Here is a 112,010-nt window from a genome sequence, read left to right on the forward strand (position 1 = left end):
TTCGAAGATCGATGGAGGGAGGATATTTGGCAATAAAAGTGATATGTTTTATTCGGTATGCAGGGAGGAAAAAAGCATCTTGAAGGAACTCTGCACGTCATTTCACTTTCATTTATATTAATATGTTGTTTATGCTGGCCGCTGCTGATGCGTGTTTTGTACCGTCACGAAGAGGCTGGAAGGAGTGATTGTCTGCTCAATGTCCAGTCGTGACATTGATAAATTAAAAATATAAAATTAATCTCTCATAAACAAACTGGCAGCAGTTTCGATTATGTGCAATGGGCTGCGGGAGGCTTATGTTTTTGTGATGCTGTCATTACTGTTTAAAAGGAAACACAGGACCTGAACGAGAGAAGATGAAAGAAACTGACAAATAAAATGAGGAGAGGCATCTGAAATCTGCCATCTTTATTTAGCCATAATCCCAGATGGACATTTGTAGGCATAAACAGTAATACATAGCAGAGATGCATCACATAATAACAATCCATAATGAACATTACATTTTGCTAACTACAATGACAACAATACGGCAAACTAAAGTTAGGTATAAGGGCAAGGGGGATTTATTAAGGAATTCTCTAAACCAAAATATTTTAAACAATATGGTAAGTAAATAAAGATATTATTTGTACAAATATCTTGTTTCCATTCTTGCCTAAACTGATCTTTTTTAACTTGACTGGAGGAAAACTGCAACAAAGATATTAGATGGAAGAAAGACATAAAGCAGCTATCAACGAACGTTTGTATCTAAACCAGCGTAGTTTACACACAGGCTGACCATGAGGGCAGATAACTTTATGCTAAAGAGTTATGGGCCATGCATAATCTATCTCAGAAGCGTTGACAGACAAACGCAGTATTCCTTCACTCCGTGGCTACAGAACTTGATTCATTCTCACCATGTTTCACCTACTGTTCACCGTAAACCGATGCAACAATCAGCCGACCTGCCAGCAATCCAGCCAGTCTCCAGGCAACCAAGTCTTTACCCGTCTGGTAACATTGGTAAATGGAGGAAAATGCCTCATACATGTTGTTACGACTCACTGCTCGCCCCCAGTGGATATTGCTCTATGAAACTTTACTACCTAGTTATCTTTGCCACTGATTTCTAACTACAATCTCAGAGGTACAGCAACATCCGTGGAGTCTGCACTGCACTTTATGATTGTTGCCCGTGGGATGTAGACTTTCGTCATTTATGAATACGGTTCCTGGCTGCAACACTCTCCTTATCGTTTATTTGCCGACATTCACAGGCGACACCTGAACACGCATGAACATGCACACAAGCCTTCTTTTGCACACTTTCAGCCAAAAGCCATGTTCTCACACACACACACACACACACGTATGAGCCTTCTACCGCAATCCGTTCTTCCCAAAACACGAACAGCCACAAAATAAAATCCCTCAACATGAATTGTCCCGCTTTTTGTCAGACTTTCCGTTTTATTTCTCGTGTTAGCTTAATTTCGACCCGTAATATCTTTTTTCTACGAGTCATGTTTTTTTTCTTTTTTTCTTTATAAATCGTCTTAATAGTTCAGTCCTTCCATTGACCTGGGGTAGTTTTCTCCGCTTTATTTATCCCGAAAATGAGACGCAGCCATTAGCTCAAAATCTCGCAATCTTCGATATTCTCGCGCAAAAGTGCATACACGACATCCTGTAGTTTTTCTTGGTCTATTTTCTTTTAATTTTTACATTAATGTCTTTAAGAGCTCTTTGCACAAAGCAAACTATTTTTATTCTTTCTACGGAGTAATTGTCGACCCCTCTTCTAAAGTGTCATCTCTTTTTATGCGAAAGTTGCATCCATAAGTGATTAAAGTGACGATCCGAGCACAAATTAATTTGTAAAGAAATGGCTGATGACAGACGGTAGCTGTCTAAAATGTCCGACTGAAAGGTTGCAAATCCGACGAGTCATTGGCACCTTAAAGACTGGCCGGTGCAGGACATACAAAAAATATGTGCGATTGCCTTTCCTCTGTAGATGATGATAAACTTCCTCAAAGGCGATGTTTGTGGTTGTTCGATGGAACATGAGGCGCAGGCGTTCTATTCAAACAGCTGACGATTCCTTTTACAACCGGAGCTTGAGGAGAAAACAGTATTTTCATAGTGATGGACTGAGAAAGATCTACACACAGCACTTGCCTTCCACTAAACTGCTCAATCACAAATGTAGAATAAAACACGACTCCCATGCGAGCTAAACCAGTTCTTGATATGTAATTTTAAAAAAAAGGCAAGATGAGATACCACCTCTATAATGGTGGGACATTTGAATAAATGTGAAGAATGTCTTTTGAAGTTATAGATGATCACAGCGTTAAAAAAAATAATAAAGAACTTACTAGATTCAGTCAAGTGAAAGGTAGCGCTCATCGGCTTTTTATTTGCCCAACATTGCTACATTTCATTTGACTATTTCTGTATTCAAGACAATTTGTTCTTGTTCTGTTGAAATTGATATTTTCTATAATAGAGGAAGAAGAACGATATTTTTATTTACAACATTATGACCATTTCTGGGGTTTTTTTTCAAAATAACTGAAAAAATTGTTACAGTGCGATTTTTTAAATGATATACGGTTAAGATTTATTACCTGTGCCTATGACCATCACTGTATCATAAACCTACGATTATGAAAATTCTGAAGCTTACAAAGTATTCATTGCATGCAATGACAACAACAACAACAACAACAAAAATCACAATGCCTGATGTTCGTTTCTGTCTCATGTTTGAGTTTAAAATTATTCGGCTGTGAAATATGGAGAAAAATATAAATCCATAAAACTGAAAATGGAAGAAAACTTGAAAACGTATGAAAGCACTTATTTCACCTCAATTATTTCAGACCTGCATTATTTTCTTCGCCCCCATGCACTGATTTACTAATTTTAATCAGACAACTGGAGGCGTTGTCTCTGTCGAATGCAACATCTAAGCAAAAACAGGACGCATGCGAAAACCTTAATTGAAGATACAAAAAGATAGCATGGTGGAAATTCAGGCAGTCACCACATTATCGTAGCTGGACAGCTAAAATTCAACAAAAAATAAACAAGCCAATGTCAATGCAAGGTCAATGCAAGGAATTGGGATCGATCTGTCAACATGTCAGAAACTTTATCAATTATCGGTGTCAAGGCCCACTTCCAGGTGTCGCTGTAATGGCTTTTCTAGTGTTCTCATGACAACACAGGCTGAAGGTGAAACTGGCTTGGCTGTCCTTTGTAGAGAAAAAAATTGGTTGAAAAGAATTAGACACAGCGTACTATTCATAAAGTAAAACATCGCAATGCAATGTCCATTACCTTCTTCGATTTTCGATGTGCATTCGTCCTAAAAAAAAAATAAATAAAATAAAAGCTTTAACCTAGTCACACATAAACCCTTACCCTAGTCTTGAGGACGTCGAAAAATCCAGGTGAAAAAAAAAAGCGATGTTCTAAGGCTTGTCGCTTGTGAATGCAACAAACTGAGTTAGTGATTTATCATTAATGCAGCCCACTTATCTGAACTTTCTCTTTGCACCTGGTTAGCCCTTAAGAGACAGGAAAAAAATAGTCCGTGCGTACGAGTGCTCATACGAGTGTGCGTACAAATGAGTCGTCTTGCTTCGAAATGTTCCAGATCATCTTCCAAAAAAAAACTTTGTCTTTAAAATCATCTTGTTTTTGGACACGCACTCACGCTGGTAGAAGTTTTTTTTTTTTTTTTTTGCTGTCATCGTGCAAAAAAAAAAGTTTTATGAGACTTAGATACTTGAAATATTGATGTAGAAATGCGCTTTTCTCAGACGGCATCTGAAACAGGAGATGAAGAACTGCCGATACTTATTGGCACCAAGCAAGCAGTATATCAATGTCGACTGAGTGTTTGTGGAGCGAAGTGACAACTGATTGTACCCTCTGTGACGCTCACGTTTGAACTCTCCACAAACCTCCCTGCGCCCTCTGAACCTAGACTTTCAGACCTCTGACCCAGACCGATGGCTCTTGCGATTTACTAGCAAAAGGCCAGACGCTCGAACTTTGTTCATGTTCTACAAAACTCGTGACCTTCCAAAGTTTGTTTCGAGAGCATGTCGCTGGGGATGGAGCTTCCGACTCGGAAGAAACTCCGACACGCAGTTTGGCAATGAGGTCAAGAACGGAAGCTTTCCATTTCCGTTTCAGCTCGCTTTGTCACGTGACAAAAACTTTGGCTTATCTGCAGCAGTCTTAACTTTTTTTAATTTGGAGGGAGTATTTTAAATGTCTTATGAGCTGTCACCCTCTAATTGAAAATCAAGAGGTCAGAAAGGACATTCTAATTAGACATGGTGTTGGGAAAAGTACCCAATAGCAGAAAGGTGACAAAAGATTTCTGACAGTCCAAGGACAATGATCCCTTTCAATCATAGTGTGATACTAACAAAACAAATTAATAAAACACATTCTGCCAGGCAGCCTAGAACATGTTCAAATATCCAAATGCTCATGAGCAACGACCAGGGAACGAGACCTTCTTGCTTAGGTTCTAACTTCTTTTTCTATGGATCTCTTAGTGCGGAGAATAACAGGAGGGAGAAAATTAGTGTTTAACGCTTAACCAGCAAATAAAACTGTATCACATCAAAGCAGACAGCCCTGTAAACAGATGCCACATGCAGAGAAAGAACAGCGTGTCCAAGGCGAGTTCTAACCCATAACAGCCAATCCTCACTATATTGTAACATGCGCTAACCGTTGCGCCACCGGACTGCCCTACTGGGAATAAAGATGGATTGTAGACAATATAGATATACACACACTGTAGAATACAAAAATCAACGATATCTTATAATTTTATTATGAATGGCTTTTTTGAACGCTGTGCACTCTCTTATCTCGCCCAGACAGGAAACTAGAGGCGAGGCCATCAGTCAACTTTCACACCAAGACTAAAATCTCGGTGGCGGGTGGGGTTGAGAAGTCATAGCTTGGGCTCGTCTGCAAGGCATGCATCACTTTTGTTTCTCATAACCAGATTCAATCTAGCAATGGCTTTCAGAAAAATCCTTCTGCTCCGATGTATGCTGATAGAAATCAGATGTTTTATGTATGATACGACGAGTGAAAAAAGTTAAAGCTGCTTTCAGGCTGAGAGGAACCGTGTTGCTGGCGCTGGGACGGTGCTGTACTTGGTCGCTTCTCGCGTTGTCTGTCTCGAGCACACGAAAAAAAAAAAAAAAAGAAATCATCACCATCACAACGCTCTGACGTCACTTGCCTCTTCACAGACGATTCGTTATGCAGTTGGTCTTCACTTCTGCATCTGCAGCATGCTTCCGAGTTGTCTTCCAAGAATAGCAAGAAGAGCGGAAGACGTGAGAATCTGCGACTGAGGTCGAAACACCAAAGTGGACTGCCGCGAATTCTTAGGTTGTCATCTAACACTGATAATTAGACGACCAAGAAAATGAGGTCATGTTGTCCACAAATTAAAATAGTGTGCCCTACTTCCTCAACAACGGAGATCTGTTGCCCCTGTCGCTATATCCTAGCATTAATTAGTCATGATCAAAGAGACAATGCTGTACTCTAACTGAAGAGTGACCAAATTAAAGTTTGGCGGATAAGTACTAAAGTGAAGTCCCCGATGTCTCGTCACGTAGACACTACTAAAGCAATGATGAGAAGGACATTAAAGCATTCCTCTAGTTTCTTTCTTCCTTCATTTTTTTGGTTCGGTTTCGCTTGTCCAATGGTTGAAGACACTCAGTGACAAAATAGTTAAGCATTACAAGGTTTAAACATAAAAAGCAAATGACTGTAGAACGAGTTTAATGGCTAGCGACACAGTCTAACAGCTGCTTTTTCCTGAATTGATTTCGACAGTAAGATGTCTGAAGAAGGTTTTACGTGTGGACGGGAAAACTGTCTGATGGGGGCCACTATGTAGTATAGGTCCTCACTTCAAAGTCACGTGAATTTGTTGAGAGATTCTTATTCCACAGTTTCCATGTGCATCGCCGGTCGGGTTTGTCCCACTCTTCCTGACAGGGATGATGATGGTGTGGGTGAACGTACACTCCTGAAAGTCTGGTGTCATTAAGGATTTTAGACCCTTTATGTCGACTCTCTCAACATGGACTTTCTCAACATTCAACCGTGAAACCTCTCGCGAGAAACTAAACCAAAGACTATGGAACATTTTTGTTTCAAAGCCACTTGAGAAAGTACAAAGTTGCTGTCACACCGCAAGTTAACTCTTCTGTGGAAGGAGTAGCCCGAAATAAAGTTCCGGATGGATATAAAGTTCAGGATTGATTTTCTCTGTCTGCTCTCGACAGCTCCTTTTACCTCCCTTTGTTTGCGGTTTACAGTCTTTATAGATTGTTGTGGGGAGTTATGTCGGTGGGCGGGTGAGTTGGAAGGGTATAAATGACATGTTGTAAAATGTTCCTGGTGTGATCTTGAACAAATATTGACTTCCACACAGATGTAAATGCGTTAAGAGGGCAAATATAAAACACGTAAAATATAGGAAGAACAGTAAGAGTTATTTTAATAAAATAAGAAAAAAAACATTACTTCGTTTTCCAGCAATTTCCTCTCTGTTCCGACGGAGCAGGAAGCATAATGTGTGGACAGAATTTCTACTACTCTACAAATTTTAAAAAGCCGCATGTATTTTCATTACATATGTGCTGCTGTCACTGGAGCTGTATTCTGTCGCAAACGCTGCATTCTAGTTCTGCTCAGACATTCATGGAATCCTTCAAGTAGAAATTATCAGTTGAAAGAGCTGATTGCCTTTCCTTCTGCGCATGCGCACCATGACCAATCGAACTGCGTCTGTCAACACTGCACTTCGAACAAAAATACTCCACAAATGAGTGTGGTACTGCAATCAGAGAAGTACCAGCAGTATCAGAAGGTTCAACAAAACAGAAAAAAATCATCTTTCTGAGCAAGGTAAAATGTCATCAGGATAATTTGTACTTGACGGGTTTCCTGTATGTCTGTAAAATGTATCATTTGCGATTAGGTTCCAGCAGCAGCAAAACATTTAGAATCAGCGACAACAACACGGTTTAGAAGGAAATTTACCGATTCCAATTATGCTGCTCTAAAGTTTGCTTGGTTCAGATAATTAGCAATATATATATAGCTTGCGAAACTCGATACAAACAGAACGACATTTCTTTCGTCGCAAAAATAAGCTTTTCCCTTGCCGCACTCTTCAGTCTCCAACGGCCGTCTTTGAGTGTCAGTAAAATTGACTTCAAGTCTGCAACGGTTTTTTTGTTGCCTTGTAAGTGCTCCAGGCAGCAAGAATGGCCGCCGACTTCCTTGCCAACTTTTGTGTTCGGTCGGTTTCTCGAAGCCGTTCTTGAATCCCTGCTGAGATCCGTCGCTACCAGTTCTGGAACGGATGCGCGAGCGTGGCTGGTCATTGTTTCCCCGCAATTCTCTTCTTTTTTCTGACCTAAGGAACTAAGTCACGTCAGAGCTTGATGAGGTGCTCTTTGTTAGTGAGAGTTGTCTTCCTCCCGTCCTCCGTCCTCCTCTCCTTCAGCTTTTGTCTCTGCGTCTTCACACTTTAAAACCCAGGGGTTAGTCATGAAGCGAGGGTAAGTCGTTGTCCTGGAGCAACTCGGGAAACTCAAGAGCAAACATCTCTTTTCTGTAGTTATACAGCAGTAACAAAGGTGTCCCAGGATAACCAAACATGAAGTAGAGCACGCGGGGACACTGCCTTATAACTTAGGAAACAAGAGGCTTCTGATTACGAGAAATTAGGTTATCATTACAGAAAAAAACTCGTTTGATGCTTTCCATCAAGACCAAGAGGGAATTTTTTTTTTTGGTCTGTACGGGTTTTTATAGATCACAGAAACGTTTTCTCCTGATGCTCAGAATTCTTGGACAGTTATGTATGATCTTCGTTATACTGTCTTTAATTATTAAGGATCCAGACAGCCGAGTGGCTACAACATTGGCTCTGAAGTGAGTGACGCGCCAGTTCAATACCCGTGTAGCGCAGCAAACTTCCCCGAGTCAAGCCAGGGTGAGTAGTGAACTCTCTTAGGTTAGTTAGGTCTATAAGGATAGCCCGGTGGAGTAGTGGTTAAAACACAGGCTCAGGTTCAAATCTCGTCTCGGGGTACTCGCTGTACGTGACACTTGTCCACAGGGCTGGGCGTCGGGGGGTTTCTCCGGGTACTTCAGTTTCTTCTCCCTTCCACTCTACCCATAATGCGAAATCACCGCAAGGTGGAAGCCATTGCCTAGTAAATAAGCCAATAAACCAGTAAGGTCTCCAGCACCTCAGTCCCCAGCGACCTAAAAACAAGTTAGGCGGAGACCTTGACTTTTAACTTTATTGCTGTTCCCTCAATTATAAAGCCTGTTGTCGTTCTGCCTCTTAGTTGACCTGAGTGCTTCATTTTCCAGTGCATTTAAGCTGGAAAGAAAAAAAAAGCCGTGACACCTTTTCTATCAGATAAATGCAGGCCTTACATTAATTCATTTCCTTAACCCTTTAAATACTTCTTTTTCATTGCTGAAATTTGTTTATCTTTTTGTCCAACACGGCACGGTAAATACTACGATTGCTCTTGCGAAAGGTTTGGCAACAGGAAAGTCGATGCTGGAATCATTAGACAAGATCCAGGCACTATACAAGATCCATAGCACTATACAATATTCAGATCACTAAACAAAATCGAGAGTACTAGGTGAGATCCAGACCGGTGTCCAGAGATGGCTGCTGAACCCGTTTGTTCAAAAGTGGGGCGAAGTGTTTGAAACTATTTTTTTTTTTTTACTAAGCATTAAGAAAATCCCATCTGAGACAGGATTACGAGAGCTAAGACGAGGGTAATATATTACAACGAAAGCATGATTAAATGGAGATTATCGAGCACGGCTGGATGTGACAGGTCAGAGACAACAAAACGGGGACCTATCTTGTATGCCACATCCTTTCTTCTTCTCCCTTCCTTTCCTCCCCACTTTCTGGTTGTCCGCAGCAAGGAGTCCCCCACCCCCTAAACAGACACACATACCTTGTCATGTTGTTGTTACTGATGTTGATGCTACTACTGTTTTGATGCTCTCAATTTTCGGGGTAACATAATTTTGCTGTGACTGTAAGCAATATTCGGAAATATTCCTTTCGTTATAGTGCTGCACACGTCTACAAGTGTAAGCCTTTTCTCTGGGGCAACATGGGGAACTAAAGGAAAAGTATCTGTCTCTCAAAATTCTAAGGCGGTGTCCAGACCACAAAGATGTTTTACTCCTGCAGCTGTAGTTATAAACGGTGGCAAAATTCCCTGGGATAAAGAAACACGAAGTAGTGTCCGCAAAACACTTTTCATTGGTTCACGATTTTTACCTGGAAGAAACGACTTGTTCTTGCTGTTTCTATCTCTCTAGTTTCCTACCCCTCAGTTTCAAGATCTTTACTGAGGGATCACGTGGACAGCATTCTGACGAGTGATGCCAGGAATCCAGTCCATCTTTGCAAGGACCACAAAGATACACATCCACCCCACCCCCTCATCAAAACTAAGGGGAGTAGGAAAAAGAAAAGAAAAGAACGGATTTATCACTCTCGTTCTTCGCCGTGCCTATAACCTATGCTGGATAAAAGAAGGAAGATTTAAGACCCTTATTTGTTCCCTGCCTAAGACCTAAGCCTTGATGCACTCGCCTGGATCATTTCCACATTTTTCAGTCCGCAACGAAGAGTGTATTCTGGGACTCAGCGCGTGACCCTGAAAATTAACTGAAGGAGCTGGCGAAGCCATTCGCCTGAAATATGTTCCTCAGATGACCTCTCTAGCGCTGGAGAAGGATTTAGGGGAGAGCATGCATTCTGTAGTTTCCGGTAAGTTGCCAGCATCGATCGTTCTGTGTTGCTGGGCCGCGTGCCGGTGGAGGCTGTGGTTCTCTTACGTCACGTGGTCACGTTCTCACGTGACTGTTCCATCTGTTGATGAATCTTTTTTTTTCTTCTCTTTTCTGCGAGTCCCCCTTTAAGACATCTAATGACTAGAGTTTCTCTTTCTTGGGAGAACGCCACCTTTAATTAATTGAATGTTTGGCGTTTCTCCTCTCTCTCCCGTGCGAATACTTCTTTAAAAATTATGTTTACTAGGTCTTTCTCAAAATTAATACTTTTTTAAACTGATATTGTATCCTGTGTTTGTCTTACCGTGGAAGTACTGAAAAATGAATCGGTTTATTTAAAGCTTTGAAAGATTGACCACTGCGTGCATAATAAATTTGAGCTCGAGTCAAACTTTGCTGCTTGTCGTTTTCTATCAAAAATTTATAATAATTCATAAGTGCATTCGAGCTAGTATAAACCTATAAGGTCTTTAGTCATTGAGCACAGACATTCTATAGTCAGTCTGAGAAATGATCATGGTAAAGAGAACGCTTGAAGGCTCCAGGACAAAACATCTTTAATATTGACACAAACAGACCTCCCACGATCATTTCAAAGATCTGAAGAAATATTTATCGAGAAGCATTATTGGGACATGGTTCCAAACAGAGGTCAGCTGGCTAAGAATCACGACATGCCCTCTAGCTGATCTGTGATGAGGTCAAGCTTTACGTGACACTTTAAAATAATTTGCTTCCTACTCTTTCAGAAGCAAGCTGAAAAAAAAAAAGAAAGCTTTCTCAGTATCGAAGTACATTCCTCATCCCCATCCCTTTTTCCCGGATCGCTTCTCTTGTTCAGATGAAGGACTGAAAGGTCATCACATGTTTGTTTCACAGAGCCGTCAGTTGTGTTCCTCCTTCAGCCTTCATTGGAACTGTTCCTGTCCATCACCTGTGGATAGTTGGCTGTTTTTTCGGATGCTGTGAAGCCAGGGTGTATAACACGCGCCCACGTAAAAGAAAATGTAATGCTCTCCAAATGAAAACACCGATGACTTTTTTCCCCAAAAAAATCTCTTTCTGTCAAGGAAATAATGAATACAGCTCAGCCTTTTTTCTCTTTCTAATAAAAAAAAATTGATTTCAACATTGTCAGTTCTCTTTTCAAGTGTAATATTTTTACGTTTATCTCAGTTCCATATGCATCTATAGTAAAGCAGCGCAAAGATTGAAGTTTTTTTTTTTAATTTTGTCTCTTTGTTAGCAGAGAGACCTGCCTGCATTTTTTATTAACAATCAATTCTTGCTCCTCTATAAGCATGGCCTGAAAGAAGAATGCAAAAAAAAAAAGGGATGGGGTCGGTGGAGTAGGCTATGAAATTGCTCTTCTTTGGGAAGAATGTTATATCTTTCTCTCCTTTGCTTTGGTTTCACACAAACTATCAAGTTACAGTGGCTGCTCCATGTTTAAAGATGTTGATTGTTCTATCAAATCACATGATTTGCATGCAGATTTACACGCACACATACATATTCTTTGCACTCCCTTACACGGGTGTGTGTGGTTACTTTTGTCGTGGGTGCCTGGTCTTATGAGATAGAGACAAAAGCAAGTGTGTGTGTGTCACTGGTTAGAGAACAGGACCTGAACAAGACAAACAACTAGAGTAATGTCAAACAGTCCATGAGCACACTTTATGGTTTTGACTTAAGTTCATGTTTCTGCCATTTACGATGCTTCACACTAAGTACCCCTCTCTAAACAAACTCTGAGGACAGATTGTGGATTTTTTTTAACAGAAGACTAACAGAGCTTTAAATGGCAGATGACTCGTCGCGCGGGACACGATCTCAATAAAGTCAACAAAAGCTCGATATTCGAGTGCCGTGCGCAGCAAGAGGATACAGAGTTCCGCTCCCGTTGTAACAGAGGGACGCTAGCGGCGAGAGTTTTGTTTCAACCATGTGATTAATCGAAAACGTGATAGTTCGGGGGCTGAAAGGGCTTTTGTTTCAGTACAAAGGCATCCAGCCTGGCAAAGAAAGGATCCTTCGCTAAAGAGAGTGAATTACTGTCTCGTGTTCTTGAATGAACGGAACAAATTTCCAGAGATGAAAGCATTTCTTCTTGTATGAGTGTCGTGCGTGCGCAGCATGAATAGAGAAAACAATTGTCTGAGGAGATTGCACTATGTGCACTATGAAAGTTCCTCCCCTTCTCTTTTACATTCTTTATTTTTGGTATGTACTCTTCCTTCAACTTTTCCTTGTCTGTCTTTATATCTTTCTTCTTTCGTTCAACTACTTTGATTTCTGACTTTTTTTTTTTTTAAAAGACTTATCATATATATATACACACACACATCTCTGGTTGCTGGCTGCTTACGCCTAGTTAGTAACTAGCGCTGTTCAGCAACTGGCTGTTCAAACAGTTGTCACATTCACAGAGACACTCATTCGATATTCCAACCGTGATCCAAGAGTCTTTGTTTTAATGGTAACGAACACCTGACATGCCACCGGACTGCCTGAAATTTCCAGGAACTGACTGTGGACTTGAGGAGATAAGGCAGGAGGACTACCATGCTACTTGTGATGATATAGATAAAAGATAAGTGCTTGGAGAAAAAATCAGGCAATTTGCAGGCGACTGATCAGTCCATTTAGTCTGTCGTCGTCGCGGCAGAGCTAGTCCAGGATGGCGAGGAGGCAATACTCAGCATCCATACGACTTTCAAGGGATCTGGAAATACGGATAAAATCTCTTTTTTGACAATACCCCAAAACGATTATCATCAGATATGTCCAATAAGTCCCACAGTTAGCCTCATTAATGCACACTAATTGTGAAAATCATGCTGAACAGACTGAAACCACAAACAGAACAGATCTTAGAACTAGCAGTCTGCAAAAACAACAGGATTTCTACCATTCAACAGACTTCAGAGAATGGTATTCAACAGCACTGATGGTAACTGTGAGGAAGTACGCCAGTGCCATCCTGGTAAGTCAAATAAATCTCCATCACATGACCATCTGCGGAGTTTTCAATGACAGCATAAAGGTGGCAGGTTCATAACATCAGCTGGAATTCAAGCCAGTGTGTATTCTTTCTTATACAATGCTTAAAATATTTTTTGAAAGAATAATTGCATATGGCACTAGAAGGACATAAGGGTCAACATGAGCTCTCGGCTGGACAACCTGCAACTTGAGGTTTGCCGGTGACACAGAATGTTAGTAGGAAAAGAACGAGAGCATGCTGATTCTGCTGAACAATCTTGAACAGAAAAACATCAGCGTCGTATGGCATGGCGATTAATGCAGAAAGGACTAATCTGACGACCATAAACATCAGCATGGATGTCAGAGTCAAAGTAGAGAAAGGAGAGAAAGTCTTTGAATTACTTGGGGGTCAATGGCCTCATACAAGGGCTAAAACAAGGAGCGTTTTCTCAAACTACTGACAAACTGAATCTCATCTTAAATGGCAGCATCACCTCTTTCGCTTCGGATTGAGGCTAATCCCATCCCTTGGACATCTATTTTCTACACGAATGCGAAATGGGAGGTCCAGTAATAATTGAAAAAGAGAAAGCAGTTCATGGAATGAAATTCTGCAGGACAATCCATTGCCTCTGCTACAAAGACCTCACCATAATTGAAGAAAGAGTATAATTATTATGCAAACGGGTCTTCGGACGACCTACTATCCGCAGCGAAATGACTCAGACTACAGTGGTATGGGCACTTCTCGAGACCACGATGGTCCTTCGGGGAACAGTGTACAGAAAGTCAGGAGAGGCAGACAAATAAAAACTGGGTAGACAACATCCAAGAGAAAACTGTCCTCTCGTTTCGCGCATTCAAAACAATGGCGGGGAACAGAAAATGCTGTCGAGAGTGGGTTTTAATCGCGTCAGGGTTGTTTTTGGCCAGTCAGGGATTTTGGAAAGAGGATAATGATTACTGTGTGTCTAGGCGGTGTGCGTTCGTGTGGTTCATGGATGCGAGTGTATCTGTTACATGCACAGTCCGTGTCAAACCAAGTCTTGACATATCACGTGCTGTATTAAATATCATGGCGATCGTCGTGTTTGTGAAGGTATATGACCACGGCCTCCGAATCACTCTCGAATAATCGAGATCAATGTATGAAAATCCTGATTATGAGTGGCTTCTCTAGTGAAAGTTTTTAATAACTTTCAGGGCATTCACTCATTTAATCTTTGTAAAACAAATTTAAATTTAATTAATTATAGGAAAATTATGTGGCCATTTGCTTTATGCTGAGGGGACTCGAGCGTAAATTAGGTATCAAGAAACTGCACTGTGTCGTTACACCCGATTTATAGGTTCCTTCTTGGACTACTTAGGACTCAAGTAGATGAGTGTCTACCTGCATGCCTTGGAAAGCAAGCTGACGTTCACCCCTGATTTGATTTCACGACATTTGTGTTTGTCAACTGCCATGGATAGCTTTAGTTTTGTTTTTTGTTGTTTTTTTTGGCATCTGCTTCATCAGGTGATATCACTTTCGGTGGCCCAAGAGAGCACGATCAACATCCAGTGCTTGAGAAGGATCCTATGAATCCAACGGGGACTTCGTTTTCCCGTGTGATGTCAGCCTTCCACCCTCACCCCACCCCTCCGCTGTAAGCACTATAGTAGATCACACCTCGGCGTGTGCGGACCTTCTTCGCTCCAGTGATGCTCTTCTAAGCAGGAAATTTGAGCCATGACCTCACTACCATTGCCCTTCTGTAAGTAGAGATCATTTTGTAAAATCTGTTTGCAATGGACACTCATACCCGGTCCTTCCCCCATGCTGCACATTATTGAATAACAACGACAATTACATGGCGGAGAGTTACGAGTGTATTTCACGTTGTCCTGTCTGAAGCACTTCATCCAGGAAGCTAATATGACACAACTGGAAGCCCAAAAGTCGAACATTTTGCTGGTATTGAAATAACACGCCTGTATCGGAAGTGAGCGTGATGAAGTCCACCATTGCTTGTGCGTGACACTGCACATATTACTATTTTCTGTCTCCTACTAAGGCCTTGAGGGGTTGGTCTCCTTCACTCTCCTTACTATGGCTGGAACAATGGCGGTCAAAAGTAAACACCTTACACGGGACTTGCAGACTATTCATTCCACTTAAACACCATGAAGCTATATCAGTACATTAACTTCATGCGACGAGGCGGAAGTTGAACAGCGCGCATGAGCGAAACCTAATGCTCACTTGTACGTCTTTCGATTATTTGGTCTCCAAGGGGCGATAACCCTAAATTGAGCGTGTTTTGCAAGCTCTGACGCGTTTCGGCTGTTGTCCAGCTTCTATTTTTATCTCTGACGCTCCCTCGTTCTTTTGTCAAGGCAGTTTGAGCCAGAAGATTTCGTAAGACCTACTTTTTTTTGTTTTGGGGGGCTTTACCAAAAATACTTTTAGGATGGTATTACTTAAGTTGTCCTCGCTCTCAGAAAGTTAGTTGGACTCTGGAGTGTGTTTGAATATGACTCGTTGTTTTGTGAATGATGTTTCTTGGCCTTCTGCAGATTATTTATTCAAATACTGAGAAGTTTGTTTCGGGGATGTACAACAGTTGTCGGGGTATATTGGTTTCGGTTGAAGGCGATCTGGTTTGCTTTATGACGTATTTATCTCAGCAACGTTGGCGAGTTCGTTTTGAGATAACGGCGACTGCAACAAGGATCTTGGCATCAGACCGATTTGTCACAAGAAGAAAGAAAACAGAAAAGAAAGAAAGAGAAATTGAGGTAGCAAATAAATTTGTAGCTCAAGATGAGCGATTTCCTTCAGGACTAACAAATATTCCATAGTTCTTTCTCGAGATTCTCTATTCCTTTTACTCAGAAATTTTCTTGCAAATACCGTTCAATCATTATTGTCAGAAAACTTTTTCCGCCCTACATTTTACTTACAAACAGATTTAGCTGCGTCAGACAGCTTGGTGTTTTTAGTGTTCAAAGGTGTTATAAGGATGTGTGTTGAATTTACCTCACTATTGGCATAGACCATTACGAAATACATATATTACAAGGCGTTCTTGAAGCGGAAGTTTCCTGTCGAGAAAATAGTTTGTTTTGTGTTTTTTTGCTCGTGTCAGGCACGTACCAGAGTTGACAGCCCATTTGTTTGGAATGGTCACATGTGCTGCTTCTGTTTTAAAGGTTTGATTGCGTAGTCCTGGCAGCCGGGGACTCAAGACCTGTACTCACCCAGAAGGTCCTTCCGCGCGTTCATTGCGCGTATAGATGGATGTGCAAAGTGTGTCAATAGGTTGATTTGGACAGGTTAGAGAGATAATGTCTCACATTGTATTCATGTGGGTCTGTGTATGTTTCCATGGTTCTTTTATTTTACTTGTTCACTTTATTATTTTTTTTAAACTTAAGAGAAAGATTCCTATTCACAGAGAGAGGAATGGATGACTAAGGTGAAAACAGTCAAAAGGAAAGTTGGATGAATAAATGGATGAGGAGTAAGCAGAAAGAAAAACGGACAGTACAGACAGAATGAATTATCTATTTAGACATTACTTTGTCGTGTACATCGTCTGTATCTTGGTTATCTGAAGAAGTGGATAGCCAGCCGAATGGTTCGAGCACTGGCGTCCGAACTGAGAGCGCGCTGGTTCAATGCTAGATTAGCGCAGCAAACTTTCCCCAGTAGATCCAGCTGCGGGAATGGGTACCTGACTCATTAGAGGGTTAGGGAAGATAAGGCAGGAAGAAGAGGAGAGGGGACCGCCCTCACCTAAGCAAACCCCGAGAAAAGTGAGGTCTCTAACGACCTGAAAAGGTTAGGAGTTGACCTTTACCTTACCTTTTATTTTATTTATTTGTCTGTTGGTATTTCATAAAGGTTTCCATGGATGATGCTTGTTACCTTGTGTGTTCTCAGCGTTCTCATTCTCATCACAGCACTGCAGCCCACACTATTCGCTCACCTGAGTACACACTTCAGCTACTCCCTAAATGGTATTCTTCCTCCTAATGATGCAGTATTAACCTACCACGGCAATAAGCACGTCAACTGCAACCCACACACCAACTATAATTAAATCAATGCTTCATCTAGTGCACTCTTCGTCCCTCCCCCCACATATGCCAACTAATGGAGTCCTCCCCCTAACTGATGCATTCCACTCACTAGTTAATGCAACCAGGTTTGCAGTAGGAACATCAACTGGATACCAGTTACACCACCACACACGAGCTAATGAAATACCTTTCCGTGGACCTCAAAGGGTTGATGAAAAATAAAAGGTAAAAAGACCTCTCTGTCCTTGCCTCACACGAACCTTGCATCATCAGCGTGCGCAGCAACTCTAAGCAGATCCGCCATCATCCTTTACGAAGCAAATAAAGCAGTGGGTGGAAACATCGAGGGCCATTACTGGAAATAATGCCTTGGTCAGATCAGGGCTTGAGTAAGTACCGAGTTGAACGTTGATTGATATCATTGCAGTAAGGCAAACAAAACATCTCTCGAGCAAAAATGTGGAAAACTGCAAAGTCGGAGCTTAGTTGGCATTTGTTAATTTATTGTGTAACCTATGTCCTAACTGTTTTGTGTAGTATGTTGTGTACTTGGTTTGTTTGGTTTGTTTTTTTTTATTCCAACTATGACGATTGATCATATTCCTTTTTGTTAACTAACATTGTCAAGATTCAGACTGAGAAACGAGATAACAGTTAAGTAATACATGCTCCTTTGTTATTTCGCTCGAGTGTGCTTAGTATGTCTGTGTGTGTGTGTATGTGAATGTTCTCAGAACTTCCAGAGCAAAAATAAAAATAAGCAGTTTATAATGGATGATAATGATGGTGGTGGCAATGATGATTATAAAATATATTTACAATTGTCGAGTGCTTACGTTGATGATTCATGTCCTTCTTGATGTCAAATTGCATTTAAATCGTTTGCTTAAAGCCAGTTTAAAGCGGCAATAACTTAACAGCTTTCTCACATCCACCTCCTAACGGTCAAATGCCAGTTGCCTAATGTTCCAAGAGTAAACAAGGCTTACATTTAAATATAAACATCAAAAGTGTCATGCGCGTTTCAAAGTTTCTCTCTACCCCACTCCCACCATTCCCTTTGCCACCGCTGTCGCAGGGATTATCTTTCCTTCTAAAGCCGATGCGAGGGTGACCGGTCCTGTAGCATCACGTAGACGTGGCGTCATCCACACTGGCTCCGTCTGGTGCCGACTCCCTGCATCTTTCTATCAAGAAGAGAGAACCCGCTCACGCGGTCCGATCCTGCTCAGCAAGCATGCGCCCCTGTCGGACACGGCTGTAGGCGCAGACGCATCCGGGATACGCGTCCTGGTTGGTCATGGTGTTCCTCCCGATGTCAGCTTCTGTAGCGCAGTAAGGAGCCCACTAACACTGCATTGTTCATCTGCTTAGCCTTAACACCAGCTACTCCTCCTCCTCCTCCCCTCCCACTCCTTCGGCTGCTGTGGCTGACATAGGCGTAAAAAGCTTTGGCCACATCGCGACAACAGCGGCGAGGACAGCAACGGTAGCAGTCGCTGCCGACGACAAACTGTTTTTGACGGGGAAGGGAGAACCCCAGCTGGAACCGTTAGCGACTGGAGGATGAGCTAGTTCACCTGCCGACATCATGAGAGTCACCTGGTCTATTCTTACCACCCGCACCTGGCTGGCTGCTCTCCTGTGGCTCGATTTCATTGTGTCAGGTGAGTGCTAGGTCTTGTTCTTTTCAGGTGAGTGGTAGATGTGTCAGGTGAGTGGTAGATGTGTCAGGTGAATCTTATATTCAGTGCATGAGTGTATGTATGCGTGCGTGTATGTGTGTGTGTGCGAATTGCTTGCTTGTTTGTATGCTTTTACCACTAATAGTTTGAGCTATGGAGACTAGAACACAGAGCGGTCTAGTAACACTCAGGTTATGCCATATCAGTGAGAGTGAGATTATTTTGTAACATGTTTACTTATTATTAGTCTAATTACAACCCACGACAGAAAAAAAAATTAAGTAAATTATTTACCTAGTACCAGCAAAACTAAAAAAAAGTTGAAGTGTGTTTTGTGTATGTTTTGTAGTGTGCGGTATTTATTCAAAGATTTGCTAATGGAACAAAGTAAAATCTCTCCACTTTTTAAAAAATCCATTCCCTTTTTTTCTGTAAGTGTTTGTGTCTTTACTCCATTTAGCGACCTTTACCATCATCCCCATTCCCATTAATACCATTCTTTCGGATGAACTAACCTTTTGTGGATGGCAGTGAAACTAAATTTTTACTTACGTATTTCCATAGTAACATGAACTCGACAATATGTGTACAGGTATTTCGTTAACCTGGGCTGTGGCTTAGAAATTGAAGTGTTTCTATTTTTAGTGAAGTAGCTCTTTTCTCTCATACCGACCACTGCCTGTTTATTCCTTAATTCGTTATTCTTTGATTGTTTTAGTTTTTTATATTGTTTTCAGCGCTGAAACTTAAATTAGTTTAGCGATTTCTCTCTTGACTTCTCTGGCTGCATGGACTTGTGAATTGTTTTCACTGAAATCTTTTCAAAGGTAACTGATTTTGTAGCACACCAAGGTGTGACTACTCTGCTCACCTTTCAGCTATTCTACACGTTAAATGTTTGGATCTGTGTATCATTATCCCTTATGTCATGTACAAGAAAGTTCTGTCGGAAGGCCGTTAAACCGGACATTATATCAATCATCAAAAACCGTCCTACTGTTATGAAGTCACTGTTTCTGTTGTAATAGTTTTTTGTAATTTAAAAAAAATCCATATAATATCAATATAATGACAAGACATATTATTTGTACATGTGAAATAAACATGTTTAGCACTACATACCTCTCCGAAGATTCTATTTTTAGAAAAGAGGTGGGAGTCCCGTGAGTATTAGTAAAGTGAATTTACAGAAAGAAAAAGTGAGTGGGGAAAGAAACATCGCCATGAACTTTCTCTACTATGATGATTGCTCAAAACATTTCTCGGAAGTATTTTTTGAGATCTCTAAAATTATGGTTACATTAAAGGAACTCTTTTTGTATTTTATTTCATAAATAGACCGTCCTTAACAATTCCAAAAGACTTTCTTGATGTTTACAAAAATGATAGTTTAGCACAAGTGTGAAATGATAAAAAAGGAGAAACTAGTATGAAATGAAAAGACAATGAAAATTTGTATACAAAATATGTCATGCATTAAATATATTAGGTAGATAAATACACTATGTAATTAAATGCATCAATAATTAAAATTTTTATACACAATATTTTCATGTATCAAATACATTAGCTGATCACTGACATTGTAAGCATTCATTTATTTCAGACACTATCATTTCTTATTATGCCTTTAATTATACAAGATGTGGTGGAAACAGATGCTTCAAATCGCCGTAAAGAAATGTCATAGTTCATCGACTCTTTAACAAAAGTGTTGACAGAAATTGAGCTTGCTGATTCACTGAAAGAGTTCTTTTTTCTTAGTCTATAGCATTTTACTTAAAGGGAAAGGCAATTCATGGTGAACTGGACTTTTAAACTCTAGATACGAATCTTATGTATCGTGAGCTGTCAACATTTCAGGTTGCAAATAAATGGTTTACTGACATTCACCCCTAAAATATAGCTTTAGACCCATTTATGAAGACCGCCATGTTTGCACCTTTCTTGAAAGAAAAAATGACTAATGCATAATGTGATCGTACGGGCTGGACACAAGAACAGTGTTAGCAGTCCACGGTGGATCCATCTGACATGAACAATGACAAGTGATGCTCCGACTCTACTCGCAGATTTGCCGACAGACCGGCGGGACTTCGGCAAGTAGCTTGCAGTCTGTGTTATTCTTCTATTTTTCACACATAGAGATTGTTGTCCAAACAACTTCTTCGACGGTTTCTTTATTACTCGATAAATCATCGTGGCAGTCTAGGTGAACCGACTCCACCTGTGTTTTAGACGCGATTTTGAGTAAACGATTGTCTCGCAACCTCAAATTTTGCGCAGAATTTTCTAGAACATTGATTTTTATCATTGAAACCCAAACTGCTTTTGACTTTCTTTCGCTTTCTACATTAGTCAAATTGCAAAATCAGCTTACCAAACAGCTGGGAAACGTGTCATTTTTCCATTAATTTAATATTCAAAAATTAAAGAAAAACTATGAGGTAGTGTGTTATAGGGATATCTCTGATTAATTAGCTGTCAACCTGAACTAAAAAATATATATAATAAATGTTATAAGGTTTATTGATTTCATTTTCTATTCTTTCTTCATGAATTGCTTTATTAATTATTTAGAATGCTGTGCAGTTGAAGTTTTTCTGTTTTGCTTGTTTGTTGGTTTTGTTGTTGTTTTGCAGCAACACTCTCGGCAAAATAATGTTAAAACTTATGGTAGAAGTAATTGAATGAACCTTGTATTGTTCAACGACACTCGCAACGAACAAACTAACTCTTTATCTGGTATTCAAACTGCGTGTGTGAGAATCTTGAACTATAATAAATGTAGGCCTCAATATCTTCTGTGATTATCTGCCTACTGACAGTGTTGCATGGAAGTTTTTTTCCTCTGGTGATGCGATTTGAATTCATAAAACTTTAGCCAAAACCCTGTTTAATTACCTCCTGTTTCATTTTACCTACTACTCTTGAAACGACCTCCTCACCCCTAAGCCATTTATAGAAAGAAACAGAGGTAATGCGCTTAAACTCGTACTTTTATTTTATTTTATTTTATTTTTTTATTTTATTTTTATTTCTAACTTTCAGAGGATAAAGTATTGCTAGCGACTCCCACTTTTACTGAAATACTTTCTCCTCTGAAAGTAGAAATAAAAGTATCAGTTTAAGAGCATTACCTCTGTTTTTGCTTTTGTTTGTTTTGTATTTTTTAAAATAAATGGCTTAGTGGGGAGGAGGTCGTTTCAAGAATAGTAAGTAAAACGAAAAAAAGAATGTTGTTAAACCAAACTTCGAGCTGGTAACAGCACAATTAATTGTGGTACTAGTCTCCATCGATCTTCGATAAGAATCTCTTAAAATAAGAAACTTACAATAAAGAGTAGTAACAGCGTTCAGTGCCCAGCAAGGCAGATTTTTTTCCGACGACAAGGGGAGCTAATTACTGCTTTACGTAAGTTCCATTAGTGCGCAAAGCAGATGGCTGCCCGTCTGGAGCTGACCTCCCCTTTCATGCTGATGGCAGCGGTGCGTGCTGCGCTCTCGTGACCAGCCAGCTCAGATCTCGCGATGACAAACGTGGCTGCACAAATCCCTGCGCGTGCGTGAACATAGACGGCGTGAAACGAGACGAGAGGTTTGAAAGGGAGGTAACTACGATGCTGTGCCCACACCGCCTGAGCCCGCACTCACCGTACGTAATGGGACACCGACGTATCGCCCATCGATCACGTGGAGATATTTCTATTTCTCGTGCGTTGTCTCAGTTCTTATATATGCATCACACACGCACACACGATGTTCACCACTCTCCAGGGATGAAATGTAAAGGATTTTTTGAGGGGGTAAGGGGGGTCAGGAAGAATCCCTTTCACGTTATTTGCAGAAACGCGCTTCATTAGATCCTTCTTGTTCAACACACAAAGCATATCTGGGGCTTTCGGCTGTTGCGTAGGTTGTTTTCACAGACAGTAAGCAAGCAGGGGCTGGTCAACGAGTGCTCGACAAAATTAGATAGTACCACACACATGCACACCAGGTATACTTTAGATATATATATATATCAAACAGCATGTATATAATATAGGTACATTCTTTATACACGTAGATCGGCAGGTACATATTTTGCAGCTGACCACTTTTTTTCTAAACATAATTATATCTGTCATTCTCCTTGTCTCTCCTTAAAAAAAGAATTATGCATCAGAAGTCACCAATGCATAAATATACCGAAAATTTAGTCGACAGCTTCTCAACTGAGCAGGCTACCGAAAAGCGAAGACTACATGTTCAAAAGGAGGATTTGAATACACGAATTCCCACAAAGATAAAATTTGGTAAAAGTATATTACATTTCCATAAAATAACAGTGTGCCCTGATGGTTGACTGACCTAAAACTCCCTTTGCTCGCATATGCGCCGACGCCAATTCGGGGGACTGTTGCCTCCATGGGAGTATGCTTTCGAGGACAAAACCATCGGCCAGGGCTCAAGGTCTGCGTTTTCATGGATAATGTGACCAAGTGGTTGAAGGATCTCGGCCGCGGTCTCACTTGGGAGCCACCTAGTGTGTGAGCCCAGAGACTGGACATCAGCAGAAATGAAATATCATGCTGGATCGGTCAAGGGTTAGATTACCCACGCGCACTACCGCTATACTCCAGGGTGCAAAGCCAACTGCAATGTCCGGATAGATAAAGGGAAAGCTAAGAAGAGCTGAAAGGAGGATCAGAGCCAAACTTACAGCAAAAAAAGGACAGACCGTGACTTCCGCGGCAGCGAGGAGTCGAGTTCTGAGAAAAAGATTGGCAATGTCGAGGAAGAAATGGTGGAAGATTACTACAAACGACGAAGCTAGTCTCACGTGGCTCCAAAATTTAATGTAACCTCTGGCCCAGTGTTCGTTGTTGCTTATATTTCGCGTTCTAGGTATCCAGGAGGTCAGGGGCTAGGTATTAGGTCAGATGGCGCTAATCTAAACTGTCGGCATTTTATGACCAATTTTAAAGCTGACTCCCTGCGGTTGGCATCCGATTATCCTGTCCTTGCTTCCGGTCCTGGAAGACTGGATTTTATTTGTATCGTGTTCTGGATGTAGACTAGCTCCACTCGCTGACCTCCCCGTTATCCAGAGACAATCATATCCTGTTTCTCTCGATAACTAAAGGACACAAACTGTGATCGTCCTTTTGGCAAAAGGTCAATTACTTTAAAAAAAAAAAACGGGTTTTTGGTGCGTTTACCGATCTGTCTCGTCAAGGGTCGTTTCACTGTTATCCATCTTTAGAGTTTTCCGCTTGACAGAGTTGTAGAGTGTCTTGATGTCAGCCCAGGTCTCCAGTGGGACATACCCTTCGAATAAATGCATTTTTATTGTTCATGTAGGATGTCTGCATTTTTTCTGTGTGCAGACTTTAACAATAAAGATTTAATTATTTTGGACGGGAATTTCATAACAGTGCTTGCTGCAGAAGGTTTCCCAGAATGGTTTCCCGTGCTGTCGAAACCAATATACACTTGTTTATCATGTCAACAATTTACGAGTGCAAGTGCAGGACATGTAGGTAGTAAAAAAAACTGTTCTTCATAGAGATTAATCCAAGTACATCTTTTTTCAAATGACAATTTCACGACAAAATGTTAATAACTAAAATTTGAGAGAATAACATTATTCCATTTCCAAGATACCAGCCATCGAAATTACAGTTCTCAACTGAGTTTTAGGAAGAGATTTTTTCTTCATTCACCGCTATGCCACAAGGGTAAGCTTGCTGTTCAGACGACAACTAACTTACCTGAAGTTTGTTTGAAGCTTTCAACTCCATCGGAGTTTCAGTTAGAACTTAGGTCAATCCTGTTTTTTGTAGCTTCTCCAAAAACTAATCTATAAATGTTATCATTATTTCGCACTAATGGTAGAAATATGTTTAATTGATATTAATGTTTCCGAAAGTAGAAACTGAGGTACAATTTTAGGAGAATATCATACTTGAAAATCTAGCCCTATGGCATGATATTGTTTCAGTGGAATGGTATTGCAGATTTTACCAGAATACTTATTTTGAATTTTATTGAAAATTGTGAAAAACATTTTACTCGTGCGCGTGAGTGGCGTGTCATCTTTAATGCCAATAATTCATGGTTATTATGACACGGGGAAGATACAAACACATTGATAATAAAAAGCACATGTTCAACACAGTGAGTGAGTGCTTGTTGGCCACGAAAATTGTGTACTTAAATGAACTGAGGTCTTCATCTCTAGAGCGGTCAGTTCTGAGATCTTGAAGCGCCATAACTTCATTTACCCAATATTTATTTAGAGATTTATTTACTTGCTGTCTGACAGATGACTTGCACTGCAGGGATGAGAAGTGAGAGTGCACTGTTTAAAAAAAAAACTGTGTAAGATGGAAAGCAAGATGAAGACACCCCTTGATGACCTTTGTTACCTTCCGGTGGATTCGGTAATGGCTATGCTCATTGGTTTCATTTGCCAACAAGTCACAGCTCTACGATCTCTTTGAGCTAGATTGCTGTCTTGATTGCCTACCGTTGGGATGGAAATCAAGCGGCCCTCGGTACAAATGAGCCAAGGGGAAAAGAAATCTGTAAAGCCGTAAAGTGTAGATGCTTAGTTATTATTATCTTTCCGTCTGTCCGAGCCGTCTTGTTTGTCTGCAATTAGTAGCGAAGAACTGGTGGTTTTTATCATTTCAGGGAAGACCGTTGGACTGGGATTCAAAACCCAACTCGCAAAACGTTATTTTTCTCTGTGAGTAGAATTGTTTGTTTAGCGGACTAGACTATCTTGTCATGTCACCGAGTCGCTGTAATGTCAACTAGCCAGCAGGCAAGCCAGCCAACCGGTCAACCAGCCAGTTCACAAAGAAATAACTCCCTAGTCTTCCTCTACTCTCACCAAGTCTCGAACCCACTCGCCTGCCTCCTACAATCACCTGTATTCACCTGCACACTTTGTCATGATAAAAACACCACCGCCATCACCATCCCACAAGTCCATGCCAATAAACTGCTCACTGTTACTCGTCGGCTGAGCGACAAAAGCAAGCTCTTTAGAGCGAGCAATGTTTGAAGATGTAGCTAACTGGCTTTTGCAGATGACTTACTTCGGCCCCGAAACTCGGTAGACGTCTGGTCTGGTGGGACAGGACGTGCCGCGCTCCTAAAAGAGCTCCGGGACACGTGAATTCCGACGGATCGCGCATTAAGTACAGGACATCATAGACAGAATGTCATTCATCTAGAAGCTTCCGCCTTCGTGATTTTTTGTGCAATTTTTTTTTTTTTTTTAGGTCTGCGTCTGTCATTTTCTCTGGGAATCCCGAAATATTTTCTTGTGCACGCTGTATCTAATACCCACCTTCCTCCATTCTCTCTCTCTCTTTCATAAATGCCACATTATTTCTGCTCTCCTTTGGTCTTTTCAGTTGCTTTCTCCTGACTGCAAGAAACCTGAGCAGGGATTGTCAGTTAGTCGATGAATATCAGGCCATATCTCTGATTATATGCTGGCTGACAAACAACACATGTTATAAAGTGATTTTTTTTCTCATTTCCATACATTTCATCTTGTGTATATAGCCACTTCCTTTGACAGACCGATGGCCTCTAGACTACAGTTCAATGCCATTCACTCAGCTGAAGTTAATGTTCTAAAGCACGGTGGTGGTGGTGGTGGTGGTGGTGGTGGTGGTTCTTTCGGGAAACTTGTCTCCTACAGGTCTTGGAGCAGCTTTTAACTTGGAAACCACAGAACATTCTCGCATTGAGTTGCTAGAGAACACTGCCGGTGAAATTCATCGCTTAATTCAACCCGCGTTTACTTGCGTGTCCATAATTCTTAAGCATGACTTGATTTGCATTTCAGATGAAAGGGTTCCTACGGTTTATCAGTTCAGGAGATGATGTGATGCTGATCCCACCCTTGTATTGATTTCCAAGAGACTCTTTCATGGCTTTCCACACTCAAGAGCTAAATGGTTCCATCACTCTTTCAACTTTGAGCAGCATCAACAGCTTATGCAATCTCAGGCAATCATTGAATGATATTAGGATAAACTTATGACTTGTTTCTTTGTGTCTCTGACTTAATAGTGATGGCTCGTGATGAGACTCGTGATGTAAGAACCGCTTATGCAGGTGATATGAAATGGATAAGAGGATCCCCGTTTGGTTTGATCATCCAGCGAATATTGTCTCTGATCTCATCCAGGATAATTCTTGTCTGTTAAGAACATCTTAAAGTTGTACTTTGTCTTAGTGTTTATTCAAAGCAAAGATTGTGTGTGTTGAATACAGTTATCAAAGACTGTTATTTGTTGGTAACAAGGCTTCCTCTCTGGTTGAATATGAATGAGTGACTGTCAAGGGAGATAAGGGGATCAGAGGATGATGACTGGCTGGTTGTTTGGGAGGGACATCACCGATGCATTAGTTTTCCTCAAAGTGTGGTAGATATTCGGTCGGCAGGATGGATTAATGGGAGAGCAAAGCTGTCACTCTAGCTCACATTTTGCTGTGATGTCGTGCTCTTGTAATTCCTACTTTGATAAAGAGATTGACAGTGAGAGGGAAAGAGAGAGAACGACAACGAAAAAAAAAAAAACGAGGATGAGGGAGCTATGAGAGAGAGATAGAGGAAGAGGGATATAAGGTGGTGACAGAGTGGGGTGGGGTGAGTAGAAAAAGTGAGAAAATAAGCCGACATGTGCTAAAAGGCGCCTGGCAAAGAGGAAGACGGAGAAGATGTGATGAATGGCTATTCAAAGGAACTAAGAACATTGCATACACCTTAGCAGGGAGACAAATGATAAAGCTGTGCAAACGAGCCCTACAAATATCTCCCACACAGAATATTTTCATCTGATTAAAGATTGCAGCAAATGAGACATACAATGCAAAAAATACAATAAACAACAACGAATGCATTACATTCAACGTGAAAAGGGTTAGAGTGAACGATAAACAATAAGAAAGAAAAGTGGGAAAAAGAAGATCTGGAAAAGAGAACAAAAAGAAAAACTCGAAAATGAGGAAAAGGGAGCAAAATAGACGAAGATGTTGCTTAGGCAAAAAAATCTTTGCGGTAAACATGGGGTTTGGGAACAGGGAGGAAAGTGAGCCTACAAAATAAAAAGATGGGAAAGAAAAATAGCCGCAACTGATTTCAAAGAAGAAAGTCTGTCCCGTGTTGTTGCTAAATAGTTCAACATTTCTTGGTCTTTAGAACTACAGCAAAACTTTACTGCTGGGTTTCAGGACAAAATTCGTCGAAAAGTATAAGATACTTCATGGTAGATAATTAAATAGACCATAATCATTGCACAATATGACTTGGAATGGAAGCCGCAGTTGGTTGACAGTCTCCACGACGGTTGACAGACATGCTCCATTACTCTGTGTGTGTGTGTGTGAGAGTGTGTGTGTGTCTGTGTGTGTGTGTGTGTGATACTCTGTATGACCTGCAACGGAAGTCCTAGAATCCTAACGAAGAGCCTTCAACTGAATCCATACTACATGGTACAAATCAGTATCACACTCTTTTTTTTTTTTATCTGCATTCTTTTCTTTTTCTCTTTCTTTCTATCTCTTTCTAGCGAGTGAGCCTAACCTTCGATTTGGAATCAATCTTCACTCGTGCTTTGTTTTCTGCATGTTGACATTTTGGAAGAACTCTCTTTCCAAATTGATAAAATTTTATTTGTTCATTTTTAATAACATTGTCAGCGCCGCATGACTTCTCATTTTAATCAAAGAGATACGAATCTTACATCACTAGTGACTACGATGATGATGATGACGATCACGACGACGTTGATGATGATGATGATGCAGCACACAGATGTAATTAGCGACGCTGAGTGCAAGGTTTAGAGAGAAAGATACAGAAGGTGGAGTTTAAAGAAGTTATAGATCTTAAAGACATGAAAGGAAGCCATCATTTCTTATTCAAACATAATTTTCATTCACGAGCCCTTGGACTGGTGAAGACCTCTGATAGGTCTCTCTGTGAACATTAGCTGCACGCACTGATGGCATCGCGTTGGCCTGACTTCCAGTGGAGGATCAAGGCCCAGCAATATCCTTGCAAATCAAATGTCAACAAGTCAGCCACATCCAGACTTCTACTGCCTTTGCCTAGAAAGAAAAAAGGGAAGGCTGTAAAACAGAACTTCTAGAAGCTACTGAGATCAAAGCGCGCGCGCGTGTGTGTGTGTGTGTGGGGGGGGGATGGGGGTGGGTGAGTACGTAAAATAGAAAAGTTTGTGGACTTGTAGGTAGTTGCTTTTGTCTTCAACAAACAAACAGCTAGATCGATAACGACTCTGATGACCTTAAATATCATCTTTACAGATATTGCCTGCGGTATTTATGGATTCTAGGATTTGTTTCATTCGCATTTTGTATCTTTTGCTTCATTCTGGCTTTTCTGTCGCTCGTTTCTATCCAAACACTCTTTCGCAATATTGAACATGAATAAAACTGTCCAACGAATTAAATGAATGTGTTACGACCAGTCCAGAAAGGATCGACAAGTGCTTTTAATTTCGACTCACCAGGAAGAATTATGCGTGTGTAATTATGTGTGCGTGTGTGTGTTTGTAATTATGTGTATGCGTCTTCTGTGCCTCTCTGTGATTTTCTTCCTTTATGTGAGAAAAGTTTTACTTCTATTTTCTGAACGCAATGATTGTTTTCATGGCCAGAGATTTGAGTCAGGGTTCATACGTTTGACACATAAAAATACTGTGATTATTTCATTTGTCTGTACTAAAGCTGCCTGAAAGAAAGAAAGAAAGAAAGAAAGAAAGAAAGAAAGAAAGAAAGAAAGAAAGAAAGAAAGAAGAAAGAAAGAAGAAAGAAAGAAAGAAAGAAAGAAAGAAAGAAAGAAATACAAGTTGATTTATATAGTGCTTTGTCCTAATATCAAAGGCTTTCTCAAAGCGTTTTACAAAACACAATTTTTAAGAAATAATAATAATAATAATAATAATAATAATAATAATAATAATAATAATAATAATAATAATAATAATAATAATATTATAGAACTTGCTTTCGAAACAAAGAGTTCACTGGTTAACTACTCTTGCTGAGAAGAATGTGAATGCCATCAGCCCAGTTGTGGTCTATGATCTTCGTGGTTCTGATTGATCTTGTTCGATTTGACCAGCAGACTGTAAGAATGAGGGAGCAGACTTCTCAACGCCAGAACAACTAAAATATCATCAGTCTTCACGAGATTTAGCGTTGCTCAAAGATTTCAGAAGACTTGGTGACATCTTGAAATACCGAGATTATCTCAACACACTGCACGTTATTGAAAACAGCTTGTTTCACCCAATAGTCCAATTACGATACATATCCAGTGTTTAAAGTTCACATGTAGTTTTATTTTTTGTATCTGAAAAACAGTAACCGAAGCGACACGTTGCAGACCCACGTAGGAAGACAGTTTACGGTCTGATGATAGACCACCTGATGCACGAGTCACGTGCTTGTAGCCTGACATTTATCGCTGATTTCTAACCAATGACTGGTCTTTAGTTCTCAGCACGTCTTCAAGAGCTGCCGGGTGGAAAGCAGACAAAACTGATCCTGCACTCTATTTCCCAGATATCTGAGGTCACAAGCTGGAATTACTAGCTGATCTTCTCGTTAAAAACAGCCTCCCCCGAGGTATTGTTCTCTCTCAGAAAGTCCTTATAGACACATTGTTCAAATAAATAACACGACTGCTACAGACGCAACAGTTCTCATGAAACGGAAGCCTTACAGGTCAGAATCACGAGGAAGACGAGATTAACAACAACAGAAAGATCTTCTTTCACTTCCAGTAAAAAAGCAATATGTCAGAAAATATTTTACTTTATGTATGAAATGATGCAACAGCAACATATCCTCTTATTATGGAATTGGTACCAACAATATTCATGATGGCGCTTTTACACTTTTGACTTTTAATTTTCACCATTTAATTAAGTTTCGTCACCAAAATTGTTAGGATCTTCAAAATTGAAAAATGTGGGAGTACCTAGACTGAGGATGCTGCTTTGTTCGTCGTCATAATGGCCATTGTCGACCAGCACAGTAAGGTGAGCAATCCACCATGAACGCCCAAACAAAGCCAGTATCGCAGACACACGCGGCCTAGTGCAGACGACATGGCACTATTTACCAACTGCCCACACGTTGAGACCAAGAGGGATTGTTAATTACGTTTGGCGGAAAATTTAATTTCGTGCCCATTACAGTTGCGGGGCTGCCTTTTGCCGAAGAAACAGAAGCCCCGTCCCTCAGCTTGTGATGTGTTCAGCATGAACCTGTCCACGAGTAGCAGTTTCTCCGCCGACTGCTACCTTCTTGGTCGGGTGCTTGGCTCATTCAAAGACCATAAATAGAATGGTCTTTACTTGCACCGTGTATGTAAGGTGAGGGATGTTAAAGGTTTAGGAGGCTGTAATTTTCGCTTTTAAATGCTTAGATTGGGCTTTGCCTAAAGTACTGCTTTCCAAAGTCGGAGTGGAAAAGAATCCTCAGTTTTCGAGATGTAGAGATCATCATGCACAGAAAGAGGTTGAACCTGACACTAATTCCCTTGCATACATTTACTTAGCACTTGATCCCCGCTCTCCCACTATGGCAATTGAAACTTTTCTGGTTCCTTTTTGATATCCCTGTTTTTAAAGTTCTTTGTAAAGTAAATATTTTTTTATGGACTTGTATCTCGATGTTATTCAGATTTAAGAAAAATTGCATTTTGTACCCAACTCAACCGTTTTACTTGTAAAAAGCGTTGCGCTTGAAGTCACACCAAAAAAGCATAAAACAAGATGCAAAAGCCCAGATCCGTGAAAGGAAGATAGAAAGGGTGGATCTGGGAAAGCAGGACTAAAAGACTCGTTTCTCAAACAACCATTGCCGAAAAGAATTTGGGCTTTCATTACAATGATGAAATCAACTCATCCGAATAACGCTTCACGAAGTTCCTTTCATTCGAGAATATTTCCCCTGTCGCCCATAAACCAAAGAGACCACATGTAGGATATTGCCAGACCGGAAAATTTTTGCTGAATTTTTCAAAAATACTGCAAGGTTAGTGGTCATCATTGTCATTCATCTTTTGGCTGGTACCATCTGACGAAAGGTTGTGCTGGTCCGCCGAGACTGGTCGTCAGAGGAAACGGTTAGAGAGGAGCAGTGGCTGAGAATGTCCACCTCCTGGTCTGTCTTGCACGGTGATGAGCAGGTCCTGCACGGCACGACCAGTCCATTCTTTTTGAGAACCAGGTTTTCCGTCCTCCTCCTCTTTTTTATAAAAAAAAACCCTTAAAGATATTTCTTGACAGAGTGCCATGTCAGGTCACATGGCTGCTCCGTGACTCGTTCTTCTAACAACAATCATAAATCATTTTCATATTATCTGTATCGTTCTCTTTAAGCATCTGATGGTGTCGTCAAACATCGAGTTTCGGCAGTAAACAACCGCACGGCAAAGCACATGGATTGGGTTGCATGACAGTTCATACTTCTTTTCCGATGTGAACAAGTCTTGCAAGCATGTTTACGTATGGACGAGGAAATGCTAATACGGTATCTCGCCATGCGATCTACGTCTCAGCCATCGACTGTTGTTCAGCAGCAGACATGTGATGCCGACTTCCTTTGCACGTCGTATCCGGGTCTTCGACAAGGATAGAATCTGCCCACGCTTCTATTTTTGTCACAATAGTGGAAAGTCCTCACTCCTATTCTGTTTTCAGAGGCACTTGTTCCGTCTGGGTTTTCTCTTCCGGAGATTTGAAGATTTCCAAGCAGCCGTCTGTCGCTTCCGCCTCGTTAAAGGTTCTGAAGGACAGAATTCAACCTTCTGGGCAGACATTTTTTTTCCCCTTTTTGGGGAAGGGATGGGGGACGTTGGCTCAAAAAGCTCACCTATGTTTAGACCAGTTTACACTAATTGTATTATGTTTTTAATCATCAAATCTGATAAAAGTACAGTATTCAATTTCATATATGATAAAATAATTATCACCAAATAAAAAAATTCGAAGATGAAGCTGTGCGTTTTATGATTTCATTAACCTTATTCTGGCTCATTCAAGAAAATTGAAGCAATTAAAGAACAATTTAAAAAATGAGCTGCACCAGTGTCAAAAATCGATCATTTGTTTGATAATTCTAGTGAGTGTCGGTGGATGTGAAGATTCAGCAAACCTTCAAGTGGATGTGGATTATCAGTGTCGGAGCCCAAGAAAAGATTGATGTACCTACTGTTCACATTGAGCTGAAAGTAAATCTGCCAGTAAGCTGCAGAATTGGTAGGACACCAAAACATGCTACAACATCTCAGACACGACTTTTTATCCGTGGTTCCAATGTTCCTTCGGTCTGTGCAGCTGCTTGCTTGAAGTCTCAAGTCTCGCGAACCTACACTTCTGGAATTAGCACTGCTCAAAGGACCTGCGCCTAGTAAGTTGACAAGAAAATAAAATTTTTACTCGAACTAGTCTTTAAGCTTGCTGAAGAGGAAAACGATACAAAAGTGTTTTGAAAGCTGGGCGTAGAAAGTGGGTGTTCTGAGGGGAAGTCATTGCTGTGTCCCTCGTGGGCGTGTTTTCGCGGTGTCGACGGCCAAGTGTTAGATGCCCTGGAGACAGCCAACTCTTCACATTCCGATGACCAAGTCAGCCATGTTTACCACTACTAAAGTGAATGTCATTGATGTGTATAAATGTCCACGTCTCTAGGCTCCGTAAACCTGAATTAAGTCATCGCGAGTAGCGGCACAGGAGAAGCAATTATGCCGTGGGCACTCCGCACCTAACATCGGGACACAAAGTACACAGAGCACGTGACTGTCCAGCAGAGCATGAAAATGTCACGGACTGTCCGATATGTGTGTGAGTTTCGTTGTGACTGTTTAGCAGAGCGTGTGACTGTGACTGTCCGACAGAGGGTTTAACTGTAAGGCCACACTGAAAAGTAATTGCATATTTAAGAGATGACATGGCCACAAGATGACTCAGTTGCCCGTGACAGGGATCGTAGTCCTGCCTTGGCTCCGCTTATTGCTCGTGGCCAGAGTTGTGGGCTGCAGAGATGGAAACTTTTATCTCATCAGCTGACTGCTTAGATTTACGTCTCTTCCAACTACAGACCCCATGGCTTTCGCAACTGCAGTCCCCTTTTCCTTAAAAGATCCAATATCTGGTTCTTGAGTTTTATGTTCTTTCTGGACAGTTATCTGAAAAAGTGCATGTGTGGATTTAATTTGTTTAATGCTGTGCTTATGTTTACATGCTTGTTTGTTTGTGTGTGTGTGTGTGTGTGTTTGCACATATGTCTGAATATGTGTATGTTGTATACATGTGTGTGTTTTAAGTCTGTGAGTGTACATGAAAGTGAACTTGATACTTATCCTGAGTTGTATGTTCGTATGTTTGTATGCATATAAAACGCTTTGATCCTTGCTGATGACGAGGAAAGTGCTATATAAACATGTTGTACTGATATCATTAGAACATGGGTGCCCACCTACGGACTGCGGGCCACATCCGGCTGCTAAGTTGCCTCATGCGGCCCGCTCATTTTAACCGGACACAGGGGGACATTACCCTGACACCCCACATTATGATTTCTTTCTTTCTAACAAATCTTACTGTTCGGTATATCGCTGCATAATTTCATTTTTCCTTCGGCATGATTCTGGCAAACCCGCCATGTTCTGGCCCACAAGATTTTATAGCATGTCGTGTGCGGCCCTCGGACCAAGAAGAGTTGGACACCGCTGCATTACAATAAAGCTGTTCTCCATTATCATTACCAGTGCGTCTGTTGGCCACTGCACATGTCAACAAGTCCTGTAGTCTCATCCACACAAGCCCGACATGGCTGCCCACACTGGTTTTTAGTGACATCTGGGACGTGACTGCAAGCTGGTAGCGACAGAACAAAGAAAAGCAAGATGCTGGGATTTACAGAAAGAGGATGATGGGAAAAGGAGCTGACCGGACTGCCAGGGACCTTCCTGGGATGCGCGTCATGTGATAATTGACAGGGTCCGTCTGCTTCAACATAAATAACAGCTCACCGGACTTTCTTTTTCCTACTTTTTCCTCCAATTTTGTTTTTGTAACCTTCCCCCTTTCATCTCGTGTTAGCACACAAGCATCCCCGTTTATCGATCAGACAGTCTTTGCAGGAGACTTTGGAGAAGGGGAAATAGGAAAAAAACGGAATGGAATTAAAAGTATTGAAACACACAAATATACAAACGGCTGTAAAAACAGTTTAAAAATACATATAGTGGCAATCCACGCTAGAATATGTAGATACACGTACATCTACCCCAACAGGCACCCTGAGTATATTTATGTATATACACACACAGCACACACTCAAGCACACATAAGCATTTTTTTTTTCTGAAACGGACGGCGGAAAAAGCCTGGGCAGAGGAAATAAACAAGTCTTCAAATAAAATTTTTTTTAAAAAAAAACAGAAAGAACGAGGAGAGGACAGACAGTGGGCGTAATAGAGTGTGGGGAATGAGACGACAGGAGAAAGTTGAGACGAGATAGAGAGAATAACACTATAAGCCGTCTGGAAGTTTAGATGGTAAGCCCAGGCGAAGAAATATTGTCAGCGTGAGTGTCATGCCCACATGTCACAAAGCCAAGTCTAAAGGTCAACACTGTCACAAATACAAGACTAAATTGTCGAAAAATGCGTTACAGAAATGTCACGAAAATGACATTTCGAAAATTTTGCAATTAGATAAGAATGCCATGTTAAAACTAAGGTAGGCGAATGATAAAAAAAACCTTTAATTTTTGTAAAATGTATACACGCACGAAGAAAGCATATCTTTTTTATTTTATCAGTAGCTGATCGTTTTCTTTAGATTATCTCAAGGTATATGCCTGATGAGAAGCGGGTGGCCGAGTGGTTACAGGTGGTACAAAGCGCGGTTAGCGCAGCAAACGTCTCCCAGTCCACCCAGCTGGCAGAAATGGGTACCTCACTCCTTACAGGGCTGGGGAAGGTAAGACAACGAAGGACAGAAGAGGGCACCTTAAAATGAATGCCCCGAGAAAGTTGAGGTCTCTAACGCCTCATCCTTCCCTCCACCCTACAAACATAAACTTTTTCTCATTTCAGTCCACTTTAGCCTACTCGTTGGAGGTAAAGTGGATTATAGCCTCACCAAATTGCATCCAGTAATTGCGTGGTCTGTGTTCCTTGAAAATACAGACTTTATGCCTGACTTGTATCAGAATTTGTTAGCAATTCTCGGGGCTAGGGTTTGAGGATGGCGGTGATCACTTTCTCTCCCTCGCTGCCTTATAAGTCAAGTACTCTGCAGCTGACGCAGCTGGGTAAGTACGCTACGTGACATGGGTATCGAACCGGGTAGTGCGGTTACCTTTGGGCTTTGTACGCTGTTGATCTACTCGCTAGGTTATCCGTTTCCTACTCAAGTATTGAAAAACACATCAGTTGCTGAAGTTTTGGGCTAACTTGTGGATCTGATATACGTCATCGGTATATTTAAGCCTTTTTCGCAGTGAGACAACAACAGAGACAATTAATTAGATAAGGTAAAAAAATGCTATAGTTTGAAAGAAATAAACAAAGAGTAGAGGAAACTTAGGATAAATGACAGGAGATACTGAAGGTCAGGAATGAAACTCAATCCCAAAACATGAAATCCAGAGCCAACTGAAATCGAGAATATTGTGTCCGAAGAACAGGGAAATGGCTTAGAGACAAAGGATGGAGTTTATAAACCAGGAAAAGCTACTTGTGTACAATAAGAAAAAATGTAAGTAGATATGACAAGAAGACAAAAACCAAAAAAGTATCAAATAAAAATAAATAAAAACAAAATTTAAAAAATATATTCGACAAATAGGAAATCTCAAAGTAGACGTTGCTTGATACTGCAAAAACCGAGATATTCTGCGAAAGAAGACATAATTAAAAGAGGCATCAGCTAGGGGTAGGGAGGAGTGAAAGAGGACATTTCATCAAGTGCAAAAAGGCGGGTGAACAAAAAAGGGATAAGGTTTTCTAACACGAAAACATGAATGCAGACTTGCGTGCAGATAAGAAGTTACAAAATTTGAAAACCTTGTGAGACACGCGAGCACGCATGCTCGGACAAAGAAGAAAGACTGTCTCAAACAAAGTGTTTGCCACTAAATAATGTTAGGAATGTATTCCTCATCGCAGCAGTGGATTTAAACCATGCATTTCGCTGCCATTTCCAAGCCAAACACAATGAATGAAAAACATCAGTAATCCTTTGGCATGAAATTATTGTATTTATGAACTAAACATCTTACACCATCAATACTCCATAGAGCAACTCAGTTCCTACCAAATGAATGTCGTAGGCGCTGATTCCTTCTGATGCAGGCCCCTGGTGGGTAAAAGAGTAGATTAATGGCGGAGGCAGTCCAAAGAAAACGAAATACAACAAATCCGCCTGTGTTAATAAAAAGAAAAAAAGACAGCAAAAGAATATGTAGACAGGTTGACGGATGTTTGCTCTTAACGTATCTCCTTTAGTTTCCCGTCCAGCATGTGTTAACTCTTCATCTGGACGTGGTTTCTATCTCTAGGGAACCCAGAGGTTTCACACCCTCAGCTTGTGTTCCTGAAACTGATTTATCAAAGCAAGAGGGATTTACTGAGAACATCAGAGGATATTCGACCAGGCAGCCATTCAACGGATTAAAAAAAGACCGATTCCCAGCAGATGCAGACGACAGAGGCTTTTAAATAACAAAACACAAATCAAATCAGAATCTAAAGCTTGTCTTGGGGTCGGAACCAGAGAGAATTCATTTTACTCTTACTGAGCCTCATCCTCCGGGATGCAAGCCTTTGTACCAGACAAACGTAAAAGAGCTTTTGTTAACCCCTCTAGTAGCAGCTTGCACCAAGTTGGGGACAAAGGAAGTGACGTTTTACCCCGCAGTGAAAACAAGACAAGAAAACACAGAAAAGCGTTTCGCGAAGCTTTAATCTTTGGATTGTGGCGAATTCTGTGGATAAGAAGTCTTTTAGAACCAAGCAATAAGGTTTCTATGATAGTGGCCACGTAGGTTTTATTGGAGCAGCCCACAGACAGTAAATATAACTATAGAGGTCAGGCTCGACGACATGAGTAACGAGGACAGAACAGCGCGCAGCGCCTCAAGTGGCAAACGTCATGCCACGCCAAGGGGAGGCAATCCGACAACAGAAAATGAATCCCGTATTTCACAAGTAATGCTTCTGTTGTACACGTTCAAATCACTGCAATAAAATTTCCAAGTAAAACAATTTTTGAATTCAATGTAAATATTGAACATCGTTTTATGCGTCCTTCACCAATAGATTAAAGCTAAGAAAATGTCTTCCCCACTGTTAGCTGCTTGCAATGCCTCGTCGCAGTTAAATTCTATGAACTTACCGAACATTGAGAATCCAAATTTACAGTCTAGGTCGCCCTTATAATATAGTTTACTCGTATTTATTCTAAATTGATTTTTATCTTATATTTACACCTTATGCTTATGAATGTCGAGATAACATAAACACAACAAAGATGCAGTTTTTAATTTTCCCCTTTGCCACGTCGAGTCTCACAATGTTAACATTTCAACCATCAAACTTTTTCTGAGACAAAACACATGCATCTCTCCTCGAAAACTTTTATTCCGTGTAAATTCCGGTTTCCGAGATCTCTTGACATTTTTTATCTCAGGAAGAAGCTTCCGCAACCATTTATCTCCCGCGACCTGGGTATGAACATGTCTCGTGCACGAAAAGAAACATTTAAAAACCATATCTCTCTATTTTGTAAGCTAGATATATTAGCATCGACGAGAAAAAGTATTTAGCGGTGAGATAATGCTTCGTTAGTAGCATGCAACATCATATGCATGCACGACCCAAGAATGGATGAGTGAGTGGTGGATGAAACAGATAACGCAAAAAAGGTATGACGTCATGGTGGTGGTGGTGGTGGTGGTGGTGGTGGTGGTGGTGGTGGTGGTGGTGGTGGTGGTGGTGGTGGTGGTGGTGGTGGTGGTGGTGTACGAACATCATAAACATTACAGTGAGTCTAGTTCAGTGTCTTGCCTGTACGGCTTGCTCCTTTCTAGAAACCATAGGAAGACACAAGACGCAGGATATGGTAACAGCATTTCTGGCAGCTTGAGGCGGAGAAGGGAAACAGAGCTTTGTTTACTGCGTCCGTTTTCTAGAAACCTGTTCCATCAATGGCGGATTCACACGCGTTAGTCACTCATTCCAGACGGTTCCTTTTCTTCTGTGGAAAATTGATGCTCTGTCCCAAGAAATAGCTTCCCGGGGGAAAAAAAGTGTATGAAAACTCTTCTGCCTTCCTGTTGTTCGTGACGCAGTAGTTTTTTGGTTTTTTTTTTCTCATTTTCTGGTTCGTTTCAGGCTTTAAAAAATATGGAACTTAGAGTCTTATTATTTAAAGGATATGTCTGAATTAGTTTTGCGTTTTGAAAAATCTTATATTAATTCATAGTTTGGAACTATTTAGTGTCCTTTGTTGACTGTATTTTTGTGCCTATTCGTGTGTGTGTGTGTGTGTGTTAATATGTCTAAGAAATTACGATTGTATAAATTGTATTATTTTTTTCAATACAAAAAGTATAAAATAAACACACAAAACAGTCTGGTATTAGTAATAACGGTGCACCGAATTCTTTAAACTATGAATTAGTAAATTTCATCATTTCTTTATTGTATGACCTATCAATCACAAAATCTGTAGTCCCTTATGAAGCATTTTCAGGGTCCACTGATGAAGGGTAGAAGTAACGCGCTGCTCGCTCGTGCGTGGTCGTGACATAGTGACCTAGACAGGGGAGACCATTTTCACCGGACACAATCATCTGACTACACAGTCTCTAAGGTCCAAACCATTGATCCCTCCATCAGTATCTCATCAAATTTTGTTTTATGAATCAGGTTACGTTCTTCCGGAGAGCTGGACCCAGATGGCGCTGCTCAAGCGAGGACCTGCCACACAGGAAATGGGTGTCACGAGTATGTATCAAGTGATTCTTCCTGTGTTACAATAATTATAGATAATCGGGAGTTTTAAATAAATGTGATATTCCATTGCTTCTGTGAATTAAAACACACACACACACACACATTTTTCATTTTCTGCCATTGCTGTGACTGCTATCACAGATACGTGTTCTAACCTTTTTGTTCACTAGAAAATGTTTGAATGGGTATGTTAGTTATGGATGTACAGATGTGAGTGTGCTGGTGTTGGTAAACATGAACTAAGCTGTTACTTCATGAAATCATAGTCAGTTCTGTCTCACCCTGCAGCCAACACCACTATCAAGTGCCTGCAGTGTAATACAATGGCCAATCCGGACTGTGTCAGTGGGAGGCTGAGGCCGACAGTCTGTGCTTCCGGCAGCAGATACTGCATCAAAGTCACCGGAGACTCTGGTATGCACGGGCACGTTCTTATCTAAAGCTTGTCAAGGGGGGCAGTACTCTAGAAGAGTTGGGTGTGAGTTATCTAATTTAAACAAATTACCGCGTTTGAGCGAGATGCTGTGAAATGTTAGTAAACGAATGATCCCGCTGTGAGTAGGGATTTCTAGCTCACATTTGCCACAGGGAGCTCTGATTAAACCGGAGGGTACAGTTTTCTCAAAATTAGATTTTGCTTCTTATTTTCTTGGAATTTCGAGAAGTAACAGTTGTTGAAATGGTGTACCTCGTTTTGAAAATTCATCGTATGATTTTAGACATGAAAAGATTTCAAAAATTCTTAAGTTTAAAAAAACATATTTTGAGAATTTAAAATTCAGAAAGGGGGAAAACATTTTGATAAACAAATAGATGAGTTTAGTTTTTTTTAAATACCTTTTCTATACCACCAATTAAATTTTTTAACTTATGAGCTAAAGGAACACAGCTATAAAGCTGTTTGTGGGGTTTTTTTTCTTCTTTTTGTATTTTCCACATCGTAATCGCCGTTATGATTGAATGAATTATTGACAACCGCTCACGTAATCAAATAAGTGTCAGATAATAGCTGGCTGTGCTTTTCCAAAACCAATGTGTGTCTGTCATTTTACATTCCAAGAGATTTCTCTTTTCATTGCTCTAAGATTGGGTTGTACGTTTTTGGCAGTTAATAAGGCTACATGTCAGATCACCCAGTAAGATCCAGGGGCTCGAATCTTCAATGACATTGATAATCAAGCTCACTTAATGAATGTCTATATGGTAATATACTAGCCAGTAATACTTATCCTGAATAGGACATCGCAGTTCACGCAGTTTATTCCAGTGGAGAGTTTATTACAGGAAACCATGAACAATACTACTCTAGAGAACTGTTTCATTTGTCTACAGTTTCTTTTCTTTAAAAAAAAAACAACAAATAAGCGTTCACTTTATTTATCAAATCTCAGCCGGTCCTTTAAGAGTACAGTCGTGCTAAAAAAAATCCTTGCATGGGTGTTACATTTTTGTCACAAAAGACACATTTTACATGTCTGAATTTGCTGTGAAATGTCCTATTAAAGACAGATTATGATCCATATTTATATATGTTTGTATACCTGTGAATATATTCAAATTTATGCTAATGCGTCTGCTCATTAGGACAAATTAGGATATATTTCAGAACTCTAAATTATATTCAGTTTTGTCAAGAAAAAATCTGCCTTTAGTAACAGATAAGTGTGCAGACAAGAAAGTGAAAACGTTTAGCTTAGAGTGTTGACTCAGCTGACAAAAAAGATTACCTTAATACCAGACAACCTACTGATGATCATTGATTGGTTTCCCACTTAACGGAAATCAGTCTCCCCGAGGACATTGCTTGAAATGAAAGCCTGGCTCGGAAGTGAGACATGGGACTGCGCGTGCAAAGATCCATTTGTCGCAACGAGCGGATACTTCTTTTGCTGACAACATGGCAACCGATTCATTTCCGGGTGTAAAAGGCAGTAATTCGATCATTTCTCAACAACCATGTCTTCCTGAACTAGTTACTGACCATATCATCATCCATGAAAACATGTCTGTGCACATACAGATAGAGATTGATTGATTGATTGATTGATTGAAGAGCAGAGCTCCATCAAGGGTGCATCAAAGCAACTACACATTTTAAAACTGCTGTACATACAATCCAGTAATAAACAATGCAAGAACTGTTGTCTTCAAGTTCTATTCACACATGTACCAAGAAACTATACACATACATACCAATACACTTCAAACACATTTATGAATATATCCACACACTCACACTTTCTCTCACTCTCTTCCCTATCATTTGTCCTTCCGGAACACCCCAAAATTCCCATTATCTGCATCTTACATTGCTGTTATATAGTTATGCCTTTTGCTTGGGAATTTTGAGGTACAGTGGTGTAGCAGGACGAATAAGGGAAGGGGGGAGATAAATGTGACAGGTATATCTGAGTGAGACATTGCCGGATGTCGACTCATCCTATCCGTTTCTCTGACGTTGAAAAAAATTAGTGTGGTTATCTTCTGGCAATCAGCAATAACAAATCAAAAAGAAAATCTGAGCAGAGAAGCAGGACCAAGAAGAGAGAAAATACAAAGGGAGGAAAGGAATGGAGAAATAAAGATGGAAAGGACGGAGGACAGAGAGAGAGAGACGGGACTTCTTAAGACTTCCCGGGGGATGTTGGAAGACCTAAGCGTGCAAAACTAGCACACAATGTCCATAAAGTAATTCTCGCCATCGCAAGTCATGATTCTATCCCTTCCTTGCAGCTGAGCGGCTTTCGACGAATCGTAAATCTCTCGAAGCATGTAATAGTCGCAGGGAAATCACGATGGATTTTTTTTTTCTATTTCGAGCTTGAAACCAAAGCATGCACGTCTTCAAACTGCTCAGCGATCACCTCCAAAGAAGACGCCTGTCTCTTCCTTCCTGTCTTCTCGTTTCTTTTTATTATATCCTCCATCCTTCATTTTTTTTCCTTTATTTCTTTCTTTTCTCTTTCTCTCTTTATTATGCTGTTTGCGAAATTAAGAACTACGACTTGCTGTCTCTTATTCGTAGGCAAGACGAACTATTTGTATGGTCTGCTGAGACAGGATTGAGATTGCCGGGATTGATCAATCAATTTAAAGGGTCATTGTACTGTAAAAGAGGGCGTACTAGAAGATACCCGCAACAAAGTCAATATTAGAGTCTGATATCAGCGACGTGTAGGCGAGAAGTGTACGGGTACGTGTGCTGGAGGTCGAGCGACGGCAACTTTTTGTAACAATTTGTCGGAATTGAATGGGTTTTTTGTTTTGTTTTTTTTTTTTTTTTGTTTTTTTTTTGGGGGGGTAGATATCAGCAACCACTCGATCTGTTTTACATGATGATTATTATAACTATGAAGATAAGGAGCACAAAAAAAGTGTATAGCGTCCATCTTACACACCAAATCAATAAAAACAAAATTCTGAATTCATAAAAAGAAGCCAAAATAATCATACTATGGCGCCACTGTCTGCACCAATATTTAGCTTGATTTTATTTTTAAAAAATAAATTTGTAAATGAAAGCTTTTTATTTTTCATTTATTTATACTTTGTTTTCGCGTGTAAGGGTACCAAAAGTAAATAAAGGACTAAAAATTTTATTAGAATAAAATACCAAATAAAAATAAATTAAATATAAAATTACATAATATAAAGTAATAACTGTATTTAAAATATATTTAAACGTAACAAAATGAAATATCAAACAAAAAATTGAAATATATATAGAGAGACATAAGCAGATGTAATTCATTAGTTTAGTTATCGCCTGGTTTTATGTTTAAAATCGGATTAAAATAAAGCTGTAATAATATTTTATTTAAAATAAATAGCACAATTTTTTTTTAAATTAGCAGTGAACAAAAAAGTTATATGAGACAACCTCGATCTACATTTTAGCGCAATATTACTCTTTAAAGATAATATTTTTCGCTCTTGGATGTAGCTTTGTTTAATAGATTAGTGTTCTAAGAAAATATGTACTTATATGTATTAGTGACAGGTCTCTAACATGTCAGGAAATATAACATTAATATAGATAAAGAGTATGCGCTAAAACGTTGTTATTATTATTTATCCTGCATGTTTAGTTCAATACTAAGAATAAACCTCAAGTGTGATGCTATTTCTAATATTTTTGCTGTAACCACAGGTTGTGTCGCATGTGACTTGGTTTGTGTTGCAGACCGCTTCGTCTACCGGATTTGCGAGAAACAGGAACAGCACGGATGTACGCAAATGCACGTGAAGGGCATTTGGATGAGCGTCTGTTATCACACCTGTGACACGGATGGCTGCAACGCCGCCATTGTTGTGACGTCACGGTCGAGCGCCATTTTGATTTCTATCGCACTGGTCAGCTTCTATCTCACGTGCCATCTTCCGTAACCGATCTAAATGATAAATGTTTGTTCTCTCTCGTTTGCTAAATATAGACATGTTTTAGTATCTCCAGAGTTGTGTTATCTTGGTAATGAAGCGCTTTCTATTATCTAGAAAAATCGCATCATGTGACTGACAGCATTCATTCGCTCATTTATTCACATAAAGCCTGTAAGTTTAAGAACTGGTTTTAAGAAATCGCAGGTAAGCAGATAAATGTGTCCCAAGTAGCTGAATATTAAATTTTTTTACCATCCTCCTGATCATCATCATCTGCTCTAAGCTTATTAACTGTTGTTGTTTTTGTTTCCTATAGAGTGCAACATCTCTTTTAGTACGTTCATATGTTAGCTTTATTCGAGAAAGACATTTGAAGAAAGACATTGATTACAGTTTTTGCGAATAATGTTAAATATTTTTTTTAAAAAGCAATCGAAAACTAATATTAGGCAAATAAACACAAATCAGGTTAGCCGGGCAGAATAATTTATTAAAAATGTGCAAATAATAATGAGAAAAGGCGAGTTTATATAAAAAGATGTTTACAATGCAGATTTCCGAAAATAATAATAATTATTATTATTATTGTTATTATTATTAAGAAAACTTAAGTAACATATTTCCCTACTTAACAAAAGGTTCGATGCGTTTTACAAAAAGATAAGCACACAAAGAAATACAGACACAAAGTTTCTAGAACACATACAGAAATAGACTAAAAAAAATCACCAAACAAGCGGATAGAGACACGTCACCAGACATAAACACAATATAGAAAAACCTGCTCATGAAGAATGCCGGAACACCTGAGCACTCGTCAGACGCGAATATGATGAAAAAGAAAACTAAGGAATGAGAGATCTCACAAAGAGTGCTTCTCAAGCACGGACCTTGGCTTAACTTTAGTCATCTCACCGCTAGCAATCACAGGTCGTCTCTATATACTTGCTCACAGACAATCGAGTTTAATAAGAGGAGATGAGTGGAAGAGAGTGAGTGAAGGTTTCCCGAAACTAGAAGGTAGGAGTTCTGTCGTCAGTGCTTACAATCATAGCGACTACAACCAGTTCCCCAGCGCCCTCCCACTCTATCTGTAACCTGCTGCAGTCAAAGAAAGTATTGAACTCTCCTCTCATAGCAGAATTAATTTTAGTTTTTGTTTTGCGGCTTGTTTTTTTTTTGTTTTGTTTTTTTTGTTTTTTGTTTGTTTGTTTTTTGTTTTGTTTTGTTTTTTTGGTGGGGGGGGGGTTGCTTTTTTGTTTTGTTTTTCACCATTTCTTGGGAATGGCGAAGACCTCCAGCAGGACTGAGTGAAGCAAGGTTGATGAAACTACTTTCCGATCGTCATGTCTTGTAAGAGATCATCACAATATATATGATGCTTGTGTAATTCCCTCGCAGACCATTTCCTCCTCGCTACGTCGACATAATACTCGTAAAAAACACTTGTGATTGCTATCCTGAGTTTTCTGCTTCTTCGTCTACCAAACCCCAAACTCCTCTCTACCAGAGATATGCTGCTTTGCAGATGCCATCTTAGTTTACTTTCATCAACCGAACTTACGTGGTGATATGGCAGTGGCCTCTATAGTTTGATATCCACAAAGAAACGTGCAAAGAAACGGTTTTTTTTTTTTTCTTCACCTTCGACGTCATTGGCTACAAATTAAAAAGTGGAAGTGACGTCAGTAACCAAATTTCGCGATTCAATTTTCTGCATTACGGACACTTCCCCCGCCTTCACAAATCAGGTTTTTTTTTTTAAAGGAGGAAATAATCAACCTCTTTACAAAAACTGATGATTGAAGCTTGGCTGTGCAGTCATTTAAGGACGGTACATTGAAAGAAATCGGAATAATACATCAGGGTCCCATAACGAGACCAAGCGTGGACAGTAGCAATCCATGCGACATACTTCCCAGTCTTCAGAGTGACACAGGATTCCCCTTTCCTGCCATCCCCTTCAGGTCTGACAGTTTTACGGGGCAAACGGGTTATTAAAGTTAGCCTGAAAATTAAGTTTCTGAACTGTGATTTTTTTTAAGAATATTGATCAATGTTGACTTACAAACTAACTTTGCTAAACATCAGCATTCAATCAAAATATTTTCGGCATGTATGTGTTGGGATGGGAGGGACAGGCCTGACGAGAGGGGGGGACAGGGGGGTCTGGTGTACCCGGGCCCGCGGCTGTCAAGGGGGCCCGGCCTTGGTCAGTGGATTTTTTTTTCTTCTTCTCCTTTTCTTTTTCTTTTAAAGAAAGGTCTAAGGACAGAACACACAAGCATTACACATGCAGAAGTTGAGTTCGAGTGTAGATATTGAGATTCGAATTGTAAACATACATTATATACTGGGAAAATAATTTACGATTACAAGTACAAGGGGCCCGGAGAGGTCGTCTGTCCCGGGGCCCGGGCTGGCTCTCGGCGGCCCTGGGGAGGGAACCTTCACTTTTTTCGTAATAATTTCCAGTTTGGATTTTTATTTTTTCCTCTCCAGGTTCTGGCTTCCCACACGTTTTCTGTACTGAACTTTTCTTGTAAAGGCCACTGGATTCTGTTACCAATATTCTGTGGTCTCAAGAATTTATCACAGAATTCGCCTGCTCTCTTCCTCCGGCACTAAGATCATCTTCATAGCTCATTTTCTGCACCTTCACCAGAACATTTTTATCTACAACTGCACTTCAATTTTTTTTTTAACTTTCATTTTCTTCTCTCTCTCTCACACACACACACAATATTGCCCAAGCAATCCTGGTGGTTAGTGCTCTTGACTAAGGAGTAGTTGCGAGATTGCGTTCTGTTGAAGACCATCGACTTCAAAACTCCCTCGATGCAACCAGCAGCGAAGGCTAAACTTTAATGAAGGTATTTTGTTTAGATTGGTGTCCTATGACAACACCCACTCAGAGTTTAGTGGTTTATAATAACAACATGCGCAAACCGGATCTGCGTATATGCGGGGCAGCTGATGGTGTGAACATTTCATGTGAACCACACGATTTCAGCTTCATTGACATTGATAAAGAGCGATTGGAATCAAAGAGAAGTTCTGAGTGGACTCTAAGTCGCTTTCACAGTTGACTGCTCTTGCCGAAGTAACCATTTCTGATGGTGTGTCGCAGAAATAAAGCAAAACGATCAAAACGAAGAGCAACAGCCTGCTTTATGCATGAAAGAGTCCGGCACAGTCTGTGTCTGGCTCTTCCATCGTTAGTTGGGTTTTGGTGGAGAGAATATCTGTCGGCTGCTATTTTTTTCGAGACCATTTTTCCCGAGTGAGGGGTAAAATGGACTGTAGAATAATGCTGTTTTCACTCATTTCAATTGTAGGTGTGTACTCACTTACCTGAGTATAAACAGCAGACAATCAGCTCAACCATAATGTCAGCTCAAGAGTATTAATAAATAACTAGTTTAAAACAATAATGTGATGACGTACTTCTTGGTGTTGAGAGCCAATGCCGGACATGTAGGATACAATGGGACGAGGTGACAGTAAAAAGGACAACCAACTACTAAGGACCCTCACTAAGACAGATCAGCAACATGACCTCAGTCATCGAAGACAGCAATGGCCACCTTCTCACACAAAGCAATGCTATACTCAACCGATGGACTGAATTCTGCAAAGACCTGTACAACTTACAGCTGAAGACCAACACAGATATCCCTAAAACAACCAGGCTAGAGACAGTGAACCTGCTGATCTACTATTCCTACGGGAGGAGGTCGAAAGAGCTATGCACAGTCTGAAGGGAGGAAAGTTGTCAGGCGTTGATGATTTGTCAGCTGAGCTTTTAGAAGGTGGGGAAACAGTCAAGCGACGAAAGCTGGTCTTCTTTGGCCATGTGACCCGCCACGTGCGTGTTTTCACATACTGTCATGCCCACAACAGGATCTTTAGCTGATTGAACACAGCTCATTAATGTGAAATCCTGACATGAAATGTCGACTTCATACTGTTGAGTTTTCTGTCGACACGAAGTGATTTTCTCATCGCTTGCAACTACATTTTTTTTTCTCACGCCTTTAGACACTAACCACCGGGAAAACAGACAATACTCCCTTTTCTTCTACCTTTTTCTTTATTATGCCAATCGTTAATACAGCAGCGATCTCCCTTTTCCCCCCGTGCCGTTAACTTCGTTATGTCTCGGTAAAGACCAGTGAATGACAGTCATGCCTCAAGTTTCTGCTTTGTCCGATTGTGAACTACGTGCACTGAATATTGGACGAAATATCGTCAATAATCTGAAGTCGTCGGCGGGAGAGGGATAGACGGACAACCACTGACAGTTCGCTGCCCTTGTCAGGCACTGGTCAACATGGGACCCCCTGCCTTCTATCTTCGTATTTTCTAGCCGGATGATGAGTCTGGTGTCACTTTTCTCCGGGGACTGTCGAGGACAACTGTTTCATCAGCTAATCGTCTCCTTCTTTCCTTCTGTTCTGCTCAGCAGCGGGTGTCTGAAGTCCGTCCGTGAGCTGATATTGCACACACACACACACGAAAGCTCTTTCTTTCTCTCTCGCTGACGGACTACCCTTTCTGCATTGCGCGCCCAAACAACTGCTGTTGTTAATTAACCCTCTCCCGCAGTTCAACGCTCATGATTTGTAAGAACAGTGCTCTTCACCTAGTCCCTTTAGAGTTTCATCAGACTCCTCCATCTCAATCAGTCTGAAGAAAAGGGACAACAAATCCCAGAATGACAAAGCCCAGGGAGAACGAAGCGACGGGATGGTGAGTGGCATCAACCGGTTTTCCTAAGGACAGAGAGTGGATGGGTGATGGTGGTTCAGGAGAGGGAAGTGTCTCGATCCTCTTTCATCGATGTTAGCACTGGATGGTCACTCATCTTCGTGTCCTTGAGAACCGTTAGGAGCTATATAGCTGAATGGTTAATTTCAAGCAGTCAGTTAAAATGCCATTGAAATGAGATGTTTAGCTGATTGCTACGCGTTAGCCATCTAATTAGTACTCAGCTGTGTATACCTAGCCTATGTCTAGAAGTCAGAAGGGTAGGCACTATTCCCGCCATCAGAGACAGCTGTCTTCTTCGTAGAGGACATCAACACACGCGCAGATGTATTCATTTATGTAAAGCGCGTTGAGCTCGGCTGGAGCTGGGGGAAGACATTATAAATAAATTGCATTATTTTTCTTTGTTGCGGTCGCATGGTCCTCAACATGGACTCACTTTTATATGGCAGTCACCGTATGTAATGCATGTAGGCTTTTTTTTGGTGAAACCCATTCAGTACCACACACTTTGACCCCGCACGTGCTGTATGTATGTTAGAGTGTGTGCACGCACATGAATGCCCGCTCCACCTATGGTTAAGACAGCGTTGTTCATTGGGGCTCTGGGGAAAGACGAGATGTTGATTCGCCATTCTTTTAGCACTGCCCCAACTCAGTGAATGATCACGTGTCAGGTAATTGGTAATTCGGTACATTATTTCCCTCCTCGAAGCAACGTGGGAAAAGAAGCCTAGCTGCATTCCCATCCTTTTTCCCTTATCGAGGTGATCAATACTACATAAAACATTTTGGATTTACAAATTTGATTTTGCAATGTATATAAAATACATTTCCCAAATCGATGTCATTCCGAGAATCACTGCTTTTTTGGAGATGGCGAACGAACTTTTCTTTAAATTATAAACCTTACAGATGGAAACGCAATGGACCCTTGTTTCGGTTGCATGAGAATAGCTAAAGGTGTTAAAAATAAAAACCTGAAACACTAAAGGATCTATAAAACTATAATATTGATTTATTTTCATTTCGACGGAAACTTATTGTGACAGAAATCCTAACCACCTTGATAGTGAATCTTACACGTCCAAAGGAAGGGGGTGGGTGGGATTTAATGTTTTAACGCTGAGCCAACATCGAAGGCTATACCACAGCAAATATTCAGCCCTGTAAACAGATGTCACATGTAGAGAAAGAGCATGGTGCCCGAGACGAGATCTGAACCAAGGACAACTAATCCTCGCAGAACTGATGACAAAAAGTCCAGCTGTAAGGACTGCTCAGCCGATCCTTTGTAAAGACAGCACCACTGTAAGCTGTGTAAAGATCTGGCCCAATCAAGGAAGGAAAATCAGAAAAACAAAAACAGTTTACTTACATATATAAGAGACATCTGATTAAGAGAAAAAATGGACATAATTAGTAGATGTGAAGTTTAGGTATCGACAGATGTGGAAGAAAGTGGGGAAAAAAAAGACCTGTATATTGACCTTCGAACTACACTTTTTGGCAATATGAATGTTTCATCTCCCTCCACTTGTACCATAAGTCATTTATTGAAAACAATATTCAAGCGAAAATATTTCCTTTTATTAACATTCTTCGAAGACATCAAATCCGTAACAAATAACTGAAAACAATCAATAAATTAAAAAAAACACTGGCCTGAAAAAGTTTAGATTTACTTTAATATTCATTGATCAAAATAAATTAAAATCAGGTCTGTAGTCACACTAGACTGAAACTCAGCATACACGTGCAAGAAGTGGCAGGACCTTGCTAAGCTGCTCTATAGTTCGCTCTGTTGCAGAAGTTACCACCTGCACACAAAGGCTGATCGTGGGATCATATCAATAAAATCAAACTCATGAGAAGTCTTATGCTGATAACTGTAGAATGATAACTGTTCATTAGAATGAACAAATCGACAACTGATAAACACAAGTTCTAAGATCCATGTCCTCCAATAGCGACGATAAAAAAATGCAGTGGGGAAGTGATCAGGGCTGGAGCACAGGCCTTTGTTGACACAATGGAGTGGAAATGCACGTGCAATCACACACAGAGTATCAAGGTGTCTTGAACCAGAAACACTACATTCAATCATATACAGATATACCTGTTATACAAAATATACAATGCACAAGTTTTCTTGGAATCAGAAGCAGAAGACTTGGCGTGGTGCTTCCCTGATGGCCACTGATCATGTTCACCCTTTGCTAGTTGACGAACAAATCCAGAAAATCCTTTCTCTCTCACACACACACACATGCGCCCCATTTTTTTAATGCATTCACGAACATAAGGGTCTTCAGGCGATCGTGAACGGCTTCAATAAACGGGAAGAAACGAGCCTTCAAAATCACACCAAGATAAAGTGCTACCAGCAGCAATGCAGCAATAATTGTGCTTTCTACAATGAGAAAATATTTTTAAAATGCAGCTAGACCTACAAGCAATGCCATGGTTAAAAACACTCAAGAGCAGGCTAAAATGTGTCGAGAATACTTGCGGTAAACACTTCTTCACCAGAACTAGAAACTCAAGAAGGCATGAGCAGGGTTTATGAGGCCTGCTGTTGTCTCACACACACACATTCTGCATGCACTACCACCTTACCCATCAAACCTAAACCCCCTTTCCTGCATCTTGAGGTTGGCTTCTCAAATATCCACAATGCTAGCCATTTACACCTAAACTGATTTACTTGTGCACTTCACACTCAAAAGCACTGGTAGCCGCCTATATCAAAGGTAATATTATCTTTTATAATGTTTACTTGTTAGGGTTTTGATCGACACTCTCTCCAATAATAGGCCAAAATTTAGATCTGTCTATACCTATTGTTGTGCTAATAATTCTATTATGTAGATAATGTCGAGACATCCAATCCCTAGCTGGTCACTTTACAGGCGCACTCCCATTATAATGCCTTTTATCTTGACAAACAGATCAATTTAGGAAAAAAGATGGGCATTTTCTTTCAAGATTTTCTTTATTTTTGAGGACAATTGCAAATAACCTAGAACTATTTCACAGATTTTCCATGCAGCTTCTACCTTATTTTTTCTGGAATGTTTCTGGATTTTGTCTGAGTTCAAAAGTGATGTTCTGAATTCCAAGTTGCATCATAAAAACATTTTCTGAAGGCATAACAATCTGAAAACTAAAACTCAATAGGAGGAAAAGTAAGGCCAATCATTCTTGACATCATCACATTAGGAAAAACAAACTGATACTGCTTTTACCATGTGTGATTTGCCAAAAGTTTGCTTGGGCTTTGGTTCAAAGCTGTAAGAAGCTTTGGATTGATTTACTTTCTGGACATGTATTGCCACATGAATATGACTCAAGTGTACACCAATCAACATGCAAACTATACCATTTGACAATCATCTGGGCTGTTGCACACATTCATTACATTTCTTACTTCTAAAGCAATCCATGATTTGATGAAAAAAACCTATAACCTTTTGTTTTTTCACAACAGTAGTCAAAACGTGAAGTCACTAGCACACACCACATCATCAACAATGTAAACAATCTGTATGATAAAATCATCCCAACAAACATAGGCCTTCCTTGCATAACAACAACAAAAATTCCAGTGCTGTAAAACAAACTAATAATGAAATTCCAAAATTTGAGATTGAAAAAGTAGGCCTCCACTGCTCAATACAATACTCTAAACAATAACAATGAGAAAAATAGGAGTAAAATGAAAAAATACAGGAGTCAGGGGATGTTTGTGATGGTGGTTAGTTATGCTACTCAAGAGGAAACTGAAAGTAAAACTATCTTGGTTAAAGCCTTTTTTATTATTCTTACAGTGAAAACTCCTATTGACCCCAACTCACCAGTACACATTGTTCTTTTAGAGAAAGATGGAAGTGTGGGATATGGATATATACCTTCTTACTACATTGGGGTAGTGGCCATGGGATGGGGATGTTTGGAGTCTGCAAAATCACACTTGCTCCTGGTCAAGAATCAATGTAAGCATCTAAACTTATGGCTGTGTTCTCCGTCTAAACTGAGAATGCTTTGTAAACCAGGTAACATTAGAATTAAATGTACCAATGAATTAAATAGGACCCCCCCCCCCCCATTATGTGGATGTTTTCAGTCTGAATCTTTTATATCAAGCACATGTACTAAGCACACAAATAGATTGTATTCACTCTCCACTGTAAAATCATGGGTTATTTGTTTTAATATTTTTTATTAACTAGAAACACAAAAAATCTGTTGGACTGTTCCAGTCCAGAGAGAGGGAGGGATAAACCAAAGCACCAAGTGCCAAATGCACTTCACTCCCCTTTTATTCTCCCCCTTTGATGTTGCTAACCCTGCATAGTTCTGTTGTACTGCTTGTTTCATATTAACATGCAGCAATTAAAAAAAAAAAATCTACTGACAGTCTGCACACAACCCTTGCTGCCAACTGTCTAGCATTACTACAAGCACACCATTGTCACAACGGTGAAAGAGATTAACTAAACTCTTTCACCTAATCTTGCTCCACAAGTCAACTCTCAACAAATCTAAAAGATAAAAAAAAAAAAAAAAAAAAAAAAAAAAATTTTAAGTGGAAAGGCAGTTACAAGACCTGCTTAATTCTGAACATAAGCATCCGATGTGAGATTTTGCATAAAGGATGTGAATAATACTCAGCAAAATGATGAGAGCAGATGTCCTTTAATATAATAATAATCACAACAGAACTTTAATTATTTGTTCATTGTATATAACCTATAAGTATTTCTCATGCATCATTGTTAGTTTCTGAGGACAATAAAAAAAAAAATCAGAACAGGATGGGTGTTCATCAGCTTTGAGCACACTTCAAATTCACTGGTGTTCATGGTCATTTGTCTAGGAAGTTTTTCTATCACAAAGGAAATGGGGCAAGGGTTTAAGTTGTCTCTGTAGCTCTACAAAAGGGATCAGCCCCCTCTGAATATATGTGAATATTACCAAGATTTAAAAGATCAAAATAAGCACATGGTTCATCATTGATCACTCTCATTTAGCACAGCATAGGATATCCCTGGTGAGACTTTTTCATATAAAAATAAACATAAAATTGCAATTCTTCTGCGATAAATAATGATTTAGTTTTGTGCGGTTTTGTCCGTGACCTGAGAGCTGCCAATCACCTGTAGTTTATCTTTCATGCATATTTCTATTGACTATTACCAAAACATAACAACCCTTCTCTTGTATTTTATGATAAAATAACAACATATGCGGCTAAAGAGAAATAAATACACTATGCTATACACAGACTATTCCAGGAATGTGCCCTGATAGTAAGTAGTTGCCCCTGCTTATCAGAATCACAAAATCTAAAACTCAGCCCCCCTACTCCCCTCAAAAAAATCCAATAAAAAGGCCCTAGGCTGCTCACTGTAAATCTATCAAACAGGTGAATTGCGGTACGTAAAAAAATGCCAACTCCCCTGATAATTTCTCTTGCATACCAGGTAAGCCTTAAACTGCTCTTTTAAAATTCATACCACATAGAATATGACACAATGAAAGTTTGTTTGCACACTGAAAAAACTACTTGCATTTTCAATCTGAAATTTAAGGTTTTCCCTGATTTAAAAAAAAAAGTCTTATGGCTGCTGCACCAGGTAGGCTTTTTTTTCCTGATGAATGATGGTTCATCAGAATGGGCAAGGCACACAAAGCAAATAATTTACATACATGTACGTAAAACATCTCTTGGACATTGTGGTTGACTGATTAATGACATTTAAACATTTTTCAATGGTGACAGTGTCATTGCACCATAAGCAGAATATCAGTTGCCACAAGATGCTTAATCGCTGTCATGTCAAAAGAAGAAATCCTTCCTGCAATGGTATCACAGGTTGGCACAGATCTGGCAATCACAATCCTGTCAGCTGTTCACATCCACAGCAAAGAGCACCATCCACTCAAATATTCATCCCAACAATAACACAACACAGTTCTGTAATATCCACTAAGCAGCAATGAATGAAGTCTTTTTCTTCTGAAAGACACACTCCTGTTGTTCTCATCAACACTCGAGTGGCAAATAATCTCACCAGAGAACTCTTTGGACAAAAATCACAAACAAGTATCCAAGCTACTCACACAACAGTAGCAAGACAGTTGCAGGTCAACCGACTCATTACACAAAGGATGAGAAGCCGGTCATTGGAGTCCTTGCCCGGGCAGTGTTGTTCATCATCAGCTGCCCATTGTGTAGCCCAATGGCATAATGGCTGCTGTCTGCCTCACTATCAGTGTACACATAAGCATTATTGGAGTTTGGGAAGCGCCACGACTGGCGCACTTGGTCATTGTTTGCGTATACCATGCTGAAAGCTGGTGGAGGTGGTGATGCAGGCACCTTTTCACTCTCAGCATCACTTTCCTCATCACTTGGCTAAATAAACAAAATGTTTCTGTTATAAAACAACTATGACATCAAAATATTACATAGCACCATGCAAGCCATAATCCACACTAAAAAGAAATTTGGTAGAAGACATGGTATTGGATGGAATACTATGATGCATTCTGAAACTTATGAGTGACGCTCAAAAACAACCTCTCATGTAAAATTGATGTATGTGCTGTAAACATTCAACAATATTCTTCAAAAGATGCAAATACTTTATTTAGTTCTTTTCATACCCATAACAACACAAAGGGCAGAACAAATAAGCAGTGATTTTAATGGGGTTCACATGAATTTCCCAGAGGGAAGGTGACAGCAACATAATGTCCAATTAACTGATGAAAAATAAATGGTTGATTCTACAAGCCATACATACCTCTGTGGAGTCCTCTAAATCAGAGGGTTTATCAGTGACAGAGCTATCACTATCATCAGGTATGGGTGGCTTGGCCGTCGACATAGCATCATCGTCATCTGAATATGCAACACTAGCAGGACTGGGTCGTGGTGGTGTCCTGTGTGAGGTACAGTTATAAATAAATTTCTACATGTAAAAGAAACATAATCTAACTTTCTTCATTCTTTTTCTTTCTTGTCAGCATTTAAAGAAGTCATTCAGATTATTAATGCATCATTATGGATGTCTTAATGTCAGCAAGGGTGCCCATCAGAAATGCCTTAACTATCATCACCTCCTTCAGGGCATAAATACTGCAGATACAAAACAAATCATTCCTGCATGTCAGTTATTATTTAATGCTTTCAGTATTTTCCTTTCAAATCATTTTTGTGTCAATTAATCAAAGTTACATACCTCGCATAAATATTCTTGACTGTTCCATTCCTCTGTGCTGTATTTCTAGTAGAACGTCTCAATTCATAAGTAGGAAAGCCACCTTCTTCTGGTTCTGAAGGTTCAGACATAACAGTTGTAGCAGTCTGCGATCTCTTCATTTCTTCTGTAAATGAGCAATAGCAAAAAGACATATATATATACACACACAGACAAGCTTGCGCGAGAAAAAGTACTTAATGTGAAAGCAGATCTGAAGTCCGCTGTGGCATGAGTTAGGACTGAATGTTAAATGTGTCTCCTTGAACTCTGGGAGCACCGTGTATTATGCAAGAGTGCCTATACATGTGTGCATGTCCCCAGGTATATTCAAGTATGTCTATGCATGTGGTCAGTGGTGGAGCTGATTATGTATGGGGAGTATAACTGTATGCAAGGAGGAGTGTGTGTACACACATAAGCATACACATGTATTTGCACATGTATGTGGGAGGGGGAATGTGGTCTCATGTGCATGTGCAAGGAAAGGAATTTACCTTTTCATTTTCTTATGCATTTTATTTTCTTTGGTAGTGCATCTGTGATTGTATGTGTGATTGTATTTGTGAAGTGTCAGCCATGAATAAGACCTGTTCCTTGTGTAATCTTACTCGCTGAATAAATGAATTCTTAAAAAGCCAAGCATGTAAGTAAACAGACCTGAGAGACTAAAAAGTTCTTACCTAATGCACCAAAAAAAAAAAATTAGTTTAATTAATCCATGCTTGATAGCATCAAAGCAAAGCGGTCAGTCAAACTTCTGATATCTACTCACTGTTATCCCTTCTTCGTCGAGTCACAAGGCACAGAAGTGAAACTATGACAAGGATGATGATGACACCTGTGAGTGCTATGATCACCAAGAACCACCACTCCGTGTGGAAAGGCTTTGCTACCTGAGGTAAAGCTGCAAAAACATTTTATTCTTATCAGACCATGTTAGACACTGCACAGTTAACAAACATCCAAATCAAATTACTTCAGAATAAAAGAGTGCCAAAGTTCTGATGATGGCTTATGCAGTAAAAACAGTGAAATCTCTTGACAAAAGCTTACCCAGACCAGGGGTGACAAAAACATCGGATGGCACACTAGGAAGACTTATGCCTTGGTCGTTGATAGCAATGACACTAAACTGATAGCTTGTTTCAGGATTCAAGAGTGTCAGTGAAATATACACTTTAGGTTCTCCTGTAATCTCTTGCTGAAGTGTCACATATTCACTTTCATCTGTAAGAAAATGTGGATAAAATAAGCAAAAATATGGCATTTTACAAAAGTAAATATTGTTGTTAAAATTTGTGTGTAGACACTTATGCATTTCTGACATAATCATTTTTGGATAAGGGAGGAAGGGGAGGATATGGTTTCAAGTTGTTCAAGACATTCAAGAGAAAGCAAGAGATGCATGTGCCTCCCTCTATTTGCACAAATACATCCACAAAATAAAACATCCCCTTTTGCTCACCTGCTTTCTTGGTTTGAATACAGTAGCCATAGATGGGCGACCGGCCACTGTCCCCATCAACCCACTGAATAAGCAGTGTGCCACTGTTGTGCTCACTAACAGTGGGTTTACTTGGAGGACTTGGAGAACCTGATGAAACAGATAAAATCTTGATGACAGATCAATCGAAAAGATTAATGCCCACCCACTGAACTGGAAAGTGATGTATGCTATGAAGAATTACCTATGATATTTAAGTAAAATCCAAGTATGTTGACTAATGGCAGTAGTTTTACAAGCAAAAAGGAAGTCTTGAATTCAAAAAGCAGATTAAAGTAATATGTACCTTATGGATAAATAAGACAAAAACAAAGCAACAGAACTGTCTGATTTCAGTTTGAGTCTCATGAAAAAGTTCATAGTGAAGGAGCCCATGTGTCAAAAACTACAGATACAACTACCTTATTCTGTGTATATCTGCTGTAACTAAGATTTCTCCTGATATAAACATCCTAATATGATTTCTTTTTTATTTTACTTTATTCTTTTTTAAGTATAAGAAAAAAATCATGCTTTAACTCAGACTGTCAATCAGAGTTGCCAAAAAAAAATCCAAATAATAATATATGAAAATCCTTTCTTGTATAACAGAGTGGTGGTGGGGTTATGGTGTAACTTCCACACACTCAGAGACTGCAAATGTACTACCCTTTTATTTAATGGATTTGGACAAATTCCACAGCAGTATTCCCTCTACATTGTTTTAGTGACACATGACAAAGCACCATGGCTTTCTCCCCCCTTTCTATGTGTTGCCAACCAGATCTCCAACATTGTCCTTTATATACCCCTCACAAAGCTAAACTTTTTGCAATGCTCCTGTAGGTTCATGCCAGTTAGCACTAAGAGCACTAATCAGTCACCACCAAACATGCTTTTCACAATGCACTTAAAGGTCCACAAGGATGTGCAACAAAAGCCCAAATATAAATCACCGCTGGGCTGCTGGCTACCCCTCTGCACATGATGCCATGAAATAAGCAAATACAGTTATGTAAAGGCTATACCCAAGAAAAATTTCCCAAAATGTGCCCCAGACATACAGCTGCCAAGTCATGTTTTGTCTTGCCTTCCAGCAAGGATACTTTGATTCCATACATGTAATATCTACCTCAGCACACTATTTTTGTGAGCTCACCTGGCTGTGGGCCTGTAGATACATTTGCTGTCCTTGCACTACCGCGGCCAACAGAGGTATTGGCAGCAATGCTGAACACATAGCGAACATTTTCTTTCAGGTCTGTCACAACAATCACTGTCTCGTTTGCACGTAGAGTTCTCTTTGGAGGCAATGGCTCAACTGTATGAGCAGAAAAAAAATAACCAATGTCATAAAATGCTAGAAACATGCCATTATTTTCTCTTTCTTAAGTGCCCTAGCAGTGGAACAAAATTAAAAACTTTTTCTGAGGTCAGTTGTTGGTTTTGTCATTTAGTTTGGATTTTTTATTGTATCTTTTATGCTTTCTTATTGTGTACCTTTACCACTTTCTTGCAAGAAATTATCTTTTTTTTCCACAAATTAAGCCTATCATAGAATGCCAATGTTGCTGACCTCTGTCTTAAATTAAGGTCCTCCTAAGAGACTCCTTACTTTTTTCATGCATTTAGTTTCTGCATTTACTTTCAGTTGCCTCAAAGACAAGAAATATGTTGCACCAGCTAAAATAGAGTTAAAGGCTAACCTAAAGCGAACACATAGTTAAGTTCAAAATTGCTAGCAAGTTAGCAGAATATGTTATCATTGTCAGTTTAATACTAATTTTTTTTTTTTTGGAACAGTACATGCAGTCTGTCCTTAATTTAGCTACTGGTACCACATAAAGCTGTAATGAAAGCCTTGATTGTATACCAAACAAGGCATCATCCAGTCAATGAGCAGATTCTTAAGACATAGGGAAATTAGGTCTCAACAGTCTACATAAGATTGAAATATTGAATCACTGCTCAGATATTGGGGAATGATATCTTTTAATGAGCTGAACCCACCCACAGTTTTAACTGATTTGGCACTCAGTTAGCCTTAAGGGAACAGACAAAATGCATGTCTCAAGTCTGATAACCAAACATGCACATTGACACCAACATACAGGCACATAATGCATTACTCACAGGGATCCTTTGGGACAGGAAAATACTCCATTTCATAAAGCAAGACAATGCCATTAGTTACAGCTGGAGGTATAAAATTGACTGTCAGCTGATGCATGGTTATGTTGGTAAACTTTATTGGTCCTGGAGGCCCTGGCACTGGAACAAAATTTAAAAATTTTAAATTTTCTCTTCTGCTCCAGTTTTAAGTTCATCACAATCTTTCTCCAAATTCACAAAAGTTAACATTTCAAACATTTGTACAATTATGGAATCCTGCATCATGGAAACATATTTCATACCAAAATTTTAATTAAACATGATTTGTAAAATTCAAAACGAATTTTTAAAATAGTCTCTTCCCTGCAGTTGTCAAAGAAATCATGAAGGAGAACACAGAAATGGGAAAACAGAGGCCGAGTTATTTGGACATTTCAGGATAAAGCAAACTGTTACAAACAATGCACACTAAATATAGACAGATCTGGCCTTGTATGCAGGAAGCCCCGACTGGACTATTACCATGATAGCGCATAAAAATTCAGATGCAAGGACCCCCTAAACCTTCCACTAACATAACAAATGTGCAAAAGAATTTTCATCTTTCCTTTGTGTTTTTTTCAGTGAAGCGCGGTGGCTTTGCCTGGGATGCCTATACAAGCTCACCTATCATGATTATTATGATCACGCTCTCTCACACACACTCGCTATGTGCACAAAATGAATATGCAGAATGATCAAAGCTATATACAATTCTTACATCCTTCAGATGTCTGCCACTTGTCAGTGGACTTTGAGGTCCATCCCCTGCCAGATTATAAGCTTGCACAGAAATCATATAGACAGTGAAAGTTTCCAAACTGTCCAGAACAGTCCGTGTTCCTGCAGAGATTTGCTGCTGCTCTACTGGGTTACCACTGGTATTTTTGAAATACAGCACCTAGGCAATCAAAGACAATCAAGCCATTAGCCACAACACTGAGCAAGCAACAACAACAACCAAAAAAAAAAAAGGCACATCACTTGAAGTTATGAGGATGAAGTTTTGACATTATTTGGTTTAATCCCAAATTAAAAATGAAGCATAAGTTCAAAATCACTCTAAAAGTTATAGAAGCAATCTAGTCAAATTGTATATAAATTATAACAAAAAATAACAAGACATAATTTTTCATCATATTCTCATTCATAAGCCTTTGGGGGTTTTTTCAGATTTTTTGTGCATTTTGGTAGGTACAGAATCATAGAAAACACAGGGACACCACAGAAGATTAAAACTTAAGCTTTTGTTACCAAGACCAAAACTGCTTACTTTGTAGCCTGATAGTGCCCCATTCCAAGAAGGAGGTGGTGGCGCTGCCCAAGTGACCTCTAAGGTAGAAGAGCTCCTGTTTATGGCCTTGCACATTGCCAGGAGCTGCACTGGGGGCTATGAATATAGGAAGGTGCTTGCCATCAAAAGGGATTGTAACATATTTATATTCATGAAAACAAATGCTTCAAAAGTCACAAACTATAATGTGTCACTACTTCTAGAATCAGCAGTTAAATGTTATAAAATATAGTTACATGAATCTGCACCTGCTCACTGCTCTTTAAATCTGTTTTAGTCTTTATGAAAATATGGTAAATTTTAACTGCTTGCCTATTTTATATTGCTTTATATTTTCATAAAAGCGCTTTTAATAACAGCTTGTTGTCTGTTACTAATGTATAGCAAAATATGTTAAGAAACAAACTACTAGTCTATGAATTTTACAGCACCAGGCAGGTTGGTTCAAAGGGACAAAAGCTGTGTAAGCCAAAGCACAAGGGTTGAGCAGTGTTCACCACAAAAGGTCATAACAGAATGCAGTGCACTCCAGCAAATGATTACCACAAATTTCACAATAACTGTTAGCTAAATCACAAAGCTGCAGACGTTCACAGCATCTAACTGTTAGCTGAACACTGATTTTACTGCCACAGATTTAGAATGCAACATAACATTGGTGTTGTGTGCCCAGATGACTAATATCTGCTGTATGCAATGTTTAATAACTGCCTCTCGGTTGCATGATGGCAAGTCGTATTAGTCCATCTTCAATAAAACATGTACTTAACTGATACAAAAGGTCTGTCACAGGACACAGATGTCATTCCTCCTTAAGTGAGGGCTCTAACACCTCCCTCTCCTATGACTACAAAGACACAGGACTATATCCCTCGTTTTTATCCTAGCCACTATCAGCCAACAGTTAAGGACGGTTTCACTGGGTTTTTTTTTTTAAATAATGTGCATTTTTGATGAGCAATGCAAATAAGTAACAACATTTCATCAGGATTTAACTTGCACAGTTTTGATCTCTGCTTCATCCACTTCATGATTTTGAGGTTATAGAATGTGTGTCTTTTTCCTAAACACAGTTGCCAGCAATTCCTACAAGGTGAAAAATATAAGTAAGGAGTTCCATAGTTTAGTGGCCCTAAAGGCAATGAAAGTTATTCACTGCATGCCACTGTCTAGAGTGGAAAGTTCAGCCCAACTCTTGGTGGTTTTCATTATAATGGCTAAATCAGAGACAATAATAAAATATGCTCTCTTACAGTTAAAAAAGTGTGGTGTGTATTTTAAATGGATATGTGTCTGTTCGTATCTGCATATGTACATGCAAACACCTTCACCAGCAAGTGGTTGGGAGAATATGAACTGAAATTTACAAACAGTTCCCAAAATGTTTGATGAAATATCAACATATGTACTATTCTGCCCATTTATTTGTCCCAAGATTTTTATCACTTACTGCAACAGATCATAGTGATATGCTCTTTCTGCTGAGTTACACGTTCCCGCTTTGCGGACTGACCTCGTCTGCTATCAGGAGGGAGTCCATGTCCCGCTTTCTGGCTTTTCTTTAATTTTATTACTTTTGCCCCCGAAACGTCTGGTCACCTTAAATTTAGGGAAAAAAATCTACTAAAATCATCCTGTTCCCTGGCATGGTCAATACACTCACCAGCTTCCCCAACATAGATTGTGGCAGGCTTGCTGGGAGGCCCAGGCCCTATACGGTTAGTGGCCAGCACCTGTACTTCATATGTCTGAGAGATGACCAAGTTGCCAATAACCTTGCTGTTGGTGTCAAATGGTACTACCTCCTCCTGGTAGTCCTGCTGCTGCATCTGCTTGAACTGCACCACGTAACTCAACAGCGCCCATTCCAAGTGTCTTGCAGGGGTTGCTGTCAGTGCAAGGAAAGGAGACTAGAATTGTGAAACTTTGTTGTTTATCAAGCCGCCAAGCTGCAAACACTTTGGCACAACTGATGAAAATAAGATCTTACGGTTTACCCTTGCTCATGATCTTTGTGATAAGTTGCTGTTTGGGTTTTTATATTCTTTTTGTGTTAGGGAAAGAGCTAGATTTCATAGCTCTCTAGTAACATACTTCATTATTACAAGTGTCGGTAATTTTTAACTTTGGTTTTTTTCTAAATCTCCACTGATTTTTTTGGATGAAAGTTTTTTCTCATGAAAATGACTTCTGCACAGGGACCTTACCTCAAACATGAAAGATTCTTTTTGATTTGAGTTAAAACTGATTCTGGGTGGTTAATGTATTATCTTTCATGCAAGGTATTCAAGCAGATATTTTTTTTTTACATCCAAACTTAAAGGTGAGAACATTTTAGTGATTCATTCAAGTACTTCAAAACAACCTTTTGTTGACATGCAACCTACAAGCACAGGCCAACTACAGTAATCACAACAACAGATTTAAAAAAAAAAGCTATACCTGTTACGTGCATATATCTCTCTTACATTTTCAAAGAAGTAACATGACACAAATAAAATGCAGAGCATATACGTCACCAACCTTAAAACTTAAGAATTACAAGATTACATAGTTCAGTGAATTTAACTGCTCTACGGAAAGTATATGCTTTTAGCAAAGAGCTAGTCTCAGCTTTAAGCAATAAGCATTTTCATAAAAGGAATATTTATAAACTGCATGTACACAATTATTTAACACAGGAAGACATTTTAACTATATCATCATTGCAAAATCAATTTGCTGACTGAGCAAAAACGTATCTTGGAATAATCCTACATAGAAAACAGTTAAAACAGATTTAAAAGAACCGACATCAAAGAAACCAAAATATGTAAAAAGCAGAACATCTATGCACACACCCAAGTACAGCTAACAACACCCATTTCTAACAAGTACCAATCTCCATGGAGACAAAAGCTGGCAAACTCCAAGGACCTCCTCCAAGAAAATTGTATGCTTGGACCATAATCTCATAAAAATTACTTGGAGACAGTCCATTTGTAATCAGCTTCTCATGGCCTGAGTCAATGAAAAGGTATTCCCAGTTGTTGGTTTCCTCTACTCTGAAGCGCAGGCGGTAACCTACAATTACATCACTGTTCCATGTGGAAGAGGGAGGTGGCTTAAAGACAAATCACCAAGTCAAACAGGTCAAGGACACAAAACCTCCTGAATTTCAAAATATTTAACCTATGGCTAAAGGACTTTTACATTTTTTCTTCCTCCCTTCTCCTCTTTATCCACTTTTCTATTAACATTTTTTTGCTTTTGTCTGTATGTTGCTTTCAAACACAATGTCTGGGAAATGTAATTTCTTGATCTAATTTTCAATATTCTGTTCTAGTTTCACCATTCTGAATTGGAGAGTGGCTATTTGAACATGACATTCAAACTATTCTGTACAAGACATTATCTCCTGCTGCTCTTTTTGAGAACTTTGGGTATGGTACTTTTCATTTCCAGACTTTATCACTTACCTGTGCAAGATAAACTGGTAGTCTGCCTCTGAGGAATGATCAGGAATTTAATCCAATATATATATAGGAATTCTTAAAATCTTTAGTTCAAAGTATGCAAGCTCCTGGTAATCATGCCCAGTTGTGGAAGCTTTTTATTCTTGCAACAATTCAGGGAAGCCATAAGAAGGTAAGCTTCTTCCTCCACAATCAGCTTACACAAATCACTATACAAACTTTTCCGGCTTCTCTTGCAGCAGTTCACCGACTATAAGGTCATTTTAAAGATTAACCCAAATTCTAAATTATTTTCAAATGAGTAGGCTTAGTTCATGAAATGATACAGGACTAACGGTGAAACCTAGCAACACGCAATCCAAGCATTTGAAGCAATGCAGATCTCATTGGGTTTTGGAATGAGGTAAAGACTGCATTCAGTGATGTCAGAAGTTTGAATTTTTGTTTGATGTAAATTTATAAAAAGTTCAGTAACACCCAGAAACACCTGTTTCTGAAACAAACATAATCTCAGTTTGACATAAGTTTGTGTGCAGTGTTTGAAAGTATTCAGGTTAATACACAAGCCTGAGATTTATTTGTTTTCTGCAAGAGTCTTCTATTTCAGAGATCCTTTCAGAACAGTTAAAATTAAATAAGTAAATAAAAAGAAAAGAAACCCACCTCCCATGAGGCTTGTATAGTTGTCTGGTCAAGAGGAATGACATTCAGATTCTGGGGTGCTCCATCTGGTTCTAGATAAAAGAACATTTTCCTTCACAAGTATTTTTTTGGATAAGGATGCATAATACCAAATTTATTCACTCCGTGCCACAAAGTAAATCTTTATGTAACAAAAACTATGAATCTGAAATGAGGACACACAGAGAACAACTACTCACTGTCTGGGGAGGTTTGAATCTCAGATGAGGGTTCACTATAATCACTGGTACCAATATCATTGGTAGCTGCCACACAGAACTGGTACCAAGTGTTTGGACGCAACCTATAAAAATACAAGGCACAATTTACCAGCTGTTTCCATGGTAATGTCTACTTCTGACAGAAGCCACTTAATGTGACTAGATACTTGAATCTGCTTCAGGAAAAACTCTCAAAGGAATAAATGGTTGCTGTTATAGTAAAATATCTTTCAAATGTGTGCTCCAAATCTGCAAAATCATTTTCCCTTATTGTTACAATGAATGAAGAAGTGAAAAGAAAAAGGTTACTAAAGCTTACCCAGTTACAGTATACGATGATGCTGAAGGAGGAATGCCATCTGGAAATACAGTCCAGGCACCACCCCGCATTTTGTATTGGATGGTGTAGTTTCTTATGGGGCCATAGTTGTCAGGACCTGAATGCCAAGCAATGGTTATGCTACGAGCCTGGACTTGAAGGTTTCCCACTGTTGGTTTGCTTGGTTGATCAGGCCGATCTGGAAAAATATCCTTTATTTTGTTTTTAAAACAAACTTTCAATGCCCATGAACACTCCTAAACATTTTTCTAAAATGAGTTCTGAATTGTTCCTGATGTTCTCAGCATGAAAACTTCAATACATAAACATTATTTGTGCATTACACAGCCTTGAATTTCATCCCTTCAGCAATGTTGTCTGTAATATTTAAATATGACCAAACCTTAAAATACGATAAAAATTACCTCTGTTTAGCATGGTCAAAACTTCCACACTGGCCGGTGTGCCCCATCCTTTTTGAGTTTTAGCAGTTACTGAAAAAACATAGACGACCTCTCGCTCCAGGTTGTCCACACCATACTCTCTGTAGTTTGGCTCAACAAGCACCTCATTTTCATCTGTGGTTGCTCTTTGTTTTCGGTAGGAGACTTTATACTGAGTGATGATGCCATTTGGTTCTTTGGGTGGGTTCCACACAACTACAGCTGAGGTGTATGTCACATTTGGGAAGTAGATTATAATGGGGGGACCAGGCACTGCAGAAGAAAAGTTTTGTTGATTCTCACAGAGATATCAGGTATTCTAAATATGACACAAAACAGTGAGAGAAGAAGACCCACGATCATTTCATTCATGTATGGAGACAAATATGCAACATGTAAAACGGAGCTACAGTTACGCACTGATATCAACGGGGAATAAATTCACAATAGCATATTTAGAACTTACCATCTTCATCAGTTCTCCCAGAAACTGGTGAACTGAGTACACCATCACCCATGCGAGTATAAGCTAAGATCTGCATGTTATACCACACAAACTTTCGCAAGCCCCCAAGGGTTACATTATATGTGTCTTTCCCATCCACATCCTGGAAAAGTGGATCAGTATTACTGTCTCGTGCCTTGTAGAACACCTGAAAGAAAGAGGAAACCAATAACTTTTGACCCTGCTAGCATCTGACTGTGCAAAAGTTCACTGTGTAGAAGTCAGATACAGCTGTCTTACAAGGGAAATACAATAAGATCACCATCAACTGTAATGAGGATTTCCCTGAAATTAAACTTCATCATCTGCTTTAGAATAAAATCTTTTTTCCCTTTGTAAAACACTTAGCAAATTAAAAAATGTATTCTCATGAAATACACAAATATATAATGAGTACACAAAAATAAATAACCGCAAATGTGTCTTACATGATTTATTGTTTTAATTAGGAAGGTACTCTCAATTTTCAAACAGGTGAGTGTTTAACAGTTTACATTCTGTATCAACAATATTATACCAACCTTGTATCCCAGAATCTGTCCATTCTGCTCAAGGCGTGGAACAGAATTCCAAGACACCAATATCTGTGTTGTGGAAACAGTCAATGCTTTCAGGTCACTTGGACTGGCGCTGGGTGCTGAATAAATAAAGACAAATTCATACCATTAGCAAAGTAAGCGAGTACTAGCTAGTGACCAAAAAAAATCCTACAGAAAAATACATTATCACCATTCCTGTTTAAAAGGTCTAATGGGGTGCAATTTGTTTTAATAACGGGGTAATAGGCAATGCAAGATTATTTACCAAAATCTAGGTTAATACCCTTATGATACATGCATACAAAAATCCACAAAAAAAAAAGAGGTCAACACAACAGACACCAGGACTATACATAAATGCTTATGTGGTCATATGTTAATTAGGAGGTATCTGTTGACAAACATGTCATGATTTTTACTTCTTTCTGTGGAAAGTGATGTTTTAAGTATGTATCTAAACAAAAACAAAACAAAAAAAAGAACAGAGAATGGTCAAGCTGCATGCACTGGGTAGCTATTAATTACATTTTCAATGTATTATATTCCATTCAAGGTCTAAACATCATTTACAAAGGTAGACCTGCACAATTATTTGACCAGGCTTTTAGAAATAAAAACCGACATTAAGCAGCACAATTATCTTTGTTACTATTTTGTGATCTTGCTCAGCGCAAGGAGTCTACCTTTGGCTGCGATACTGTGTTTTATAAATTCCCAATTATTATTATTAATTATATGCTGTATCAGAAAAAGCTACCATATACTGATGACCATCTGACATAGGTGGTTACAATTTTTCTATCCTAAAAGGGGAAAAGAAACTTCATTTTTTTATCAGCAGAATTTTTTTTTCAAACAAGCTCACTTGATTCCCTTGTGCGTGCAGTGGTGGTGGGAGAGAATGGACTGACTCCAACATCATTGTAGGAGTTCATGCGAATTTGATAGTCCATCCACTCTTGCAGCTGAACAAGATTGTAGGAGTCTATGTTAATTCCATTAGCCAGCTCTACCGTCGTCCATTTTGACTCCTGTACCAGAGCTACACCAGCATCCTCTTTTTCTGTGCTCCATATCCTATAGTCAATTTTGTAGCCACGAGGTACACCATTCCAATCCTGACTAGATATAGGCTGCAGACACACACATGTATGTAAAATGTGAAGAAAAAGAGAAAAACCAAGCAAACAAATCCACAAAACAAAACAAATTTCAAGGGGATTGAAGGTATATATTATCATATCTGTGTGTGTGTGCATGTATTTATCATAAACCTGGTTAATGATGGCAAGGTCTGAGTTAGTTCTATGCTTTTGACAGGGTTTTAGGTTATAGTAATATAGGCTTGGGTTTGGACTGATAGGGTTAGGGATGGTGTTAAGGGTTGGAGGATACTGGGTATCAAAAGTATAAGCTCTACACTATTTTGCTGAGACTTTATTGGGTGGGTCGGGGGTAAGTTATAAAATTGACATATTAATATTTTTGTAGGGAAAAGGAGATGTCCAAAACCTAGGACTGTCCCCAGTTTGCATGCTTAATCATTTACATTTGTCTGTAGATGTCTACATTGTCTGTAGATGAACAAAAATTCTAGCAAGAGAAAGTGGGTTCTGGGTAGACTGAATATTTGTTTTCGCAACTTGTAATACATAATAGGAACATGAGTGATGAATGTCTAACACTAATAATGATAGCCCATCAAGGATTGCAATGAGCTGCCATGGAAAGCTAGCAACAATATAACAGTGATGCATATGCTAATAAGTGAAAATGAAAAAGCAATCACACATATATTTTGCCATTTCCTTCATTATTATTGCTTTTCTTTCCTAAATGAAAATTCACATCAGAATAAAGGTTACTGCATAATTCATGCTTCAGCTCATCTACAAACTACCACAAGTCACCTTCTATATCATCATAAGAATATTACTCATTATCATCACTCGCCAGCCACTTGTCCTCTAAAAACTACTCACCGTCCAGCTTATTCTAAATCCAGTAGAATTGATTGCTCGCACAGTCACATTGCCAGGAGGCACTGCAGGAGCTGCTTGCAAAGTTTCAAACCTTTGTGAAGGCTGGCTTGGGTCACTGCGACCCACAATGTTTTCTGCAATAACTTTCAGCTGATAGCCTGTATATGGTTTTAAGTTCTGTACCCAGATCTCATTTGCTGTTGGGTTTGAAACTGAATATATTTCAGTGTATGTGGTGGCTTCTCCCTCTTTAGCCAAGACAATCCACTTTGTAATGGATGTCTTCCCATCGTAACCAGGGAAAAACTGAAGAAGTACTGTCCTGGCTCCAATATTGGAAAATGCCAGGTTATATGGAGGACCAGGCAGCTCTGGGTAAATAAAAACAAAAATAAAGAATATGATCAGCTGCAAAAGGACCATAAGACTTTTGTAAGCCATACTAGTCTTCAATTAAGCTCACACTAAAAGATCCTGAATTCACATTGTCACTTTGCCTTTGCTATCACAAGGCAGAATGAACCTGAACTGATATTTGCAGTTTAAATGAGACAAAGCGTTACACTTAACACTTTATGCAATCCAAATATTTTAACTCTTTATTTTTTGTGACTAAAATGTTGCCACATCTCTTCTGATGATAAAGTAGGCAATAAAAGATAACCTGGAGGGACTCCTGACTGAATATCTGCAGAGACCCAAGCACCTATGCCTTTGCGAGTTTTGGCTGCCACATAGATGGTATAGTTTGTTACTGGCGATAGGTTTGACACTGTGTAGTATGTCAGCATGGAAGGCAGATCTACTGTCTGCCGTGATTCATTTTGATTCTTTTTACCCACTCGACAACATAGCCTGAAACATAAGATCACAATGACACCTGGCATATGACTTACATAACTGGCATTTGTTTTAATTTCAAAAACAAATCTTTCCCGAGTGTGCTTAGTCTAGAGCAGACCTGGGCAAACGCCGGCCCGCGGGCCGGATCCGGCCCGCCTCCTGTCTCTGACCGGCCTGCCCGCTGGCCGCCCACCAGTAAATATACTATATATACAGTATTGGGTAAAACTGAGTTAACTATATTAGTCCGGCCCTCTAGAACCATCCCAGTTTCTCATCCGGCCCTCTAGAACCATTCCAGTTTCTCATCCGGCCCCTTGGGAAAATTAATTGCCCACCCTTGGTCTAGAGCTTACTACAAGTAAAAATGTAAACCCACCTTCCAATACTTTATCTCAATAAATTAAATTTACTGTACCTTGGAGGATCCCATTGACTTCACGTGGTGGTGACCAGTTGACACGACAGCTTCGATCCTGGATTTGATCAAATTTGAGATCATTTACAGATCCAGGTACTGAAATAGAAAAATAACCCATTATCAAATTATCCTTTTTTATCATTTTATCAGAAGTTAATCTTATCTACAACATGATAAAATAGCATGGATAGTATTCCCTACCTATCAAGATGTAACATTCAGAAAACATTGAAAAATTCTTGGGATTACTTTCACTTACAATATACAGTAAATGCAGCATGAAAAAGTTAAATATGGAAATCTTTAGACCACATTCTAACTACAACTGAGCTTTTTGTTTGAAAAAAAAAACTGAACAAAAGAAAACAAAAAATTAAAACAACTACACTAATAAAGTTACAGAAATAATGTCAGTACTAATAATGTCAAAAATAAAGAAACAGAAAGTTCTGAATAGGTAAAAATATAATTTTCTAATCATAGTCATGTAATCTACTATTGAAATAGCACTGTGGTAAGTTAAAGAGTAATTTGTCAAAAACAAACATTCACCATCTTCATCCGTTTGCTGTGCAACTGGTGAACTGAAGGGACCAAGACCAGGTGATGTACGACAGGCGATGGTGAAGTTGTACCATTTAAATTTGGCCAAATTTCCTACATAGTACTCTTGACGACCCTCCAAATTCTCTGAATGTGAGGGCACAAAATCACTGCGCACCAGCACTTCATTCTGCCACAGCTGAACCATGTACCCTAAGTTGTTCCCATAGATCTCCCCGGGGTAAGGTGGATCCCACTGCAGTTTAATGGTCGTGGAGTTTACCGTTTGTGGCACAACATTTGAAGGAGCAGCTGTGGGGCGACCCTCACGAGTCCACACCAGGAAAGGGTTGCTCATAACACCAACTCCTTCCTCATTATAAGCTGCAATTCTGACAGCATACTCTTTGAAGGGCACAAGAGATCCTATAACAGCCGTGTGCACATTAGCACCTTCCACCTTCTTTTCTGACATTGGAATGCTGGGTAGATTTTGTACTTTATAGTACAGAACATAGCCCTGAAGGTTGCCGTTCCATGAGCTCTCCACTGGTGTCTCCCAGGTAGCTTCTATTTCTTGATCACCCCCTTGCTTGCAGAAGAAGTTACGAGGTGGTTCACTTGGAGCTGCAATAATTTCCCCATTACACTTCAGATAACTATAATGATTTATCAGTCTTAGATAAGAAACAACAATCTCATTAAGAATATTTAATAGGAAATGCAAGAAGACAGAACAAGCATCTGGTTATCAAGTCTCAAAAGTGGGGTTCCCCCCACCCCACCTCTTCTCTGCCATTTTTGTGTTTACCAGCTAGTCTACTAGTGATAATAAGAATCAAGTTTATTTAGTTTTAAATGTCATTTCTTTGTCAGCAAAGCAGTTGCTGAATCATAAACAATTATAACTTATCTGTAAAGAATGTATCTGCTAAACATGACAAATTAATCACAAAAAAGATTATCTAATTGTTAAAAGTTAATTAATAATTCAGTGCAAGAGTAAAAGGTCCAGGTGTCACACATTTAACAGTAGACTGAGTAATAGATTCTATATTGGTGCATTAACTTACGCTGAGCAGGCATCTTGATGGCTGGGTTTGGCATGGGCTGACTAGCATTTCCCTCTCCCACCTCATTCACAGCAGAAATGCGGAAGCGATAGTAGCGTGAGGGAAGAAGGTTGTTCACAGCATAGGATGTGTAGGCTGGGTTGATATTGTCAGGATAGACATCCCAGGCCACATCAACATTGTTTCCATCTAAAGAGCAAAATGTCTTTGTAAATAATTATTACATATTTTCTGGATAAATTTTAACATCCTGGACATCTAAGTATATTTCTCAAGAAAAGTGGACAAAAATCAACTGAAAGGGCATGTATGTGCATATGTATCTTTTCCCAAGTTTTAAGGACACTACTTGCCTATCAACTTAAGATTTCAAAGTTTAAAATATACTAATATGACTAAAAGAACACAAACAAAAAATTTTTTTAACACATTCAGCACATTTTCCATGAAATCATCTAATCTCTTCATGAATAAAGGACCACTTGCTATTGCCAATACTCACTTGGGTTTTCCTGCCTATATGTGATGATGTACTTGCGAAGTGCACTATTACCATTGAATGCTGGAGTCCATGTGATCACAACACTGTTATTTAGCAATGGGTTCAATGCTACTGTCATTATCGAAGGTGGACGAGGCAGCTCTGCATTGAATATGTAAGCAGTAAAGCTGTAGTTAAAGTAATGGCTAACATTAAAAGGTAGTATAAGAAATAAAACAGAAACATGAGGATTCTACAATTATCAGGAAAATGTCAATAGTATCTGCTATTGATAACGTATCTGCTATGTTTCATATTGATGCAATTCCGTGGTTTCTGTCAGCAACTCTACAGGTGATAAAAAAATAACACCAAACATATAGCAAGACTATGCTCAAAGAGTCATCAGCACAAGACTGTAGGGCACAACCGTTCTCCATATTCTACTGGTGAAGAGCACACCTTCAGAACAGCAGTTTAAGAGCATTAGCATTTCTTTACCTCCGAGTCACAAAAGATTGCAGCAAAAGAGGAAGCAACTCTTTCTTATATTATCAATGTCCTTTGAAAAGGCTGGACTGACATCCTTTCGTGCATGTTTATGAGATACCTAGCAACAGAAGGGACACCAGCTAAAAATAATTTGATAGCATTCTTACCTATAACGTTCAGAGAAGCTGTGCGACTATCGTTTCCTCCTGCAGATATGACATGGCACCTGTATTTCCCAATGTCTTGGGCCGACACACCAGATATGATCAGGCTGCCTATCTCACTGATGAAATACCGATTAGAATTGTTAATCTGTCTCTCTACAAAATCAGGACTCTTGTAAAAGAACCACTCCCAGACTGGCAATGTGTTCTCATCACGAATGATCCCACACTCAAATGTGACTTGCGTGCTTATGATCACAGTCTGGTTCTGAGGTGGGCGAACAATATTTGTCTTGGCTGCAAACAATTAAAAACAAAAGAGACTAAAATATTTTAACTGAGTCTTTGAAAATATAAAAAAGAAAAAAAACATAAGAGATTAATTTTGCAGCAAAGTTATTACAATGCTACGATTATCTCTAACAAATCCAAAAACACAATATCACTAACATTGGTGTAGGTCATGAAAGATGCTATCTCTATTTATTAATACGACTTTTATATTCCAAATTAAATAAATATTTTTTACAAATTAAAAAACTTTAAATATTAAAAACTTAATAATCTTGCAACACTCACTAATAACCAGCAAGTAGGCTTGTGCTGACTGTGTGCCTTTAATGTTAGTGGCATTGCACCTGTAAGCCCCTGAATCGCTCTTTATGACAGTCGCAATGGACAGACTGTCTGGAAATCGCTGGTATCGGCCACCAAACACCACAGGTTCCTCATTTGTACCTGTCACTGACATACATTTACACCAGTGATCATGTGACTATTTATCAAAGGCACGTAAACTGTAATTTGCAAATGCAAACACAAGTGCAGTAAACTTCCTCATTAAGTCCTTTCATATTGCAATCAACTCTAAGATATGACCCCAACATTTTTCATTTACATATTTTGTTATATGAAAGTCATTTCTAATACAACTACCTCCCAACTTATAGTTTGTGCTCTGAATTTCTTTGCAACAAACACATGTTAAAAAGAATTAACATTAACATTAAAATAGACTGCTTCTAGCCAACTGTTTGTTCTACTAGATTAAATACATCTTGAAAGAAACTTCTTGTTCCTTGGTCACCGGTCATTTTGAGCCAGAACAATATCAACCATTCATTAAGTCTAATCGACTAAGTCATGATAATATCGTCCCACATAAAACATTGTCTCAGGCCCAAAGACAAACCAATTCCTGATGACACAAGAAGCTATTAACATCAAATATTTCCAACAGAGCCATGCATTGTTCGAACACATTCAGCCACTAACTAAACACAAATGGCCATTTGCAATAAATATTCAGAGAACAAACCTCACAATGCCACAAAAACACTATTTTCTCTATAATCATTTTTTTTAAGCGTTGTTATCATTTATTCTTTAGTTTAGATGTTCACATTAAATTTAAATGCACTTTCAGTTAACATCAAACAGGTGTCACTGCTCAGGAAAACCTAGGCCTATGTTGACTCAAGTAAACATGGAGTTAGTTCATACAAAGATAAACATCTAGAATGCTAGACAAACCTTTAGTCCATGTAATGTTGGGTGCTGGAGCTCCTGTCACCTGGCAGTAAAACCTAGCATCAGATGACTCCACTTTTGTCAGGTTTTCTGGTGCTTTTGTGATCTGAGGTGGTGCGCCTGTTAGAACATAATGATACTTTATCATATCCATTCCCTAGTTACCGTATAAGACACAACCTACAAAATCAAAACATTATCAAGTTATTATTTAAGGAAATCAAAAAAGCAATATTATTCAATGTCACAGACACAAAAACATATAGCACAACTAGTCTGTAAAATCAAGCAATGTTTTCCACACACACACACACACACACAAAAATAAATGTATCATTTCTCTATATACAGTAATACCTCGGTTCTCGAACGCCTTGACTTTCGACCAAATCGGTATTCGACCAGGAAATTCGAGAAAATTTTGTCTTGGAATCCGAACAAATATTTGGAACTTGAACATCGGAACGTCCGAGATGAGCCGAGTTGAGCCGAATGGCGTTCATTGGGCCCAGCGCGCCTTGCTGGCGTCATCAGTGTGAGTGCAGAGAGAGAGAGTCACGTTTTTGTGGAGAGAGTCATGAAATGTGTGCAAAATGGGCAGAAATCGCAAATTTTGTTGAACAACATCACCCTGATAAAGTGGTAGCAAATAGAGCAGTTAACATTTTTAATGACAATGTTATGTCCACTTTCCGCAACATTTTGCAAAGGAGAAAAAAACAGCAAACAATTGACAAATTCTTCCGTAAAGAAATCAGACAAGCAACTGCAGAGCAAGATTCTGATTCTCCTCAGCAAAAGATACAGAGAACAGAAACCCCAAGAACAGTTACCCTCTGTTTTTATTGAAGAGGACTCCCTTCAAAACATAACCATCCCCTTCCCTCCTCCCTCCACATTCATTCCCTCCTGCCATAAAGTTTGGTACAGGTACAGTAAATGAAACACAATTTACTGTACTGTACAGTACATTTTATTTTTTTTTTTTTTTTTTTTGTTTTAATAAATACACTTTTATTTCTTATTTCTTGTTGAGACTCGTGTTTTTCTACATATTATATACAAATTAGGCCAGTAAATAGGCATTTTCTGGGGCTTGGAACGAATTAATCCAGTTTCCATTATTTCCTATGAGTTTCATTGCTTCGGTTCTCGAACAATTTGGTTCTCGACCGTCCTCCCGGAACGAATTATGTTCGAGAACCGAAGTATCACTGTATATATATAGTATAAAGAAATCAAGTGACTTAAAAGTGGTTTCCTTCACTGCTTTTGTCGAATTCTTTGAGTTTTGCAGTTTCCTGACACAAAGACTCATAGTATTATGTTGCTTTATGTTGTAGTCTTAGCATTATTCATTTAGAAGGTTTATGTGTATGTGTGTGTGTGTGCATGCATGTGTACATGTAATCGTGAGGCACACTCTCTTCATGTGTAACTGTCTTTTGTGTGTGCCATAGACTAAGTTAATAAAGACAATACAGATTGATTAAAATACGAAGGTATAATCCCATGTCACAAGATGATACCAAGATCAAGCCACATGAAATAAGACAACAGTACTTACTGTTCACTTTTAGCCATACTGCTTTGTAAGTTTCTCCAGCAGGATTTCTTGCGAAGCACTGATATTTCCCTGCATCTGGTAAGTCTAGATTTCTGATTTCTAAAGTTCCATTAGGATATAATGTGTACCTGTACATCAAACATACATGCTTCAGATTATTGGCATATAAATAAAGTTACAAACATCAAAATGGCCCTTGGAATAATAAAAAAAGGTAAGGTTCTTTACCGATGCTTTAAGGCAAGTCCTGCCTACAATCCTTAGAAGGTATTTACAAGGACTGCTTAATTCTGATAAGAAGCAAGCTATCTCACAAACCTTTCAGGTCTCACAACCGGTGAAATACTCCATCCATTAAAGTACCAGTGTAAAGTGGGTTGTGGAACTCCCTGTGCTGTACAAGGCAAAATTACTGTTTCACTGAAATCACGCTCTATTACTCGAGGAAGAGCTCCAGGTGGAATCATTGGCAGCACTGTTGACAAAAAATCCAGTGTTCATAATAAAGGAATTTGTATAATACATTTCCCTACTCAACGCATATTACAAAACAAAGGTTAATACACAATGAAACACACAAAATTCAAAGAACACAAATAAAGATAGACAAAATATGTCAGCAAACAAAGACACCAACAGCCATAAACATATAAAATCCCGCTCATGAAACATACCAAGGCATCTTAGAATTTAACAAAACCCCATTCAATATTTATAAGCAGAAAGTCAATAAATTTAGCATAACAGTAAGCATTCAATTACCTGATACTATCTTGTAAGACTGGTGTGTTTTTAATGACAATGTCATGCTGGGATTCCCAAAATGTTTCTAAAAGACAAAAGACTATGGACACACTGTGCACAATATTAAGTACAAATAAACTGTTAAAAAAATACCTTTTGAATGCTAAGTAGTAATAAAGCAATGAACAAAGCTCACCTTGAACAAAAAGATTTGCAGACGATCTGGCAGGTGGATATCCCAAAGATCCCAAAAGTCCTTCACACTGGTATTGTCCTGTGTCACTTTCATCCAAATTCTTTATTATCAGTTTTCGTCTATAGTTTGTTACAATATATTTGTCATCTGTGTCAATACTCTTCCTGGTTCCATTGCCATAGACATGGTACCAGCTAATGGTCAGCATATTCATTGGTCTATATTAAAATAAAAGTCAGATCACAAAATAACTTTAAATAGTATTTACACATGAAAAGAACAATTTTTCATTAAAAACCTGCATAGTTATTAGATCCTTCGGGTTTTTTAATTTTACTGTATTACTTTATTATGTCACAAAGATCAATTTGTTCTGAATGAATAAATGTTTTTTGGAGATCATAAATAATAAACAACGGAGAAAGATTATATTTTGTGTTGCATGCCTGTGCATAAATCAAATTTGTGCACTTATGAGCACAGAGCATTCAACAAAAAAGAAACTGCTATTTCTCATATTTTTTTCTGGATTAGATAAGTCCTACTTTTGAAATTCATCAAAATTATATAATATTTTTAGAGCTAGCACTCTTCATTTTTTGGTTATGGTGATTGGTAATTAGCTGTTGAAGTCTTGCAATATTATTTTCTTCTTGATGTCAGCCTCTAGTACCCTGTTTACTTAGACATCAAGATATGGGGTCACACAAATAGTGACAAAAACAGTTTGTCAAGGATCTGTCAATGTTGGCTCAAAATAAACAAATGAGGCTCTGCCACTGCTTAAATCTGCATTCAGGTAAGTTCAATAAAGAATGTTCTTACAGCTATTCCTTGTAAACTGCTTCAATGATCTCATTCCTTTAAAGGTTTTAAGATGTTTTCTCTCCACATCCCTAATTCCTCCCTGAAGTGCTCCCCTTCAACATCCCTCCTTCATTTGCAGAAGTTCAACCAATAGTTTGATTTAATTAGTTAATGCAATATCAAAGTCAATAAATGATTTCTTCCAACTCAAAAATCTTGTTACTTGTAACAATCTGGGAAAGTAGTTCATGGCCAAGAAGTCCCAGTCACTTTACTAAGACCTTTCACATAGCTCACCTTGCATTGATAATGCATATCAGCTCCACTTTATCACTTCCTTTAACAGTGCTTGTGTTCTCAGGTGGCACAATCACTTCAGGTGCAATGTTAGTGGGATTATTGCTATCTGAAACATTCATGAATGTGCACCAACTAATGGCAATTGTACTTTTAACCAAAATGTTGCTTTAATGTTGTAACACCTTTTTCTTAGTCTGAGGGTACCTGTTTTCACTTATTTTCATACACTTAGCTACATGTTATGCAATGGTTAAAATAAAAGCGTTCATGAATGACTGAACACAAATACAAATGCAGGAGGAAATGGGCAACTGAGTAGAATGAACTAAGAAAGTTTCTCTTGTCACTTCAGTTATTGTTTAAAGACCCCCATGCATGAAAAATGTTACTCAAACAGCTGGACAAGTTCAATTAAAAAAAACAGAAATTCCCCAAACCAGAGCAAAATATAAAAAAAACTTTTTGTAGTGTGTCTAAGATTAGCAAACATACCATTCGTGGATACCATTCACAGGAAGGGAATAATTTAGGATGTTGGAAAAATGATAAACTGCACACGCAAAGCTACAATCACAGGGAGAAGTGGAAGCGTATGTTGATTACTTTAACTATGTTCTGGCACAACACTATCACAGTTCTGAACACAATTCTGGCGAAAGGTAAAAAGAACTGTTCGAAAACTTGCATTTAACAACTTGGAAAAGGGTTAAGAGATTAGGAAGTGTGCTGTGTAGGGAACTAAACAAAGATCATTTGAAAAGTTTTCACATGAGTTGGTCTTTTAAAATACTTTCAAATTATATCACAGGGATGTTGAAAATCGAATGAGCATCACAGAGAACTACAGTTATTCTTCATTAATAATTGTGTATCAAATGCTTTAAAATAAAAAACAGCAATAGATAAGACCCATAGTCCGAGTGAGAAATTACCAAAATTTAAATATGTAATTAAAAGAAGAATGATAGTGAAAAAAATGTCAAGAAAAATATATTTTAACCTATAAAGAAAACATGGCTATGTAAGAGTTTATTAATATACTGAAAATAATTGCATATACTTCTATAGTTTTTATAATGTAAAAGCTGGGCAAACACAATTGTGAAAATGCAGAATTCACAATGATAATGTCACATAAGGTTATCACCCAGCAAGTCCTAATTAAAATGAGTATAAATGAGTTTGTTTTAAATATGTGAGTTATATATACGAGTTTTGTAAACCTACAATAAACATTATGAGATGTCTTCTTTATGGCTGAGAACTATTAAGTATTAGTATTGTTTAAGCAAGCATACACTACATGACAATGTTATGTACTAAAGATCTTATGTCAGTGCCTGAAATGGTGTGACACACAACTGGTTATTTGAAAGCACAAGAAAGCACTCTGTAGTATGTTACAGTTATCTAGGCATGTTAAGGCATAAAATAAGCAGATCAGTTTTAATATATCAAAAAACATAAAACAGCATAAAGAGACACTGAAGATGCAGAAAATAATCTTCAAAATTTTTCTCCAAAACAGCATAATTATGGTATAAAGAATATTTCTTTATTATTTTGATGCACTTACAGTCTGTGCATGATCCAAATATTTCTGACTATATTTATCTGAAAGCTAATAAGGTAGGCATAGTAGGGCTATAATCTGGGAATATAGCTGTATTCATACCTGTTCCATTTCCTTCTGAAATTAAAAATGGCAACAGATTGACGTCCAGTTTGTATCATTATTTTCTGACACAACTAACTCTAGACTACAAATATGGAAAGTAAAATGACCAATTGTACAAGTGCTTCCTATCATAACCTGCTCTTGTCTATCTTTCATATGTAATTACTTTTATTTTTAAAAAAGTGGTTAGTATACCCTGTGCAGTATTAACTTTCTTCAAGAATTTGACCAAATGAAGTGAAGAATCTTCTTCATTAAATATTAGCTGAGATACCATGTAAGTAAAAATTATTAACAAAGCACAAGATCACCAGTTTAGTACAGTATAGGGCCATTAAGCCACGGTGATTGGGGTCCAAACTGCTTAACCGCAGCTTAGGTGGTCCGCGGCTTAAATATTTTTTGAAAATGCATAAATTATAATAAATAATGAAAAACAGTGTTTTTTGATCACAAGCCTTTTCACGTGTCAACCTGCGAGTTGTCATTTCGAAATTAGCGCCTTTGAAGTTATTAAGTCAGCATTTAAATATTTAATCTGCATTAGTGCATAGCATGTCAATCATAGACAATCAAAATGCTAAAATGACAGCTGTCAGCACTTGTCTTGAATATTTGAGAGCCCATGTCCAGGTCCATACGATTACAGTGTCAAAAAATTGGGATCCAAGCATTGTGTGTGGTTTAAGCAAATTCGTAGATGTCTGGGCCATGGCTTAATGGCCCTACACTGTATGCAACTGCCTGATATAGCTGCAAAGTCCAAACAATGCAGGCTAGACTTTACAATCTATAAATTTTCCCACTTAAAGATTTACGATGCAGGTGAATGCACATGTTGGTTTTTATATCCTGCTTTTTTCTACTGTTGACGAACCTAACATGGATATGTATGGCACAAAAAGTAGGTAAAAAAAATCAGGTATATTAAGAAGTATGTGAAGACAAGGCAAAAAGCAACAAACCACAAGAGGCTGACCTTACATTACAACAAAGATAATGTTAAAAATGAATTAAGTGATGAAGGGGGAAAAATAAATTATTTGCAAATAATTAACAAAGAGAAAAATCATCCCAACAGTAAAAAAATACCTTAAATTGAAAATCATAAGTACAAATACATATTTCTTTTAAATTATAAAACAATATGGATATGGTCTATATATCATGCAAAGTGATTCTATAGATCCCTCAAAGCAAAGACCAAATTCAGCTATATACTGTTGCTCATTAACAAGAGTTCCTTAGCAACTAAAATTGCTTATTTGCGCATTTGTACATCGCAAAACAAAAAAGAAACAAATATTTATATATTAAATATAGAACTATGCTCACCTAGAAATTATTTTACACTTCTGCCACATAATTCGTGACATGCTGCTTTGTCTAACCATGCTATGCTGTAGTATTGTTAACGTTCTTAAACCATGAATGGTCTAAAGACATTTATCAACAGCTACATTATGTAAGAATTATCAAGTCATCTATACAAGTTGTTTTAATGATCAGCATAAGCCCACTTATAAAATATATCTGCTTGTTTGGAAGAATGATTATAAAAGTATAATTACACTTACCTCTTACACGCAAGATGTAAGGGGAACTAACTGTTGAGAAACTGGTGAAAACGTATTCCGCCTTGACTCTGTACTCTTTGCCCATTATGTTTTTATCCACTGAGAGAAGGACCAGAGAAAGGTTTTGTGTAAAACTGTAGAAGTAATCTTCACTCAATGTATTGTTATTCTCTTGCCAGGTCACATCCAAGGCAAGGGTTTTAATGGGAGGCATAGGAAGGATCACTGCCTTTCCTTGGTCTACCATTATTTCTTTTGACCCAGTAGCTGTAAAATTTTGCAGAACTGAAAACACAAAAACACAAAACTTAATGGTACTTAAAGTAGAAAGGTGCACTAAAACTTAGCTGCATGAGACTGTCTCCTAGTTGTACACCAATGAAACTATGGAAGCGTTTGTGATTAAGTGATCGGTGGCTATTCAGTATCTCTTACTTGCTCCGTCACATACACATACTAATGCTACCATGCATGTTCATTTTCCTTTCCATTTTATTAAAGCCACACAATTCTCACCAGCAACTTTGATCTCAGCAGCCTGGCTCAGCTCTGCTCCTAGGCTGTTGCTGGCAAGACATCGGAACATGCCACTGTCATTTTCTTGGAGATTAACAATACGAAGTGTCTTCATGTTGACATCATTGCGAGAATAGTTTTTGTAGTAAACATCATTCTGAATCCAGCTATACACAGGATTTGGGCTACCAGCAGCACTACATGTCAGACTTTTGGTGGATCCAACCAGCTGGATCATTCCAGCATCTGGTGATGTCACAATTTCTGGTGGACTGTCTGTAAAAACCAAAAATGAACAGTCTCAAAATCACCTAGTAACATTGCTTCTATATAGTTTTATTAACTTCTCTGATTCTTCTTCTTTGATATTAACAATATCAAATATAGATACAAAATATTCATATATATATACACACACACATAAAATCACAGCTGTTCAAACTCGCAAAATTATTTGGTGCTACCACTTCCTGTTTGCTGTAGAATATTTAGAGTTTGAGTGTTACTTTGATGGTCAAGTTTTTTAAAAAGACTTATCTCCAAAATTAACTTACATCCCTAATAATTCCTTATCATTTATTATATTACTGTTCAACATTCTTAGTATTGGCCTTGATCTTGTTAATCATTGTATATGTACACTACACTTCCTATTAAACCAGGCATCATTTAAATATATACATTACCTTTATACTTTCTCACAATATTATTTGATTGTCTTAGCTTTTTAACATTTCATTACTATAAAACACAGTCAAAGATTTGCAGAGCAATACCCGAGTGTTTTTAGACTTATCTCTAGACCCTTTACACTTTCCAATGGAAAAATGATTGAATTTTTTTTTTTTTAAACAAAATAGCTAAAAGCGTCAGTGTGCTTCATTCTCACCCAAAATTACTTCTACCGAGTTGTCAATAAATTTTCAATTTAATACTTTACCTTGTGCCATAATCCATGTCAGGTGTGAAAGGGCCAGAAATACGAGACTGCATCCGGCATTCAGAGAGGTAGAGGACAGAACAAATGATCGTCTTTTTCGAGGTATCGTCGTCATCTCTTTGCGCTGCACAGGGGTATGTTGTCAATGCAAAAATTCCCATGAAGCGTAAACTAACATTGCCCTGCGAAGACAAGAATAACTACATTTTCTGTCAAGCTGTCACCGAGAACGCCAAAGACAAGTTAACAAGAAGATATAAATAATGAAATTTTCAATGGACCTTCAGGCAGACATTTGGCACAGATGTAGAAAAAGAGTACCCAAAGGCCCCATCAGGTTCCAACTCAAGTTACGTTGTTTCCAAATGTGAGAAAAACAGCGGAGTCTGATGTTTCCCAATCGGAAGTTTAGGTAGCGGCCATGATGATCTCCAAGCCGTCTTCTCACTCTCTTGTCACAGGAACGATCAGTGATCGACGATTATGATGGTGCCACTAATACGTCTTATCCTCAAGCTACAGTTCTGACGATTATTTAAAAAATCTGATTTTTCAAATAAATATTTTGATGCTTGGCGAACTCTCCAATAAGTTGGCCGTTGCTGATACAACAACTAATTATAGCCCTCAAATACACACTACTCCTGTAGCTTTGTGTTCGAAAGTGAACATCATGTGACCCAGACCGGCACATCCGATTGGTGACACTGCAGTCACACAGCACACAGGTAAGCGAGGAGTGGTGTCACGGAGGTCAAGTTGGAGATTCCGTTGCAATGACGTATCGTGGGGAACTACCCGTGAAAACCGGAAAGCCTTCCATCACAGACAAATCTTGCCCCGCCTCCGTGATCCGATCAACAAAACTGCTTTGGTTTATCGATCAAGACCAAATACCTATACGTCGATTTATTTATAAACAAGAGTATGTGCGTACGTGAGTGCTAACACGATCAACACCTGAACCGGGCTAAAGATCGATATAATGATATTTTTCGTTAATTACATGAATTATAATGACAATTAATACTCCGATGTCGACATCTTTTCAAACATGGAAATAATAACTTTTTCAGAATATTTTCTTTCCAGAATTTAGTCAGCCTCGGCACTCGGCCGGCCTTAGGCTTGCATGTGCTTATGCAGCGTTGATTGTGCTCAATCAATAATGTGGGGGAAAGATGTATAGGAGTGTGCTTGTGTGGTTGAAAACTTAATTGATCGAGTTCGCAACGTCATGCAGCAAGTCCACCATCTCGATCTGCACTGTTTTCACGGAAGGGGGGCGGAGAGCCAATAGAACTTTGTATACTGAAACGTCCCCGTGTAGCCGGCTATAGTTGCACAACACTGCTGCCTAACCCAAAGGTGACTTTTGTTATATAAAGTCTTTGCTAAGCTTAAAGTGGTTTTGCAGAGGAAAATTTACTATTTTCTAACAGTACTTATTTTTAGCTGTTTACAAGCGTACGTCGTATAAAAAAGCTTTAAAACTTAAATATGTTTTGCATATAGCAGTTTCATTGTTTCGGTGCTCCATGGAAGGTAAGTCGAGTTTTATGCTTTAGACTGCGGATCGCGAAGTATAGTATTCGTGCAGGGTTCATATTTAAGTCCATCCTGCGAGAGATTTAACAATCTGACCTGTTTATTGAGATACCGCTGATCTCAGAGTGGCTTTGAACGGAAGGTAAGAGTTTGGAGAGAGGTGTGGGGGCAATGAATTTCTCTCTCTACTAGTCCAGACATGCTCAGATGTGTGGGTTCTCCTCCTCCCCTCCCCCACCACACACACACACCAACGACTTCAAATCCCCCATGCTGGCCTCTTTCGACAGGCGATCGTAAGTTTAGTGCATTTGAGCCTTCTGGCCAGGCCGCACTCTCAATATTTTGACAGCCAACAGTCAATGGCTCCTACTCCAAGGCAGGCGTGGGAAAGCGCTGCGCTCTCTGAATGCGTGCATTGCTGCAGCCGCTCGTGGCGACAGATGGCGCTGCCTACAGATGTACGTACACCACCGAGGTCTGCTACGAACTAATGCTTCAGCATGTTTGGGATACTTCCGAAGCAGGTGAGGCAAAGACCCTGACTGCACGGTTGATGGCCAAAGCGGAACACTCAGCGGAAGTGTTTATAAAATGCAGAGTTCAGCGCCACTCGTTATGTCATGATATATGTATATATAGTTAGCTCTCACAGAGTTGTACCAAAGACAGTCTTTGGTGGTACTTAGGTCTTACTTTATAAAAGACTTTATAAACTTTGGGTGTGCGCCTCGCGGCTGACCTACCTTACCTCCCCTTCTCTTGCTATGCGACCTATATTCGCCTCTACGCCAACATCGCACAGCGATGCATGCCTGAAGAAGTGAAACAACATTTTCTTTGCAAGCTTGGTGCTTTTATTTATTGCATATCTGTAGCACGTGTTAGATGTGAACTTGGTGTGAGTGCGCGTGCCCAGATTTTGCACGTGCTGTTATAAAAAGACAGTGAACGACCTAACAAAAAAGGAATTAAGACACTTAATGTTTGTAACACCCTCGTTGCCCCAGTCTACCAGGGCAAGCATTATAGATATCCGTTCAGGCTCGCGCAAATGACGTGCACCTGTGAGCCTTGGAAACATCAAATAAAGCCCACGTGTCTACTCAGCTGTGAGCCCCCAAGCTATGCATGCCACCGTCAGTGAGATGAGAGAGATGCGCTTCACCATCCTCAGCCACCGAGGTGGGGCTGCGATCATCCCTTGCGTGCGACGAACGGTGCGTCACCTACGGCCTCGGGCAAGACGACCGAGAGACTGCGACGACGAGTGGGCGTCGTGCGACACGAGGAGTAACAGTTCGTTTGCTCAAGAAAATAAGGACATCAACCGAGGATCAAAGAATCGGGGGATGTCTAACACAGGAAGTGGATGAATGTACGATTCTGGAGAATTTATTTGCCAACCAGGGGAGCAAGTGTGGCAACCACCCCCCTCAAAATAGATACTGTCGAGGAGACGGAGTTGGTCACCACCCTTCTCCCTCCCCCCAAGTCGAGCATTTTTCTACACCACTGCTATATATATATACCTATACGTACCAACACACACACACATGCGCTCGCACACATTCCATGAGTTCTCGAAGCTGTTCTATGTTGACAAGGACCTGGCCATGACCTGCTTGGCAGCTACAGACGGGTATGAAAGGTACGTCACATTGAAAAGATCGTCACGGACTGTTTCACGTGGCGTTACGTTCTGCAGCGCCAAGCGATGTACGGTTCAAGACACGGACGACGGCTTCGTTACTCGCCAGTCGCTCGTGCAAAGTCGAGCCCTTCAATGTTTGCTGTGTGGAGTGGAGAGAGATCGGCCGCCTCTCACAGCATCCTAATTGGCCGGCACAGCGTCTCCGCCGCACGTGATGCGGCCACCTACAGGACGGCGGGAGAAGACGCGGAGTGGGTGATGCCTCCCTTCCCATCTACCCATCTTGCCCAACAATCACCCTCAGCGAGTGTTATAGGTAACAGAAGATCTGAGAAAACAATATAAAAACGACGGCAGTCTAAGAAAGATATATCACTTACTACCCACCTACATGAAAACATTCGTAACATTGCAAAAGGCAGTCATATTTTCCTTTTCTAAAAAAGAAACCATTAATAATAAAATGGAATATTGTGAATTCAGCTGTGTTAACAGAATTTATTTGTTCTTTTACATCGATACTGATTCAAAAATTATACAATCTTCAAAATATGTAAATAACGTTTTTGTTATAAGACCTAAACGAAGCATGTGAGTGGCTTCTGAGGTCAATGGGCGAGATCAGAGTGTTTGTCACACATTGGAAGTAAATTAATTGTCCTGCGACAAACCACACGCGCTGCGTCCGAAGCCCCAGCGCACGTGACTCAACCGACAATGCCGTTAGGCAGAGGTCACACAACAGGCAATACAGGGTGTTTAATACTAAAAATGAAATCGCGGTTTTCCGGTGGGCCCCATCATTAAACTGTCGTCGTGAAGTGTCACACGCTCTGTAAAATGTCGAAGTAGGACTCCCACACGCACGAAGATCGACGTGAACTGTGACCTATGAACTGTGAATGTGGAAGGACTCTTAAGAAATTTTTTCAAAAGTCACAGTTCGTTCTGTACCAAAAGCAAATGCTAATTCAACCACTTCAGTGTTTGACTGCACGGACTTTAACCTAACCCATAAAATGTTTACTTGTAAATGCTTTTTGCTTCTTTGCACAAGTCTGTTTGCTCGGTTCTCCTGTGTTCGCTTCCTTCACTTTATTCAGTTTGTTCGCATGGAGGACTGTTGATGCACAGCTGTATAATCAAGTCTGAGTGTGTACAATCTGCCATTTACCGTTCCGACATTATTTACAAGAAGATGGTGTTATCAAGCCCGTTCTTAGCCCCCGCGGGGCCCGAGGTACATGGCATGTGCAGGGCCCTCGACGCCAAGATCGCCACGGTTTTAATCGAAATCGCGGGGCCCCTGACGACTATCAAAAGCTCAGGCCCTAGGCAGATTTGTTGCTGTTGTTGATTTTGAGAAATGTGCTTCCACCTCGCTGTGATTTCGCACTGTGGGGGGTGGGGATCATCTTTGAGGCAGTGGGTAGGAAGATGTTGTTGGGGGGGGGGGCTGACAGTGAACGGCGTTCGCACTCGCACATTTCGTAAAAAAGGATTGGGGGGGGGGTACTGCACGCACGCACGATCTGATCGTCAGAGGTGTTAGAGCCTCCACTTGCCTCAGGGCCCGCTTTGTGACGGTGAAGTCTCAAATATTGGGGGGCAAAAGGGACTGTCTTGTAGCGCCGCAGGTGTTGTCTTCCTTGTTTGTGCTCTCTTTTTGTGGTGATTAGGCAGATGTTTCGTCTGCCTGCCCCTAAGCACGCCCCTGAGTGCTATGCAACCGGCAATAATACTGTGCACCATAAAACTCTTTCCTGTTATCTACATTTGCAATAAGCGAGCTTCAAATTCTCTTTAACTCTCTTTATATGAGCCTTCTATATGATTTTTCTCTCTCTCTTAGTAGGCATCAGGCGTACATGTTTCTAATGATTTCTAACCCTTCGAGTTATTCTCCTTTCTCTCACACAAACACCCTCTACGCCGCGTTGCTCTCCCTTGATAATCCGGCAGCCAGTTGTTATGTAGTCTGATCCCAACATGAATTGTTTGACAAAAAGTATGTAAGTCAATATAATACTTATAAAAGCTGCTTCTTGTCTCATTTAAAGAATCTTTATCACAAAATGCGGGGCTTGAAAACCAAGGGTACAAGCTGTGGGGGAAAGGTTAACTGCAGGTGGATGTGGAGGTGGAAGAAGGCATTGTGCACGTGGAGAAATTATTGCCACTTGGCGAACAATGCCTGCTCTCGCTGTACTTCTGCTGTAATCGAGAACATAATTTCAGATGTATCTGTGGGGTATTGCCTGAAGAATGCATTGTGCGTCACTGGCCAATGGAGAATTGACATGACTATGGGTAGAGGAAAATATACATTATTTAGTCACGTGACATTAAATGCAATTCCTCATTTACTTATGACTGTATTCATTTACTCGGGAAGCATATCGGAAAGCCAGAGAGACACTGAGAATATTATATTCAGATTGGCAGTTTGTCATACGCTCTCAATCACGAGAACATGCATACCTAACTGTGTCATCGCTAATGTGCCAAATTTAGCACTTCGATTTGAACATGTTTGTACACAATCACAACAGTACGTCGATCGAATAAAGCTTCGGCGATATGGCAATCCTAACTACTACATGTATTGTGTGTGTGAAGCCAATTAAGCTATTTCAGCATAACAGAAATGTGCTTTATTATCTGCGAACAGGTGTCAATTCTCAGAAGTTCGTGTGGAAGTGTTCGTCACATTTTTAATTTGCTTAACACACATACATCACTGAGATGCGAAGTGTAATAAATGATAAACAATACTCCAATAACAACCAAAAATGGTATTTAACGGGTACCTTATGGCCATGTCAGCAGAGGACTCATCAGTACGTACGGTTCAACCCTGTAGTGAAGTTTCTCTTCCTGATGTCCTGCGAAAGACGGTATCCAGCAACACGATGAGAACACTGAAGAAACGGAAGACGTCCGATAGATAACTGGAGCACAGTCCCACGCCGCGTGCCGGAATGCCAGCCCAGGCGTGACTCGAGATTGGTGGAGGGAGAGGTGGTGGGTAGGGGTGCTGGGGGAGGGGAATGCCAGCAACAAGTACAGACAATGGGGAGACAACAAAGAACACAACACAGTGCCCAGCTTTGGTTGATAACCTCCCTTGCCCTACCATGCGTCATCGACCGGAAGCAGCCGAAACACATCGGCCGAGTCCCGACATGCGTTTCGCGGCTGTACTCTTCCTTTGACCTCTCGCACGTGCAATGAGAGAGCTATCGAGCGCTGTTCCATCGGTGACCAGACATTAATTCGCGCAAACAGGCGATAACGTTGTGGACTTAGACATAGCGTGCGAACTAAACCCACACCTCGGGCGGTCCTGTCGAATGCCACCTGCCGAGAGCGTCTTATATAATACTTGATAAGCTGGCTTTGAGGATCACCAAGCCAGGCCCTTGCAAACAAAGCTAATACTGTACTTCGACATCCCCAGAGCAGAAGAGATGTTTCATGGCAGCACCGGGGAGGTGGGAGGTGGTGTGTTCTTGGAGAGATGAAGAAGAAAAAAGATAAATGAATATAAACTGCACCCACTGTAATCTGCGAAGAGTTACGAGACCTGACGAAGAGATTGCAATAGACCTTGCATCTCCCTGTCTGCACTAATTTTTTTTTTTTTTCAAAGTGGCTCCACCCGTGGGATTTTCTACAGGTTAGGGACTGCAAGGCAGCAGAGATATGCTGAGATCAGATGTAAAATTTAGGAAACAGGCAGTGTGGGTAATGGAGTGTAGACTGGACGACGCACCAAAACCTCAGATGAAAGTGGCAAGGAAGTGGAGGGAAGGGTGAGAAAAGGTAGACGGAGATCTCGTTGGAAATAGAATTCTTCATCACGTAATGTCTTCCGCATTTTGGGCCTATAAATTATTGCTTTTAAGTCTTTAATAATGGCAACCGAAGGTCACAAGCAGCTATTTTAGTTCTTTAATAATGATCGAGGGGTTTGATTTAGCTCTTAGCTGTCGCTTCATCGTAAATCTGACTTAAACAGGAGATTGAAGTGTCGATTGTCGTTTCTCTCATGTGGCAATCGTTCGTGATTTCCAGTCCGAGGATTTCCTACCCAGGATGCATTGTCTGGTCAGGAAGTTTGAAGATAACGATCGACCCTTTTACGTAACGCCGTGAGTACCAAGCACGTCACAGAGACGTAAGTCGCCGCGCTCTTTCATCTCCTGGGTGTTGCGTCACCTGACGATCGACATCGGGTCGATGATGTGAGGCTACCTGGACTAATCTCTTCCCTCATTTCAAGTTTTTTTTTTAATCGTCGCCTACAGATGTGAAAGATGCTGTAAGGGGATGCGACTTTGTTTGATATCTTTTCCGAGCCTTTGTAACAGTAGGATACTTGAAAGGAATGATAAAGTCCCCGAGCTGTTTGTATTACATGAATTAGCTTTGTATGTGTTGATAAAGGAAGGGACTGTTAGGTGCAGTCGTCATGCGATTAGTCCGGTCATAAAGGGCATTTCTTCCATTCCCCTCCCCTCTCTCTCATATGGATTCGAATAAAAGTTTCATTCTTACCTCTCGCATGGTTTGTATATGCTTTATTGTCGACATTATGCATGAATCTCCCCATGTCATGAAGTTAATGACATTAAAAATTAAAAAGAGCCGAGACTATTTCTATCTCCACGCCCCCCCCCCTCACTCTTTATGTATCCATATATAGCAAATACTCCCTTCCTCTCTCCTAACAGAAACTTTGTTTTAAATAGGTTGTTCTCCCTTCTTTTTCTCTCCAATTACTCCTGTCTATAAATTATCTTTTTTTTAAACTCATTCGTTACTTTTAAGTATAATATTAGTTACTTTTTATATTTCTGTAACTTAAAAATCTTTCCTTAAACATCACAGGTACATTTCTTTCAACCAGCTTTGTAAACATGAGTAAAGTACTGAAAACCTTTTTCATGAATACCCCGAGTAGCCGTCTTCATCACCCACCCTCCTCTCTTTCGTCCCTCCATTTTTTTAAGTTCGCAAACTGTGCTACTAAATTGGTTTCTTGTGATGCTTCTTTTGTTCAAGTGCATTGAGCTTACAGCCAAATGAGAAAATGCGCTAAATAGATTTTATTATTATTATCCACGAATGATCAAAAGCTTACTGTGATTCCACCAGTGATAGCTCAAGGGAAACAACTCTTACAACATATCAGAATTGATGTCGACATTTCTTACTTCCCTTAAATACAGTTTTCGAATGTGCTTTCGGCGAGAGACTATTTTCCGAGTGAAAAGACGACGTAGTATGTGGAAGGCACGTGAGAAGTTAAATGTAGCATCACGGAGTGTCATTCTGACCACATCTAGACGTCTGTCTTGTTCAGTGATTAAGTCTGGGAGTGAGATCGATGGAAAAGTTCAATGAAGCATTCATTCTAAGTGACGATGGTGATGGAGGGGAGAGGACCACAGGGAAGGAAAAATTAGCGTAGACCTATAGTCCTCTCTGAAATGTACTTATGTGTTCTTCGTGCTCCAGTGGTTGAAGAAAGACTGAGCAGCAGTTATTACAGTAATTGCCGTTTACTACGAGTCTAGGCAAAAGCGTGCTGCTATTGGCATATGCATGTTAAAAAACTGATACAGCCACCCAATGCTGCTATGTATGCAACCAGCAGTATTTTGCTAGTGAAACTGTGTTTATAGTAAAGTGACTGTCAAGGATCAGTTAATCTTAAAAGACTACACACGTCAGAGTTCACATAATGATATTGAGGTGCTCAATCATATATTCAGGCAAAGAGCAATTACCATCACATTTTGACAAACAGTCCATAAATCTTTCTTTCCACAGTGGCTTACAGGGGAAGATTGCCAGCCATCCCTATTTCCCATATATCTATGTATATCTCCAAAGCCAACTACGTATAGTAAAATTCTAGCCTGCGAGGCCAGTGTATGTGCTTTACGGAAACGGGAGAAGTCGATGGTCGGAGGTTAGAATTAGGGTAAATATGGAAAGGAAGAATGAAAGCTGAATCTATCAATTATGTCCGTATAGGAATGATATTACAAAAACACCGCTTTTCGAATCTCGCGATTCTAATTTCTATTCAATTTCTTTCCAGATTTTTGGAGCGGCGCTCACCTTCCGAAATGTTGACAGTTTCTATAAAATTCATTACTGCAACACGATATCGTCTTCACAAAATTTATCCTGAGATAAAAAGAAAAAAAAATGTATTAAATGGGGGGGCGAGTATCATTTCAAAATCTGAGTACTTCTATGACTTAATGTGTGCGGACAATGAGTGTATAATAGTCATTTATTTACGTGTTTATTATTTCTGAAGAAAAACTGATCTGGCTAGATCAAAGAGGGAAAAAAAGACGAAGGAACGCAGAAAAAGTCTTGCTAAACATAAAGAGATAGGGGAGAGAAAGAGAGACAGAGGCTTCTTTGAATGTCCCCACTGGCTGCTTATCCTTTCTGTTCGATTCCTGGCTGGATTTCCGGAGAAGACATTACAGTTGAATTCGAGCTTTCCCAGCGTAGATACCACAGGTGGTGGACCTGTTCGCGTGTAGGGTACGTCATACATAACACCTCGCGCAATGCGTAAATGAATGAATTCATAAGGGAAGCAACTCTTGAAACCTTAAAAAATTTCTCTACTATGGATTACTTCCCTTTAAGAGTTTGAGAGAGAGGGGTAAAAAAACCTCAATCAGGTACTTTGTTATGTTTGAAAGGTAGGTAAAGATTCAGTTGACCAAGCGCCATGTTTGAGTGTTTGCCGGTTGCTCTATTCGACATGGATTTGTACTGAACCAACCAAAAATTATATGAAAACAGTAAGAAATACTTAAATTCTAGTAAAATATGTTTGGCACTAACTATTTATATTTCATGTGCAAATAATTATTTTGTTGACAAAAATGTTAACCTACTTTTCTGTTCTCGCTTCTCTAAGCCATACAAATACATTCTTTTATTGAATGTAGTACAAGAAAATAAATTCATTTATCTTTGAAATTCTCACTATGTGAATGTTCTTAAAATGCTCTTTAAAACGGTGTATACACAGATGGTTTTCTTTGTTGTAGGTTAATTCATATAAATATTCAAAAATACCGGATCGTAATTTCAGTTGAAAGAATTCGCAACGTAATCAAATCGAAAGGGAAAATGGACGTAAAATGTGTCGCACTAGAGTCTTTCAGAAAGAATGTCCATTACAGCTGATGAAAGTCATTGAACAGACCTTTTTTCTTTCTTAAGAAAACATTTCCAATAAACACTGAAAGAGCTTTTGTGTGCGTAGTTGCAACTGTGTATACAGTAACTTGTTCAAAGCGCGGGTACTTACGCACGCACGCATTTGCTCACCATCTGATAGCGTGTAGCTGATTAATTAGGGCAAAGTCTTCAGACCGTTTGGTCTGCTTTATGATATATGCATGCATATGAATTACTGTAGATGAAAGACTTGTAGATGCCTTAGAGCTGCTTTGCTTTATATACAGCCACGACAAATAACTCGAGTGTTGCTGGCGACTCCCTCTTCCTGACTCTGGGGCGGTGAGGTGGGGGGATTTCCTTCCTCTCTGTATGGCTCTCCCATCCTTTCATTTCACTTTCTTTCAAGAGTTCTCCATCACTTGTCAAAGGCAAGGAGCCAGGGACTCGAGAATCCTGGGTAGGAAAATGTAATTTCGTCACCAGGAAGCATATCTAGATGATTACAGAGAACTTCTGTGTCTGTATGATGTCTGAGCATTGAGCGGCATGCTAACCAGGATTCTGAGTGCAAAAGAACTGTTCTACAGACAAGATTACGATTAGTGTCTATGATAAGGCAAGCATCTATAATAAGGACAAGTATGCACGTATGATAAAGTTGCGTATCTATGATGAGCTATGATATCTGTTTTGTCATTGATGGTATCTATAGTAAGTTAAGTACATGTGTACGTATCTACGATTAGGTACGCGTCTATGACAACTGTCGGACCAGCTGACACCGGAGGCGGTCTCATCAGTCTGCAAGTGCAAACCACTTTTCTGTGCAGGCGAGAAAAAGTCTCTAATTAAGGAGATTCTGTCGGTGTATACTGATTACTACTGATGTTTATGAGTGATGAAATATATCTTAGCATTTTTAACCTCTTTACCTCATCTGATACCAGCATGAGTATACAATTTAATTGTTGGCATGCCTGAATTCAGTCAAAAGCTGAGCGGTGTAAAATACGGAGGATTTTTTTGTAGTCTGACTTTTTTCGTTGTCTTTTAGAAATTTTGTTATGTTTGCTATATTTAGTTTACAAGATATCCTTTGGCATTAAAGTTTTGTCATTCATCCTATGCACATTGACTTTTGTCATTTGTGTTTTGTTTGTATGTGTGTGGGAAGGGTCTTTTGTTTGTGCACTGTTTTTCAGCCGCTAAATCTTGCTACAATACTAAAAGCAATCAGTCGAATAAGATAAATCGGTCACCGACAAACGCATTTACACAAATCTCATGGGACAGGCAATTGTTGTAAGCTTCAAGAATCACCACCATGATTAGCTGTTGATGTCCCCCCAGAGAATTTCTGAAAGAGATCTTCAAGCAGACTCGCCAGGAAAGGGTCCTCGACCAGCGCCAGCACGCTCTCGGGCAAGTGTGAGGCGACCACCGCCAGGTCTAGTCTGACTTCATTACTGTAACCATTTTCCCCTTAACCACTAGGAGTTTCATCTTCTAAATCTCTCCCACCCAGGAACAGCACGATTGTGAAAACTGGCAGACATGCGAAGATAGACACGCAGACTGGCAGGCAGACACAGGAAAGAAAGGGAGAACAAGAGAGGAGGAAGAGGGGGCTGTAATACTTTGCTTGGGTAGGTCCTGACACCCATTACAATAGCAGTAGACATCATCGGAAGAGACTTGTTAGGAGAGGAAATTTGCTGTGTGACGTCTGTATCAGGAGGGAAGTGAGCAGCCAAGAGATAGGGGAAGCGAATAGCCGAGTGGTTTCACGACTGGCATTGGAACCCGCAGGTTCGCCGGTTCGATACCCATGTGGTTCAACAGACGACCCAGCTGTTCGGAATGCTAATAAAAGAGTGTGGAAGGTACATGATAGGAGATGGGCATCGCCCTTACAACAAGAAACTGGCTACGAGAAAGATGTTGTATCTCACACCTCAACCTCCAACGACTTAAAAAGTCAGTGAACGACCTTTACTTTTTTTCCTTACCTGCACCAGAACGCCTAGTGGTCTTCAGTCATCAAGACATCAACATTTTGAGAGTACCTTCTAAAGTATTACTTAAGTATGGTGATGTAGCACAAATGTAATATGTCAGAGGATCTCACTAAAAAGCCTAGAGGATGTTTTTTTCGCCAGCAGAGACCGACACATGAGTAGTGGTCTCAAAATTTTCCTAAAAGATCATCTTTGTTCGAATTTACAGGTTCTCTTTTGGGGATAAACACGATTTGTCATATACTTAGAGATAAATAATATGAGCTAACAGCACAAAAAAAAACATTGTGAATACACAGTCCAGTGATCAGGACCGTGGCTCATTGCTGTTTTGAAATGAGGGGTCGTCCAATGATTGGTGTTGCTCAGTAAAACGGAAGATTGATGCTTTATCCATTTTGTAGCAAATATATGCAGACAGCAGAAGCAGAAGTCAATTTGTACTTGATTGTTGCGGAAGTTCCCAGTCAAGCAGGTTCCCAAGAGGCTCAACTGTTAAGAGCATGTCATCAATAAAGTGACGAGAGGCTGCCCTGGGTGAAGATGTCGGCCACACACTTCTGTCTGCCTGTGGCACATATTCACACAAGCTTCGACTTTGTTATGTATTTAGAGGTGGACTTCGCCTAAAACACTGATTTCTCCTCCCATGTTCCTAGTAAACAATTTACAAGACCGGATAAACATAACACGTACTTAATTCCATATTTTACAAATTTTGAAGTTCAATTCTTAAATAAACACAGCACTTTTAATATAATGTTTAAAGATGATGATATGTGAGATTTTTTTTTTAGAAAAGGAAGTCTGCTGCATTTCTGAAATATTACCAAAGATAGCACAACACATAATGATTTATTTTATATTATAATGGGTTTTTTTTTACGCGAGAACAGCTGCATTGCAAATTACCAAGGAGTGAATAAACTTTTAATCAAAGGCTGAATATTTTATCTTTCGATGGCTGCAGTGTCAGGATTTTCAAAGAAGTCAAAGAAAAAAACTGTACCCCGCTAGTCATTTAGAAACAAAAGGGAATGCATGCATTCAACCATATTTTTCGCAAAAAAGTCTTTTTAAAAAATAAAAATGTTCAGCTAAGCAAAGAAACCTCATGAAACTGCAAACTTGACAGATAGCTTTTAGGCCACATAAATTTCAGCGAAGTTAACTTTTTTGTCATGTGGAAATCCCGAGAGATTTTAAGTGGTCTCGTGTTCCTCGTTCTCCTGCCTGTCGACAAAAAGACTCAGACATCATTAAGCGCCAGAGAGTTCGCTGGACTAGCTGGCCACATCACTCTTTTGAAAAATAGTATCGACTGAAAAATAGTTTGCTCTTGAAAGTAAACACGTGATTGCTTGCAAACAAATAATTTTAATAAGGTTGCTGATTGAGTGGCGAGAGATTAACTAAAAGTCAAGCCAGTAGGTGAACATGGCAAGAGGAGAAAACTGGGAAGGCTATTCAAAAGGTTTATACGGGTATTCGAGAGCTGAAGGCTTCCACAACAAAAAGACTAAGTATTTTATTTATTGTTCTATAACAGAGGGTTTTGTCTATGTGTTTGAAGTTTTTTTAACTGTTTGATTGACTGATTGTTTGAATGTCGGTTAGATGCAGTGTTTGTCCTTTTTCTGTTTTTCGTCAAGTCATCCCTGTCTTTTTTGTTTATTTACTGGTCATCTTTTTCTACGAAAGTGGTAAATTAAATCCGCACACCAGAGTAACTTGACCCCCCACTTATCCTCCAGTGAAGACGGCAGCCATTGCAAAACATGTGTCCATCGAGCGAGCGATAGTAAAGGTCTGCTTCTTCTTCTTCTACACACGGCGACTGTCATCTGCTCGCCCACACCACCGCCTGGCAAAGGTAGATACTGGTCGACAGCAAAAATCAGGATATTTATTGTTGTTTACAACAGGAGAGTGTTCCGGTATTGTACAATCTGCGGCCACCACCCCCCCCTTCTACTTTCTTTCCACAGGTTCGGCGGTCAACGGTCAGCGCCTGTCACCAATACAGTGAGGATTGGGGTCCCTGGGGTCAGATCTTGTCTCGGGCACGCTGTTCTTTCTCTGAATGTAACATCTGTTTACAGGGCTGGTTGCTATGCCGTGATATAGACTTAGTTACTGGCTTGGTGTCAAACAAAAATCCCCTTCTAACCCCTTCCCCACCTTCAGGTGTCATCTTTGCGTGACGAAGATAAGAATACAGATCAGCATTGGCAGCAGACACACAATAATTTAGTGCTGGACTTGGTTGCTAGGACACGAAAAACTGCCTCCAGTTGTTCCTTATTGAGTAGTGGCCAGGGTGGTCTGTGAGGTTCCCTTCTCTGGCATACCGTTAGCGTTCACACCACATTAAAGAAAAGCAGGAAACCACCGATCTTTCACAGTAACAGCGAGATTACACACACACACAAGAGGACGAGTAAACAATCAGATAGTGTGTGAAATCAACCCTCAGCTACTACATCACACACGTACCTGCGCAAATGTAGATCCGTGGCCACCACTTCCTCTCAGCCTCTCTCCTGCCCTCAGGTACGCCGTGACCCTGTCGAACTTTGCCGACCATCGATGCAGACACCCCCTCACTTCCTGCCAACACCTCCGGCCAGTCATTTGCGCGACAAACAAGTCTATCTGCCTGCAGCAAATGCGCCTTTTTGAACCCTTTTCTAAATTTTTTTTTCAGACAGCAAATTAGCGAGAAAGAGGATACAATCCTCGCGCAGTGCCACCAATGTCGGACTTCCACAACTCCTTACGTGGGACGCACATCACACGCAGGCTTTGACACCAGACTGCTCGGCCATGCAAGTAGCTTGTGCCACCTCCACCCTTCTTGCATTTATGCATGCACGAACACCCGGATTCATTAAACTCAGAGAGGGTGAGGCAAGTAGGGAGTGGGAGAGGAAAGGGAGAAGAAAGAAAGAGGGAGCTAATAAGGAACGGAAAAATAACTCAGAAAAAGTTATGACAATTATTAACTGATGGAAATTTTTTTTGTGAACATCTTCGTGACGCTCGAGATCAAATGATGTCTTGTTGTGGAGACGAGACTGCCACCGGCGTGACATAGAGATGTTTACTCTCTGTGTAGTGGGCGTCGTCGTTGTTGTTGTTGTTGTTGTTGTTGTTGTTGTTGTTGTTGTTGTTGTTGTTGTTGTTGTGCTTTTTTTTTGTTTTTTTGCTGCTGTTTTACGGACATTTACAACACACAGGCAAACAACAATACATCCACACATGTTCTTTCATACAATGGAAGACTAATCTTTCCATGGACTCCCGTCTGTTGTATACAGCACAAAAAAATGATTAGCTATGTTTTTCAGCCATACAGGTTTGGGCATAATTATTGAAGTTATTACAACTTTCCACGAGGTAATCTCCCTTCAGACACTCTAGTAAACATACACGGACACACACCCAAACTCAGTAACACCTGACATTCTTGACATGCCCCATCATAGGACCTGTAGTCGAATCCTTTATCTTCACCCATTTATTGTACAAACTAGAAGTTCTCTCCGTGGGGCAAATAGAAAGCAGACATCCTCGAGATTTAATCTAGAGACAAACGAGTTCCATCGTGCAAACAGTAACCACTGCATTAACGAGAAATTGTGAGATGAATGGTCATAGACAGCACAGCACTCCATGCACCTGTCCTCTGGCTTATTTTAGTGCCACTCATCCAGATCCTAGGAAAGGTCCAGGCTATGCGGCATAAGGACAAGAGATATTTATTTAGGAAATAGAAAAATCAGACAATAACTGGAAGCGCTTCTCAAGCTCAAAAAGGTTGTCAGATAATGAGGCAGGTGTTGCTGTCCATTTGTTCATCTGTTTTGCCCTGAGCCAGGCTGAATAAGGATCAGGAAATCCTGTCGTCTGGAAGCTGGAGGCGTTTGGTTTGTGCTTTTGACGGAAAAGACTAGTTTTGATAAAACTGAAAGACTAAAGATAGTTGTGGTATGTGTTTACAAATTGTTCCTGGTAAGAGTGTGTGATGTGCTATCAAGGATTTTTATTGTAATATTTTGAAATGTAGTTTGAAAATTTAACCAGTAATTCAGCACCACCATGGTATACATTAGGTGTTAGTCTCGATTTCCCTATGTTCCGACCATGATGGATACTATACCAACGGCCCTTTCTCTTTGAGGGATATAACTACTAGAACACCTAAATTCGACTTTCGTTGACCATTTTGAAACGCTTGCTGTCTGAACCCAGGGTTAGCAATACACTGTCGCGAGTCAAGCTTGTTGTCTATGACTTGTTTACAAAGGTTTGACCAGCTCGCAGTGAGACAATCTCACTTGAGTCAGACCATCCGCTCACTATCAGCGCCTGTGACAGCAAAGCAGTTCTTCAGACGCCAAACATCCCTCTGGAGGTTTGCATAATCTCTTCAAAACACACCCGAGTAGTAAGAGACAGAGAGACAGACCAATAAAGACTCGAATCCAGAAGAGCCAAAGGGGATTTTTGTAGCAAACAACACGAGGCCAAGGACGCTGGCCGTGAACTGTTTACAAGGCAATGGCCAGTTCGCTGCGACATGTCTTTTTGCTGCTGACGGCGGAAAAAAATGTCCAATCGATTGCTGCCTGGCCGAACTTGACTATCACCGTGGATGCTCATGAAAGACTCAAGAAATGCAAATGCAGGAACATCTGACCATCCTGTTGCACCCTTTAAAGATCCTTTTTGCAGAATTCATTTGTTGTCTGTTATTTGTTTCTGGAAAATTTGTTCAAGTGTAAATGCAGCACCTGCTCCGTTAGTAGCACACAAGAGATTTGCCATCAACAAACTTTCGATAATTAATAACTCGATTTTGAACCTGAACATAACCCAGGAAGCAAAAAGTTCTTAGTCGCTGAGATAATCGTATCATGGCTGTGCAGACGTAAGTAATTATTTTCGGAATTGGAGACACAGAACAGTCCGGTGTGTCTGTCGCCATTTTGAGGACACAAAACTTGGAACATCGCACTCCAAGTTCTCAATTGAAAGTTAGTGAAAGAGTTCAGGATCTCATTTCCCGTGAGGTCTCAAAACTTGGTTTGTTGATTGTGCTACACCTCATTAACACCGCTAATTAAACCTTTTCAACTTCCTGCGATCTTCAGGAACGTTAGTATTTCATTTTTTGAAGTTCTCTCCTAAAAAATTATCTCAAAATTTGCAAGTCTTAAGTTACAACAAACTCGTGACAGCCCTATGGTCTGCAAACTTCCTAGAACTTTAAAATTAATTTCATGTTTGACCCAGGGTAGACTTGAGAGCGGCTCACGGTGGACCTAACTTTCACTCTTACTTTTAATTACCCTTCTTGACTTTTTTAATTAAAAAAAGTACGAACAAAGTACTTCACTCAGTCGAATTTATCTTTCTGTGAGCAATGACTTGCCAGTTACAAAACGGTTTGATATTTCTTACAACGAAGCAAAGACTTGAGCTTCCTGGTTCAACGGGACATTTTCAACACTTGCAAAGGTCTTTGGATGCAGGGTTTCAGCCTCATTTAGCGAGTTTGAAAGTGTTATTAAGAGACGGATGAATGAGAGATGCCTCCTGCTGCCACCGCTCAGAACTTTCATTATTCTTCAAACAGAAAGTCACTCCTAGCAGCCCGCCTCCCTTTCACTCACATTTCTTCTCGCTGTGTCTCTTATTATTATCATCAGCAGCAAATTTATCTTCCCTTCCAGAGTATGCTAATGACTCGAGATGCATTCAGCAAGCCAGCTTCTGAGCCTTTTTTTCTAACTTTTCAGTAAGAACTGTGATGTTGAAAGGTTTATGCCCTTCAAATGGGAACAGACAATCTCGAGATGTCCTCTACCTCGAACTCTGGAAAATAATTGCATCCAGGATCGGAAAAAGAAACTGCTTAACATGTTTGTACACATCAGGCACGCTGATGCTTTCAAAATAACAAAGGTGGATCTTTATTTGATGTTGCTATCCACATGGTGTCCTGCCAGACAAAGGTTGTGACATCAGCGGATGATGGAGGCGGCGAGGACCTGCTGCTGCTGCAAGCAGGCGAAGATGGACGGAGAAGACATTCAGAAGCATCTGTCAAAAGCGCCTACACATCGTCTCTGCAGATGTTTCTGTTATTTATCCAATATTAATGAATCCTTTATCCTCTTCATCTTTGTCAAATACTATTACTTATTACTTTATTGAAAAGCAGATTTTTGTTTCTGCTGTCGCACGACCAGATTGTTTGCAGGATGACAAGGAATATTTGTGTTGAAACTTCATCTTTACATCCATATAAGACTGAATACATAAATAAATGTTTCTTCAAGCAACTTATTCCTTTCGCTTGTCTGTATCGCTGCTCTGTGTCTCTTCTTTGTGAGACTGGTTTACTGGAGAAGCCAGTAAGTCACTACACCTACAATTTTAATTGCATTTGAACATTTAGTATACATCACCACATTTTTTATTCGTCCCGTCTCTCCAGTGGTAAACGATGTTGCAGCACTGAGGAATGGACCTAATGAAGTTTCACGTGCTAACTGTCGTCTGCTGTGTGTGTAAAGGACTCCATTAGTCTGCAACCTCCAGACATGTTGGTGAGATAACGGTTTTATAATCTTACTCTGTGTGTGTGCACTTGCTTGTAATATAATGAGTCCACAGCATCAAAGTCCCCTCACCCTAATTTTTTTTCTTATTTTGGAGGATACAGGGAGATGCTCAACAATGGTTCAATACAACTATTTGTAATCAAACCTTTCTTTTGCTTAACGCTAGGAGTGGGAGAGAACTAAACTCTTTTTTTATCTCCTTTCTATTTTATACAATGGTAACAACAATTCTACAAGTGACAGCTGTCTGTGTGGAGACTTGGCGAGAAAGAGAAAGAGAAAGCCAAAGAGAGAAAGAACGAACATAAATTTTTCTTCCGTTGTCGTAAGGTGATTAAAACTTTGAAAGGGCAAGCGAGCTCTGGTGACATCATCGCCTGAGCTGGCGAGTGAACATTCAGGCCACATCTATGTTGGAAATGGCAGCGCTCCATCACTCCTCACGAGCACAGCTTTTAGCCTTATAACCGTGCCCGGCACGCGAGACACCAGACCCTCCCAGCAACCGAGGGGAGCAGCCTCCGTGATCGACGACACCAAGTCCCTCGTCGGACGGCGGGGACGACAAGTGGAATAAGCGAGTGGAGGTCGACATGCACCACAGCGATTCTGCTTCTGTCCCTTTCCGTCTCTCCTTGACCTGTTGATGTTAGATAATGATGCTTGTTGTTGTTGCTGCGAGTCTTAAATAACGGTGCTATCGACAGTTGATTGTATTTTTGTTTTCCACATGTCTGTTTATGTTCATGATGATGACTGCTGCTGTTTAAGGTCACATTCCCCTTAAAATGGGGTCAGGCTTACTCAATAAAAGTTCGAGATCGTTCTCTCCTTGACCTCATTTTTTTGCTGTAACTTTGAAACTGGTTCATGATGTCAACGAGAGGGGGTCTATTCATCCCATCGTTTCTTGGGCCAAAACCCACGTGAGTACAAAAAGTTCTATCCAGAATTGAAAATAAAAACAAAAAGGGGATAGGGGATGGGGGACGCTCCGCCAAGCACCAGGATTGGTTTCCAAGGTGTCCACCACCCAAAATATCTGGGGACCACTCGATCTGTCGTACTGAGAGAACACGCCTCTGCTACAGAATAAAAAAGAAAGAAAAGAGAGTAACTGGACATCTCGCTAACATCTCTCGATATACTGGGAGCCACGTGTCTTTGTTACATAAGTTAGGGAGTGGATAGACAAAGGAGAGAAGATATCAGCAAAGAAATAACACAAGACAATAATTCAACACTACTTTCTCGATTCTTCCACAATCAAACACAAACGTCAACTCCCTAACCTTAACCCCAAACCATGCATCCACTACTCAAGTATCTTACTTTCAGAAGTTGACCTCTCTCCAGTTCACCTCTCTGCCCTCCTCAACGCGCGGGACTGTAGTCGCTACATCACTGTCTCTCCGAAGTCTGAGGGTTAAAAAAAGAGCGAGCCACTTTATATACACTTTTGATATCTTCTATTTTTATATACACCTTCCGGATGTAGCTTTTGGCATGCGCGCTGGCCAACCAATCAAATCGAGCGCGTGGTCATGTGATAAGCCTGTATTACTTCCCATTACCCTGTGAAAAGCTTTTTAAATCACAGAGAATGGCTCATTTATTATTTTCCTGTTTTTGATGTGTCTGATATTTGGATCTCATTGTTAAGGTTTCTGGTTTGTGCTTTGTGTCTAGCCAATGGAATACAAGTTTTTCCTTTCCCTTACTCAGGACTTTTTGAAATCTTTTCGGTTATATGTTGCATGGGACGAGTGGTCTTGGAGAATTTAGTTTGGACGAGGTGGAACTCATACCAGTTATGACAAGACCTTCCGATGAACTGCATCACGACAACAGCTCAGTGATGAACTATCATTTTCTTAAATATTTACATATCAGAATACCTTTTCACAGTCTACAGGACAAACTTACTCTTTCCTGTCATCTCAACAGTCAGCATACCGTCCATCACACTGCACCAAGAGGGTTCTGCTACAACTTACAGATAGCATCTTGTTTTCTCTTGATAGTGAGGATCTGTCTTAACTCTGCTTCATCTCAGTTCACCATTGGACACGTGAACCACAGCGGACTCTTGATCCCCTCACATGTCCCTGCGATATCTCTGGAACCTTCCTTCGCTGGTTTGGTCTCCATGGTCACGCGCAGTCATTTGTTATCGATAATGCTCCATTTGATCCATCCCTTCTTTCGTTCGTCCTTCCATGAGGATGTTTTCTTGGACTCGCTCCTTTCATCACGCACATCTAACCGCTCTGTTCTCTTATTAACAGGCATGCCGTGTCCAACCAGTCATCTGCTGATGACACATACAAACTCATGTTTACTGACACATCCGAACCTGTTGCTGAAACATGAGTACTTCCTACTACAGTAAACTGGCCAATGTCTATTTTCTGTCTCAATCGCTGAATATAACCACAAAAGGAAATCCTGGTCACATGACAACACCTCTAAGTTTGTCAATAACGGTTGACGGAGGAAAAAGTTCCATTAAACTAACCTCTCTGGTAACAAAAGTAATTTTTAACTTTTGAATACTTTATTCGCACTTTGCAGGCAACACGGGGATGGGGATGTGGGGAAAGCATGCACAGCAGTCAGTTCCTCCATCCCCTCTGACAGACTGCAACTCAAAGTGGTAAACATTTTGCTGTTGATGTAAAACCCACTTTTGTAAAAGCGTCCTCAGACTGCCGAGAGTATTTGCTGTCACGCAACGGAAGCCATTTTGTGCGGTTCATAGGGAAATGAGAGAGAGAGCGAAAAAAAGTACAAAGATGAAAGAGATGTATAGCATCTTTATTTCATTCATGCTGACATGCAACAGCTCAAAGCGTCTAAGCTGTAAAAATCCAGGTAACGTGCCGTAACGGCTCTCGGCAAATTAATTATGGTGGGAAAGCTTGATGAAACTTGTCCTCGTGTAGCATCCCTATCATACTTCCTGCAAAGTCTGTCAAGCCTTAGCATTCGGTATCGGATACAGGAAAATAGTATAGTATGGCAGTTTTCCTAAAAAAAAAACTTTTTGTCCGTTTTCTTTTTCCTTCTTTCTTCTTTAAATCTTTCAACTAACACCAATGATCCCTTCTGGAGTACATTTTAGTTCATCTTTCAAAGCACACACATGTAGCCCAGGTGTTCGGATACAACAAAGACACTACTTTACCCTTTGAGGAGTGGTTTTTACTGTCTAGAGGAAAATGTACTACAATAATTTCAATTGAAGTTTAGAATTTTCATTTTAGAACCAGCGTGAAAATGAAACAGTGTTGTGATGTCAGATTTTTCTAACCGCACACAAATACCAAGACAACAGGCTTTAATGACCAATATGGCATTTAACATCACAGACACAAACTCGACAAGTTTCCGACAAAAACCTGATGTCCCGACCCGGACAATGATGACCGCCTTGACCTGGCAATGACCCGGCACCAGTTGACCACGTCATGCAGGCACGGAGAGAGTGTGTGTGTGTGCGCGTGCACGTGCGGGGAATGGATGGGTACAGGGAAACTGTGAGACAATAAGCAGGTCTTTGACTCATCGGTAACTCACACACACAAACACCATTTCTTCGTCACAAACAGAAGAAAAAAAAACGGTCGTGAGAGTTGTTCCCGAATCTCTGCCCGGAACCTGACCCAGGCTGCTCTTGTTTTGGATGGTGAGAAACAAAGGGTTGTTTTTGTTCTCTTTGAGTGTGGTACAATCGAGTCTCTCAGTACAGATGATGCCGATAGCCTTGTCCGGCTCTCGGCTGCTTGCTGTAATGCTCGATCAATGATGAAGGAGCGTCGATCGTGATGGCAAAAGGAGATGAGGAGGGCGGCAGGGATGGGGTAGGGGGAGGAGCATGACACAAAATTCTGGTGATGAAGCGGTCACCATCCAGCCCACAGGATGGCATGCTCTTGGATGGAGCACGAGCAGCTTTTGTGTCACGAGATATCTGGTGTCAGTAAAGTGAGTCCCAACCACAAACAGACAGGTCGGGGGAAAATAAACGAGGATTTTGGTAGAGAAGTAGAACGACCCTGGCTGGCTCTTCTGAATCCGATCAACCGACATAGTTGAACTTTTAAGGCGATACTGTCTCAGTTCTGAAAAGCCCTGTCAATGTATTTTGGTTTTGTTTGTTTGTTTGTTTGTTTGTTTGTTTGTTTGTTTGTTTGTTTGTTTGTTTGTTTGTTTGTTTGTTTGCTCAGGTTGTTTTTTGTTTTTTTTTTTGGGGGGGGTGTTTTTTGTTTGTTTGCTGTTGGGTTTGTTTGGGGTTTTGTGGTTTGTTGTTGTTGTTGTTGTTGTTGTTTGATAAGTTGTCAACGTTCCAATTTTTAAGTTTTGTTCTAGAATGTTTTCTTGAACTATTTTTTTTTATTTAAACTATTAGAAGGTTTATGTTTATGGCCGTGCCGGCTTGTATGTCGCAACTTGTAAGACCACGACTGACGGCCTCAGCAAGTTCCCCAGCAACACTCACAGGTCTGTCCAGTAGGTTCAGGTCAGTAGGTAGCTACCATAAACTTACAGAAAAAAACAAAAATGGAGCAACCAGTAATAAATACTGCAAGTAAAGTCAGAGAGGAAGGAGCAGATAGAGAGTTGGAAGATCGACTAACTGGTTTGTTCATCACATTTTCTGACCACCTTTCTGAGCAGCAGAGCTCCCTGTAGACAGTGAGGATCATTTCCCTTTACCGTGAATCATTAGCGCTGAGCAGTGTTCAGCACATTTCACTTTCTTTTCCCCCGACTCCACACAATATGCTTTTAAAATCGCTCATTAAAGTTTTAGACTACAGAGGAAAACAGAAATGAAGTAAGTTAAAAAAAAAGTAACACACTTAGGTGTCGGGATCTTCTTTCATAATACAACTTAATATATAATAGTATGAAGAACCCCAGAGTGCTCTAAGATCCATGAGCGCCAAAATGCTTACTTACTTTATTTTAAACTTTTTAGTCTTTTTTTGTCGATCTTTATCACGGAGTTCTTCCGCAAACTTTCCTCGGCTTCAGTCTTCGACGATGATTTCTCCGGATGCTTTCACCCTTTCTTTTGTAGGCGTCTTCCTCCTTGTGTTGAGGTCTCACGTACCTTGGACACTAACGGCAACTCTAACGGCGAGATGCACGTGCACGGTTGTGTATGGCAAGGTTTGTCCTTTTTTCCTTTTTTACTTTGTAACTCTATCCTTTTTTATGGGAAATAAAAGTAGTTTTCTAGTCCTATAGCAGCAGTTATCTACCTCCCCTAACTAGGTCGATCAGTTTTCAATTAAATTAAAAAAATATTTTACTACTTGTGGACTGAGGGAAATGACTTCATATTGCATTGTCGCCGGAAATGAGTAACTGATCAAAGTTTCAGACCTCTAGGACAAGGGAGGTGGGGAAAAATCGATTACACAATTCCTTCGAACAGACAGAAAATTAAATAAAATGTATAAAAAGAAAGAAGAGTACAATTCCCAAGAAATAACTTTCGTTTATTATGATTTAGCACAGACCTGCTGTATACCCTCTCTCTCTTTCACACACACACACCCACCGGGTAACGGAAAGATGGATCGATGGTGGGAAAAAAACTGTTAAGAGCAGAGTGAGAATAAATCGTATCAGTGAGAGCGAGCATACAACCCGAGGATATCAAATTTGTTTCTCTCACAAACAACCTTGCTTTGCCTTAGAGGCACCCAGGGTATCGTGTTGCACGTGGGAATGCGTTTTTCTGGAGGTTTTATGTTTTGTTCAGTTCGGTGAGAAAGGTTGGATGGTTGGGTTGGTTGGTTATGAAAGTTGCTTGCCCTTTAGTGGTCGCGCACTATGGAGAGGGATGACAGAAGGTGGGAGGAGGGGGAACCAGAGTACCCGGAGGAGTACAATCTATACAAGTCCTTCTGTACTGTACAAGCACTAATCCTGTTGTTCTGATGTGAAACGTGGACGACACTGAGAAGAAAATACGGTATTATACAGGAATACAGAACAAGTGTCTGAGAAGGCTACTCGTGATCTCATACAGCCATTGACTTCAAAATGAAGATGGCGGAGACGTTTTATTCTTTTTTCGACTTCTTTATCAAAGACACTTGGACGTCCATATCCGGGGACTCTCCATCAGGTCATATTGATGGCGACACTAACACATCCCTCGTGCTGTCAACATGTACTTAGTGTCACATTCATCAACAACTAAAGCTCTGTTTTCGTCAGCTTTTTTTTTTGTCTGAATGTAGCACATAAAAGAAAAGTTTAGTCTCGGAAATGCGTGGGTAGAAAATCTGTTTTCGTCTGCCATGATGTTGATTTAAGCTCCGACACTCGTAATGTCACGTGACACGAGACTCTCGACCCTCCTGCAGTGCATACTTCAAAGAGCAGAACAACAAGTATGCAGACAGTTTGTAATATCACCAGAGGGAGTAGATCGTGTGGTCCTCACAGCTTTTTGTCTAATGGTGGCGTGGGTGTCCATGTTCTTCCACACGCAGACATTAGAGACATGGGAAGTGAACATGAGCTCTAATAAAGCCTCGCCGTGACGGTTTCGTGTGTTCCTCATATTTATTTCATTCGAATTTTAGACGGTTGGGGTTGTTCTGACCTTGCAAAGGATGATGCTGTTGTCCTGCTGCTGCTAATGCTGTTGAGATGTCAGAATGTACTTTACAAAAGTTTTCGAAAAACCCTTTCCTTATAATTTGAAATGGTATCGCTGAATATTTCACTAACGATTTTGTCTGCGAGACTGTGGCTTTCTGTTGTATAGGCTTCGCAATGGCAAGAATAGCTCACTGTCCAGAACATTGCCCTATGATGACGAACTTACATTGCTTATGGACACCTGACTCGGGTCACGTGACTCGGCCAGTCTCAGAGCTGGTGCAAGATACCAAACGCCTGTGTTTTCGTGTGCACGTTAGCAATAGCTGGTGACCCAAGGGCTCACAGACTTTAACAAAGTTGTTTTCAAAGTAAGTTGATTTTAAATAAATTTCTTTATAAAACAACATTTTTATTGAATTTAGAGTTCGATCTATGCTAGATAGAAACGAATGAGCACAGCCCACACAAACGTGTTCGAGCCTTGGCCATCCGCTTGGCCTGATGGAAACTTCTGACCAAGCATCACGAAGGATCTCAATCCTTAAACATTCCTGACTAACCTTTTCTTTAAAGGCTCATCCGATTTCTCAGGGAAAATCGCTGGAAATAGAGCACAAAATATCATAAAAACATGATCCGGTGGTATTTTATGACGATGAAGCACGAGAAATATATTTTAGTGTTTTTCTCTTAATCACACATGGATTTATCAAAAAAATAGGAAGTGACAAGAGTTTCTAAAAATAGCGCCGTCGGTGAGCTGGCTTTGAAGAGGAAAGGTGCAAATCAAGGTAAAAAGAAAATAGACTAGGACACGATGAACTATTACTGAATGTTTTCTTCGACACTCATAGGGAGTTTGTACTCATTGTCATTGTAATGTAAAGATAATGCCAACAAACTCCAGTGGATTAACATCGTTCAGATATCAGTATATACGACGCTCACCTCATTCATTTATCTGTCTTCGAATGAATTTGGTTAGGACCTTTCTGTTTTATTTTGGTGAACTGAGCCACACTCACTGTTACGAGTACTACTTGGGCTCAACAGAGCTCTCCAGTGTAGAAGAATAATTTTCTTCTGCTTTCCTGGTGACAGGTAAGAATTCCGATGCTTGAAGGCCTATGTCATGGAAATCACGCATAATTGTTTACTCGTGTTTGGAAATTATTATTTTAAAATGAACTTAATCCTGATCATAAAGAAAAAATGTTGCAGTCGTGTTGGCCATTTAAGCTGCTAACATCAGCTTTGAACGATGCACAATCACTGGTAGAGAATCATCGGTGACTGCAGTTGCCAATGAAAACACATTTCTAGAGAAAAAAGGTTTTAAACCTTTAATACTACTTTAATTCTGAACTTAGAGAATAGAACTTTTTTTTTATATAATTTTTCTCCCTCTTTCTCAGGGACAAATTTAGCATTCACGAGAGAAGCGTGATCCATCAAACATTTTTTTTAATATGATGTTACCATGCAGTTATTTTATTGTCTTTTTATACACACAACATAGGTTTGTATGTTACACAGTCAGACAACTACACGGCAACGTCTACTAATGATAATTCAACTGTCAAAATATATATACAGAAACCTAGACTAAAAGAATTTTTTTATTATTATTTTAAAACTATTTAATCTTGACAGTTTAAAAAGCGTAGATTAAAAAAGTAGAGGAAAATACTTTTTTTAAATAATGAAGAAGCACCTAATAAAGAAGTAAATAATTTTTTGTCTCAGAGACAAACAAGCAAGCACACACGTACAGGGATAGAGATCCATCAAACTTTTTTTGAATAATGAAAATGCCGCCATGCAGTTTTATCTCCCTTTTTTCCTATTAGAAGTTTAAAAATTCGACAGAAGAAAGCAGAGCAAGAACACGGACCTCAGGAGACAGGAGACGACAACGCGATGCGTGCATGCAGCAAAGGGAGAGAATCGCTGTGTCGCTCTCCCCCCTCCCCTCATTGCTTGGGACTCATGGCCGATACAATACTTCAACACCCTCCCGTCTTCACCGTTTATTGGCTGGCTGGCTGGCTGGCTTTCTGCTGTCTCTCCCCCTCCCATCTGTCGTTCAACAAGTCAAATACACACGAAACCTTTTTTCTGTCCGGTACATCGTGAATTCACCAGAACACGTTTTTCAGGAAATTGTCACAGTGCATCCTCTACTCAGCTGAGGATAGAAAGACAGAGAGAGACACACAGAGATAAAGAAGCCCGGATAGAGAGACAAAAAAAGCTTCCCACGCAGTTGGAACTCCACAGCTAAAACCTCAACATTTTCTGTTGCCACTTATAGTTTATTTACTACTGTATTTACGCACATGTACAGCCTTTACAACCTCGTCAGCCGCTGTTTTCGTCAACAACCAAAAGCATTAATATGGCGGGGAGGCAATATGTCACGGTACTGTGAGCAGAGTTAAGTGGCAATCGATGTCTGTCACCTGATGTCACCTCACTGTCACGTGGCCTGTGTAATAACTGCCTGCCTCCCGCCCTCAGCAGCTAGTCTCCTCCACAATCTGGCAGAAGTGCAGCTGACCTGGGATGAAAATATAGTTTGAAATTCTCATCTAGACTCTAACATTGTGGTTTCCCTGCGACAGTGATGTACAACACCTATCCGCGCTGTCTTAATGCTGAATAATTGCAGTTCCCTTGTAGGATGCAACGGATGGCTGTGTGAGAAAAGAATTATTAAAAACCGGTTCCAAAGATATTTTAGAAAAATAAAAAAGAGAAGAACAAGTCGATTGGAAGGAGATGATTTCTGAGTATAATTAAAATGGTGATCATCAAGCCTTCCACATCAAGACGGCTTTGATGAAATTTTGCCTTAAAAACTCGTCTTGAAGAGCATGGAGAGGACAAAACAAAAACTAGTGTAATAGCAGCAGACGTTGATTATTTGTGTTTTAGACATTTTATTATTATTTTTTTTTTATTGTCATCATGTGTCAAATTTGTTAAACACGGAGAGATTTTTTGTGAAGCTAGTGATTATTATGTCAAAGATTTGCCCAGTAACTGTAATACTAGCCCCATGTATATTTGTGTCAGATTTGTTGTGTAACAAATTCCTTTACACTTGTTTATTGGTTTGTCTTGTAATCGGTGAATTGTTATTGTGTAACAAATATCCTGTAACGTGTATTACCCCGGTGTATATTATTCTTTAACATGTTTATTTT

At 39.8% G+C, this 112,010-nt stretch overlaps 2 protein-coding genes across 2 annotated transcripts; one reads left to right on the plus strand and one right to left on the minus strand.

Moving 5' to 3' along the window:
- Nucleotides 1-17,978: 17,978 nt before the first annotated feature.
- LOC112563831 lies at nt 17,979-44,172 on the plus strand. Its single transcript, XM_025238204.1, has 4 exons — nt 17,979-18,635; nt 39,640-39,717; nt 40,015-40,140; nt 43,910-44,172. Exons 1-4 carry the CDS (start codon nt 18,560-18,562, stop codon nt 44,110-44,112), a joined length of 483 nt encoding a protein of 160 aa, XP_025093989.1. The 5' UTR covers nt 17,979-18,559; the 3' UTR covers nt 44,113-44,172.
- A 10,820-nt stretch (nt 44,173-54,992) lies between these two features.
- Nucleotides 54,993-83,771, minus strand: LOC112561002 (protein sidekick-2-like). The gene is given in 39 exon segments (XM_025233122.1): nt 54,993-55,297; nt 55,689-55,827; nt 56,127-56,271; nt 56,920-57,051; nt 57,201-57,374; nt 57,613-57,741; nt 58,790-58,951; nt 59,764-59,901; nt 60,203-60,257; nt 60,503-60,682; nt 61,055-61,141; nt 61,143-61,171; nt 62,739-62,963; nt 63,953-64,178; nt 65,194-65,264; nt 65,412-65,515; nt 65,752-65,950; nt 66,177-66,467; nt 66,661-66,847; nt 67,221-67,336; nt 68,104-68,371; nt 69,221-69,591; nt 69,885-70,034; nt 70,037-70,075; nt 70,482-70,580; nt 71,037-71,654; nt 72,101-72,289; nt 72,603-72,743; nt 73,241-73,534; nt 73,817-73,981; nt 74,771-74,887; nt 76,335-76,462; nt 76,653-76,809; nt 77,275-77,492; nt 78,379-78,487; nt 80,057-80,071; nt 81,637-81,921; nt 82,153-82,428; nt 83,093-83,771. Coding segments are annotated over 39 exon segments (6,696 nt in total). The 5' UTR covers nt 83,103-83,771; the 3' UTR covers nt 54,993-55,039.
- Between the last annotated feature and the right edge of the window lie 28,239 nt (nt 83,772-112,010).

Source organism: Pomacea canaliculata, linkage group LG1 (assembly GCF_003073045.1).
Source record: "Pomacea canaliculata isolate SZHN2017 linkage group LG1, ASM307304v1, whole genome shotgun sequence".
NCBI lineage: Eukaryota > Metazoa > Mollusca > Gastropoda > Architaenioglossa > Ampullariidae > Pomacea > Pomacea canaliculata.

What these genes read in the sequence shown, in the direction of transcription:
- LOC112563831 (XM_025238204.1), top strand. Translation starts at nt 18,560, where the DNA reads ATGAGAGTCACCTGGTCTATTCTTACCACCCGCACCTGGCTGGCTGCT. An exon ending in GCTCGATTTCATTGTGTCAG is followed by an intron (nt 18,636 to 39,639) that starts GTGAGTGCTAGG and finishes TTTATGAATCAG; the next exon opens with GTTACGTTCTTCCGGAGAGC. An exon ending in ACAGGAAATGGGTGTCACGA is followed by an intron (nt 39,718 to 40,014) that starts GTATGTATCAAG and finishes CTCACCCTGCAG; the next exon opens with CCAACACCACTATCAAGTGC.